At 47.8% G+C, this 121,896-nt stretch overlaps 10 protein-coding genes across 13 annotated transcripts; 4 read left to right on the forward strand and 6 right to left on the reverse strand.

Moving 5' to 3' along the window:
• Positions 1 to 42,654: 42,654 nt before the first annotated feature.
• Positions 42,655 to 46,198, reverse strand: LOC131269684 (neutral alpha-glucosidase AB). The gene is made up of 3 exons (XM_058272171.1): positions 45,859 to 46,198; positions 43,258 to 45,759; positions 42,655 to 43,174 (listed from the first exon to the last, which is right to left on the reverse strand). The coding sequence occupies exons 1-3, from the start codon at positions 45,981 to 45,983 to the stop codon at positions 42,958 to 42,960; spliced, it is 2,844 nt and encodes a 947-aa protein (XP_058128154.1). The 5' UTR covers positions 45,984 to 46,198; the 3' UTR covers positions 42,655 to 42,957.
• A 1,273-nt stretch (positions 46,199 to 47,471) lies between these two features.
• On the forward strand, positions 47,472 to 52,360 carry LOC131268846 (pyridoxal-dependent decarboxylase domain-containing protein 1). Of its 2 annotated transcripts, XM_058271131.1 has the most exons (7): positions 47,472 to 47,671; positions 47,857 to 48,717; positions 48,781 to 49,071; positions 49,138 to 49,206; positions 49,736 to 50,388; positions 50,822 to 51,136; positions 51,201 to 52,360. In XM_058271131.1, exons 1-7 carry the CDS (start codon positions 47,558 to 47,560, stop codon positions 51,565 to 51,567), a joined length of 2,670 nt encoding a protein of 889 aa, XP_058127114.1. In that variant the 5' UTR covers positions 47,472 to 47,557; the 3' UTR covers positions 51,568 to 52,360. The 2 variants fall into 2 exon arrangements, with proteins under 2 accessions (XP_058127114.1, XP_058127113.1); XM_058271130.1 differs by having other exon boundaries at positions 47,857 to 49,071.
• Positions 52,361 to 58,314: 5,954 nt separating this feature from the next.
• Positions 58,315 to 59,538, reverse strand: LOC131269365 (protein tweety-like). The gene is made up of 2 exons (XM_058271716.1): positions 59,169 to 59,538; positions 58,315 to 59,012 (listed from the first exon to the last, which is right to left on the reverse strand). The coding sequence occupies exons 1-2, from the start codon at positions 59,536 to 59,538 to the stop codon at positions 58,315 to 58,317; spliced, it is 1,068 nt and encodes a 355-aa protein (XP_058127699.1).
• A 102-nt stretch (positions 59,539 to 59,640) lies between these two features.
• LOC131269167 (protein tweety-like) lies at positions 59,641 to 62,407 on the reverse strand. The gene is made up of 6 exons (XM_058271495.1): positions 62,264 to 62,407; positions 61,053 to 61,538; positions 60,572 to 60,954; positions 60,225 to 60,497; positions 60,037 to 60,141; positions 59,641 to 59,953 (listed from the first exon to the last, which is right to left on the reverse strand). Exons 1-6 carry the CDS (start codon positions 62,405 to 62,407, stop codon positions 59,641 to 59,643), a joined length of 1,704 nt encoding a protein of 567 aa, XP_058127478.1.
• A 4,245-nt stretch (positions 62,408 to 66,652) lies between these two features.
• LOC131269366 (uncharacterized) lies at positions 66,653 to 68,316 on the reverse strand. The gene is made up of 3 exons (XM_058271717.1): positions 68,271 to 68,316; positions 67,237 to 67,775; positions 66,653 to 67,141 (listed from the first exon to the last, which is right to left on the reverse strand). Exons 1-3 carry the CDS (start codon positions 68,314 to 68,316, stop codon positions 66,878 to 66,880), a joined length of 849 nt encoding a protein of 282 aa, XP_058127700.1. The 3' UTR covers positions 66,653 to 66,877.
• Positions 68,317 to 71,099: 2,783 nt separating this feature from the next.
• LOC131269367 (transcriptional regulator ovo) lies at positions 71,100 to 73,551 on the forward strand. The gene is made up of 2 exons (XM_058271718.1): positions 71,100 to 71,125; positions 71,712 to 73,551. Exons 1-2 carry the CDS (start codon positions 71,100 to 71,102, stop codon positions 73,519 to 73,521), a joined length of 1,836 nt encoding a protein of 611 aa, XP_058127701.1. The 3' UTR covers positions 73,522 to 73,551.
• Positions 73,552 to 76,625: 3,074 nt separating this feature from the next.
• Positions 76,626 to 100,204, reverse strand: LOC131268621 (protein singed). Of its 3 annotated transcripts, none has more exons than XM_058270849.1 (6): positions 99,929 to 100,204; positions 80,400 to 80,761; positions 78,605 to 78,861; positions 78,349 to 78,512; positions 77,572 to 78,278; positions 76,626 to 77,503 (listed from the first exon to the last, which is right to left on the reverse strand). In XM_058270849.1, exons 2-6 carry the CDS (start codon positions 80,599 to 80,601, stop codon positions 77,298 to 77,300), a joined length of 1,536 nt encoding a protein of 511 aa, XP_058126832.1. In that variant the 5' UTR covers positions 80,602 to 80,761; positions 99,929 to 100,204; the 3' UTR covers positions 76,626 to 77,297. The 3 variants fall into 3 exon arrangements, with proteins under 3 accessions (XP_058126832.1, XP_058126834.1, XP_058126833.1); XM_058270851.1 differs by lacking the exon at positions 99,929 to 100,204 and adding an exon at positions 99,700 to 99,799; XM_058270850.1 differs by lacking the exon at positions 99,929 to 100,204 and adding an exon at positions 99,420 to 99,500.
• A 12,757-nt stretch (positions 100,205 to 112,961) lies between these two features.
• On the forward strand, positions 112,962 to 114,572 carry LOC131269624 (large ribosomal subunit protein uL3). The gene is made up of 4 exons (XM_058272084.1): positions 112,962 to 113,198; positions 113,272 to 113,362; positions 113,442 to 113,675; positions 113,760 to 114,572. The coding sequence occupies exons 1-4, from the start codon at positions 113,140 to 113,142 to the stop codon at positions 114,492 to 114,494; spliced, it is 1,119 nt and encodes a 372-aa protein (XP_058128067.1). The 5' UTR covers positions 112,962 to 113,139; the 3' UTR covers positions 114,495 to 114,572.
• Positions 114,573 to 114,616: 44 nt separating this feature from the next.
• LOC131269623 (tRNA-dihydrouridine(20) synthase [NAD(P)+]-like) lies at positions 114,617 to 117,504 on the reverse strand. Its single transcript, XM_058272082.1, has 7 exons — positions 117,425 to 117,504; positions 117,136 to 117,327; positions 116,928 to 117,064; positions 116,569 to 116,854; positions 116,150 to 116,486; positions 115,838 to 116,082; positions 114,617 to 115,751 (listed from the first exon to the last, which is right to left on the reverse strand). The coding sequence occupies exons 2-7, from the start codon at positions 117,296 to 117,298 to the stop codon at positions 115,351 to 115,353; spliced, it is 1,569 nt and encodes a 522-aa protein (XP_058128065.1). The 5' UTR covers positions 117,299 to 117,327; positions 117,425 to 117,504; the 3' UTR covers positions 114,617 to 115,350.
• Positions 117,505 to 117,730: 226 nt separating this feature from the next.
• LOC131269128 (SREBP regulating gene protein) lies at positions 117,731 to 119,372 on the forward strand. Its single transcript, XM_058271452.1, has 3 exons — positions 117,731 to 117,993; positions 118,227 to 118,580; positions 118,664 to 119,372. Exons 1-3 carry the CDS (start codon positions 117,892 to 117,894, stop codon positions 118,880 to 118,882), a joined length of 675 nt encoding a protein of 224 aa, XP_058127435.1. The 5' UTR covers positions 117,731 to 117,891; the 3' UTR covers positions 118,883 to 119,372.
• The last annotated feature ends 2,524 nt before the right edge of the window (positions 119,373 to 121,896 follow it).

A 121,896-nucleotide genomic window follows, 5' to 3' on the forward strand; every position in this document is an offset into this window, starting at 1 on the left:
TAGTATCTGGATTAAGCGACAGTTGCAAACAGTGTTCCTCTTCAGTAGAAGAATGTGTTACAAATAAGTATGAGCTACTTACGCTACTTACCTCTTCAACGGCAAAACATATTGTTGGTTTTTACTTCTTTCTCCATTTCCTCCTGCTCCAGTCTATAACCTGAGAAAAAAACGCTACGCCTTTCGTGTCGTCACATTTTGCTGAATCGAATAGAGTCGAATATCTTTAATTACCGAATTAACGTTAGGCGGTCGATCGCTGAAAATGATTTTGCTCCTTGGGTTTTTACCCCAAGACATACTCCAACACACACACACGCGCGCAGATACCTTCTCCAATTCTCTTTGTTCCCGATCCATGGTGTATGTTCCATCCCTGGGTTTTTCGAGATGGTCTGAAACAGGAGGCAGGGGTATGGTTCCACTACCTCACAGCAGGCTGTGGTCTGTCGCTGCGTGTAAATGAACTTTCTTAGTTTCCATTCTAGCCGCAACTTTACCCTTTCGCTACCTCCCTCCCTCCCCTTTCGCTATAACGATGCCATCGGCGACACCCTTTCCAACGGGCTAAAACTTTAAGGACGTCTACAGTTCCGGTACATCCCGCCGCTAGAAGGGGAAAGCGGTTGGGCTGTAGAGGCACAGGTGCTGGGAGAAAGTGTCAAAGCGATCTAGCGACCATGGCATGGCTGGTTGGCGTGCCTTCGATGCCGTCGCTCGTGCTGCTCCGGGGTTTCAGCAAATTAACACCGAAAGTGGTAGTGAGAGTGTAATAAAAATTAATTTTATTAAAAACATAAGTTTCACTTTGTCTTTTCTGGCTTTGTCGCGCCACCGTGCTGGAAAAGGGAGGGAGTTGGTGTGCACTTTCATCCCCCGGCGTCCTTCCAACTCCGGTTCGTCGATTTATTTTTTGTTGACTTCCGCTGCTCGCATTTTCGCCACGCGTTCGCTTTCTGGCTTCTCCATTGCCCCGAAAGCCAAATAACCCCGCCGACGCGTCAAATCAAACCCGTTTGGGAGGGAAGGGACTCACTTCATTCTCTTTAATGTCTTGCCCGACAGCCACGCTACCCTACCACCGTACACCATCGGTGGTAGTTTTACGATTTAATTCACACTCGCCAACGGCATTCGGTTTTGCACGGAGCACGATATACTCCAGCCCTTTGTTGCTTTCCGCGTTCATCGCCCGGCGACTGTCAAATTGTTTGTGTTTACATGCCAAACATTTGGTTGCTTTCGTATCGAGCGCGACACAAGGTAAGGTTGACAAATCCAAATCCACAGCTTCTTCCGGCGTGGAATTTTTCGTAGAAATACACAGAAACAAGTGGGTTTTGTTAGAAGTAACTTAAAAGATTGGTTAAATCAATAATGTTCTGTGTATAAGGTGTATTAATGAAATTCTTGGCTGCAGAACTTATGTCAAAACAGGTCCAAAGCTATTCTAGATGTCACTTTTCGAGAAGAACTGTTGAACTAATCTCTCTAATTGCATAAAATCTGAAAGGTCTTAGTCTTACCAGTTCAAGGAGATGTTATTTGGACATTAAGTATGTCAATGGCGGTCCACAGATTCCCCGCTTCGTGCGAAGACCCGCGCTTAATGTGTTCGCGTGTTCTATTCTGATGTACTTTAATCCTTGAAGTTATTTAAAAATAAAAGCACATGCACGCTCTACCACTTCGGCTTCTCAAGAGGTTTCTGCCAGTGCAACAATCGGTGCGCTGCGAACAAGCAAGGAAGGGTGCCAAAGTAGTACTCCGATGTCTCCGAGGCCGTACTTCACCAAAATTCGCACGGTCTGAAACTGCTCGCACTTACATCCGGTCCAGTAGCTCACAAATGGTTCGCTGCTCGAAAATTTCCCGACCGCACGAGGACCATTCATCCAGCCCAGGTCTCTGAGAGTGCATGAGTTTGTCTATGTGTATGTGTGTGTGTGTGGGTATGGAATGCATACCAAATTAAACACAGAATAAATAAAGATTAAACAATTTATTTCGCCCGCAACGCCTTGCTTCGCTCGATTGTTATCGGTAGTGTTGTCGTCCCGCCGCCAGGAAGCGGAAGCGTGCGGCCCGAGCAGGTGCACTTGAAACTTCGCGTCCGCCATTGGCGCCGGAACGCTGGAGCCGTGTGCAAGCAGGAAGCAGCAACCGCATGTCGAGGACGTCCGGTGAGTTAAAGTGTTGTTTATAATTGCTTGCTTGCTGCTGGCGACTAAGTTGCCCGAAGAGTCCGTACTTCCGGGCCGGAACGCACGTACGGTGCGGTGTGTCTCTCTGCAGTGCCGGTTTCGGTCAACTTCTCAACCCCGATGGGTCCCGGGTCCTTGCCGGCAGAAGCAAAATAAAACTGCAACAGAGGAAAAAAAAAAGAATTGTACCATACAGCAATTCAAAACACCTCGCAAACTCCAAAAACAGTTGATTGGTATGAACGAGCAAGGGGTGGGTCTTGCGTATTCTCTGGTACGAGGTGCTGAGGTCCAAATAATGGTTGGCAGAGTACTCGCGTGATGTTTAATAGGTTTCCATTGCACAACAGATGCGCATGCACAACGTAGCGCAGATGTGCTTTAAGATGAAAAGTATATCTGCAGTTTCAGATTGAAAGTATATTGAACAAATTTTGAGCTCTAAATCTAAGTATATCTGCAGTTTCAGATTGAAAGTATATTGAACAAATGTTGAGCTCTAAATCTATAGGATGACAAGTTAACAATCAGGCGACAATCTGATCCAACACCTCCAATATCATATATCATCGACATATCCCAACGAAACGAGTTTCTGCATCTTGAGAGCTGCATTCCAACGTCAGGAGTTTCATCACCTTTGTTCCAAGGGTGCGTCAGTAGCTCTCAACAACTTCTGGCTACCAGGTTACCATTTTAGATTTTTTTAGTTCATAGTTGTGGTCTGATTAGGACTGAAGCTTAAGTTCTTAAACATCAGAATGAAATTATGTCGCTTGATGCAGATGTCGCTGGTATATTGGACTGGAAGCTATCATCGTAAGTCTCCCATTAGTTGTTAAGAATAAGAATCTGAAAAAACACTGGAAAGCCGCCGAACGTGTATTACGTTGCGATAATAAACATCGAGAAATAGCCGCACAGAAGCAGAACAACGCAAATCAGTCGAAAGCGAAACGAATCCACGGTGGAGTTAACGAACCCATTTCCCGCTGCAACGGAGTTAGAGGCAAGCCTTTTTTGCCCTGGTTCCTGCAGCTCCAGCTGTAGTTTGTTGTAATCGTGTGTAATCTTCGTATCTTGCCACCTGGCCTAGATCACTTGTTTTAGTTTTGTTTTCGCATTCGTTTGGGTTTGCTGCTGCTAGAGGTGTGCGCCGGATGGTTTGCCTTGTTTACACCTCCGGTGGTGTTTCCACGGCAGGTGTGCCGGACCGTGGGGTAGTTGGTTTCGATGCGCAAGTTTACTAATTAACAACCGCTCGCGTGCCAGAAAATGGTGTTCCATCACGCGCCACCCGGTGTTGGTGAGCGGTTTGTCGTAGCAGCAGGTGAGATGGGGCTGTGGAAATTCGATACACCGGAAATGCAAAGTGATACGAGCGTGTATGCCTCAGTGGTGTTTATACCCTCGATTGGTGCAACACGGAGGAAATAAAAATCTCCATTGGAACTTCCCCCCTCGCTCCTGCATCCATTCGGGTGCTGCAGACCTCACTCCAGGTAATCGCTGGACGAGAGTTATAAATAAAGTTCTATGCTTGTTCGTTTTCGCTATCGCCGTTCTGCCAGACGTAGCTGAGGCGTGGCACCGTCTGCACAGTGCAACTGCATGGTGTACCGAAACACGGCCGCGGAATATACGGAGCTGCTTATTGGCGAGCGTAAGCAGCTCGTCCTAAATCGCTCCGGTTTCGATGGCGTCCGGCGGCTCGGGGATGGTGCGGCACTTCCGGCGTTACAAGTTATTCGCAAGCTCTCAAAAGGCCATCAGGCTAATCGAGCGGCCGTCCCGGTCGAGATTTATGAGCCCAGGGTGGGCAGACCTGTGCTCGAAGTTGTAGCGCACCAGCTCACCTAAAGCGCAGTTTCGTCGTTGTTGCTCCGTAACACCTGTACGGTGCTTTCCTTCCAAGGGAGAAACATCATTAGCCAAGCGCCTCTTTTTTGCATCATGTCTTACACCCTGTCTTAAAGTCTGGTATGCTGCATTCGGAAACTTGATTATTTAAACTGTTTATTCCGCGCTCTTAACGCTTTTTAAAGTAAGGTTCCCATGTCAACAAATTGGCAAGTTGAAAAAACGAGCTACATACATACAGAAAGAGAGAGAGAGGCAAACGTCACAAACAAAAATTAAAAACACACATTAATCACAACGATCGACGCAGGCAAATCATCGCGCCATCATCGAGTCCGTCAACAAACCCGAGTGACAACTCGGCCTCCTGCCGGCGCACTCGCCTACCTGCCATAAATCTCTCGCCTCGCTCAAAACAAACATCACACGGTCAGGGTTCACCGAAACCGGATAGCAGTGGACGAACCGGGCAGTCGTGCTAGTAGTAGCCTGCAGTCGCCTAACTAAAGCCGATGACCGGTGCGAGGAGAAGCGAAAACAATTCTCCAGCCGATTTGATTCAATTATAGATTGTGTTGTGTCGATTTGCTAGCGTCCCGGTTCGGCTGCCCAGCTGCGTCGCCGACCGCCGAGCCACAGGGTACGGTGTACGGTGTACAGCAAGAGTCGACATGATAGCCGGCCATTTCGATGGATTAAACGCCGGTATCCATGCCAGTATCGCTATCTATGAAACCGCTTCGCTTCCGGCAGTCGGATAACGTGTACGTGTATGTGTGTGTGTGTATTCTACGTTAGTTTCAGGATAACCAGCACGTGCTGAACCTGTTCGTGCGGACATTGGGCCGCTCTTTAGCATGCCGTGCAGCACTTCCTCCACCAGGGACCGCTGCTCCAACACACCCGACCCGATATTAACTGGAACGCTGTTGTTGCTAATTGTTAAAGGTAGATTATCCCGGAGGCGATGGTCCGCTCTCGTGCACCGTACGTACAGATTTAAGTCCCGCCGGCCACAATGTACGATGTAAACGAAATCGATGAAAGCCTGCTCTCCATTTCCGATGTCCGATAATCGACCACATGCACGACCCAGTCATGCACTCACACGGACACATGCAACTCCCTTTCCGTCACGGTTAGTTCACCGGAAGGGAAACGGTGCGAGACAGGGACTAGAGGGCGCAGATAGATAATTGGGGGAGGATACAAATTTTCCTATCAATTGACCACAACCAGCCGCTCCTGTTTCGGTTCTGCTCCGGTCATTGTCTGGTTCCGGGATTGTTCTCGCTCACCATTGTTGGCTACGGGCAAGGGGAAAGGAGGACATGGACAGTGTTGCAGAATAACATAACATATAGCAAAACAGCGACGTCACATACCATTGCTACAAAGCCGGTGAACGGCTGGACTTCCGTATTGTTTCTTGTTTTTAGCATTATCTTCCAGAAGTTCGCACGTTCCTTCCTCGCGCGGTGGAAGGCGAGCGATTTTACAGCGACGAAAATGCTAGTCGAAGTAAACAGAAGCAAACGAAACACAAAAAAAAAGGAGCCAAAGATTTACGAGCTTCCCTGCTGCGCTGCAAAAGTTAAAATTTGTCTTCCTCACACGTTTTTCTATTTTATTTTAGCCATGGGACCAGGACATGCCTTTGGAAGCCGTCTGCTACGTCTCTCACCTCCGGTTGCTTGGGGCGTGACGATACGAGTCGAAGGAGCTTGGGAAAGGGGCTATGCCCAGCTCGGGCGCGGTGTGCTTCCGAACAATAACTTTCTCACTGGAGCGAAAAGCCATCAATCATAGGCAAACGCAGCAACAGTGGGCTCCCGGCAACACTCATACACACCGCCTTATTGGCGGTTTGCTTACGGGGACTGGGCGGTTGCTGGGAAAGAAAGTCAGAAGTTGCCACCGGATTTTCCCCTCCCGGTTGTTGTCTCCCCCTTCTTTCTGTATACCTTTCTGTATGTTCTGGTGCCTGGTTCACCACTTTGTAATGTGTCTATTCCGTCGCGCAGTTAGGAAACTTTGTAGGTCGAGGAGATCGAACGCCACTCTTGACACCCACATTCCCGAGTGCGTAGGGGTACACGCCTCGCTTTTGTTTTTTTGTTTTTGCAACACTTGTCGAGGGGTCCAATCATTCCGGAGGTCCCGGAAGTGACTGGACTGGACAGACATCAATTAGCGTGATGGGCAAGTCGGAGCGCAACGACGGCACAACATTGTGCCAGCTAAAGACGGATATACAAAGTCGCTCCAAAAGACTCAACTGGAGTCCAATTCTATGAATGGGCAAACTTTAATGCGCAAAGGGAAAAGAAATCCTAGCATGGGGCAAACTCATACCCTGATAACTAATTTACCATATTCCTGTGTTTACGGACTTCTTCAGGACCTGTCTGTAGTCGATTCTTTCTTGTGGTTCTGAGTTCCTCCAAACGAGGCCCATGTTAACGGCGGAGATCCACTATCCTTTAGCCCTAGCCTAGATTACAAACAGCATAGCATTGAGGTACCATTGCCCCAACACCCGGTTTCCGGAGCGAGGCAGGAGGACTCACACTTCACGCGCCGACAGACTGGGCCTCAGGTGGGCATGCACTTGCTCCCGGTTGGTGACCCTGTGTGTTGGCACCTATGGATGCACCTTCGGGTGGCGCTGTCTGCTTACCTTTACGCCGCCCAGGCGGACTATGATAATATCGTTCTGATTCAATTTCCCCATGCATATGGATGAGATGGGTTGATAAACTTTTCCTACTCTCCTAATCCTCCACCTCCCTAGCCCCGCGTGACGGACCCTTTTCTCCTTCCCGACGAAGGTAGGTCCGGTTTTGGTTAATCGATGCCAAGAAGTGGAATCACTGCAACACGAATTGGAAGATAGGATTTTTGTCCAAAGGGGGAAAAGGATACCTGGACGCTTGACCGCACAAAGTCCAAACCCAGAACACCCTTCCAGCGCTAGGGAGCATGGTATTCTTCCAGGTTTGCGTCTGAATTCGAAAAATCCGATTCCTGTTAACACCAGCGTTTTTGGTGCTTTATTTATTTAAATGTATTGCCCGAACCCTGGAAGCCATGCAGCACTTTGGATGCATGTTGGTACTTGTGCGAGGAAAGGAAGGATCGGGCCCGGGGAGTTGGCGTAAGATTAGCATTGCACTGTGCTGACAGTTTGGCCTCCGGTTGGCCCTGGCCAAGGCGGAAACCGGAACCGGTTGATTGCCAATTCGGTTGTACGGTTCTTCTGAACTTCACCCCTTTCTCTCTCACTCTCTCTCTCTCCCTCCCTCTCTAGCCAACACCATCTTATTCCACCCAAGCATTTCAGCAAGTGAACATAGCCGCCCGTGTTGGGAATAGATGCTACGTTGAAAGGTTTCCGGTTCGCTGGCTTGCGGATTTCAGGGTTGCGGACACACTCTCGACAGAACTCCGGGATTCGACTCTGGGAGTGATGATAAGGATTGCATCCCTACCCCATTTCCCGGGCCTACAGCGAGACCACCGTCCCCATCTGCTCCGAAAGAAGAAGAGCGTTGTTTGTTGCACCCCCAAATACACCGTTCGCAGGGTAACGCAATGTGGCTAATCTCAGGCACCGGCCGCCTGAAGGGGGGAGGTTTGCTTCGGCGCCTCAAAGAATGCAAAATGAATGTGTTGCAATTTGATCCATTAGGCCGGTAAAGGCAGGGCCAATCGCTTTTTAAGGCTCTACCGACAACCATCTACAGATGAAGCAGCTTGGACTACAGTACGGTGATGGAAGCACCTGGAGTGGATTCGCGATTCCAATGCCGACTCCGGCTTTTCTGACATCGCATCCGAGTTCCGAAAAAGAATACTCAGGATGATTCCGAATGAATCCGGATTACTCCGATTGGATCTGTATCGATCTTATAGCATCTAGTCAGACTCCTTGTTCAAAAATGCCCTTCTTTTGGAGATGATATTGGTGTTTTTATGCACTTTTCCACTGTTTAAAGGAGCGTCCACAGGATGTCCTACCCGGATGTATGAATTTTGACACTCGGCGTGTTTATATCTACCTCTTTACCTATATAATTTTACCCTTAGACAGCTAGATTGCTTTAATACATTGTTTTACTTCAATAGTTTTGCTAACATTTGGTCCTAAAACCTATCAAATACTAAGCTTCTCGAAGGTGTTTTTGAAGTTACTTTCGATATTTTTATTCACTATTTGGTGTGGAAATATTTAAGAACACGTGTCAGCTGGCTATCATAAATGACAGCCATAATCATGATCGTGTTAAATGCTGGTATTGACAAACAGAAACCTAAAAGGAGGACTGGCGGTGGTCTAACTCAATTCCCTACCCCGCCTCCTCCGTCCGGAGTTCATCCGGATTCCAATCAGAATGCAGCCGGAGTCGGATCGGACCCATTTTGCCCATCGCTACTACAGTACCCACAACACATCCCTGGAGCTCCTTGCGGCAAGGAAGTGTTAGATTCTTTCACTGAAAAACGGCACGGGTGCATGGTTTAGTTTCGGTAGTGGAAAATTACTCAATGATTTACAGGCTACGCTTTGAGCAGCACACACACACAGGTCGTAGAAACGCATCCTGCAGAAAGGAAATTTAATGTGCGAAGTCGAGAATAAATTTCAGCGTCGCTTAAAGCAGTTTGCAGCGCGCGCCTTTGGAGGTAGCATTCCACCGTTGGACGCAAGCAAGCGGAAGCTAGAAAACTAATCAGCATTGACGAAAGCGAACATTACCTTCCGCGGCGTGTGTGTGTGTGTGTGTGTATGTACACTGTTTGGCTTTCGATACAAAAGCCAAGGATAGGAATTAAAGCCCCCGAAGTGGAATAGGAAATCACGAGCGCATGGTGTGAAATTTATCATACAGACTACCGAACCCTCTACCGTGCTCTCGAGGCGCACAAACACACACACACACACACACGCTCTCGGAAGCGCACTGGCGTTCGTCGCCGAAATCGCAAGGCTCTTTCGCTAGTTCAATGTTTATTCTAAGCATCCCTTCCGGTTTTTTCGGTCGGTGGCTGGCCGGCGCTTCGTATAATCACCAGACCGCCATGGAATGGGCGGCGGCAAAGTAATACCATCCACCCCTACCACCCATTCTCCCCCCCCCCCCCCACCTTCCCCCGCCTCCGGAAAGGGAAACTCCCGGGGAAGAAAAAGCAAATTTATTTTTTATTGCACCCTTGGCGATGATAAAACCGAGCTGAAGTAGATTAAAAAATTCCACATCCGCCCGAAAACCGCCAAGGCCCACCCTTGATCACCACGCAACCCGTCCCGCTTCCACCCCTCCCCTCCCCACCAACCGGAGGCCATTTTCCCTTTCCTGCCCGGGCCTTTCCAAATTCTCAATCTTTTCCCCCTTTTCTTTCAATTTCTTGACGTCGCTTTCATTTCATTTAGGGGGGGAGGGGGGGCTGGTGGAGTGGTGGAACACTTCCTTTCATTTCCCCCTTCCGTCCGGAGCAGAGGACCGTCGCCACCGTTTCCGCTCCTTCTCTTCATTCGCTTCACATCCTTTCCTTCAATCGCTGTACCACTAACACTCTCGAGCGTGTACCGGAAGCGGGTAAATCTTGCCTGCATTTTCCGGATTCGATTTAAAGAAGTGAGTGAGAACTCTGCCCTCCCCTTCTCCGCCATGCTCCTTTTGGTTGTAGTTTTCATTTCCCACCGCCTCCATTTGTTTGACACAACCGAACACGAACTACAAGAAAAGGGTAAAACTAGCAACAAACCAAATGCAAACCCGTCGCTGCACTAATACTTCTGCACATGCAAGAAATGTGAGCATTGCTGTGGAGTAAAGACAAATTAAAGTGAATAGCAGCCACGCGGTGAGCGATTGATGACAGGATATGTCCGTAAAGATATGAAGCAGATATGAAGCAACTCGTAATTAAATCTTATGCTATCTTTTCCTTTTACAATTCCGTTTTGATTTAAGTTCTCTGAATAAATATCATGCTTCACCTTTTTATTCTAGCTTCCTGGACGTTTACTTGTGTAGTTACATAATTTGATCAAGAACTGATCTTGACTTCACTGGAAAAATGTTTTGAAATCGACATCTGAAATAGTTTATTCATTTCCATCTCATTTCTTCCACACTCGGAACGGAGCTTCCCGGAACGTTGATCCCCATCGCAAACACCCCGACAGAATAGTGCGGGAAAAACTTTAATCTAGCGCCTGTTAAACTCTACGAGTTTAGCTGCGTGGGAAAAATAAAGGCAAAACAACAGATCAAATAAATACGAGACTAAAACTTAACCTTAATAAGACTGCCAAGGGGGTTTAGAAGGGAGGGAGGGGGGGAGGGGAATAGACCGAGTAGAAGAGTGTGAGCGACGCTGAGATGCGATGAAAATGTTCCTTCTTCGCCGCGTGATTGTGCTCCGCCGCTGTTTTCCAAGCACTAAAGCACAGTGCTGCGGATGATGAAAAAGGGATGAAGGAGGTGCAAAGATAGGGAAAAGTAGGGGGGTTGGGGGCTGGTGGAGGTAAACAGCCGAAGCTCTAGCTCTGGACGCGACCGGAATCCAGGGCGAATATCACAATAGCGTACAATATTAGAAACGTGATGTATCTTTAAAAAGTTGCTGTCCAAACAGTGTATAAAATTTTATTAGAATGTGCCCTCCTCCCACCAAATCAGGATTGCAACGACACACACACACACAAACACAATCTAGTATTAGTGTTGTATCGAACGAGATGAAAATAGGAAGAGACGGAAAACCATGCGGCAAGATTGGGTTCGAGGAATCCGAAGCCGTTCTATCGCTGGGAAAACCCTGGGAAATGTCCAACAAGACGTCATGGATTCGTCCTCGGGACGGATGACGCCCGTCCGCCCGGTGGTCCCGAAGCGGAAACGCAATCACACGCATGTGGGCGGTGTAGGCGAGCCTGTTGTTTTTCTTTCTTCACTTCGCTTCCGAAAATGTCCGAGCTTTCCATTCCTAGCAACCGACCCTTCTCACAGGGCATGACATCCGTCCGGAGCCTACGTGCATGTGTGTGTTTGCTGACAGGTTAAGTTGGAAATAGTTTAGCAACAGAAATGCCACACGAAAGTTGGCGGGTTTGGGAAATTCGGTACGAATCGAATGAACGCAAATTCAATAAACCAATTACGAGGAAAAGTATCTGTGGAGAGGCGACAGCGGAAGTGTTGGAGGCGAAGGGTCGAGGGATGTTTGCAACATCTTTCTCTAATCTACACACCATAACACCTAATTGCAACATTCAATTTCCGTTTCCCATTAATCGGAAAAGACTTACTAAAACCTAATTGTTGAGGTCAAGGAAGATCGAACTAATAGCCGGAAAATTGAAACTATGCAAGTCGTTCTCTCATGTTACTTGTTTGTTTTTAGTGATACCACAGTTTTTAATCTCCACCCACCCACCTTCCTCCACGATTAGCTTAAGGGCAACGGGGACAACAAATGACTTGGAAAAGCACAGTGTGGGAAAATTCGCGTTCAGCAATGGCCGTACAAGGCAAAGGGCAAAACTGATGGGAAACGAGGGGGGATAGGTCTCGTGTCTATTTTAAGACCATGGGGGAGAGGGAAGGGAAGGCGGCTACGCAAACTGACCCAACATGAAGCGCGGGAAAATGAATGATGGAAAATCCAATATTAAATTCCTTCACCCTTGCAACCGAAACGAACTTGGGGAAGGGCGAGGGGTTTTGGGGGGCCGGGTGGGATTTCAAGATATTCCTACACACTCCCTTTGAACTCCCCTCCTCCCTTTCTCAGAAGGCGATGAAAATTTTCCCAGGAAACGACCACTGCCGAGCACTCGAGAAAGGAAGGAAAAACCAACAAGGAATAAAATGACGCCACGCGGTGGAAGTGGAAAGTCTCAAGAATCGGTCGAGGACGTTGCACGTGGAAAGATCTGGAGGAGGGAGGGGGCTCAGGCTCCCACGGGTCAAATCGGTTTTTGAAGGATTCGCCAAAAGTTGCACGCGGACCCGGTTTTCCAGCGTGTCTCGGACGTGCTTGCGGGAAATCAGAAAATCTCGGGAACGGCCCGTCATCCCGGGGATGAGAAGACGGTGTGCAGCGGTTGAGCATGGCACGTTTGGACACATCTAGAACCACACACACACCGCTCGTCGTAGCGGGTTCTCTTGAGGGCAGCAATAAAGTACGGCCCGAAACTCGTCCCGAGCGCTGAAGAGCTGGAACCACAATCCGGATTCCGAAACACACTCCCCTCGATTTCACATCACGTTCGATTAGCTCGGACTGGGGTGGGGTAGGAGCCATGGGGAACTACCGGGTAGCCGGGCAGCAACCACCGAAAACCCATGCTGCTGGTGGCGAAATTAAAATCCGCACAAAGCGCCACCGGGTTCGGACAAGGTTCCAACTGTGCGCCTTTCTTGGGCCGTGGCAAAGTACCTCCTACACATCGACTCTCGTATGGCGGCCAACGACAACCGCGCTCGCCCGCACGAACCGAATCGTGAAACGGAGCCAATAAAATCTAATTGAAGATTACTTCCAATAAGTTTGCAATATTGGAAACCGTACACAGCGCTTTTTCTGTTGCTTTGTCTAAAGCTACCAGTCCGGGATATTGTGACTTTGTGACCACAAGCGCCAACCGGTTCACTCGGGTATCAACATCACCGGGGTGCACGATTAAACCCTGGTAATGCTGATAACCACGTCAACTTGAAAAGACCTACAGAAAATCCAAATGTTCAAAAGCCGAGAGTACTCCCTAGTTCTCATTCCAAATAGTCAGTATATCGAGGTCGCGATTTCCTTTTAAGTCCTCTACATGACGTTAGTTATTTCCCCATGGATTTTGTAAACCCTATAAATCATTAACATGTTCAGATGAATTCAAAAGCTTGGAAGTTCCAACTAGTTCCTAGATCTAATAGGTGCCATATCATAGTCGATGTTCTCAGATAACATTAGCTAGTAGTCAAGGATATTCTTATAAATCTTGCACCTGGAAGTCGTAAGTCCATTTTAATTTAGAAAGTCCTGTAAAACATCAGTGTTCAGATAAATTTTGAAAGCTGGGAGTCCGCACTAGCTCTTAGGCCAGAAAGATAGCTACATCTTAGTCGATGTTACTAGATCAAAATGGCAAAGAATTACTGATATCCTTCTATATCCAGTTATTTTCTGTTGGTTTCAAAAAGGCCTATACAGTATCAAAATGTTCAGATGAATTTCCAAAGCTGGAAGTCCTCGCTACTTCTTAGACCAAACATACTCCGTATCAGTGTCGATGCTACCAGAATAAAAATGGCCAGATCCAATCTCTATCTGAACTCAATTTCAACTGCCTGACACGAAAACCTACAAGAGGTCAAATGCTGTATTCTTGCTAGGTTGGCAGCTAGGTCGAGGAAAGCTGTAGCAAAAAAAGGGTACAAGTATGATACAGCATGTCACTTCACGCTAGAACAGTTGCCAGTGCTTGGTGGCATTAAGTTTCCTGATGCGCTGCGACAATCGTACGCTGTGTAGGAGGTCCCGAAAATAGGGACGTTTAGGGAACAGGAAAAGTATATGGTGAGGAAGTGTGCCAAACAACTGCCGCAGAGCCGACACGAGCTGGGTGGCATAAAGTGAGTGTTAGTTTACCTCTCAATCCATCAGCATCCCTGTTTTTTTATGACCACCCACTACGGCCATCACCCCGAACCCCGGGAAACCCTTTTTCACTTAATAGTTTTTCAACACCTTCCCGAATCCCGGGCCAAAATGCCTGCCCCTCCCGAGAGTCTCGTACGGCGAGTAGGTGCCGGTTGATGTCACGTTTCGAAACTACCCCGACGTGCTCGGAATCTGGAATGCGCTTTGGAAGCCATCCTCCCCAGATCGCCACTTCGCCAACGTCACTGCGGCTATTAACCGTCCGGGAGGTAGGGGGCGCACGCCAGCGCCACCAAGGGAAAAGTGGAAAGTAGTGATACCGGTTGGCGTGACGAATCCCAAAATATTCGGAACCCCGGTCGGTTGCTCGATGGGCCGAATTGATTTTTGGCCACTGCGGGAGGAGGCTGTTGGCAAAAAGGTTACGCGCTCTGTTCGGCCATTTTCTCCTCCCCAGGAGTTGCCCTTAGGAGTAAACGGTGCTAAAGTGTGCCCGAGCTCAAACGATGACGATTGTTAATATCCACTGATCTCGGCATGGGAGAGAGACGGGCGCCACCCCGTGCTGGAAGTGTGGAACTTTTATATTCTCGAGAGTACCTCGAGCTGCCCTTGTCTTGAGTGAGGAGGTTTAGGATCACTAGGCCCCGTTTGGAGTGGTCATAACTATAAATTTATGGCAGCATCATATTCAATTTTGTAGTCCTCAGAAAGACTTCCGAAGTTCTCACGTCAGAAAGTATCGGAAATCGAAGTCTCCGGCGTCCTATCGTTACTCTCGTCAAGGGACGATTCCCCGAGGACCGCCCCGCTTATAGTCCCTAAGTGTATCCTACCTGGACATGCGACGCCTATCCTCACTCCTAAATATCCCCCGTAGCTGAATCGTGAAGTTTTGCAACTCAGGTAGTTTAATATTGCCTCCCGCCATTAATACACACATCTGGAGTTCTGGTGGAATTTATTCATAACCTTCCGGCCTCCAGCCGCTTACGACTGCGACACGTGCGGGATCCTCAAGGATGCAGGCAGTCAGCATAAATCAGCATTTCGGTGCGGCTTCCAGGGGTTCCCATATACCCCTCGGACGGACGTCACGGTCACCGGCGCAACACCGAACAGTAAGAGAAAAGGCTAATTGATAATGACAAAATTAGCATAACGAGAGTTTTGGTCCCTCCCCACCTCTCTCCCTCTCTCTCTCTCTCTGCGTCCGCCAAGGAAAGGTGAAAGAACGCGAATGCAAAACTTCATTTGAGGCGGGCACATGTCGGGGCAAATTGATAGCAGGGTAATAAAATTTAGGATACTTTATATACATTAGACTTCCGTGAAAAAATGGTTGACTACGATATTCGCTGCTAGCAATCCGCTGAAGCGTGTGTATGTGTACTGTTCTTTCTTTTGTACTAACACCATTGCCTTTCCGACCACCAAAAAGAGATGTTGAACTAGCTTATAATCTACGTTTGGAATTGATCTATAGGTGCCTGTCATGCGAAAAGAGATACAGCTAACATATTTTTATTATCTTCATTTACAGAACCGCAACTGTAACATATCCTCGGCCTAGTCTTCGTAAGAGCTTTTGAGCGACAAATTAGCACGCTCTTATTAGTTTTTGCTTACAAAGTAACAAACTTACTCTTTCGAGAGATTCAATGTATAAGTCCGTGATGATTTGTATGATTAGCTCAGTAAGTTTGTTTATTTTTTTGTTTATTTCTTACACAGTTTAACGCAGAATTACCGCATTACCTTATAGTTGACGTGCCAGAAAAGCATTTGTTACTACTTATATACAAATTTTGGAGGAAAAATCAACGTTCCAATAAGATAAAACTTGTATTCCAAAGAAACTATCCAATGAATGCTGTAAAACGCTGGATCTTCTCTATAGGTCTATAAAGACCAAATTCGTTGAGAATGTTTAGTAGTAAACAAGTAGTTAAGTTTATTGAAGGTGTACCGAATAGAATGGTTCTATACATATTGCGGAATGGAAACAATATTTGCCTTTATCGAACTCTAAAACTTTAGTTGATTTATTCCAATTATGGTTGCTTTTTATGGTTTGTCTAACAACGCGTACTTTTAAAATCCCTACTGTATAGTCTTAAAGGCAACTGGACTTAAATCAACTTTGATTAATAATCGTCAACGCTGATTTAAGTTCCTGTCCTTACTAGTATTTCGTCAGAATTAACAGCTCATCAATTCTATAGACTGTACTACGTGATCTAACATGTCCCCAAGCACTTGAGTGCGTGAGAAACAAACGCTCTTCCCAATGAAAAGTCCAGCTCTCAAGTCCGGAGCGCGTTGCATTTCGACGGGAACGCTAAGTCCTGCGAGTGAGTGAATTTTGATGGCTGTAAAACGCCCGGAAGTGCCTGGCAAGAGGGGTGGTAATGTGCGCCCGGTGGTAATAAAATCAAACAAACCGCCCGTTATTACATATCTGCACCGTTTGCCGCTTCCCTCCCTCGCACTTCCCGCCCCGGTAGTGATATGCAGTCGCGACTCCGGGTTGCGCGAAGAAAATTTCGATTATACCAAGATTAGCAATGAATCTTCCACCGAAAATGGCCCATAAAACCCGTGAATCCCACGTAAATCGCCACTTACGCCGCCCTGTCCTTCGCCCTGGGAAGTGGCCATAGAATGAGCTGTGAGCACATGGGTGGGTGGGTGTGTGTATGTGTGTCACGCGAACGGCTTATCCGCACACCGAACTTGGTGCAACATTTTCTCGCAAGTAAATTCGTTATCCCGTGGGGGAGGGGGGTTGAGCGGCAACGAAGTGTCAGTTCCGCCACTTTCCATTTATCCTGCTTGCCCCCGAGGCGGGGAGAGGAAAGAAGGAAGAGAAGAGGGAACGAGAGGGTCCTATGGGGGTTTTACGCAGGCCATAACATTACTCTTTCACGATAATGGTTCGGAGTAGTCGGCTCATAAAATTATGATTATTATGCCCGCGATCTCCAGTCCAGCCATGACGGGAAAGCAATTTCGTTGCATACGGTCGTGTGTGCATATGTGTGCATGTGGTTGTGTGCGTATGTGCTATTTTTTTCTTGTTGTTGCTTATTCACTTCCTTTTCCGGCTCGGATTTAGTCACCCTTTCCTTTAGTGCTTTAACGTATGCGTGGAGATATACTTTTATTTCGGAGTTTCATTCAGAAAGATGCTTGTTGAAAAGATAACGAACAGTTTCACTCTCTAAGCATTTGTTATACATTTTTATTAAACTTGTCTGTTTATTTGATTGTTGTTGTTTTCGACATTTCTAGTTCGAAATTATGGACCTTATTAGCTTATTCAACACGTTGACTGCCAAGTGTTTTTAGCACACTCTTTTAGTACAATCTTTTTTGATAAAATTTGTTTATAACATTTGTTAACTCTACGGTTTTTGAAGTCCAAATGACGAGTTAGCTTCCTAAAGGACTGGTTTTTAATATTACTATAGTTTTCATGTTTCATTTTCATATATTTATGGATCAAAAACTTTTTAGAACTAATTGGTGCTATCACCCACTTTTGAGCGAAATGGCAGTCAACGTGTTAATCTTAAAAACATCTTAACACGTTGACTGCCAAGCGTTTTAGCACACATTTTTAGAACAATCTTTTTAAATATAATTTGTTTATAACGTTTAATAAACCAGCAATTTTTGAAGGCTAAGCAAAAACGTAGCTTTCCAAAGAATTGAAATAAAATATCAGTATAATTTTAATGTCGCTTTTTCACTTATTTATGGGACAAAAACTTTTTAGAACTGAGTTTTGCTGTCACCCACTTGTGGGTGACATGGCAGTCAACGTGTTAAAAATAAACTATACCGTTATTTATTATACCTTAGTACAATCATTTTTGTTAAAAGTTGGGTATAATCTTTACTAAACCAATATTTAAAAAAAAACAACAAAGACTAAGCTTCAAAAAGATTAATGTTTGATGTTTCTTACTTAGTGCACGACTAAATTAGTGTAAAGAGTTATTGTAGATTGTTGCCGTCACCCGCAAAAAAGGTAACGTGGCAATCAGCGTATTGAAAGCGATTTAGAAAAATGTTTCCTTTTTGTTTCGTTTAACAAGTTAATATAAGCTTTGGTAATAAATAATAAAATCTTCTTTCATAACACAATTTTGCAGGAAGTGCTAATAAAAGAAGAATTTGAATGAACCACATATAAAAAAGGGGGCGCAGAATGTTCATAGCCAAATTATTTCAAATTGTCCACTGGTGGAAGTATTTATTTTCCACTCTTCAGAGTACTGAAATGATGGCGGGTTTACGGCCTGCCGTTTGTTTCCATCTTTGAGCACCTCCTTATGCAAACAAAAACTGTCGTAAGTGAAAGGGGAATGGACGTGCAGTGACGCAAAGGTGGCAGCATTATTGGGTGATAATTCTGCTTGGTTTAAAAATTGGAATGGTAAAAAGGGAATCGTCGGAAAGGGGTTCGGTTCGGGCTGTCAAATGGTTTCAATTAGGCAAATCCAACGATTGGCATCCAAGGTCAGGCGATTGCTAGCTGTGTATGCGTGTGCCTTGCTCGTTCTGAAGGTGTTTTCATTTTGAGGAAACCTGCCCGTTCCACCGAAAACGGATGCGTCAGAAGTAAGTGTTTCTGGTGCGAGCGTGAAAGACAGCGGAAACAAATTAACCGACCCCGGGGAAAAAAGCTCGCAGGCGCGACCGGAAAAAGGCAATACGCTGACGGAAGGCGGAGTGGGACAAACCCCCCACCATTGACAGCATTTGAAGTGAAGCCAACGAGACTAATCCGTGGACCGTGGCAAGGAATGAAAGTGCTCCTAGAACAAATAAACGCAATTGTCGTCACATTGCTTGGCGAGGGAGAGGGTAAAAGGGGGTTGGAAACTAAGGTTGATTGGAGTGCAGCAGGGAAAAACGAGACACGGGACCATCAGCAGCATCAGCGCTGGCTCGTAATGGGAAGGAAAACCAAACGAGGCGCAACTTGTGAGCAACCAACTTTCTTTCTCCTTCAAAACTTCGTCCGTTTTTTTTTCCAGTGCGTGCCAACTTCTTCATCTCCACTTCATTTTTATATTCCCAATTCATTTCTACTAAAATGTGGCTGTCATTTGCCCTCCCCGCCTCGGCCTTCCCCCTCCACAGCCCGCTAGTTTTCTTCGGTGCCGGATTTTCCCGGGTTCGCGCGCGAATTTTCTTTTTATTTCCAAACTCCCCCCCCTCCCCCCCACCTCCCCGCTTGCGAGTGTCTTTTGAGCTGCTCGCGTAAATAGAAAATAATGTAAATTTAATTTAAAAACTTTGGCGTATGCGCAATTTTTTAAACCATCATCAAAGGCCGACGCGAACGACCGCGGAAAGGAAAAGGGGGGGAAAGGTGTCGCGGGGAAAATGGTTTTGGCGATGGTGAAAACAAAACAAAAAAAAAAAAGAAACGACGCCAAACGCCGGGTTGGAAAATCCAACATAAAACGCACGGTGTTGTGCCCTCCAAATGCTTGATGTTGCTCAATTCGTGTGTCTGTAGGTGCGTGGGTGCACCATGTGTGTGTGTGTGTGTTCTTAGTCATACTACTTCACGATCGAAGGCGCAGCATATCATTTGACAATTTCATTTCATTCGCAAGATAATGATATTTGCCAGATCGTTCCAGTTTCGGACGGCGAATTTACCTCCTCCTTTCGTACCAGTATTGGTGTGCTTCTTGGTCGCTTTTTACATACTGAAAACTTTAGTGCTTTGCATCCAGTTTGTATAAATAATATGTGATATTTTTATATTTTTAGAAATTTGTTTGAAGATCTTAAAAAAGTTCTGATGTGATCTAATTCATACCATCACAATCGATCTTGTTTCGGAATTTATTTTTGATTATACCCTTTACAAAACTATCGTATAAAGAGGTAATAATTCTACTGTTAGAGCGTTGTTGTAAACACCTAGAACGTTGCATGTTCAAGTGTTTTCGGATAACCGTTTTAGGCACACTTTTTTAGTACAATCTTTTTTAACACGTTGCGTACCAAGCGTTTTAGCACAATTTTTAGTACAATTTTTCTAATTACAATTTGTTTATAATATTTGTTAAAACGATTGTTTTCGAAGGCCAAGCAAAAACTTAGCTTCCGAAAATATTTATATAAAATATTACAATAATTTTTATGTAGCATTTTCATTTATTTATAGGTCAAAAACTTTTTTGTACTAAAACTGCCGTCACCCATATTTGGGTGACGCGGTACGCAACGTGTTAATACAATTTGTTTATAACATTTATTAAACCAGCGATTTTTGAAGGCTAAGCAAAACCTTCGCTTCACAATGAATTGATATGAGATATTACTATAATTTTTATGTTGTATTATCATTTATTTATGGGTCAAAAACCTTTTAGAAATGATTTCTGCTGTCACCTACTTTTGAGTGACACGGCAGCCAACGTGTTAACACATTCATAAGGCGTATTGCAATGCTTCCAACGTCACCAGCTGTTAGGGATTAAACTAAAGTGACTTTAATAATTCTAAGCAAGGTGACGATTGAAATCCCAACCTAACATAAGCAGCTTTAAGCGACATATTCTCGTGGATCCGAGTCGGTAGTAACGTGGCATTACCACGTTCGTATTTGTTGAAAACCGCCAATACTAAATGCCTAACGTTCCGCTCCTTTTCCCGGCCCTTTTTTCCATCCTTTCCAAGCTTTCCTTTTCCCCTTTCCAGCCCGCTGTAAATCGGCAGGGCTCGCTGTGGCATTGTGCCGCATATAAGTAATGAGAGAAGAATTGAAATTTTATTACTTAACCGCAGTCGAGTGCAAATAGCTTCGGGTCGCACAAAATTACTCGTCCGCTTGGAGGACAGGCAGGCGGGGGATGAATGGGAACAGGTACGCTGGGATGTATGGTTGGAAACCAACCCAGGTTAGGCTTTTGGGAGCAGGCAGGAGAAATGATTTAACGAGTGCGAGAAATGGGAAAAGCGCCGGGAGACTACGGGAAAAAACGGAAAATGAAAAACTCGTCGTTAGCACCATTTTACGGAAGAGGTAAAATATCATATTTCCGTACGGGTGGACACACGACTCGTGGGGTCGACGAAAGAAAAAAAATCGTGATCTTGAATGCAAACGCGGAGATAAGAGATTTGGAAGCTTTGTGGTCTTCCTTTACTGCATCACCATTCTTCCGGGTTTTCTCCGGCTTGAAACGGAAATAATTTACGATCGCTTCCATTCTGTAGCCCAGTCTTGCCTCGGCAGATGGTTGCTGCTACCGATTCTTCCCTGCCCTCTACCAGCGTTTCAGTTGAATTATGGGAGGAACGTGAACTCGCGAACGGCGCCTTTAACGGTCGCTCATCAATTTGACCTCGTGAGCGCCCGGGAAAACTTACCCATTCCCATTGCCCTGACGTTTGTTTCATTTGGCGGCTGGGGGGAGGGGTAAGGGATAGGAAACGCAGGCCCTATTAATATCCTCGTCGTGAACGCGATGCTAATCGTATGCAGTAAGTATTTTCGTTAGAAGCAACACTAACATATACTAGAATATACTTTCAGGCGCGCACAATGTAACCTATAACCTTTCACACCAAAAGCCACTTTCATTTCTAATTATGAAGTATTGCACTAATATGGTGCAAGCCTGTAGTAGTTGTTAAAATTTGCATAAGGAAAGCTTAGTCCATACGTTGTTGGATGAAAAACAGCATTACAACCATCTGTTTTATGATCAAATTGCATAAACAAATTTTGTACTAAAATTGTTCTAAAAACGCTAGATACTCAACGTACTAACACTACCACGCGTCGATGGCCATACTTTGTTAGTACATTTTTAGTACAACTGTTGTAACTACAACCGGTAGAGCCACCGAAAGAAGAAGAGTCGAATAAATGTTTTGGACGTGATCCACTGATCAGTCAAAATATTTAATTTATTTTCTCCTTCTCACTATTGCGACTGGCGCATATTTCTTCGGCGCTGCTTTTTATATCAATCCTCACTAGCGCCCTCTTTTGGTAACGATCCTTTGCCCACGGAGGCGTTTGACACGTCCCCACGAACACTCCCACGCAGGTGTCCCCATACGGCCCTGTCATTTCTGACCATTTTACATTTTTAGTACAATCAGTTTTTAGTACAACCAAGCAGAGACCTAAAAGATAAATGTTTGAAATTATCATAGCTTACTTCCAAGTTAGTTTCTCGGTTGGCGAGTGACCAACAACTAAGCGTAAACCATCTGTTCGAATACATGTAATTACCTATTTGGTTTTGACATTTGAATTAGAAATATCTTGAAGTTACAACAACAACAAACAGTTGTCAAAGAAGAAACAAAAAATTTGCAGGAAATTATTCTAAAACCGTGAACACCTGTGCAGTTGCTTCGTCCCTGTACAAGGTGTAGGATGCTTCTACAAACGTAAACATCCGGTACTCGAGAAAAGAATCTCGGTATTAACCGAAGTTTGTACATTTTAGAACAAACTCATGTAGATTCGATCCAACGTCAAAGCTCCTTTAGTACAGCAATGTGTAACCATAACCAAATAGGGTCATGGGTGCGAGTGAAAGAAAAGCCTTTCCACTCCTGCCGAAGGAAACCACTCGCAGATGGACCTGATCGGAAAACTGCCGATGCCGGATGTTGATTGGATCGTAAACCGATGATGACGCAGAAGGTGATACATTTCGTCGAGTGAGGAAGGGGGTGGGGGGGGGAGGAGGGAAGCAAAAGAAAAGTTCTAAAAAGCGCAAGCAAAGCGGCAAGACAGGCGCGAAGCGAACAAAGCAAGTGTGACAAGTGTGATTGGCAAGATCACTCGTGGGGGGGGGGGGGGAGGGTTGTAAACTACTCCTTCGGTTGGCGGTGGAGGATGAACAAACACCTGCCACAGCCTCGGCCCAGGCGACGATGATGGAGTGCTCGAAGTTCGGCCGATGGAAGGAATGGGAAGTTGATCCATGTCGAACGATGGAGCAATGTCAACGGGCTCATCGTACCGCTTTCCTCGGGAGGGGCTGGGCGCTGGAGGGAGAAGGAAGGAGGAAGGATCGGAATGGTGAAGGAGACAATAAAATATTCAATTCCAATGCCTGCTTCTCGGGGCGTCGGGATTATAAAGCAAAATCGTGAAACACAGACTCTCCCACGGGTTCGTTTGTAAGAGTGCCACATGAGACGCAGAGGATAGGACGGGGTGGGTGGTTTCAACACCTCCTTTAACCCGCTTGGATACGGCTGGGGGTGAGGATGATGATGAAAGCAATCGGGGAGAACTTCGGAGGCTCGAGAAAATGGCATGATTGGCCGGAAGTGGAGTAAGAAGCTGGCATAAGAAAGTGTTATGAATACCGAAAGAAGATTATGTTTTGATGGGTGAACTCTCACCCCCACACACACATGCTCACACTCGTCTGGCAACATCGTTTGAATTTTTCACAGCAAAGGAAAGCAAGGAAATGCTCCTTTGGAAGCGTGGCATAATTGGTGCCATGAAATACTGCTACAATCGTCAAGATCGACTTTTGAACAACATCTTCAACGCACTCCAATAGAGGAATACACCCACAGACAAACACATCCACATCAGACATCCGTCGAAACAAAGATTGTAACTGAATGCATGAATACCAAGCAGCGAATTCTGGAAAGGGAGAAAGTGAAACATCCACTTGAAACATGACCAAGCACCCGACATCCTTCAAAATGCACCTACTCTACACACACACACACAGACACACGTGAGCACCGGGAGAGTGGTAGTTATTTTTTCATCGTTTTACCACCCGCTTAACGGCCACTTCGTGTCTGATTTTCCGCTTCCGATTGCCTTCACATTCGATCAGCCGTGAAAAACGGGGCCAATCGACCGCCGATTGGGGGAGGGGAGGGGGAGGGCGTTCGATTTCCCCCCCATTTTCCAGCCATCGCTTCTCATCAAACATTTCCTCCGAGCAAAATGTGCATGTTTTTTTTGCGATTTTTCCCCAGCACACACGGGTTTCGTATGGGTTTTGGTTGGTTTTAGAACGTGTTTTAGTACCGAACCGTAGATGCTGTTTACAGCGTGTGATATATTATAGGATATTGACATTGTGTTGAAAATCAAAACATATTGTACCTTAATTATTGCTTTGAAACACTTTGACTGCCACATTGTTTTTTGTATATTCTATGAGTACACTCATTTTAAGTAAAAGTAGTTTACAAAACAAAAACCTTCCATCATATCAGTGCTCTTCTATATTATTTTCATGGCCAGTTCAGTATACCACGAAAACTCATAAAGTAATACACTAATATGGTAGTAGACTGTAGAAGTTGTTATTAGTTTAAAAAGTTATAGTTTTATAAACAAATTGAATCAAAAATGATGAAATGTTCCGTATTAACGTTTTTAACACCTTCACTGCAAATGAAATTTATCCTTAGGAAAGCTTAGTGTATTTGTTATTTGTTGTTAAAACAAGTTTCAGTATATGTTTTGCAACCAAATTTCATCAAAAAAGACTGTACTAAAATGTTCTAAGAACGCTCTGCGGTTAACTTGCACCTTTTTAAGCGTTTAAATGATTGTACTAAAATGAAATGAATGAAAATGAGTACAATATTTTTTGTTAGAATGTTGTTGCAGAACCTATCAAACCAATAGTTTTCCGTAAACCATCCAAAAATTGGCCTTCCCAAAGGATATACTTATGCCGTTACTATAGCCTACTTCGATGTAAGTCCAGTACTAAATTAGGATATTGGTGAAAACAGTTTATGAGGATTGCTGCTGTCACCCACGGTATGCATGCATTCAACACGACTAGAGTGCATTCATGTGTCCTTGATTGCGTGTGTTTTTTTCTGACACAGTCCAAACCAAATCGTAGGACGACCTCGAAACAAATGTTTTCCAGCTCAACCGAAGTGCATCGAGCAAAACAAGTAAAAGGAAAACGTTAGGAATCTGAAGGGGAAGGGATCAATACGGCCTAAGCACACAAGAACCTGGTTACAATCGAACTCTCTTGTTCGCGCGGATGGCAAAAGGGACGGCAAAGTGTTGATAACGTAATGATACTCCAATAATTGAAGCACGGCTCGCTGCGGCTTCACCCCCGGAGTGGCTTAGTCAATTTTCTTTTCCCCCACTTAACCGAATTTTATTAACCCTCCACGCTCGCCGCACGATGGACAGATGCTATCTATTCGGTTCGGTTTTGGTTTTGGTTTGTTTGCTTTCGTCGCCTGGTGTCACCCGCTTTAGCGAAAACCTGCTGCGTATGTGCCCCACGTTCCCTCGGCTAGCTCTCGAGGGTATATTAGTTTCCCATGCACTAAGCTTGGGTCGCCTTCCGCTCGAACCGTTTGTCCGAGCTTTGTCCATTTACCTTCTGTCACCCGGCGGTGCTCGTTGTCCTCCCCAAACCCAACCTCGAAACGAGTCGGGCCAACCACTTGGGTTTCGCAGACGATAAACGACGGCAAAAGGGAAAACAAACACTCTCCAGCTGAGGGGAAAAAAAAAGTACGGAATCAAAATCTCGGCTCGCAAAAAAAAACAAGAGTGCCGGGGAAATCGTCATCACGCAGGATGCCAACGAAGGAATAGGTGACAACCGTCAAGGATTCCTTTCCCAGTCTATTTTCTCACTTCGGACAAACCCGTGCACGTACAAGTGTGGGCGAACACAGCTCCCCTGTCCGAAACAACCTTGGTTTTTTATTTTTTGCACCCGGAAACCAGGAAATGATTCTTGTATCTGCTCTGATTCTAGTGTTCTTTTTTCCCTTTCGTTTCACTCTACTTCTGTGTTCACTCCTGTTCTATCGCTTGTTGTGGCTTTCAGTTCGTTGCGTACTTCTTTTCCTCCCGCACCCCAAACGAGCGCACTTTTTTGACGTTTTAACCCCTCCCCCCCCCCCTCTCCACCTCCCCGCACAGGAACCGTGCGTGAGGGCACTTCCGGTACGCCAAGTGGGTCCAATAAAATATATTGTTGTTGTATCAATCCAGCATCGCACTGTATCGTTTCGTTTCGCCACTTTTTTTTCCCTTCCCCATTCGTTTCTCATTGAACAAAAGCCTTTGCTCTTGATTCTTATTTCGTCTACTTTTTTTTCTATTTTTGATTCAGTGTTTCTCAACAAATTTACAATTATGTATAACTCTATTCACATATCAACGTACAAGCCTTAAATCGTTATTAAAACCGAATAAGGAGCAAAAAGAAGGTAGAAAAAAAGAAAACAATACGTCAAGTGTAGAAGGGTAAAAGAATAAAAATACACGCGAAAAACATCAGTTTTGTGAGCCGAAATCAAATGAAAGTGCATTCAGTGTTGATTTGTTTGTTTAACTGTAGAAAAAACAGCAGAGAAGTGATCTGTTCACCAAACTTTTATCATCAAATACCATACATTATCACAAACAACAAAATACGTCGTCCGAAAAACACATTCTCACATATTTTAGCCCTAGAGGCAAGCAATAAGATAAACTAATAAACATATAAACATATAAACATATAAACATATAAACATATTTTGACAGTTGACTGATTAATTGACAACTGAACAACATTTTACCGTTTGCAATGGTTGTTTTGCGATTCGCAGCAGAAAAGTAATGCAATGTTCCTTTGAGAATCACTGACCTAAGTTCGTGTACTCTCGAGTTCGTATGAGTTGTTGTTCTTTTTCCCTTCGATTTGATGGTGGGTTTTTTTTCTGCTTGCACTCCTTGTTTAACTTTTTTATCACTCAGTTCATGTGGGTTTTTTGTTCCTGCTTCTCCTTTCGCGTCGCGTCTCCGCATCGAGGAGAGCTGACTAGATCAGGTGAGGGGGGGGGGGAGGGGGGGGGGGTTTGGTGTTTTTATGATACCACTCACGTATCGGTATATCCATCCTCCGATATCGTTAGAAGGGAGTCCACGGAAGAAGAAGCAAAAAAAACACGTGGGCGGCTGATGATTGCTGCGCGGAGATGCTTCCGGTGGGAAGCGGAAAGCTCTACGGGCACGAAACGGATTGACTCATGGCGTTGGCGCTGCCTTTGGCCTTTGTTGCCAGCCACCAGCCTCCCATCCACCTTTCTTTCTACCACGTACGACCCTCGTTTCGAACGTCATTCGTTATGGTTTCGATTGGCATTCGCAGCAGCAGCAGCAGTCGCTTTCAACGTAAAGTCCTACCAAGAAGTGTAAGCAAGTGGTACGGGCGGGTGCGGGTTGGAGGCTGGAGACGAACCCCTGATTGTTGCTCCGAAGCGCATAACGAGCGTCGAATCGGATTCTCTAAACGGATTCTTTCCTTCGACTGTCGTCGTCGGTTGAAATGATACCGTTTGGAAGGTTGGCCTTTTCCTCCCCCTACCCCCCACCCTCCCCTCACACCCTTATCCTCCAACCATCAACACTCAGTAGCCCAGTTTTCCGGCTCGGATGTTTTCTATCGTTCGTTCGGAGGTTTGTTTTTTCGTTTTGTACTGTTTGTTCCCACTCTCTCTCTCTCTCTCTCACACACACACCCTTTCCAATCACACGGGGGGGTGGAAAAACGTAACGCGCCCATTCGGTTTGATGTTAGGGGGGTTTGGGTTTGGCGAAAGGAAATGATCGAACGTGAGAAAATATTTGATTTTTCATCCCATCCGCCATTGAGGCCTGAAACATTGACACACACTGGAAAAAAAATCGTCGTTGGGGTGATTTTGAAGATACACAAGGTAAATGGGGTGGGGAAGAATAGGGGATAGGGAAAACCAAAAGTGGAAAATGGTGAAAGCAGACAATCATCGGATCAGTGGCGAACCATTGACTATGCTTTCCTTTTTCTCTTCACTTCCAGCTCGTAATTGTTTATGGGCTAGTTTTCACTTTGACTTATACACACTGTAACATGTCCGGGTCCCCCTGACGATGCTCTTCGCGACAAACAGAATGCACGTTTGCGGAGAAGTAGTTTTCCCTACATTTCGTACGCATTACTCTTTCACAAACGCAACGCCATTGGTGGGGAAAAAAGGTTTTCACTCCTTAAAAACCCCATGCCGAGCGCTAATCGACCACCACCACCACTTCGGCAAACGGCTGCATCGCCCACTCTCATCCTTACACCACCACAACCTCCACCATCTTGAGATGTAATCCTCTCACGTTCACGTAACGACGGGAAAGGTAAGCAACAGGGCGCTCGCATTTTGTTCGCACTGCACTGCTTTCCGGTGAAAGTCGATCATAAAAGAAAACGTGACTCATCTTGTGTCGCATTCCACCCCCGTCCCCCCACCATGCTCTTACATCTGCACAATGGCGTCGCGTTCCTAAACCATACCGGGTCACTCAGATTGCCACTTTAAGCTTATTTATTCCGCAGCCGAAATGGATGGAGACCCGAAAATACAGCGTTATCGTTTCATTTCACTTCGCATTCGGTTGAATTCTTTTGTATGTGAACAATTTTTATTTTGTCTCATGTTTTCGAACCTTATATTGTAGGCTTTTTCCTTTTTATCATTTTATTTCACGCTTCAATTGTTTTCTTTCGTCTGTGGATTAGTTTGTTTTTATCTCATATTTTCTGTTATCTACCCAATTAAGTTACTGAGTTGAATTTGTAATATACATCATTTCAATCATTTTTAAATATGGAATAGATTGTATCGATTTATATCTATTTGTATTGTATAAATCCGGTTTGGATGGTTCATCGATATTAATTTCCCAAACTCTTTGCCGAGCTGCCGGTTTCCTTAGGCAAGCGGTAGGAAAATGAAACACAGATATTCATATTAACACGTTGACTGTTTTAGCACACTCTTTTAGTCCATATTTTTGATAAAATTTGTTTATAACATTTGTTAAACCTACGGTTTACGAAGGTTAAGCAAAGACTTAGCTTTCTTAAGTATTTGTTATTAGTATTACTATAGTTTTTATGTTGCATTTTCATTTATTTATGGGTCAAAAACGTTTAGAACTAATTGCTGCTGTCACCCACTTTTGGGTAGCATGGCAATCAACATAATACAGTTGTGTGCTTATATCAATGTAGGCTAAAGCAATGGAAAGCGTATATAGGTCCTCTCAGAAGTCTAGTTTTTATTTTGGATGACGGAAACGCATAATATTGTACTAAAAATTGTACTAAAGCAGTGTGTAAACTTAATCTACGTCAAATTGTATGACTTACTCTGCAGTTAGAGTAGATCTATCCTATCAGGATCAGAAGTCTAAGATGCATAATCACCCCGCATCACGCTATCCAACGTGGATGCAATGGATGCAGGCAGTACCTTTTGCGCGACCAGGAAGTTTAAAAAAGATTTCTTTAGTTTTGACGATCGGTGTCGGAGGGAAAATTAATTCCTTAAGAAAGCCCGAAATTTCCAGACAACCTCCTGCGGGATCCGGAACGCGGTCGATGACTTCTTCCGTCGGAAAGGATTGACTTTGCTGCCGTTCATCCACGGGTAGTTTTTTTTTCTGGGGCAAAGAAAAAGGAAATCGCAATTGAAAAGAGGGAGGGCCGGAGGGGAGAAAAGCCGCCGTCGGTTGGGCGCAACTTTTCGCTCGGCTCGTGGTTTCGATCAAGCGACGGCAAACGAGTAAACGGCTTCAAGCGCTGGGTTTTGAAGTAATAAATAACTTGCGGAGATTAAATTTCCCCGGCCAAACTCGCTCGCTCGCTCGCCCGCTGGACGCGCCAAAGTGCGCCACTTTTCCTGCATCCACTTTTGGGCACAGTTTCTTCCCATTGGCTTTCCATCCTATCATATTCCTCTTCGCTGAATGATGAATTTATGTTGTGGAATTTTACGCGAATTATCCCCACGCTGTATGATGATGTTTATTTGCACGCTTTGCTTTGTTTTCTTTCTCTCGTTAACGTGTGTTTGTGTGTGTGTGTGTGTGTGTGTGAGAGAGTTTGTTTTGTTCTTTTTGTCAAAAATTTCCCTCTTCCTACAGCTAAGAAATATTAGCTAAATTTTACGAGCCACTCCTTCTCTTCCTCTGACCAACGCAGATTTTCTCGTAGTGAAAGAAATAAGAATGGTCACTCTCTCTTCTTTACCCCCCTCCTCCCCTATCCCACACCCTCGCCTCTAACCTAGCCGGTACCGATTACGCACTTTAACGGAACTCTCCACCGCTTTATTTCAACACTGGCCAGAGTTTGCTAGAACATCAACCATCCCCCCCCCCCTCCGCAATCCCCCGCTGGCATTCCCAACCGAACCTTGGATAATCCCCAATGGCCCTCCCCCCCCAGCCACACCCCACTCCCCAAAAACTGGTTCCGAAAAGGAAAAACCCGACCTAACCGAATGTGCACTTTTCCAGCGACCCCCCCCCCCCCCCCCCCCTCGAGGCCTGGCCCAAAATCTTCCAGATTTCACTGTATCAATACACATGCCCGCAAACACACACACACACACCATGGATGGCGAGCGGGTGGAAACGCCTGAGGCGGCAACATTTCTTGCAGCCCACTAGAAGAATTCACTTTATTAAATTCTTGTTAAAAATGCTCGGAGGCCTCCGAGGTTTCGTGGTTCGATAATGCACAACAGGAAAGGTTAAGGGTGGGGGGGGGGGGGGGCAGGAGGGTTTGGGAGAGGAATTCTCGTCCTTTTTTTTGGCGTCTTCTTGTAACTAAACCGAAGCGCGCTCGTTGGGAAACGCAGGCATCAACGTTGTAATGAGCTGGATTTTTTCAGGAAAAAAGGACCTAACGGCAGGCGAAGACACATACTTCGTGTTGTGTGAGTTGCATTCAGGAGTGGGAGTTGGCTACCTACCTACGAAAGCCTGAAGCAAATCATGCCGCTTTCCCCCGCGCACGATGCTTCAAAGAAGGGTCAGATACGAAGATACTTTAATAGGAACTACATGGGAAGACCTTCGAGGCCTCAGAGGTCAAACGGGTCGCGTTGTGCTTGGGGGGAACTCATCTTCATACGGCTAAAATGTACTTCGACTCTACCTACCAACCCGGCATCGGATATACTGGCGTACATCCGTTTGTGATTTGCGAGTGCCTTTTAAGCAGCTCGCCTGATTCAGGTTCATGCAGGTTCGTTGCGTGACTTACGAGACGCCGGACCTTTTGCGGACCGATGAACCGTTGCCTGTGCACTCGGAAAAACGGAAACCGAAACGCTAATGCACGACCAAGAACGTATTCAATCGGTGAAAACCGGATTCGGTACACTCAGCCGCGAGCGGAAGTGGCCGCCACTCGCACGCCATTTTCAACCCCGAAACAAACACTATTTGCCTGGCGCCTGCAAGTAGGCAATGCCGTGAGCGATGGACACAAATCGCTCCCCCTGTTTCCGCTCTATTAGCCGCGGTTCATTACATCCCGTTCCCGAACTCTTTGCCCTTCCTGTCACGAACGATATTACGAAGTACTTTCCGTTTTGTAAAGGCTTTCTTTCCGAAAACGCACGTAAAGAACTTCACCAGACAATAACTTAATGTCACCGCATCAAAATATCCCGCTAATGCCGCGTTGTTTGGGAGAAATGTAAGCAACCCCTAATGGTTGCTTGATGGTGTGATGAAGCAATTAAAAACATCCTCCCACCAGCGTAACGGGTTGGCGTTACGAATTTCCACGCACGGCGAGACGCGAACGATGAAAACATTAAAAACGACACCAACTCCCCGAAATAGGCTTGCGGCGCGATGTTGGTGGAGCAGCTCCCATTCCCTTTGCTTTCAACACAAACGAACACATCACAAATCGGGCTTTTCCACCTACAGTCGATGGCGAACTGAAGCAAATGCCGTGGGAAGGAGGGAAATTAGGCTACTGTCCGTATGGGAGGAAAAACAAATTGGGAAAAATCACGCATTGTGGAGGGGAGGGGGTAGGTTAAGTTAAGGGGAGGCAATATGCAAGCCGATAATAGACCAAGATTAATTCCTCGCAGGACATACAATTAATGTACACCACATTAACATGTCAACAAAACATCGACTCGACATGAAAAGTCTCAAAATTGCAATAAAACATAAACTTTGAAGACGTTCTTCTATATAAGTGTAACGTACTTTAATGAGATTGAAATGATTCTCTTCGAAGTTTAAGTTTTTCCAATACAAATGAAATGTTTTATGGATCCAAATTTGTGTAAAACTTTAATAACTTTTGAGTATCTAATTTGATCCTTAAACAGAGTTGACCATTGATACAAAGTTATCATGATGACTTCCTCAATTGACGGCTTCTTGATACGACTTACCGCATCTCCTTTTTCTACTTCTTAATACTATTACTTGTACTAAATATAATACTTAACATCAATATTATAATAACTGTGACATCCTTCATCAATAAATGATATAGTAATAAAGTTTGTTAATAACAAAAAATGGTTTTCATACAATCGATATAGAGTTAAATGAAATGATAGCAAAGAGTAACTCCTGTAACGGATGCAGAAAATGCAAAATCTTGGCTTAATCTAGTTTGCACATCGCGATATTGAATAAGTTCCCTCAGTGGTTTTGCCTCACATTTACATATTATCCCCGGATGAGTATTCTACGGTTTTCGTGTCCGCAACAAGAATGCAAGGATAATGAATCGAATCGTTTTCAGTATTTATTACGTGCGATTGTCATGTTAACAAAATCCCTCGTAGTTTGTTGTTTAACACGTTCACTGTCAAACGTTATTAGCATACTTTTTTAGTGCAATCTTTCTTGATCAAATTTTGTTTATAACATTTATTAAACCGACGATTCTTTTCAACGAATATGTTTCTAATATTAATAGTTTTTAATAGTTTTTATGATGCATTTGCATTTTTTCATAGGATAAAAACTTTTTTAGAACTAATGACAGCTGGCTATCAAAGACCATGGCAGTCAACTTATTATGTTGTTTTACCTCTTTTGTTCTATTAACAAACGATCTCCGAATCGTATTATTTTATATATGTTTATAAATTAGATATCAGGACACTTTGCCCCTCTTCCCCTTACCATTCTGTCAAAACAAAACAAAAAGGCTAACCTGAAGCGAATCCGTAAATGAATTGCTAGAATTGGAAGAAAACAGGGAAATGGTGCCAGTAGGGAAGTGGTAGGCTACTTTGTAACAACTGACACACACACACACACATACAGACAGCACACGCTTGTCATTCCCCATCTCGACACCCCGGCCCGTGGGACGAGCATAAATGAAAATTAATTATCGCTCAGCCGTGAAGCGCCGATAGGCCGCAGCACGCACCGAACCACATACGTGGTACGAAGCCTTCGTATAGACGGTTTTGATAGCTCTGTTTGTTTGCTGACGTGTTGTTTCTGCTTTCGTCGTTCTTTGGACCGGCGGTCGCCGCCGTTAGCCCTTTTGCTGCATGCATACACCGTCCATCGTCGCCTTCGCAAATAAATGTTCCGCACGTCACGTTCAGGCGTTCTTTTATTTCGCGTTCGGCACCGTTTGGTTTGTTTTTTTTTCGCTGGTTTTCCCGCCGTTAGTTTGATCTCCTCCGCTCCCGGCTTACGGAGGTTTAATGTTTACATTGTAGATGTACGATTGAGTGTCGCAATTTGCAGCCGGTAGGATTTTGCAGCACACTCACGCTTAATGCTTGAGCCATGGCTTAAAGGTACAACAATGCTGAATGTGTGCGGTTCTTCATAAAGCCGTCTCGGATGTCCTCAGCCTCCTTGCCCGACAACGCTCACCTGTCGCTACGCCGGACGGTGCCGGGACTAATGTCGTGCGAAAACAATTCCACAATTACGCACTCGAGCAGGAACGCTGGCAACACCCAGATCGAGTGAAGGTTGAGTGGGTATGTGTGTGGACACGTTTTAGATTCCGTCTCCGAGCGACCTGAACCCGACACGCTCGAATCATAACAATAACCTCTTAATCCAGGCTGGCGGCACTCAGCAGCAAACACCCGGCCTACTAACTCCAAAACCAAGAGCTTGTCCCGGCGGCTGAGCGCTCTTCAGTACTTCCCCCGACATCCTCTATAGTCGCCGGCTTGGCTACGGGTACTAATTGTTGCCGTTATTGTTATTATTATTATCATTGATGTTATACCTCTGCTATTCTTCGACATTCTGCAACATCCGGCCTCGCCCACGAGTGTCTTCAAGGGTCAGAAACATTCGTACGCTTACCCCCAAATGGAGTCGTGCCTTAAGTGCTGTTCACTCACGGAAGGACCACTTCAGCCCTGCTGCCGCTAGAGAGCAAACCAGCTGATACCTACGAGAGGCGGTTACCCGGAAGTCAAGGTGCAGGGTGCGATAAGTGATCCCGCTTGACTTGAGCAAACCACTCAACTAAGGTCTTCCGGTGTTCTTCGCTGAAGAGACAGTACAAAAAAAAAAACACATAGAACGACACCCACGCATACACCTACAGCTTCTTTTGGTTCTAGCTCACCCCTCCAGATCATCTTTATCTCGTTCTCCAACTTGGAAACGTCCAACAGGCAGACCGTCGCTCCTCGTTGTGACTCGTGAACGGAGCTGAGTACAATGGAATAATATAATTTTAACCTTCTGAACAAGCAAAACACATTCTGAAGGCTCTCATCTTTGCTGATCTGCTGGAGTGCCTCCTCCAGGAGTACACCATGTTGCTCACGAGCAAACAGGTCAAACCTTTCCATTTAAATACACGAACGAAGCCTTGAGCCGTAGCAGTGTAAACAAAAGGTCTTTCGTCGTCTAAATTGTTCCTGTTTAGTACATTCAGCATCTGAAACGAATGTCTCTTGGCAGGACTCTTCCGTCAGGAGGAAGGTATACTTCACTGCTCGACACACCAGGGCTCTTCAAGAAGGTGAAAACACTTGTTTGCCAATCGAAGGCTTTACTGCGTCATAGGATAATGCGTTGAAATGTCAACACTCTTCAATGGACAGTTAATTTAACACGAAGCATGAATATGGTCAACGCTATTGAGCTTCTTCAGTCTCAGAAACCGTTTATTTCCCAGTGTTATTCATTTATTTGCCAGTGTTAGAAATATAGGGTAATGTGAGGCAATACGCATCACTTAACACGTTCCGTATCCAAAATAATACCATCAACGGACGAGTTTTGCATCTTTTTACAAACGAAGAAGAGCGTTAAAGAGGAGATAGAAAAAAGCAACCAATAATTAAGCTTTAGCAGTTAATAATTCCCATCAATCAGCCATTTCAAAACTAACCATATCTTCAATAGAAATAAAAGTAATGGAACATTAAAAAATATATGTTTAACAAGAATAATTGCGAAGTAAAAGAATACTGAATTAGGAACTGGAACGCATCACACAAATAACTATGCTGTTTGAGCGGTTAAGAAGAATATTTATAGGAAGTTTCACAAACAAGGTGAACCATTTTAAATTCAGTAAAATTTGTTTCCAAATCCAACACGAAATGAAAAATCATTTTACTGAGAAGAATTAACCGTATTCATTGTAAGAAGTCGAAAATTTGATTTGAATTGATTTTTAATCAGTTAAAAAAGCTTAGAAGTTTTACCATAAACTTATACATTTCCTTCCAAATAACCGGTACATATTACCCCTAAATGAGAAAGTTTTTGGTTTCTTCTCCGCTTCCAAAATGCATGGATTTTTAATTCTACACTTACTACATTTGTTAAATAATATATTTATTAAGTTCCATTTCAATGATAGCCCAATAAACCATTAAAAAAATAGTTATACCTTTTCTATGTGATTTCATACTCATTTTGTTTAATCTCCTTTCCTCTTTTACATTTTCATGAAACACTTTTGCGAAAATATTACATTAGTTCGTAGATTTAATCGCACAGCTCAGCTAAAAAATACCTCCGTTGCATTTTATCCCACTTTCCCCTACGGTTTTTCGCGTTTGTGTATTTTATTACATGCAGTTTTGTTCCCCATTTTTCTCCTGCTCTCATCTTGTTGATCAATGCAGCCGCAAAAAGGAATGAATTTGCCATTAGTTCCACTTTATTAGCTGCAAAACTGCGACTACTGCTTTCGATACGGACAGGCAGCTTTTGAAGCAGCATCTCGGTCTGTTCCGACGTTCTAAGAGTCATTATCGTCCGCACAATAATCTCGGCTGAGGATTACACGGATTGTGTGTGTGTGTTTGTATGTAATACTCCATTCATTCGTTCGCCATATAATCATAACAAACAAAATAAAATTCGCCCATTCGCGACGGAGGGTTTTGGGTTTCTTTTATTGCGATTTTTGGTGGGAGTAACCAAAAAACCCGAAAGTTTCCCTGCAGCATGCATGCTTTTAGCCATTTCGTCCGCATTTCCCTCTCGTTTGTCTCCCCGCACTCCCCCCGAACGGCGGTAGAGCGAGCAAATATTTGCATCCGTGGCGGAGAAATCCGCGAAAAATGCGCCTGAAGCGCACGCTGCCCATTACTTCGCCCTCGATTTTCGCTAGCCAACGCGCTGCAAGCCGCATCAGCGAGCACCCCGGAAGTGGTCCACACGCGCGGCCCACCGTGCGGATTATATGACGTTTTAAAATTTGAATTTTATGAAAATCTCTCAAATTAAATTTAATTTTACGTCCAACCCAACCGGACCGGGAAGCCCGAATCTGTGTGTGTGTGTATACTTCCCGCTGCCTATTTCATTACATTCTTCTCGTAAAGCCCCCCTCCTCCCTCCACTCTTGGCAGCATGTGTGACCTTTTTCTCCCCTCCTGGCTTGCTTCGTTTGCAAGTGCATTTGAAAGTGAGGATTGTTTTTGTGTTCCTTCGTTAGCATTTCCCTTGTTTTTCGCCCTGCTCTGTGAAGTGGTGAAGATTATAGACAAAAACCAGCCATTTTGTGTACACTTGTGCTGAGGCTCGTTTCATTTCCACATTTTTAGATGCCTTTTATAAGCTTTTGTGTTATACGATTAAAGTGGTGATATTCAAACTATAGCAGAAAAATAAAAAGGAAAAATCATTTCTTGCGAACAAAACAATAAAAATCAAAATAACAAAAACAAAATCAGATTTATAAATTTAAAATGAGACAGAAAGTTTATCGTTCTTCTATCAAATGGACTGAATATTGACTTGAAGATTGAGAACCACTGGAAAAACCTGTAAAACATGCATCGTGAATGTGTAAACGTACCGATAAAACACCATAGTGAGTGGCGGAAAACCGTAAGCTAATCGAAAAGTACCATATATGAAGATGAAATGGAACCGCATGAAAGGAAGAATTAAACTAAATACGGTTCTCGGTGACTAGAAGAAAAACTAACGTGTCCCATGTAGGGAAAATCGGGAAAAGACTGCAAAGGTTTAGTGGTGGCGATAGTGACCTTCCGGTGGTTGGGGGAGAAAAAAAACCCGGCAGGTAGAATGGCACAGCACCAAGGGGTTAGGCTATGGGTTGTTGGTTTTCCCACGCCTCTTCCCTCGCTCTCGAGATGTCGATTCGGGCCGAATGTGCCGAGTAGTTGGGGAAGAATTTATCAGCCGACTGCACTTTGACTTCGATCCGTTCTGCTACCTTTCATCCCCTTTTTTCTCAAACCGAGGCACACTCGAGATTGGGACAGGAAACCCCAACAGCTATGGGAAATGTCGAGAAGAAATGGAAAATGATCCGTCTTTTACTGCAAAAATAATATGTGACATCGGTTGGAGGAAGCGCGCGGGAGCACTATCTTCAAACGAAAGTATTCGAACGGGACGGAAAAGATGAAAAAAATAAAACCTGAAAACCCATCCACAAATGGAACGAACCTGGTTCCGGTTCCCAGCTTCCCGCGACCCCCTTTGGGGCGGGTTTTTCCGAGCACACCAAATTCGGCAGAGTGCAGAAAGCGTATAATTTATGATCATGGAATTACGACAGTTTTTGCCACGGCTCGCGTGTTTCCTTACAGCCTGTTGCCCCTCCCCCTCTCCTTCTCTTCCTCTTGCTTTTCCCAACAACTGACGTTAATGCAGGTCGCTCCATTCATCGGGGGAGCATTTATACACTTGTGTATTTTTTCCCGACATTCTTTACATGCACTTTTTTGTCATAAGTTTTCTCTTTTTTACCTCCAGTTGTCTTTTTTTCGCTTCTCCTTTCGACTGCTTTTAACTTCCTGTTTTCCTTTCCTTTGGCAATCATTGGCTCCCTTAGGCAAGTTGGCTGCAAGTCACCAGGAAGTTCGTTCAGTTTCTTCTCACGCTGAAAAGGGCAAGGCAGCAGATGTATTTGCTTCGGGTGGTACTCAATATCCATCAAAATGACAATACAAATTATAAAACCGATCTACTAAAACGCCCACGACGTACTGGGCGGCTCCATCGAACGCACAACCCGTTACTCTAAACGTCCCTTTGGCTTTGAAATGTTTTTCCATAGAACAAACTCATCACAACTTAAATTAAATATATTTATATTGAGTGCAGGTTTGCATTCTGTTCTTTTCTTTATATCGTTTCGTAAGCGTCACGTGTGTTTACCAACTACTGGGCGTCCCCATCGAACATTGGTTTTAGTACAACAGTTCGGGGGACGTTGCGTAGAATCGGGACCTCTAAGTGTTTTTTTTTTTTTTGTTAGATCGTATGTCATGGATTGACTACCAAAACATTATAAAGTTATATTTATAAGAGCTGCAGGTTCAAAAGTCTAGATGAATTTAAAGTTGCATCAAATCAAATAACGGTTTTAGTACAGCATATTTCTTGTAGAATGAATAGATTATCGCATTACATTTTTCGATTGGATCAATTTTAGATTTTTTTTTATTTGGTGAGCGGGATATAGTAAAAGGAATTGAATTTAAATCCTGTATGGCTTAACGAAGTCAGTAAAATACTAGACGATATCATGTAAGACCTACACGTTGCTCAAACCCCATAGTCAACACGAGCGGCCGCAGCCGACGGAGCACACGAACATCGCCGGCCAATAAATTACTCAACGCTCGATTGCCTCCTCAGTCGACTGTCAAACGATTGTTTTACAAGCGACATCAACAACTGGGGTAGTAAATATTTAACAGCGCGCTGCCCTAAAGTCCCCCCACCAAAAGCGAGTCGATGCCAAACCCGACCAGGCTCGGAGTTTGTGGCTTTTGCTGCGGCATTTTATGGACCTCCAGGTTTCGGCGGGGCGATGTTGACTTTGGCTGCTCTCCTGGAAGGGTCTCACATAAGGTGCACAATGGATCGATGTCGGGATAAAATTCCAAAACTCAGGTTGGCTCTGCTCTTCCAGGTTCTAGGAAATAAACTTTTCACGATGTATAGAAATTTCTCCATATTCAACATAATAGAACTAATAATAGCCATCAACTTTTTGGATCCTTAAATTTGAATAGGCCTATATTTTAAAGCCTTAAAATTGAATAGGCCAGGTACATTGGAATGATTTTTAGAGATTCAGAAACTACGACCCAAACAGTTATTGTTTGTTTGAAAATTCAAACCCACTAAATGATGGAAACAGACCAGAACATTGGGATAGTAACTCTTGATTGGGAGAGGTTAACCTAGAACCCAAATAGGGGTAATTATGACCAAAACGCAATTTTGGGTGAGTATTTTTACCTACAAAAAGGCTTTTTTTTTAATCTAAAGTTACATCTAAAATAAAAACTTCACTTGGCCTATTTGATAACCAACTTGACTATCCCTAAAATTAATTTAGGGGTCATTTTGACCCCTATTTTTAAAACCCCAGAACTTCACTACTTTTGAAAATTTTCAAATCCATAAACTGTTCCTTTTTATTAGACTTGTTGACTATCTTTTGAAGTTTTTGGTTTTTCGATGCATTTCTTCATCATTCCACTAGCTCAGTGTAAAGCAAAAACGGTCGAAATTGATATTTTTTAGCTTTTATTTATTCAAAAGCATTCGGGCAAGATTCACAACCAATTTATTCTAGTGTTAAGCTCGCTAGACGCTCGAGATTCTAATTGTTTAATAAAAACAATGATTCAATATCAATTTAAGTATATTTAAACAATAGCGCAATTTATCAATAAAATAATACAAATTGCAAAATCTTTCAATTTGTTTGTTATCCCGGCAATTGACTCTAATCGATCCATTGTGCGATGCAGTCTTGCAAGTGGTTACAATATCTTTGAAACCTTTTTGCGTTACTTCATTGTAACTATTCATTGAAACTATTGAAAAATATTGCGCTGCGAAACCGTACCCGTTTTGGTGCAAATATCGAAGCTGTGCCGGAAAAGCAAACCCAACGCGAAAACGCTACAGGTCACCGGTGTGCGGGTTTTCCATGCGACGCAAATTTGTCCACCGAAGCGGCGAGCGAACATTAGGAAAAACTCTTCACCATAGAAGCGCCCGAAAAACGAAAACGAAACGGACCGAAATAAAATGAAATAAAAAAAAACGCACACACAACCACACAGCTCCCACCCACGAAGTTGGGTGGGCATGACAAAAAAGAAAACCCATCATTACGAAGTGATTTATCGGCCCCGAATGAGTTATTAATGAGGAAAATTGATTTATGGCTAGACGGTTGCGAGACATCCGCGCGCCGGTGGATATCAGGTTGGCCCAGTCCCATCTGGTTCGCACGGGGGGGAAAAAAACATTCCTCCCTTCCGCCTCCCCCGCTATGTGCATCCTCCATCTGGTTTCTGGAGGCCGTGCACAGGGTAAACCGGACGGGGCGGGGGCGTGATGGTTGCAGTAAATTTATTGTCAATCACAAAGTGCCGTCAAATGCCGACACGGAAAGCGGAAAGCTGCAAAACTCGCGACCAGCGTGCAACCGAAAAAAGTATATATATATTGTACATATAAATCCCCCTCGCGAGTCTGCGGGTCGAACGGACGGGAAAACGTCTAAACCTAGCCCTAAACACACCGGGCTGGCATAAATCGAATTCGGCCGCCAGCGTTGACAGCACGAGGTCCCCGCCCCCACCCACGCCGATGTTGGATTTAAATAAATTTCCCCAGACCGACCGGACCGAACGGGGTCCTCGGTTTCGGGGCAGGCTTTTGGAAGCTCGTTTCGGAAGCGGCGTGCGTAAAAACTGTCACCACTTTATGGAGAAATAATTGTTTACGATACGAACGAAGCATGGCGACGGAGAAGCGGATGGGTGCGGACAATCGAAACGGGGTGAAAGCAACCAACACAACGCCCAAATTAATAGATCAAACCACATCGGGATCGATCGGGGGGCAAATAAAAATAGGCCCATACTGTTTCGACATCGGGTTTTTGGTCTTATCGTCGTACGCCTTCGCACGACGAGATGACAGGTTGCTTGATTTATCGAAATTTTGCAGTTTCTTTATGCTGTAATCGACGTGCTTTCCATGGACCAAAACTCTTCTAGACAAACAATCCAATTGACTTGCAAATGATAAACAACACTCAAATCAGTAGGCAAATGAAGCTGCCGTTCAAACATCAGGCCTTCCCCGGGACATTGTGATTAGCCTCTCTAGGTGGGGGAGAGTGGGGTATGATGTACCGGCGGGGTAAAATGCACCGGCATTGTTTTAGCTGAATTGATAAAATTTTGAACAATGCAATGTGGCATATATCTTCTCGAAATATCACAGTTCTACATACACGTTTGACAGAGAAGAGAAATTAAAGTCAGGAATCGTGTAAGATTTTGTTAATCTATAACAATTGTTTGAAATGAGATATTAAATCGCAGGACTTTCTGAAAGTCATTCAACATAAAATGAATCAAGTACGCAACTTAAATACTATAGATAGATTTGAATTCATAATCCTAGAATTATATTACTAGAGACAACAAAAAAACAGGCAAGCCGAATACTCAAGCTTTCCAAACTTATAAAATTCGTTGCAATGCAAACAAAACAACTGATATCAAAATGAAGGGCAACAAAACGAATTCATTTGAGGTTGAAATTAAATATTACTAAATTTCTTGAAATGGTCCAACTTATCATAGAATTATAGATACTCAAAAATGAAGACCGTAAATTAAATTGTATTTCAATTGGATCATTTTTCCCCAATATTTTTATTACACGTGAAAGAAAGTGCTCGAAAAACTCGGTTTTAGTAACATTTTGAGAGCTTTAATCGGATTCGTTTTGGTATTTGGTAATAGAAGGTAGTGCTAATAATTGTGGTAATAGAAATTTAGGACTACACGAATTTAATGTTTTTTCTTAAGGACTGCATATTACCTGACTCTACCTTACTTGAAACAAAGCGTCAACTCATCGCAAACAGAAAATGAAGCCCCCCACTGACTTGCTGGACCTCCCCTAGACAAGATAAGTCGTGTCTTATGCAAGATCGACAGATGGCTGAAAAGGTGTCATTGCCACTTAGTCGTTTCGTCATGGTCCTCTCCACCGGGATTTGATAAACAAAAACGGGGTCTATGAAACAAGAGATAATGCACTCTGTTGATGCAAAGAACGCCACCTTCAAACGATAAGGCGATAGTGTGGATGTTCAATCATCATTGGACAGCTGACAGGGTGAAGTAAGATTGCTCCATCGTGGAGATAATGGGATGTTTTTCCTAATGAACCCTTCTTGGAAACTCAAACAACTCAAATCAAACAACGTAAGGCAACGCAAACCAAGTACGCATGAAGAAGAAGATTCCTGTTCATAAACAACAACACGCAATTTTGACACTCACTTTGTTTTATTACATGCATATTCATGCGTCTATCACGACGTGCTTCCACGATGGATGTTTAGGCTAACGGGGCCAGTCAAACATTAGGCACACACCTTCCTGAAGCCATGCGGTTCGTTTCTACTCTGCGTCTGCCATAAATTTGCAGTACTCTTCATTATTTATCTGCTGTGAGTCCTAAAGTTCATCGCATCTTGCTCTGAACAACGTAATTTTCTAACCTGCCTGGTCTGAATGAAATTAATGAGCTATGGTTTAAATTTCTACTACTCTTCCAACTCTTATTCTATTTTCTGCCGACTCTTATTCTCTCGAACTAGAAACCACAACGGTCTCTCGGTGAAATGTTTGTTTTTTTTTGTGTTTTTCTTTTGTTTTCTCTTTTATAGTATTCGGTGAAATGTTCGTTTCCATTATTTTCTTCTAGCTCTTTCAGGGAAATATGTTTTTTTTTCTCTCGAATTGTTTTTGTTTTTTTTTCTTAGTGGATTCCTAAAAGAAAATCAAGAAAAGGTTTCTACGTAGAAGCAAGCATGTGCTCTATGAGTTATGCGGGTTTTGTTTTTTGCCATGCCTAGAAGGCGAACTTAATCGACCAGGCTTCGGTCATGGAGACGTCCGGCTTGCGCACGATGACCGCATCCTGGGTGCGTTCCAACTCCAGCTGGCCGGTGGCAGAGCCGGACGCGTCGGTGTAGAGCGTAGCCGCCTTCGGCGCTTGGGGCAACCCAACGAGGACGACCCGCTCGAGCCAGCTCTTGGTCGGGTAGGTGGCGGTGGAGTCGATTTTTCTGCAATCAAGGGGTGGGGGGAAACGATTAGAATGTATGTTAAGATTGAAAGAGAGAAGCGGCATCGAAGAAAGAATGCTTACCGGCTGCTCAGCACACCGTCACGGTACTCGAACTGCAGATAGAGATAGTGTCCGCGGCGGTACTCGTAGCTCGTCTCGTCGTCGATGTAGAGCGTACCCTTGGCCTGCCCGTTGCGATCGAGCGCCACCGTTAGGGTGTACGGATCGTTGCGCATCAGGGTGGAGGCGCGCCGGACGCGCTCCTTGCGTGGCACGATGGTACCGCCACGCTGGAACACCGGCACCTTGTAGCTATCGACCGGGATCGGCTCGAGCCCGACGGCGGTGTGGCGACGATGGGTGTCGCAATCGTACCACCAGTCGCCGGTGCCGTCCGGGCGCGCGGGGAAGTAGACCTCGCGGCGCGTCTGCTTGGTCTCGAGAACCGGCGCCACGAGCAGCTGATCGCCGAGTAGGAACTGGTTGTCGATGGCGAACGCGTTCACATCGGTCGGGTAGTGTGCGAGCAGCGGGCGCATGAGCGGTAGGCCGGAGCGCTCGTGCTCGTAGAACAGCGTGTACCAGAACGGCAGCAGGCGGTAGCGCTTGCGGATCGCATCGCGGATCACCAGCTTGACGTCCTCGGGGAACAGCCACGGTTCGCGGCGCTTGGTGTCGATGTGGGCGTGCGAGCGGAAGAACGGCTGGAAGGCGCCGGTCTGGTACCAGCGCGCGAACAGCTCACCGTCCGGATTGCCGAAGAAACCGCCGACGTCCGCGCCGCAGAAGCTGATGCCGGCGACCGCCAGCGAGAGGCACATCTTGATCGACGCCTGCAGATGGCCCCAATCGGCCATGTTGTCGCCGGTCCAGACCGCCGCGTACCGCTGGCTGCCAGCGAAGTGCGAGCGCGTCAGGATGAACGGACGGAGGCTACCCTCGCCCCGCCGCTGCAGCCCATCGAAAGTCGCCACCAGCTGCATATGGCCGTACAGATTGTGCACGTCCCGATGCTCCAGCCCGCCGTGGTGCAGGTTGTCCTTGAGCATCGTCACCTCGGGCCCGTTGAACACCGACGGCTCGTTCATGTCGTTCCAGATGCCGACCGTCGCCGACTGCTCGCGGAAGTTCTCCAGCAGGTACTGGTCGGCGTAGTGGCGGCGCGCGTCCGGACTGAAAAAGTCCACGTAGCTGGCGGCACCCGGCCAGCACCAGCCCTCGTAGTCGTTGCCGTCCTTGTTCTTCACGTACAGGCCCCGCTCGGTGCACTCGTTGTGGAAGAAGTAGCCGCCGTCGCGCTTGATGTGCGGATCGATGATGATCGTCAGGTGGCGCCCGAGGTCGGTCAGGTTGCGGATCATCTCGACCGGGTGCGGGAACTTGTGGTGGTCCCAGGTGAAGTAGCGCTTGCCGTCCGTGTACTCGATATCGAGCCACATCGTGTCCATCGGGATGTCGTGCTCGTCGAACTTCGCCGACACCATCTCGACGTCGCGCTCGTCGTTGTAATTCCACCGGCACTGGTGGTACGCCATCGCGTACAGCTGCGGCAGCGGTCCGTGCCCGGTCAGGTCGGTGTACTGACGGAACGCGTCGGTCGGCGCGGGGCCCAACAGCACGAACACGTCCATGATGCCACTCTCGGAGATAAAGTTCGCCGCCGGCGGTTCCGTCTGGCTGTTCCACGACACGAGATTGACCAGCGATGACACGACGTTCGATTCGCGGTTCGCGCTGAAGATGTCCACCCACGTTTCGGCCGCATTCAGCCAGAAGACACCGGCCGTCGTCGTTTCACCGTGCCCGTACAGCACCGGAACGGAGCCGTAAAGCGCCATCCCGTTGTTCAGCTCGTACTCGAACACGTCCAGGTTGTACAGGCGGTACGGATCGGTGCCCTTGGTCGCGGTGTGCCGCAGCGCGAACGTGTCCGCGTGCTCCGGAATGCCGAACAGCACCTTCGCCTCGGGGAAGGTAAAATCCAGCGCCAGCCCCTCCGGTCCCTTGGGTTTCGAATCGTGGTGCGATTTGAAGTTTTCTTCCCACGCACCCGGATCCTCGGCCGGAGCCGGTGCAGGTGGCACATCTTCACCCGCCGCACCGCCCTCGGCCGCCTGCTCCTCAGGCTGCTCCTGGTCGGTACCCTGCTCGTCGTTATGTTGCGGTTGCTGCTTCGTGCGCAGATGCTCAAACCGCATCATGCCCTTCGCGTTCGCCGACACGACCAGCTTGTCCTGCTGGTAGAAGTCCACTCTGAACGGGGCCAGCTGTACCGTCGCTTTGCCGTCTCCGTCACCGCACGCCACGCTGACGGCCGCCTCGGAGCTGCTCTCGACCCGCGTCTGCCCGTACTGGGGCTCCTGGACGAGCGCATCCTGCACCCGGTAGCGCACGCTCAACGGTTGCTTTTCGTCCACCTGGAAGTGGAACGTAGCGCCGCCCTTGAGGCAGGCCAGCTTCAGCGTGTACTCATGCTGCGTGCGCTGATGGACGAGCGTGAGGGTGATGAACTGCTTGAACTGCTGCAGGCTCTGGGGTAACGCGACGAACTCGCTCGTCTGTGGCTCCAACGAACGCAAACGGCTGGAAATGGAGAGAAAAAAAAACCCCATCCGATTAGCAACGTCGAACCGGGAACCGCGGACCAAAAGCTACGGGGACGAACGGACGACGAAAGCTCACCGACAAAAGCTGCTCTGGTCACAGGTTTTAAAGTTGTTCCGATCAACGCCGGCCGCAAAGCCCGCAAGGCAGCACAACCCAGCGATAAAGGCCAGAGCTACCCTCCTCCTATCGGCCACCGCCATCGCTGCGGGAAAACTCGCCGAAGCGTTCGAAACGTTTCACTTCCCGGGATCAAACTTTCGACCACCGCACGTTCGAGACTTGCACAATTTCTATTTCACAATCACACTACTTTGGTCCGCTTCGAACGTAAAAGTAAATCCAATGTCCCGGGAGATGTCCTCCCTTCCGCGTTGCCGGCCCTCACAGTTATGGCGACCTTTTGGTGCTGGAGAAATGCACCTGTACCGTCCAACCATCAGCGATACACGTCAGATTCGAAGCTTTGTCCCAATCTGCGTACAAATTCACAGCTGTCAAACCCCTGCACTGACAGCTGATACAGCACCGTTCGACCAGTTTACATTTTATTTATTCTCCGAGACGCAAAAAGGAAAGAATAGTCACATTTTAAACATTTTCATTAATCTGCTGCGTATAAAAATACAATGTTTCGTTCTTTTCCGCTGAGTGGAACGAAACTTGTTTGTTGTTTACCAAAAACAAAACAAACCAGCGCACCGTATGCAATGGTGCACAGTGCACCGGAAGACGGCGATTTGCGGATAAAAATATTATCACGCAAGTTGTATTCATTTCAACACAAATCTAACCTACGGTAGTTTAATGCAAAATTTATTAAATATCAGGAACATTCGAACATCTGAAATCGAACAAACCCTAACATTTATCAGTTGCTGTCAGAGGGTATCGAAAAAAGGTACACAAAAAATATATTTTTTCATCTACCTCTCCAGCGAGGGGAGGTACGACTTTTAAATCCAGCTTCCTGGGCCTTTTCAAGCGTTAAGACCTAAAAAGGATTAAGGAACGGCTGTATCGCAGTCCTGTTTTTAGTGACTATCCTTTCTTTCTGTGCCGGGAACCATTTTCTGTCCGCTTTTATTCCGTAACCAGCGGTATGTGCTGTTTTGTTGTTTCATTCGTTTCTGACGTCTTCTGCCTATCATTTCTTCCTTCTGTTTATACTCACTGTTTGGAGATTACAGCGACCTTCCCAGTTGATTGCAGAGCTTCCGAGCCATTTCCTTCTGGAAACGTGGGAATATATTTTTGACAATTAAATAAGGTTTTCTTTTATGTCCGACGTATCATTTCGATGCAGGTGCCGAATGCGAAGTCAAAACTTCAGACTATATTAAACATAATCAAGGTAAGAACTTTAATAAATCCAATTAGAGGTGAGTATCTGCCTTCTCTTTTTCCCTAATCTAGTCAATTACGCTGCCAACTGTCCTAACGGCATTAAGCATTAAGCGTCCAGTCATTTCTCCGGCGCTAGCCTACTGTGCGACGATTGCTGTACCCGTTGCTTCCCTCCCTTTCCGCCCTGTCTGTGCTCGGTGTGAATGAAGCGTACTGTTTGTTCAACCACGTCAAACCCAGAACCGAGAACTTCATCACATCACGGTTGGCTGCTGGCAGTTTGCGAAGCGGACGGTGACGTTTTTGCCACATAATAAATAATGCCCATCGGCCGTCACCTGAACTAAGACCCGATAGCTGGTACTGGCCGTAGGGAGTGTTTTTGTCAGATTCCGGTGCACAACCGACTAGCCAATAAAGAGACCGAGTGATGAAGGACGGCGAAGTGGATAATGGTGGCAGCGACAATCCGCGGGAAGTTGCCGGAGCGGATGGCCCGCTGGAAAATGTTCCGGCACCGCCGACCGAAATAGCAGCCTCGATTGTAAGTAGACCCGAGCTGGCCAATGACTGTTGTTCCGTGCGGCTGGAGTTCAGCGTTCTAAGGGCTGCTAGTCGACCGGCCGATTAAAGGGTGCCACGTAGGAAGCCCATCCCTCCTAGCACGACAAATTGCCTAGCAACACATTTTTGGCCAAGTGACAGCCAACTACGTTTTTCTACTTTTAGGTACGCTCCAGCCTGGCACAGATAGAAATAAAAGCGTCCGCAATACTGACACGGATCGAGCACGTCACGGGTGGCGTGCAAACCGGTGGGCAAAGCCAGTCGGCACCGAAACCAGACGTGCAGTCGCGCTCGGGCTCGATAAAGGAACCGCTGCCGTCGAAGAAATCGCCCCGCGAGGTGATGGCAACGCTGGAGGACTTTCTCGCCAACCTGTGCGGTGACGACGAGCAGCAGGACGGCTGTCTGCCGGTGCTCGACGAAGTGTCCCAGCTGGCGGTGCTGCAGCATTCGACGGCGGCGTACGTACGTACCCTCAGCCGCAAGCAGCTGCTCCTACTGGTGGAACGGGTGCGGTGCGAAACCGCCTACTGGCTCGGGAAGCTGTTCAAATTCGCCATGTTCCACACCGCCTTCTATCGCGACGATGCCGAGTGCACGCTGCAGGTGCTGCGCATCGCGTACCTGCACCATCAGACCGAACTCCGTGCGGCGGTGACCGAGACGGGCCCGTCCGGCATGAGCATCTATCTGTCCGATAAGTCCGAGCTGCTGCCGGTGGTGGAGAATACCTGCCGCTACATGGGCTGGTCGCAGTCGTGCATTCGGCTCGTTCCGTCGGAGCAGGCGAGCGATGCCGCCGATGGCATTGCCGGTCGGATGAACCTCAACGCGCTGGAGAGCATGATCGAGGCGGACCTTGGGTACGACATCCGCCCGATGATGGTGATCGGCACCGTCGGGTCCGCGACGACCGGTGCTAGCGACGATCTCGAGAAGCTCATCGCCATTTGTGCCTCACATCGCGTATGGTTGCACTGCCATGGTTACGGGTTGGCCGCCCTGGTGCTCACCAAACATTGGGTAGGTAAACCCCACCCCCGCCTTTCTCGGGTGCATCCGTTTCAAAACATTTCTCCTCCACAGATGACCACGCAACCCAACTCGATGACGCTCAGCCTCGACGCCTGGCTTGGCGTGATCGGCGTTCCGTCGGTGCTCGTGCACAAATCACCGAACGATCCGGGCTGGTTCCAGGGCGTGTCCACCGTGTTCGACAGCGATCCGGTGCTGTCGACGCGGATCTCCAGCCTGAGCGTGTGGTCGGCCTTAGAGGTGCTCGGCGCGGACCAGCTGGCCGAGCGTATCTTCTCCGCGTTCGACTCGTGCCAAGAGCTGTGCAAGATGCTGCTCCAGTTCGACGGCATCCACGTCGTGGTGAGTGCGGGAATTTCAACATATTTCAACCCTTCTTGTTTACGCTTATCTTTCCCCCGTTTTCAGACCAAACCGATGTTCTACGAATCGAGTGAATCATATCGGAAAATATTAATGCAAGCGTACGATTACGAGGTAATTACGGAACTGACCAACTCCTACTTCTTTCTGTTATTGATGTGCAGCTAAACATTCAAGTTCAATCTATTTTAATTTGTTACAATAATCTCTTGGGGGTTACGTGCTAATTTCATTACAAAACATTAACTTTTCAATGTCTGTTTTGTATTTACTCAATTTCAACATTGACTTTTGTGCATTGAGGTCAGATTTGTTTCTCTCCCGTTATGTATATTTTGCGTATGTCATTGAAACTCGAGACGATTGAATTACCTCCAGGAAATTGTTTAAAGGGGTTTTATGTGTGATGTTGGTGCGTTGCTTTAACCAGCTGGGGGAAATACAGTTAAGTGTGACGTCATAATTAGTTTACAACCAATAAGAAGCTTTTAGATATTACCGTCAAGAAGAACAAGATATTACTCAAAGTTACAAAAGGAAATTAGCATGGCACAACTAAAGCTATTAGGTCTTTTTCGTGTTCGGCAGAAAGATTCCGTTGTTTTGGAACGTGTTTTATTGTATATTCTTGTTTGTTTCGCAGACGTTGTTCGGACAAGCCGTGCCTATAGTGTTGTTCCAGTTTGATGGCCACGGCAGTTCGCGGAGCCACTCCGAGCAGTCCGCTGAGGCCGAGGAGGAGGGAGAGGCGAAGGAGCAGGAGGAGAGGGAGAACGAAGAAGGAGCGGCTGCGTTGCCGGCGGAAGACGTCGGCATCAGAAAGAACCGCTCGAACGCACAGTACTACGATCGGCTGAATAGTTGGTTCGGGCAGAATCTGGTGCAGGACGCGCCCCAGCTGAACGTGACGGTGATGGAGCACGAGGTGTACGGCACGGTCATCCGCTACTGTCCGTTCGGGACCGGCTACGCCGAGCAGCTGCCACGCACGACCGAGACGCTGCTCGGCATCGAGCGCTCGCTCGAGACGCACATCGAAATCCTGCGCTCCACCGTCCTGCACCGGGTGCGCTTCCAGCAGCTGGTGGCCGAGAGCAGCGTGCTCCGGCTGGTCGAGCTGCACGACTGGGCCGGGCTCGGCGTTGTGCATTACGTGCCTGAGGGCTGGGAGTCGCTCGGCACCGACCAGGCGAAGGACTACCTGAACAAGCTCAACCAGGCGCTGGTCGAGGCGCTCCAGGCAACCGACAGCGCCTTCTCCCAGGGCGAGAGCAGCGAGGGGTTAATCTGTGTTAAGTAAGTCTCCCTCCGTCCTTCCTATCGATAACCGATGCAAAGTGTCCATTTAATCGATTAACGATGTACACAACACAACAATCCAAAATTAGTCAAACGAAGGCATATTGGAACAAAGACTTTATATGTTAACAGATGTTAACAGACACTATCTAGCTTACTTCTTGCAGACACCAGAATATCATAAATGACAAAAATTAACGTGGTGTACGTGAAATGCAAGCTTGCGTTTCATTCAATGGCCACCTTTGAGGACGTTTCCTAGTGTAATGTACGAGTATCTAATATCATTATTCACTCAACAACCCATACAGGAACCTATGACTACTTGATTGCTTTGTTTGCTTTGATCTAACACATAGGAAACATAGGATTTCCGTGTCAAAATATTGCAAAAATCAAATACCACTCACACACACGTCTTGCCTCACAGATTCGGCATGGTGATGAGCGAAACGGACGTGGACGAGCTGCTGGAGCTGGTGATACAGACGGCGCGCTCGGTGCAAGAAAAATCCAAGGTCTTCGACACGATGACCGAGATACTGAAGAAGGGCATCGAGGCGGCTACGATCGATCTGCAGCGCGAGGCGGAGGAGAAGCTCCGGCAGGAGGGTATCCTGCGCCAGATGCCGCTGGTCGGGCGGGTGGTCAACTGGTGGGCCCCGCCGTCCAAGGAGACGGGCATGAAGGGCCGCAGCCTCAACCTCACGCAGGGTGTCGTCGAGAGTACGGAGAATATTTACAAGTAAAATCCCCAAACGCGTTCGTACGCTTTCGTCCATACTTATCGGTACTTTTTTTGTTTTTAGGTACCACATGCAGATGACGCCACAAACGTCGAACCAGCTGCCCGGCAATAAGGGTCCCCCGGCACCGTTGGTTCAGAAACCGATCAGTCCCGACCAGCGCCAGCAGCAACCGGCGCAACAGCCACCCGCTGCTAACCAACAGCAGGTCGAGTCGGCTCAGCATTCGCGCAATGCCAGTTCGAGCAGTGAGCTGTCCGGTCGGGGTGTCGCTACCGGCACCACGCCACCCGTGCTCATCAAGCTGCCGACCCGAAAGCCGATGATGCCTCTCGTACAGCAGATGCAGCAGGTGCAATTGCAGCAGCAACCACCATCATCGCCACCGCAGCAGGACTCTCAGGATCGGGTGACCAGCTCCACGCCGTAGAATAAGGAGGCGGTAGAAAGGGGGTACGTATAACCAGCCGGCGCCACCAGCAATAAGCGAGAAGATAGGGGAGGGCGTTTACCAAAGCCGTTTTTAATCATTTAAGTTTCCTTGACCACTTTCCTTCCGTTCGCTTTCGCGTCGCCGTGCTGCGCCGGGGGATTCGTCACGCACGAAGCGTGATCTTCTGTTTCCGTTTTTTTTGTACGTTTTAATTTCCTGTTTCGTTTTCACCTCCGACGCCCTTGTTAGTGTGAGCTCTCTCCTTCCGTTCTTTTCTCGAGCCCACGCTGGAAGTTTTATTTTGTTTTTAAGTTATAGCCTCTTCTCTCCAATTCCTCTTACACCGTTTTCGAGCCCAGGTAAGCATCGTTCAACTGCTTCTGTATCACTGTTCAACCGTAAGTGAACATTTGACGTCCAACTGAAATACTGTTGCCTATCTGTGCATGATCCAAACGCAAATGAATAAAGTTCAATCGCAACGAAACATTTGATGCCTCCGATGTCAATGCAGGTTTATATTGGCCGGATTAGTTTTTTTGTCCTATTATCGCTTTTTAAAATCTTTGTAAAACAATCATTGAGTTGGAAATCTTATGGTAAATAATTAGCTGCGGAGCACAAAGAGCTTTTTTAATCATTCAAGTGAGTTATTGACGAACATGGCAGACGAAAATAATGAAGAAATGCCATCCCAAAATCCACGAAAACTTACAACAACTGTAAAACGACTTCTTACGAAGATTAAGAACTTTTTAAGCCGAATGCCGATTATCATAAGATTTTAATGTGCCTGAATTATAAATTATATTTATTTTTATTCTAATGGTCTTTGCAAATGAAATCAACAAATCGAAGTTAAACCTTTTTCATGTAAACGTATCCGCTTGGATGCATCAAATGTTTCGTTGCGTATGAACTTTATTCATTTACGTTTGAACCATGCACAGATAGGCGACAGTATTTTACTTGGACGTCAAATGTTTACTTACGGTTGAACAGTGATACAGAAGCAGTTGAACGATGCTTATCTGGGCTCGAAAACGGTGTATATCAAAATCATTCCATGATAGCACGTAATTCCACAATGGCACAACCCCCGACGGGGAACGATCCTTCGCCTTCTTCATCATCTGACGACCGTCTTCGGTCATGCCTGCCTGGTCTTAAGGGCTTATTAGACTTTTACCTTTTCTGTACGTGGACCTACCTCTAAAGGGCCGGTCTAAACGGGAACGATTATTTTATATTTTGTCTTTGTATTTTGTTTTGCAAAAATATACTAGAGATTGCCCCATTCCTCGGGCATGTCTGGTTCGGTTTTTAATCGGATTTGTATTTAGCACGCGTACGTCGGGCACCGGGCCGAGTTGTCCGCCGACGAGAGTTGCACTCCGGTACCACGGAATTATTATTAGAGAAACGCGGTAGAAACCACCTACCTACGATCTATCAATATTACACCAGAACTAGAACTAGTTAACGCGATTCTGTGCCTGCTCCTTTTCGTGCGTGCTACACTTGCACGCTCATTTGGCTCGTTTGGGTTTCTTAAGTCCTACGGTGGCTCGTTTGGATTTCTTTTGTTTGATAAAACATTGTGAACCAAAACACAGCTTCAAGTTTGCGAAAAGACAGTTTTCGTTCGGGAACCGAATCGTACGCTTGAAAGCCGATGTTGGTTTTGGTTCCTGCGAAAACAGGTGTTTGCTATCGAAAGGGGATACGGTGCGGTGCACGCTATCATATTGCAAAGTTATTGCAATGACCTTTTTTTTTATAATTGTAAGTATTATTTTTACCATCGGTTCGGTTTATCGGAAAATGGTGCACACGCAAAAACCGATGCCAAGCATCCGTTGACGCCGATGCTTTCTTTTCCCGTCCATCTCGAATGCATGACAACTCCCTCTCATGTGATCCACCTCCCATTCCCCCCCCTCCCTCCTCTCCCGTTCGTCCTCGTCTGTTTGAAGAAGATTGACAGTTGGCTCTAAGGGGGTTTGGCTGTGGTTTATCAAATACAAATCGAAAAGAATTTGTCCGCAAGAATTGTACCAACACCCAGGTATAGATGTAGGGGAGAAGGGGGTAAAAAACCGCAACAAAAGCAAAGCAATATAGTGCAACATCGCCAGGCAGTAGAGTTACGTAGAACGTTTTTTAGGTAACCGTAGCCTTTAGGAGAAGTCAGTTTAGAGGGCAGAAAGGCAGAACTTATAATCAAATATTTTCTCACTCACACACCCACACACACACGTAATAGAACAATCTTCCCTCTTGAAGGAAAACATCCGGCAAATATTTCCTACCGTTCGTACTCTTTCTCCTTCCATTCCTCCTTTTCTACTATCGCTCTTCCCGGGAGGGGGGTTCCTCCCGCAATCTTGATTTGGTTTCTCGCATTCCGAGCATCCCTGTTCCGGTTTGTTCGTTCTTCTACTCAAAGCTATTACCTAGGGGGGCATCCACAGCAACTATGACTAGCCAACTAAATAAACAAAAGCAAACAAAAAAAACTATAAACTACTCCACCACAACCAGTTGATTGTTAATCTGTACTTGTACATAAACGAATAAAAAAAAAGACGAATGTACATTACATTTCACTAGTTTTGCGGTCTACCATTACATTGCTTTTAACAACCGAACCTAGAATGTAGTTTACTTAGTTTTTAGTTTTTACAATCAGTTCTATGTGTTGTTTTTGCCTTATTTCTTTTCCTCTCGATTAGCGTAAGTATTTGATTCATTGGGGGAGATTAACAAAACAGTTTATAGAGGATTCTACTTATATTATTTCATATTAGCAAATAACTCCGTCGAACTGTTCAACATTCTTTCGACGTATCGAACATGTGTGAAAATATAACTCTCTCGAGTAAGATTTCAAATACATGCAAAAACATTATGTTGGGAACGAAAAACAAATCCAGAAAGCATAACCTGAGGGTGGAAAATTTGCTCTCCGTAAATCAACTGAAAAGAAGCATATATTAACAGCAAACAAAACCGAATACAAATGTTCGAATTATTCGTGTCCTGCCAGAAGTGTAATATTCCAAGCACAAGACTGTGTTGAAAAACTTGTTTAATCCAAATTGATAAGTTTCATGTGAAAACCGATATCCGGTTTAAAATGAGTACTTTCTGCAGAATTGAACGAGTGAAGTGCAATTCAATAATTTAGCTCCTCCTTTGGTTGAACAAGGGCTGTGGTAAAAACGGTATAACAGTATAAAAAGTGGTAAATAACATTGGAATTGTTGAAAACGTACATAGAAAGTTGAAAATTTAACTTTGTTTACGGTATTAAACAAGGAACACCGGTTATTTTCAGTTTGGTCTGCAAAATTATTCGTTGTTCCGCAAAGATACTTACCATATGCGATGACTTAAAACCTGGAATAGGCAATCACACTTGATCGGCTAAGGAAAACATCGACCCGGCGTTGCTTTTGGTTGGTTATGTCGTCGCATCGTTTATTTCTTCGCTCTCAAAATTACCGATTGACTTGTTTTTATCCTCCTCCCTCACACCTATTTGGTAGTCCCCCGTTCCTTTAACGTACCTCGCGCGCATCCCCTCACCCCCCTCCCACCGGCCCCCTTAGCAGGTATATGGTTGTGACACGGTGGGTGGTTGTGACGTGCCGAATGGGTGTCGTTGTGGTTTGTATAGTGAGGGACCTCGCTTCACTCCTTCCTATCGCTTCCGCTTTGTTCTATGTACGTCATTTTACCTATATGTATATAATTATAGTAAAGGATGAAGATGCTAATTTAGTTCTACTCGCTTGTTTTTGGATGCATGCGTGGGATGTCCTTTTTCCGGCCATCCTTGGCAACGAATCGAAACAGTTACAGTTTTCGAAACGGCGTAGGATGATTAAGGACCTCCGCCTCCTCTTTTCTATCGCGTTAGAATCAATCAGCGGCTTCCGGTCCGGCCTTGCTTGGTGCACGGTTCTCTCACACTTACGAGAAGCATCTGTTAGCGCGACGGAGATGAATATCTTTGTCTCGTGTTTCGTAAACATCTCACTTTCCTTGATCGTAAACAAACACCGAGCAAAATTTGGAGCTACCTCCTCCTTCCAATCTTTCTGTCTTATGTCCGGAAATACACCTCGACTTGCTCCTCCCATGTTCGCTAGTGTGTGCTAGTGTTTTTCTTTTCCTCCTCAAAGTTGCGAGACTTAAACGATAAGATAGACTTTAGTTGCACGAAAATGAGTTCGATGGCTAGTGGTTATTGTTTTGCGTCCGTAGTATTCTCTGCCGTTTACCTGTGCGTTAGTACTAGTTGTTCATGTTTTGTTTGTTTGTTTTTTTTTTAAATGTTTGCATGTTGTTTGTTTTTGGCGTCACTCTCCTCCTCCTCCCCTCGAGCGTGTGTGGTCGATGTTGAGCAATTAAAGTTAGCATACGTTTCGAGTATCAGCCTTGTTTGGTACTGTGTGTGTGTTAGGTTTTGTTTTCCCCGTTTGTTAAAAAGTAGGTAGTCTGTGCGCTGTATACACCTCCCCCCCGCTCACTCTCCACGCCTTAGAGAGGACTCAGGTGCAGCGAAGAGTCGCCACCACCGACCCCCGAGGAAGAATCAATATCGATCGATCGAACTCCCGACGTTCGCCGTGCGGGCAGTAAAATAAAATTCCAAAAGTTTACACCACTCCCGACTGTACCGGCGTCTGCGAAGAAGCCTCGGCCGAGAGTCCGAGGTAACCGTTTACCTGATTAGTGATAGTCCTGCCATCCTACGTGTCAACAAACAAAAAGGAACCTAAATCGAACTGGAACTCGCTTCTGGTGGATCACGAACCTCCTCAGGTTCTTTGACTACAGCCGGAAGATGCAATCCCCTGACATTGCTGCACTACAGGCGACTCGATAAAGGGAGTTATAGTAGCATCATAGGTTAGTGTAAAATACTGCAATAGAGTAGCCCTAGTGTTGAACACACCTCACGCCTCAAATTTCGCTCTCGATAGCCATCGCACGAATGTGTCCGGATCTGTCCTCTTCCCGGACGAATTCATTACCGTCTCTAACACTCTGTCTCCCTCTCGCTTTCGGTAACTACACTCTTTCACTCTATACATTGCGTCGCGCAAAACCAGACCAAACCCGAACGAAAAAGAACAACATTAAACACAATAGTAGATCACAAGTTACTACGGTTGAATTGTATGGCAGCAGCACCAAAAAAACAAAAGCCACTACCTTACCTCCACTTCTGCTCCCGTTTTTTTTAATATTTATATTATATATGTATAAATCTATAAAATCATCCCGCGCTCGTCCGTCCATTCCTTTGTTTGCGCGCCTCCACCGTTTAGCTCAATTCGTAGTAATTTTTCCGCTACTTTCGTATCGTCGTTAGTTTTACTGCAAGATCAGATCATCCCCTTGTCTGCTCCACCCGGTCGTGGAGTGCTGGCATCCCCCATTTTCTTTTAACAATTCCATCCAATTCCTTGTTGTTTACATTTTATCCTTTTCCACATCCATTAGCATATTTGGTTTTTCTTAATACATTCCATACTGATGTTTTGGTTTCTGTAAATCTTGTTCCACTTTGCTTCTTCTTTTGCTTCTTCTCTGCTGTCAAGTGGACATCAACTACAGTTCAGTTTAGTATTGTGTATGTTTAATTTTTTTCTTGTTTGTTTCAATTACAGCTGGTACCGCGTATTTTCTTAATTATTGTTGGCTTTGCACACGCTCTTCTCTATTCGGTGAACAAAACCGAAAACGTAATACGAGGTCGATAGGTTTTGGGTGAAGCGATAAGAAAAACATGAAAAAAGGTAGCTTTATAAAAATAATAATAACACACTAAACATACACTTGCGGTGAAGTACTTCGGGCAATCTTTGGCGAGGGTGAGGAGTATTGAAACTCAAGTATATCGTTACAATCGCAATCTTTGGTGTATAGAGCAGGATACAATTAAATTCTACTTTGGCAAAAGCACCTGTCAAGAGGCGAAACTAACGTAAAGCTGTACCAATTCGTACTGAATCCATAAACTAAAGGGTAAGGGAAACTGCTGCAACACATCGTTTCTTGTTTTGGTTTTGCCATTGCGGTAACTCAATTCTTTTTTCACAACTCGGCAGCATTCTTCAGCCCGTCAGCTGGGAATGCTTCCGCTAGGATACCATCTGGTTTTACATACACATCACATTGAACCGTCATCGCCTTCGTGTCTGTGGGATGCCTGTGTTTCGCTACATTCAAAAACGTCAATACGGTAATAAGTTGTGTTTGCGGGATTGTTGTCCGAGCCAGCCGTGACGAATGCTTGATTGGTAAGCTTTAGTCGGCGTTGGATAGTTTTGGCGGAGCAAAGTGTGTATTCCGAATCCCTGCGTGCTTCTTCTTCTCCGCGTAGCGATCCTTCCGTTTTTACTAGTAAACTGCTAGCAAACTGTTACAAGAACTTTCTCTCTTTCTTTCTTAGTGGCTTATCTTAACTTTCCATTTCTATAATAATAATTTCTTATCAATTAGTATGTTTGCGAGCGTCGCAGCTAATGGTGGCATATGTGACGTTGGTCATCCGACCAAGCCACTATCCGGACGCAACAACCGCCTGTAACAATGTTGTGCGCGTGTATTGTGTTGTCCATGCACCACTCGTCAGAACCCTCGTACAGGGCCTTTTGCGAGATTCCATCCATTTCTCGGTTTATCTGTTTGTTTGTTTGTTGGTTTGTGTGTGTTTGGAAGTTCCTCTTAGAGCTCTGTCACCGCGTAGAAACTGTTGTCGTCGTTGTTGCCCACTGCTACGCCCTTGCCACCGTCCGTCGGTAGTCCGGGATCGCCATTCTGGACCACCACACCACCACCACCACCACCACTTCCGTTGAGCTGGGTGGGGCCATTGTCCATGGCGGAACTGCGCAGTTCCTCGTTGGTCGGTGGCGGAGGCAACCGGAGCGCTTGGTCCTGGTGGTCCTGGTGGTGGTGATGGTTGTTGTTGGCGGGCTGCTCCTGTAGCAGCTCCAGCGGGGGCGGAGGCAGCGGGAGCGACTGAATTTGGGACGTGGTGAGACCGACCGTGCCGTAGCCGGAGGAGGAACCACCGGACGAGCCGGAAGAGCTGGTGGTCGTCGCCGGCAGGGGCGGTGGTGGCGGCGGTGGCAGCTGAGCATCGGCCGGTGTTGGGAGGGGACCGTTGGGCAGCGCCTGCTTGCCACCGTTCTGCAGCGCCCCCGGGTCAATCTTCGGCACCGGGATCGGCTTCAGCGTGGCGAACTTGCTGCCGTTCGGATGGTCCGAGAGCAGCTTGCGCTTGACGTAGATGTCGTCCTTGGGAGCGCTCTTCGGTATGTCCGGCAGGGGGCAGTTGATGATCGACGGCAGCGGTTTGCTGTTGGAAGCCGGCGTCGCGCTGAAGGTGGTCGTGTTCGGGTTCGGCTTGATGCTGCCACCTGTCACGATAGGCTGCTTCTCCTGTCCATCGCCATACTTGCCCGGCGCCTGATGAGGCTGCTGTTGCGACGCCAGCTGCTGCTGTTGCTGCTGCTGCTGCTGTTGCTGGTGTTGGTGCTGCGGCCCATGACCCTTGCCGTTCGGGTCGTACTTACCGTACTTGGCGGTCGAGTAGATGTAGATCTGCTTGTCGGTACCGGCTGCGGCCGTCTCAGCGCTCGCCTCCGTCGACGTTGGCGGCGGCAGGGCTTTCTGCGGGTTGCGCAGGGGAGGCAGCGGTGGCGGATTGTCATCTCCGTAGACGGGCGGCAGAGGGAGTGGCCCGGTCACACCACCGGCGGCGGCGCCGTGCAGCTTACGGTTGATGGTCATCGTCTGCCCGGGATGGACGTGAGCACCCGGGACCTGCGGACCTGTACCCTGCTGCTGCTGCTGCTGCTGCTGCTGTTGTTGATGATGCAGATGAAGATGGTGACCGGCGGCGGCGGGGTCTAGCAGTGCGCGCTGCTGCTGCAGATGCTGCATCTGGAGCTGCTGCTGCTGCTGATGGCTGAGCGTGTGGTAGTGCTGCTGTTGCTGATGTATGGCGGGTGGATGGAACTTTCTATCGTTACAGGCGGCGTAGCTTCAGTAGAAGTCGTTCGCGTCGAGCGTCTTGCAGTGCTTACTGAGGGTGGCGTACTTGCCGTTGTTGGGGCCGTGCAGGTGCGTCGGGCTGCTGTGCGACGGCAGGCGGCCGAGAGTGTGCGTACCGCCGGCCCGCATCATCGCCTGATGGTGATGCATCATGTGTGCCTGCGCCTGTGCCTGAGCCTGCTGGGCCTGGGCATGGGCCTGCTGGTGGTGCAGCTGCTGCTGGGCTTGCTGTGCCTGCGTAAGCTCGTGCTTCGCATTACGTCCCGGATGTGCAATCGTATGCGAGCCACTTATTACCGGAGGACTAGAAACAAAGAAAGAGAGAGAGAGACTCTTACGTTATACTCTAGATCTACTCTCAACAACTTAAAAGTAATATGTGCCTACCCTTTCGGATGATGCGGTAGTGTGCGGGTGTTCATGTTCTGGTGACTCTGCGGATGTAGCTGATGCGACACGTACGATTGCTCTTCCACTTGTGCGTAGTCATTCCTAACACCGAGAACGAGAAGAACCACAAAGGACATTAGACTTAGACAGCGTCCGGCACGAGAACCAGACCTTCCACACCCTACCTCTTGCGAATGTATATCCATGTGTGCGAGTCGACCCAGACCATGATGGTGAGCAGTATGGCCGCCATGAAGCTGGCGATCAGCATGAGCACCAGCCCGAGCAGGCCACATTCGCACAGGCCTCGCGTTGCCACCAGATAGCTGGAGTGTACCGCCCGGCAGTCGACCAGCGCCGTCAGACCGGTAAGCAGCCGCTCGCAGAGTTTGATATCCGCATTGACCGAGCCCAACTTCGGGGCGAGGCCGGCGTTCTTGAACAGCACCGGAGAGATCCTGTCACCGGAGGAAGAGGAAGTCTGTTAGTACCTAGGAGTGGAACTCTGGAACTTCGGCCAGGGACTACTCACTTAGAGACAATGCTCATCGCGTTCCGGGCGTTGTTGATCGCGTTCTGAGACTCCCGCAGTCGCTGGGTGAATGGGTTCGAGCGCGAGATGTCGCACTGGGTGTAGTAGAGCAGGATGTCGGCCGGCAGCTCGTGCGGCGACTGGTGCACCAGGAAGTCGGCCGGATCGTTGCACAGGTCGCCGACGGCGACCGACGTCGAGAGGTACAGGCCGGACATGAGCCACGACCCGGTCACGGCCAGCAGACCGCACACACTGAACAGGATGAGGGCGCAGCGCGAGTGGCGAGCGACGCCCACCAGCAGCACCGCGCACAGCACTAGCAGCAGCGCCAGTATGGCGACCGTTCCCGGCCAGCGGATCAACTCCCATTGGTCTCCCTTCTGCGAAGTGGATAAGAGTCAAGTCTCAGGTCTCAAGTATCAAGTGTCAAAGCCATTTTGAAAGAGCTACTCCTACGTTACTGGCGATGGAAGCTTACCGAAAGGAAGTCTGTTATTGTGAGGCCGACCAGCGGCCGGCGGATATCGTTGGCCGCGTTCTTGGCGATCGTGATGTTGCCCTTCGCCGTCAGCAGCGCCTGCTGCAGCTGATTCAGCGCGGTCTGGTTGTTCGTCTTCTGGTCGAAGATGTCCTCCAGCTCGGTCAGCTGCTGCTGGATCTTCATCGTCAGCGTGTTCTCGAGGATGAACGTCTGGTTGCGCACGGAGGAGACGACCCCGTCCACCTTCCGCCCGGCCTGCAGCACATCGAGCAGCCCGTTGTGCAGATCATCGTTGCCGTAGAGACCGAGCCCGATCGCCGCACAGCACAGGACGGTCACGATCGACAGCGTTACCTTGAGGCTGGTGATGGAATGGGCCGGCCGCGGCTTACGGTCGCAGCAGCGTGTCAGCAAGTACAGCAGCAGGCCGAACAGCGACACAATCAGCAGCGCCGCCGGTATCGACCCGAGGATGCCGAGACTCTGCAAACGGAAGATAAGTTGCAATGGTGTTTGCCTTCGACGCTCGACGCGTTCTATCCCCGGGTTCTGTTTGCCTAGCGATATAGCTGACGAATGTCTTGACTCAGCATATCTTAAGTCATCTTCAAAAGCTCCAGCTATGTGCATTATGTGCCATCTAAACAGCTTTATCTACTCCCCAAATAGGCAATTGATTAGTGCCTAATCGCCTTCAAACAAATGGCGACAACCTACCAAGTAAACAAAATTCAATATGGCGCCGCACTTAATGAGATCCGATAATGTCGAACGTCGGATAATCGTCTTTAAAGTTAAAGTATCATCTGGAAAACCCCCTTCTCGGCGTGAAGAAAAGCAATATCCCCACCACTCGGAAGGCTTCAATCACACCGGGACGAGCACTGCTTGGCATGTCGATGACTTCAGTGGCATCGAGGCAGCGCCTAAATGAGCGAGAAGTACACTCTTGAGAGGGCCCTGATATTACCGAGACACTGGCAAGTGCAGTTTTAGGCATGGTGCGGATATTGGGAACGAGAGATAGGAGAGTGTGTTGAGGAGTTGCACACGGGGGAAAAAAGTGGTACAAGGAACAATGATGGGGGATGGCACTCTTTGGAGACTTTCGTCAGATTTTCGCAAACAGAACCCCCTCTTTGTGTTCCCGTTTGGATTTTTTTTTTGTTTTTTTTTTTTTGGTTGAAATAAGGATGCAAGTGATTCACCTCCAGATAGACATCGTTTGATGGGCGAAATGTGTTGTTGATGCGGTGGAAGGTGATGTTGTAGTGGGGCAGGGCGTGCAGCAGCTTCGCTATCAGCGGCACCCGGTATTGATCGTCGTCCCCGGTCGTCCCCACGTAGCCCATGGTTGCTGCCGCCGACGCTGTACACGATAAGGATGCGATAAGGATACGTCGAACGTCGTGTTTGACGGCGGGCGGCGGGCGGCGGCGCAAAGGTGGAACGCTGTGCTGCGCGCGGTAGTACGAGCCCGAATAATGGCCGCCGTGTCGGTCGCGAATCGCTTCTGTTGTTGAGTGTTGGCAGCCGATGACGGCGATATATAGCGACGATAAAAGGGTGGCTTTCGACTCCTGATCCCGCTCTCGTTCTCCCGGTCGCTATCGATCACTCTCTCTCTCTCTCTCTCTCGCACCGTGTCTCTCTCACTAGGGTTGAATGATGCAACTAACTGATGGAAGTGGTGCTCCTGCTTGCAGGACCAAACCCCCGGGCGGCCTGCAACACCACACACAGCTCCTCGTCGCACACAAAGGGACAAAACTGGGTGCGCTGTCCCAAAGCTCACGCAATACACAACACGATACACTGTTTCTGCTCACCGGAATGCGTCCAGTGTTTGTCTAGCTACAGTTCTTGGACCACTCCCGGCATACATCACGCAGATGTCGTACCGCTGGTTTGACACAAACCCACCCGCACCCGTTCAGGACAACCGACCGAACTGCAATGTACGGGATGACCCAGGCAGACGACACTCTTATACCGGCTTGATGGCTACACCACCACCAGATCTAGCAGCAGCACCATCACCACCACCACCACCACCAGCGCTCATGATAGCTTGACAAATCGATGCACAACCTCCCGGAAAGCCTCTTGAGATCCTGTCCCTCAGCTAGGACCCTCTGAGGAGGTGCTGCGTCCCCGGACAGTTCACCTCAATATACCCGCCCTGGCGGCAGCTGAAGGCGAGGGCGTACTAAATCTGGCAGGTGCGCTCATCGGGGTCGGTCCGTCGCTGCTACAGGAGCCTTTGTCCCAGGGACTTACGCGTCGTCGACCGTCGCTGGAAACAAAAGGGAAGGTGCTAATTTCGGTCACGCTGCACCGCTGTCTCCCCGTTTACCGGACCGTTGCGAATGAACAAACGTACCGAAAGTCATTCACACGCGCGCGCACACACACACACACACACGCTCATCGACAGTTTACAGCGTTCAAGAAAGGAGGACACTATACTTTTTTTTCCACACGTGGCACGGACAGATTGTAACCACTGGTGTAGGTCCAGCACACCCTCGCTGATCTCGGTCTTCCAACTCGTTGTCGTTGTCCTGTTGTTTTATCTAGCTTCGTTCACGAATCGCCACAGGAGTGATTATCACCAGGCAGAGTCGTTGTCCCTACTCTGTTACCTCCGATCGCTATCTACTCCACTAGCACTCAGGTTCTCTAGCTGAGGTCCTCAACACTTTTCCCAGTGTAGAACACGGTCCGGGCTAGCTGTTCCGTGCGTTATAAGTTTGCAAAACTCCAACTACCTATTGCGTTGTTTGCTCCCTTCCAGAAGCAACGTTCTAGCCCAGCCCAGCGCTGCTAACGACGGTCCGCAGGATGCTGAATGAAATCAGCTCACCACGAGCGGTTGTACACGCCGGAGACGTGGAAAAACGCAAAAAGGACGAGCGCATTCAAGTGTGTGCGTGCGTGTGTGTGTGTGTGTGTGTGTGTGTGGGGATCTATGGTGAAGCGTGCCGTCCCTTTCCGACCACCGGTTGGCGAGAGTGAGAATGCAAATTACTTGCAGGAATAGGAGCCTCCGCTGGAACACCGCTGTTGGACGTGATTCACCTTCCTGAATGCTCCTGCGTGGGGATATAAACGTTGGGTTACGAGGCAAAAAGGTGCAGGATTGGGGGGGGAGATTGAAGGGTGCTTGAGGCCCCTTGATTACTACAAGAAGACACGATTCGATCTGATCTAATTCTTGAACCTGAACTCGTCCAACCCAACCTTAAAGGAAGCGAGAACGTCTTCCAGCCTATCGTAAGCCTGGTTCTCGGCCACAAACTGACTCCGGTTTCGGCAAGCTCGGTTCTTCCGCAGGTTCTGCTCTCTCCTCTCCCCTACCGTGACCGGAGCACCGCCGTCGAAGAACGCCCGCTGTTTGATTGCTTTCTGGTTGATGATCCGCACTTCGACGGTCACTTTTGGGACGACTTTCTTTCACGCTCGTCACAATAATTCGGTCACGGCACCAACCTCACTCCAGCACCTTTGCTTGCACCACGCACTCGTCCTGTCCTGTAGGAACACGGAATAAGGAACGCTGGACAACCACCACCGTTCTGCAGGAGGTTTTGCCCGTTTTGCGTTTGGGAAAAACCTTTCGACTCACTATCGCAGCTAGGCTTTCTTTCTCGGGTCACACCCTTGTTTTCCTTTTTTTTCTCATCGTATGCGTGTGCACATCGATGTGAGCGTGTATGTGGCGATGGAAACAGAGAGCGAGAGAGAGAGCGTGAAGGAGTGGTAAATCCTCTGACAACGAACGCTCGAGTTGCGTGTCCTGCCAAACCCACTGTGGGCTATGTTTTGTGGCCGGAAGAAAATGAGAGCGATGAAATTGGTCCCCTTTTTTTTGGTTGGGAGCGAGAGTGAGAAAAAACGAGTGAGAGGGAAAACCCCGACACCGAACCGCACGAACGAACGGGACGAAAGGAGAGTCCTTCGGCGAGCATCCTTCCTTTGCTGCGGAGAGGGAAACACTTTAGGGAAAAGCAAACAGTAAATGGAACGACATGAAAATTGAGCAAGAGAAAAGGGAGTGCGTAGAAGAAGAAAAAAGGAAAGCGTGCGTGGAAATGCAATCGCACTGAAAGTGTTGAATGAACGCAAAACAATAGGGAAAAAACCAAAGCCCGCCCGGAGAACGTGGACAAGGGCCGGGAATAGCCTGGCTACCTTGCCGCTCTTGCTCTTCTGCTCCGCACGCACAGTTAACATCGTATCGGGAAAATTCATACCGTGCCGATGGTGACAGTTCGGATTTCACCAACTCTCCCGGATTTTCCCGGTAGGAGCTTGCTCCCGCTAGTGTTTTCGCGGGTCCGGGACTTACTTCCATGAAGGAGCTTATGACATTATTGTACTTTGCGACAACTACAGACTTCAAACAAACTGAATTCATCCAATCAGTTTGTTCTTTGTAAACTACTTTTCCTGCGTAGTATATTTTATTCTCAATTTATGTCATTTAGTATTTGCTGTAAACTAATTTGATTTAATTGGTTCTTACCATTTATACAAATTTGAGCCTATTATATCGTTCCTATTCAATATTTCTCCCTGTTTATGTGATTTTATTTATATCGCTACGTCGAAATTTTATGTGTTTGTATAATATTTTTTAGACTTTCTTCCATTTGGCATACGTTCTTTTTATGAGTTTATTCTTTCCTAGACTTTTATAAAAGATTTCAAAATTTAACTTCTCGTATCGTAAATGTCAATAATTATTCTCGATGAATTAAGTACTTTTTCAACATAATGTTTCTTCATTGTACTTTAAAAAAAAATAATTTATTATATTTCAAATTGATCATTTACTTAAATTATGTTACCGTATCAATGTTTCTCATTCTTGAAGCAAGACAGGATAATATAAGAACTATTAGTAGTAAATTGCGGTCAAACAATCTTATAAAAGTATTCGGGTTATTAGCCTGGTATTGAACATCGCGTTTAGCAGTTTCAACAGACATTTTTATTAAGAAATAAGCGTGATATCGTGAACAAAGTCGAGCAGAATTCAGATAGTTTTTGTTTGTTTGATGGTTTGAAATTAAATCTCTCGGCGAAATTCATGCAAATGAATCTTTCAGAACCTTAATGAGTTAGCATGAAGCTTTCATTATTCTGTTACAAATCTTTATAATTCTGTCATTGGCGTGGATTAAGCGACCAAAAACAGAAAAGGGTGTCATTTTTCATTTTTTGTTCTTTGGGATTCATTAATCTCTCATTGAAAGGTTCACGAATCTCCAAAATAAAGCAAAGAGTCATTCAGAGAATCCTAATCGAAATCACACAACTCTGTAAACAACGTATTATTCCTCGCATCAAGCCGTCAAAATTGTTCAGTTTATGCGTTTTAAACCTTAGTTTATTCCTATCTAGTTTTTAGCAACTGGACCATCGAATGCTTGGACTATCAACGTTTTGTCAACAACATTTTTGGCAAGTTATGACGAACTACATATAACCAAAACATAGATAACAGGGAGCTTATTTATCAATACACAATATACGAAGCAATGGAGTGTCAAGCCATCGGATAATAATTCAGTAGTTTGAAGGACCTACTCTGGATCGATTTCGGAAACGGTTGCCCACGAATAGGCGGAGGCAGTGGCAGAGGATATCAGAAATAAACACGTCAACAGGCAGCGGGTGTTCTTTCAACAGTAAAAGCATTTCCGGACGCTGCTAAGCACGTTGGTTGCAGCGCCCGTTTGTTTTTTTGCACTGGTTTATTCCGGTTGTGGGACTCCGCTATAGAAGCACTCAGCTACGGCAACGTCGGCTTGGGGTCAGATCGAGCACTGGCAGGCGGCCGCAATGGTGACCGTCTTGAAGCGCCAGTACTCACGCAGCGGCTCCGGCAGCAGCGTCGAGTGGTGGTCCTGGTCGCTCGACTCGTTCGCCGAGCGGCGGGTGAGGACGCGCACCTTGTACGGGATCTCCTTGCAGCTCGAGCCGCGCCAGCACTTCCGGCTGTTGACGCTGCGGTTCTGGCAGATGGCGTTCACGATGTAGCGCGGGAAGTGCGTGTACCCAAGATCGAGCAGCTCGTACTGGCGTGGGGTGGGGAGAGAGGTGAAGAGAAGACTGAAACGGGTATGGTACTCCATGCTGGAGGAGCGGGTGGTCGCAAAGTCCGTGTCCCTACCTTGGTCTGGCAGGCGCAGGAAGTTGGATACTGTGCGTACAGGTCGGCGGAGAGCTCCCGATTGTAGTCGGACCGCTTCACCGCCGCACTCCGGACGCTCGTTTCTCCGTCGTCGTTGCTTTGGTCGGGGTCGCGGCCCGAGGACCTGTCCGCCGGAGGACGCAGTTGGTACGAGTCAGCCCAGTCGTACTTGTGAAACAGATCCACGGGTGGGAAACAGCTGACGGATAGGTCCTCGTTCGACTCGCCCGACCCATCAACTTCGTCCCGATCTGCATCCTGCTCCCGTCTGTCACCATCCGGTTGCAGCCTCGCACTCGAATCCGACGACACCGGGTCGGAGTCCTCCTGAAGTCCCAATCGCTTGGCGGAGTTCACCGATCTCAGCAGCAAGCTCTCCGGTCTTTTACCGTTCCGGGGCTTCGTGTACTTCAACTTGCAGTCGGTCGGTGCCAGGATCAGCACCAACAGAACGCCACACACTATCAGCTGCAAGAGAACGGTGAGAACATGTTGGGGAGTTCCACAGTCGGGGGATCCTTACCGCAAGCCGCATATTGTTAGCCAATCGAATGAAGTCCAGCCTCTAGTTCTCCGCTCAGGTCTCAACAGATGCTGCCAAACCTGCACAAACACCCTCCGGTCCCAGGGCGGGACATCGGGTGTCAACACCTGCCGTTCGCCTTCCTGCTGCAGCTTTCGACTGGCAGCTGCCTGCTTACCGGAACGCTCTTCCGGCAACTGTTTCCGTTGTTTTTCACCGACGAGACTCTGCGTCTGCCTTGCGGATAAATGCACTGGTCAAGGATAGGAAGCAAAATGATGGGCGGCGCCTGGCACGGTGCTTCTTTTTATAATCGTAGATACTCCGGGTTCGTTTAAGTCTCACTTTCGTTCCGTGAGCGATGAAGTTTATCCCTCCCTCCCCGCTTTTCGACAATAGACAGGTGACGCCGTTCGCCGTTGCCATCAGCTACTAATGGAGTAAAGACGTTTCTCTGCCATCGCGAACTACAGCGTACTGATAACACTACCTTTGGCATTTTCCATCCATTTTGCGGAACCCTCACTGGACCACATCTTGTAACTCAATGCAGGCGTACAAGGACGTGCCTCAAGGGTGTATGCTGAGCGCCTTAGGCATATACCAGTATTCTTCAGCCCATTGTTGGAACTTTCCTCAACATGACCTTTTAACCATTCTCCTTAGCAAGAGTGTTAGTGTGAAGCTTTTATTATCGCATCAGCGGAACTCGGTTTGTGCTTTTGCCAAAAAACCAAAAGTCCCTCGTTGTTGCTCAATGCACAAACATCGGTGTCGAGATGGTCAAGCTTCCTGTCAATCAACGGGGTTTTTGCCCGTCCGACATTGACGACCAGGTGCTTTCGGGCAGATGCGCCCCGCACGTCGGTATCTATTTCTTGAAGTCACAGGAACTAACTCATCCTCACACACACACGTACACACACACACACACACATCGTGCACGCGAAATCGCGTCTGAAAAGAACGGAAAACATTACACCGGAATGAAGAAGCCCAGAAACACAAAGTCGCAGAACCCGACCGGCGGGGGGAGGGGGAGGATTTGGAGAAATGCGACTCCGGAAGGTGGATACGGGACGGTACGGGCGGTGCGTAAGGTAAGCTGGGGCCAAAATGTACACCCTAGAAGACCCCCCACACAACACGAAGTCGTATTAAGTTGAATAAATTGAATCTCATATTAGTATATTTCGAATCGGAATCGCATTATGCATAGACAATGTACGAGCAATGTATGTTCTTTGTTGCATATGATGCCGATTAAGAATGTAATACGATTTACTTTATGCATACGTATAGATATACGAGCAATGTATGGCTGATATATATCGTAAGTCGTATATGATGCCGACTTAGAAAATATACGACTAAACATATACATTTTGAACAATGTACGGTTAGCGCCTCCACTTTTGTCCGTATAGGCATTATTTTAGCATCATTTACGATTCAATCATATTGCATAGAAGTACGATTATTTCAAGTTGATATTCAATTTTTATGCATATGTGTTGTGTGGGCCTCTTCCAACATCAAATAAGCATTTGTTTTTGTTGGAATGCACTTTTTCTTATACGACTTTGCATACGGTTTTATATGGTATAGATGCGGAATATGTGCAACCTTGAGTTGGTTTTGTTGGGACTGTAGCAAATTCAATATGTTTGGAATGCTTCAGTGTTTTGCCTAAAACATCGACACTGGCAGAATGCCTCTAATAAGTCGGAGTAAATGATCTGCGTAAAAGGATACTTTAGTGCACTTCTCCACCAACAAAATATTAAGATTATGAATCAATTTCTCGTCTTATTCAAGAACTTTGTGAACGTCTGCTTGGTAGCAATATCCTAATTTACAAAACTCTAACTTAAACTATGATATGAAAATCCTACCTGGTCTCAGACATAATTTGCTTTATCATGTTTTATTCTGTTGCTTTCTCGTGCTCATTAACTGTCAAAAGCCTATTTCATGCGAAAACGGAAAACGCTAGCAACTTTCTGCTGAAAGCAAAATAAAGAGTAGCTTTTCTTTTAAATTTAGAACAGGTTTGACTTAAGCACTTAAAGGTAGGACTTGTTCCAACATTTTAATGTCCAAACGAAGTAGCATTTTGTCATGAATGCCTCTCAACAACTGAAAATATCCATACAAGACTTACAAGGCCGGCTTACTGGCCGTCGGAATATTTTTTGAAAGTACTTAAAAGATGTAACTTTAAAATAAAATTTACTTCATTCAATTAGCTTGTTTATCTTTTTTCTTATCACCGATAAAAATTTGTCTAGTTTTGTTTAATTCAAACGTTATTAAAATACGTCATATGTTTTCGAAAAATGGTATAATTCATCTTGCCTCACGTTCCGCTACCCTCAACACACACACAACCGACAACCTAGATATGCACGCCGGAAGGTGAAGGAGGGTGGGCAGGGGAGGAGGGGGTCGCATGTTGGGGAATGCACAAAGCACGCGACACGGGAAACACTTTAAATCTTCGCTTGCGGAGGAGGCACAAATATTCAAATATGAGCTATCGCTGGTGCCTTCATGCTGGAGCATGCATACAGCGAGACAGTGACCAGTGCAGGGTTAACGTGGAATGGAAAAACACGAGGAGCCGAGGGCCAGGAGGGGGGGGGAGGGGGTCGTTTTTGCGTTTTCCCAAATACTGTTGCGGAAACCAACTGAAACGGCGTGGAAAGCGTTGCTGCTGCTGCAAGGCGCTTATATTCCCTAGGCAGGGCAGGTAGCTGAACCAAGATAAGTCCACCATGTGCAGGAGAAGGAGTAGGAGGAGGAGGAGGAGAGGTAGAAGCCGTACGAGTGCCGTTGCCACTCGTGTGTGAGTGTCCAGCACCTAGAATTTCCTCACCCGAACCGAAAGGACTAAGACTAAGCGGAAGGCGGGGGGGGGGGGGGGAGCCTATGAGGTGTGCGCTATGGCCTGGCGAAGCTCATCGGCGGTGTGTGGACAAGACAACGATCGATCGATCCGCGCAAGAAGCAGCGAGGAGGGTAGTCGAAAGCGAGAAGAAGAAGAAAAAAAACGCACAACAAATCCCTCCCTGCTGCGTGTACGATACCGTGCGGGGCCTCACGCAACACAGGTGACAAGGAAGCGCGTCGACGGGGGAGTTCGAGGGGGAGCGCGGCACGGGAGGCACACCGTCAAACGTTCCATGGCAGTTCGAGCCGGTGCCGTCGAGCGCACGGGCCAGAAACGGTCACTGGACATCGCACCAGCTGGACGCGCGCGAGAGACAGATCCCGCCAGCGTTCTCGGCAGGTTCTCGACAGCTCCCGCCCGCCGACAATGAAACGAAAGCAGCGCCGCTACAGGTACGGGTGGTGGTGGTGGTGGTGGTAGTGATGGTGGAAGTGACAGTGCTTTTGGTGCAGGCAGTTGTAGCCGTTCGAAACGAATCCTCCAATCGGGAGTTGGAGGTCTACAACATCTCTTGAGAACATGTTAGGCCATATCCAGCTTTGCCTCTCCTATATATACACCAGAAGTTTTTCCTAGACCTACAAGAGGTGTGAAGCTATAAATACCCGAAGTAGGATCATTTGAAGAGCAAGTCGTTGTGAATTCTCAACATATCCAAATGTCGGGATCAGGTACCGCGCACCGTAGTACATGAATTGGTGGGTCTTCTTCGTCTTTAGAGCGATTTAGTGAGCTTTGGCACAGGTTGCAATGCATAGAGAGCTCCATCTCACTCTTGTCAGCACGAGCAATACTACTCCTCGGTGGACGTCGTAGTGTGCAGCTTTTATAGACAAGTTTTCAGTGCGTTTGGCTACACTCACCTCTGGCAGCTGCACCAGGTGCACCTCGGCAGCTTGTGATGAGAACACACGCGTGGGTAACCTAACTTGCATGCACGTTTTTTTACACCTTACGCTTCCTCCACCTCCACTCTAGGACCACATTCAACTCGCTCCAGCTGCAGGAGCTCGAGCGTGCGTTCCAGCGGACGCACTACCCGGACGTGTTCTTCCGCGAGGAGCTGGCGGTGCGCATCGATTTGACCGAGGCGCGCGTGCAGGTCTGGTTTCAGAATCGTCGCGCAAAGTGGCGGAAGAGCGAGAAGACGACGGCGGAGGGCGGTGGACTGGGGGGCGAGCAGGACTCACCCGACCAGCCGGGGCAGGAGCTGCCCACCAACTCGGGCGAGAGTGAGCTAGGGGGCGGTGACGGAGCTTCGGCCGGAGGAGCAGGAGGCAACAGTGTGCTGGGGGACGTCGGGTCGATGCTGATAGCAGCGGCGGCGGCTGCGGCGGCTGGTGATCCCGGTGGGGAGCGGGGAAGGATCGGCGTCGGCTTGAGTGACGACGACGACGACGAGCTGGAACTCGCCGACGGTGTACTGCATGAGATGGCGCGCGGTCTGAAGGCGCAGCATCAATCGATAGCGTCGGTGGGCGAGGCGGCCCAACAGCAACAGCAACACCACCTGCACCAGCACCTGCAACAGCACGCCGGACCGAGCCCCAGGACGGCGCTGTTGGACGGCGTGGACATTGTGCTGCCGGGGGCCGGTTCAAGCGCCTCCGGACTCACCTTCGACGCCGCTTCTCTGCAGAGTATGGCGCTCGGACTGCAGGACGACACGGCGGGCGGAGGGGGCGCCGAAGTGTCGTCCGGGACCGGTGGCTATAGTCTCGTGGACTCCGTGGAGCTGCCACGACTCACCATTGGCTCGCTGTCGTCTCCCGGGCGCCTCTCGCCCAATCTGTTCCTTAACCTCAACTTCGACCACCTCAACTCGCTCGACGGAAGCCGCTCCAGCAGTCTGACGTTCGAGTGGAACAGCTTCACCGGTGCCAACACCACTACCACTGCGAACAAGCTGACCCCGTCTGGCAGCGGGTCTTACTCGTCGCTGAACGGCACCTCCATACCAACGGATGGTATCGAGTCGGGAGGTGGAAGCGTCCTGGAGGTGTCCTCTGCTGGCGATGGAACTTCCGAGCGAGGTCTTGCCGGGCCGGATACGGCCATCGTGGATGGCTGCTGTTCGCCACAGCTTCACCAGCAGCATCACCACCACCACCATCACCACCATCAACACCAACAGCAACAGCAGCAGCAGCAGCACCACCATCACCAGCAACACCATCAACATCCGGTGTACGACGACGATATGAAGTTCCTGCACGCTGATCACTTCGGGGCGATGGAGAGCTTCAAGCACGAGTCGCTGTTCAACCTCGACCACGCGCTGCTCGGCTCCAGCGTCCCATCCTCCGATCAAAGCCTGACCCTGCTGCACCTGCACCATCCGCATCTCCATCACCAACACACTCAACCTCACCAGCAGCAGCAGCAGCAGCAGTTCGGTTCACATTCCGCTCAAAAGGGCTCAGCACATCAACAGTCGCAACCTCCCCATCAACATCAGCATCAGCACCACCATCAGAGCCATCAGCACCTGCCGCACCATCATCATCCGCATCAGCACCCGCATCAACACCAGCATCAGCACCACCAGCACCAACACCACAGCCATCTGAGTGTGCTAGAGGACGAGCTGACCGGTGGTGGGTTCTCGTCCGTGCTCAACGATCACCAGCCGGGCGGTGACGAGGATGCAGGCGGCCAGTCGACGCAGGATGACCCTCAGCATCGCGCCACATCGCCCTCCGAACTGCTCGACCTCGAGCGGCCCATCAACATCCACATCAACGTGACCGACGCGCTCGACAATCATCATCCGAATGACAAGTTCTAAGCTCTGAACACAATCAACGCCACGCCCCCTGACCTCATCCTCAATGCAATTGTGATGTTGCCGGGAACAGCGCCAAGTCCGCAGCAGAACCACCATTCGGCTATCCGGACTTCATTCCTCCTTTCAGTTACCAGTTTGTGGTCGCCTGGCGTGCGGCCTCCTACCCTCCGCTTTCTTCTCCACCGGGCTAGGTGTCAGTGTCAGGGTGTTCAACCCGTTCCGTAAGCGGTTAACGTTCGAGCTTAAAGTACCGTGGCTTCTAGGAGTTTGTAGCATACTTAAGGCAGCAAGTAGTGGTGCCATTATTCGAGACCTACCTATACCTAGGTTAAGATATAGCAAGGATTAATAAATCGAACTTCCAACCCAACACCAGGAAGTGTGTGTGCATTTGAACTAGCGATGAGAATAACAACTCTTTTTGGAAACGTAAATCAGACTCCACAGCCATCACGAAGATGCGAATCTTTTAGTTATCTTGTTGTCGTTTGAAACATTAAAAATGAGTTACAGAGAACTGAGTTCTATACAGAGTTTAGAACCCTACCCAAATATTTGATTCCTTCAAAAGTGAAGTGAGCAAGTAAAAGAGTCATTAGGATTCGAGTCTCTCCTTGTAGTTCAAAAATCTGTACCCACTAATAACTCTTTTCATCACTCATTCACTCTTTTGCGACTTGAACATTGATTCAAATCCCTTAAGAGTGAATAAGTATTAAAATAAAAGAGTCACTTGGATTCTTTTCAAGACTCATTCACTCTTTTGGGATTCAAATCCACCTTACCACTAGTAACGCTTTTCATCTCTTATCCACTCTTTTCAGACTCGAATGCTATGCAGAGTTTTGAACCCTACACAATGATTCGATTACTTTAACAGTGAATAAGGAAGCAAAAGAGTCACTAGGATTCGAATCTCTACTTGGAATACAAAACTCTATGCCCACTAGTAACTATTATCATTCACTCTTTTGAGGTTCATGTCCACCTTACCACTAGTAACTCTTTTCTTCTCTTATCCACTCTTTTGAGACTCGATTCCCCTGCACAGTGATTCCCCACACAACACGAAGTCGTATTAAGTTGAAGAAATTGAATCACATATTAGCATTTTTCGAATCGGAATCGCAGTAAGCACAGACAATGTACGAGCAATGTATATTCTTTGTTCCATATGATGCCGATTAAGAATGTAATACGATTTTCTTTATGCATACGTATAGATAAACGAGCAATGTCCGGCTGATGTATATCGTAAGTCGTATATGATGCCGACTTAGAAAATATACGACTAAACATATACATTTTGAACAATGTACGGTTAGCGCCTCCACTTTTGTACGTATAGGCATTATTTTAGCATCATTTACGATTCAATCATATTGCATAGAAGTACGATTATTTCAAATTGATATTCGATTTACATGCATATGTGTTGTGTGGGTCGAATCCTTCCTTGGAATTCACAAACTCTGTGCACACTAACACTAACTCTTTTCATCACTCATTCACTCTTTTGTGATTTTAATCCTCCTTACCATTAGTAACTCTTTTCATTAACTATTTAATCTATTGGGATTGGAATACCTATCAAGGATGAACATCAAAAAGGAGTTACAAAAACTGTCCGTGAGGTTTAAAATCAATCAATTCAATTGTAAGATTCTACTCGTTCAGTTATTCTAACTCACTACGTCGACGTCGACTAGGATTCATTCGGATATCGAAGGTAGGTCAAGCCATCAACGAGTCAGTGTCTTTGATTAATGATGATGTTTTATTGATTCTGTGTTTGACGTTTCGCTTGCCTTTTTTCCGTTTTAGCTTATCATTTTACAAAGGTCACACAAACAAACACACACACAAACGAAAGGTTTGCTCGAATAATATCATTTCCACCCCGCACGTTTGATAATCTTTGAGGTGTTTGTCGCTCGCAAAGGTAAGCTGCAAAAGGGGATCGGATACAGCTTTGTTGAACGGAAGCGTAAGGAAGGAAACGGCATCAGACTCTCCTCGACGATTGACGAAAACCAGCCCAAAAGCTAAACCAACACTTTCGGCTGGACAAGTGTGGGGAATAGGGAATATACGAGCCGTGTAGCTATGAAATGTTTCGGAGAGCTCCGGTTAATTTGTCCTGGCAGTTGAAAGGGTTGGCCCTTTTTTAAAGAGTTTAATGGTCGACTAGGCGACGATGCGATTTACAAAGGGATGCAGGATGTATTGGTGTGTGTGTGTGTCCGGTCATTTGGTTTGCTATTTTGTGTGTGATGTAGGTTATCGTTTATTTTATTCTTGTGGAACTTGTATAGAAATATGTTTAGCAAAATGTTTATCACTTCTCACTCCTTCCTCTCGCAATCCTTGTCGCCTTCCCTCACTCTCTCCCTCTACCACTCTCTTCCTGTTTGTTTTCCTTCGTCCTTCCCAAACGGCTCCCCCACTCCCCTCGCTCTATTAGTTGACTTTCCTCCTATCTGAGTCCGTCCCACTTTTATATCTGACCTGAAGCATTTGGATTCGTTTACATGGTTTAGCGTTGTTCACTTCCGACCTTTTTTTTCCGCTTACTTGCTCAAAACCCTTTGCTGGACAGCTGCAGCTAATATAATTATTAAATATATTCGTGTATGTATATAATATATATAGCAATAGGGGTATCAAAAGAACTAAACTTACCGCTCAAAGTGAGGGTAATACCGATGTGTTTGCTTGTTATCGTTTCTTTTTTTTTTCTTCTTCTGTTAGTCTGTTTTAACCGTTGTGTCAAATAAATACATACTTTCTCTTGCCTCCGCTTGCACGTGCGATCGGGCAGCAGGCCTGCTAGCCTGTATCACACTGCGAACCCTTTTTTCGCACGGAGCAAAGAACATCGCACGATACAATCTCATATAACGAACGAAAGGAAATACCGTTTGGTATGTGTGGTTCCCCGGATGTTGCACACGCGGATTCTGTTTCTCTCTCTATCTCTCTCGGCACGGTTTCCGGTTGCCAAACTCTTCACCGTTTGCACATTCGATCACGGACGGACGATGCAAAGAAAACTAAGTGTTGGCCCAGGAGAGGACACAATATACGCGTTGTCCGTGTTTAAATCTTTTTTTCTTTTCCTCCAACTTATACGTTCCTCGTTGTGTGGTATTTGCTGTTCCGATTGCCAACCGCCCGAAACGCGAAGGTTTTCGCCAAGCGAGCCCCCTCCCTTCAGCTCCCTGCTCGGATCTATCGTACAACTAAGCTACTACTAGGCGCTAAATGAGTGTAAAGAGTGTGTGTTTGTGAGAGTTTCGTCTTGATTTTTCCGTCCGTCTACCCCTTTCCCGTCGCGAATCTTAGTACATTAGCATTTGATCTTGTTAAATAATATATATCTCCTTCCTCACATTCTTTCTCCCACGCGTACGCTTTCGATAAAGAAAGATTGAATTGCAACATTGGTTTCCGTTCGTTTTTTTTTCTCCTCGGTTGTTTTTCTTCCTCTGCTTAACATCTGCTTAACCTGTCCTAAAACGGATTCCGGTCCACCGGATGTGGACACTGCACGGTTGCACACAAATATATGCGTGTGTGGTTACATATAATATTGGTTTCATTCGGCTGGTGTATCGAATATCAACCGGAGGTTTTTCGCGGTTCTTCCCAAAACGAAAAAAACCAAGTAGAAAGAGAGGAAGAAGCTGCCCCGAACAGAAATCAGCACACACACACACGTGTGGCTTTCGTGTGGCGCGGTCTGTAGTAGGTAAGGGGGGTTGTGGGGTGGCTTCTTAGTACTCCCACTGGGTGGCGGTATCGTAGCCGGTGTCGACGAGCTTGAACGTGCCGTTCTTGGTGGCGCCGAGGTAGCGGCCGTCGCTCGAGCGCAGACAGATGCGCGTCGGTTCGCGCAGCTCGATGAAGAAACCGTCGCACGGGACGTCCGAGTCGGCGGCGATGCCTTCGCCATCCACACGCCAGTACTTGCCATTTTGTCCTGCGGGTTGGGAGGAAGGAATTAATGAATGAATGAATGGTTTTAGTGGGGAAGGAAGGGAAACATACCCTTGAAGTGGACGATACCCTTCTGGGCGCGCTCGACCAGGATCGTCTCGTAGATGGCCTTGTTGCACTCGAGCTTGTTGCTGCCCGGGGCCCGGTAGCCGACGAAGCCCTGCTCGCACTTGAGCACCAGGATCGGGCGGTTGATCAAGTAGAAGTAGAACTTGGTGGTCTCCTCGATCGCCTCGGCGGTGGCGAACAGGTGGCCGGAGCGCTTGGTCGCCAGCAGCTTGCCGTTGTTGGCGCGGAACGACACCGAACCGTCGCCGTGCCATTCGAGCTCGAAGAGGGCGTCGGCCGAGCGGCGGTTGCCGGTCGCCTGGATGCCGCCGCCGGTCGACAGGCACCAGTAGCGGTCCTGGGTGGTGCGCAGCGCCCACCGGTGCGCCGACCAGTCGAACTCCAGCTGGAACGTCTCGTTCTCGCCGATCTCGTCCTGGTTGGCGGTCACGTCCACGCCCTGCTTCACCGACACGTACTTGTTGTTGAGCGCGGCGATGAACGACGCCTGCGGCAGCGAGTCCTCCAGCGAGAACAGCTCGTCGCGCGTCACCGTCTGCGAGCGGGACTTCAGCACCGCCTTCGAGCCGATCGGCGACAGGTAGAGGCCGTGGCGGTCACGCAGCGCCAGGTGACCGCTGTGGTACTCGGCCGAGAACAGGCAGTCGTCGGTGCACTTGTTCTCCAGCTTGCCGCTCGAGTTGAGGTATCTGCGGGATAGGTCAACGAGCACCAAAGTAAGTACAAAGACACACACGAGACTGCGATGGGACGACTCACTTGTTGTTGCACGTATGCAGAGCGTAGCGGCCGTCCTCGTCGGCGCGGAACTCCAGCGTGAACAGCGTGTCCTCGCCCCACGGGATGTTGGCGTCGACGTGGATCTCATCCTGCGTGTCCGACAGATGGGCGAACCGCTTGCGTCCAACCGAGCGCAGATTCACCTACCGACGACGAAACAGAGAGAGAGAGAGAGAGAGAAAGATAGTTACAGCTCGGGAGGGTTCCAGCAGCTGGCGACGCACGGTAACCGTACCTGCGGCCTGGCGGCCAGATGCACACTCCACAGCTCGCTCTTGCCCGGCGCCTTGGCGGTGCAGGTCAACTTCTCGGGCGTGCCGCCCAGGAAGTAGCCGCGCTGCTCGTTCTTCAGCGCCCAGCGGCCCGAGTTGTCGTCGGTGATGCTGATCTGAAACCGGCTGCCGGCGTCGCGCTCCTCCGACTCGCACAGCACATTGCCGAACGTGTCCACCGACAGGTAGCGCCCGAGGTGCGACTTCAGATAGATGATGCCTGAAAAGGACCGAATTTCATCAGATTCATCCCAGTGATGTGCGTTCTGAGTAAGATTGAGTGAGTGAGTAGCGGCTTACTATTGCGTAGATCCTCACTGAATCCTCACGGATTCGAACCCCAAAAAGAGTGTATGAGTAAGTGCAAGAACCACCACAACAATCCGTCATATCCGGTCAAGGAAGGATTCAACTCCGAAATGACGACTCAAATCCGATAAGAGTAATTAAAAACGGAAATAAACTTAAGAAAAAGTGTGTTAATGAACCTTTTGCATCTGGTTCGGATTAAAATCCCTGTTCAGGACTCGATTCCTCGTTACGGATGTAAATCTCCTTGGTGACTAGCAGCTCTTTTACCTACTCACTCACTCTTTTGGGATTCGAATCCCTATTAAGGATCTAAATCTCTGTTGCGACTAAACACAGCTGTTATCACTAGATTCATCCCGTGCCCGTGCGTACGATGACACAATGACCGGCAGCAGGTTCATTAGACTCCGCTCGGTAGCGAGATAGCTCGCCAACAATGACCAGGTCAGTGGAAATGAAAAGAATCCACTCGCGCACCGCACCAATCACTGCGTGCTCGTGTGATTGGCGAAGGATGAAGCAAAACACACCAACACCAACGCCACTGCTTCTCGGTGCATTAAAAAATTATCATCTGCCCCGTTACTTTACGGCCATCATCATCGGTCGGTCATGGCATGCGTATGAATTAATCATTTTGAAATTCGGAAACGCAATAAAACTGCACACCACCGAATGCGTCGTTCCGGATCCGGTGCTATCTGGAGCTTCCAAATCCGGAAGAGGAGAAAGAAGAAAAAAAGGAAGACCGGTCTCGGAACAGGTGCGTGCGTTAAATTTATGGCAAAATGGCGTGCTCCGGGAGGGAGGGGAGGAGTGAGCCGGGGGAGCGGCGAAAATCAATCGACCATAAATGCGAACGAACACACGAGTGAGAGAGAGAGAGAGAGAGAGAGGGTGTACGGGGAAAATTGAGGACCTCTTTCCTCGAAGTAGCATTCGGAATGGATGATGTTTGAAGTTATTAATTATGATACAATTGCTCGGACGGAATGGACCCGCTCCTCTTTGGGGAAAACGAGCCACGGTAAAACTAGAAAGTGTGTCCGCCTCGTCGGGCAACGTAAGGGCTCGCACCGGCATCGAACCGAACGGTCTGTATATTAACCAGTGTGCGATCTCTCCCCCGTTGTTGTTGCTCCATTTTTCTAGCTCCCAGCCGGGGGCGGCTCTCTATATATCGATCTCTACCTATCTGGCTCTTCTATTTTGACTACCCCCAGGCGAAATGGTGGCTCGGGCAATATATATATATATTGGGGAAATGTAGGTGAAATAACCGCACACTGGGCAATTTCTCGGTGCGCACACACGACAAATGAGATGAACTTTCTCGAAAAACAAAAAAAGAACAACAAGCCGATGGATGGAAATCGTTGTTGCTCGTAGTACACTGCGTAGTTTCGATTATTTCGACCTAGGGAGGAGTTGTCGCTTTGCACTTACTGTCGCCCGTGTTCGACGGCTCGAGCGTCCACAGCTGCTTCTTCTTCAGGCTGGCACCGTTGGCGTTCAGCTTGTAGCCGAACGTTTCGGCCGTCATGTATTTGTACTGGCCATTGATCAGGCCGATCGTCCACCAGCCCTTCTGCTGGTTCTGTAGCAGGATGTCGCCGTTCGTGTTTATCTCATAGCCGGAGCCATTCATGGTGGCGGCGGTCGGTTGGAGATACAGGGTGACTGCCTTAAAGCTCAACCGAGCTCCCGTGGAAGAAGAAGAGGGTGTTGGTGGTGGTGGTGGTGGTAGCGCGGTGGATTCGGTTATTCACCGATGCGTAAGACGCTGCGCACGAAAAGTCTGGAGCAATCTAGGAAAGAGAAAGATAAAAGGAGAGAGAAAAGCAAACGAAAGAGCTGTTAGTGAAACGCGTTGCAGAATATACCGGGAGACCGAAATCGCATGGATGCACTTGGTTTTGCATGTTACGTCCATTAATGGGCGCGAGGGAGTTAGTGTTGTTAATTCTAATCGAACGATAATCGCTGGATAAACATGAGCTTGTTTCAGGAAACACTCCTTTCATGGCGCAACAACAACCCTTATAGTGTGGGGGGAGTTGATCTAATCTCTCCGAAAGAGAACACACACCTCGGTATGCCAGGCTCGAGGATTCGAACCAACGTCTTCTGGCATGGTGTGCCCTAACACTACCGCTACACCATGAGCACTGCTGCTTTAGGAGACACTACTTCAGTACCACTACATGCCGCCGCCGGGTTCTCCGACGTCTTCGTACGGTTTTCGATGTTCAGTACGTGACCATCCGCCTCTTTTCGAATATCAGAGAATGCAATGTGACTAGGTGTGGAACGGTAGAAGAGGTACTGCCGAGCGTTAACATGCACCGCACGTCCCGACGCAACAATAGCCGATCTCCTATAACTGGCATAAGAGCCCCTACCTGTCCGCATCGAAATGGATAAATAATGCTTCCTCTCACGCGGCAGGGAGCGTGCCGTGGGCAGTCTACCAAACCGGAAGTTTGGTGGGAGTAGTATGTCTGACTGCTAACTAACTCCAGGAGCGGGTTTCAGACAAACCATTGTTAAGGAAAACGAAAGACAAAAGGCACCACCAACGTTGAGGATCGGTTTTACTTCCGATGAGTACAGCATGCTTTGGTCTCACAAACACTGAGTTATGTACACTGTTCAGATAGACAGGTCCCAGGAAAAATTCTGTTGTTGCCTCTACCGCAGAGAGTTCAGCTCAGGATCTTCCCCAAAGACTCGTTTGATGGAGTTCCAGCAGGTAGAGTTTGATTGATGGTGACACGGAACACGGCTGATGGCATTGATTTAACGAGTTCGGTTGAGAACTTTAGCCAAACCGGCACAACACAACGCACAAGGTGATAGGCGATACGCAGAGCAATGGAGCCGGGACCTACCTAGGACAACACCCGTACTGGTCAACCCCGTTTAGCACCTCTATATCACAGCACCAAAAGGACGGGAATGGTTGGCACACCTGAAGCTGACATCCGGCAAACCTCACTGACGCGGCGCACTACCGACAACTAAAACAAACCCCGCGATATCAGAGTACGGTGTGGTACGTCCAACAGGCCACGCCAGAAACACCTCCGATTCGTGCGGGCTCCAACTGCAGACTGGCGATGGAAAGGCGCTACCAGAGCAGAGCAACACTGCCCGAGGAGGATGGCCCGGTCGGTCGGTGCATTGACCAGACCTCGAGGGAATGGGTGCGATATATCTGTGCTTGCGGAGTGTTGCGCACGCTGGTCTTCCCTCTTTTCCACCTCTCTCTCTTCCTACCCTCCTCACCCCTGCAGTAGATGGATTACTGTGTGGAGCAGGCAGCCGACTCATCAGCGTGAGCATCATCGTGACTTCGTTTCGCTTCGCTTCGTGCGCCAACCGAAGGAATATTTAATCGTAACACCCAGCCCCCCCCCCCCCCCCCATCTTCTTCTCCGTTGCCTCCTACTCCCCTTCTCCTCCTCCTCCTCCTCGCCGACCTTCTGCGCCATATTCCACGCCGTTCTCCATCCGTGAGTCACACCGGTCGGCCAGTGTCTATACCAGCTCTACTCTACTCCATATCCCCCCTCCCCCCCTGAGGAATCCCAGCAAGCCGGTGGAAAGCCAGCCGCTTGAGGGGGCCCTTTTTGCACGGGGAGGGGAGGGGGGGGGGAAACGAAATGGAAAATCGTTCCGCTCGAAACCCCCCCGCGCTTTGGAGCTTTTAATTAAGAGTGTGTTTTGCTCCCGGTTCGGAAACTTTCCTGAAACTTTTATACCACTCATTAAACTTTCAGCCATGAATAAAACATACTAGCGAACCGGGGGGGCCCGGGGGGGGGGGGGGCGTGATTACCAGCTCCTGCTGTGGCTGTTTTCCTCCGAAAATCGGACACAACACTCGATCGAAAAACCGGAAACACGCCACGGGTTTGGTGACTCACAACCGGTAGTCGCGAGTCGGAGCGATTCCTCATCCGACGGAGAGGACTGTTGGTGCTTTGTTGGTGTCTGTGCGAGGGGATTATCCCGAAGCCGAAGAAGAGATGTCAAACATGGCCGGCTAATCTACGGTTCCGTACGGCTTTTGCTCACTTTCTTCCGAACTGATAGCGATAGGAGTCTGTGTTTAAGTAGGACAAACCTCAGAACAAGCAAGAAGGAGAGGAAAGGGAGATCGGCAGACAGGAAAGGCAGTCAAATAGGTGCATTTCCGGTCCCCAGAACCCCGCTTATCGCTTTCGGTGCACCAGAAGCGTAGATTAACCATTCTCTTCAGCCCTTGACGTTTCCTGTCGGTCCATAGCTTATTTCACGCACGTTTCAAGCGTCCTGTTTGCGTGTTCCTATGCTTGACAAGGTCCATCAGGAAGAAACAACCATTACCGATAAAGATGTATGCACGAATGGGGGGGGGGGGGGGGGGGAGGGAAAAGAAAACAACAAACAAACGCGAACGAAGGTCAGGTTCGGCCGGCCCAAAAGCTGACCAGCAGCTCCTCGCCGGTTGATACGGACACTTTGCCATCCGTCCTCCCCTCCCTTCACGCTTCCAACCATCTTCAAGGTCAAGATCAAACCCGGGCCCCGTTTCCCATTCACTTTGTCGCGCGGGATTTATCACCCGGAGGAGAGAAAGAAAAAACAAAACAAAGCTACGACATACAAAGATGCGTTCGGCTTTTGCTTCTTGCCCGCTATTTCTTCTCGTGCATTTCTCTGTCCGTTTTTTTGTTTTGTTGTGTTCTTTTTTTTGCTTACAGTTGTGATGTTTCTCAAGTTGATTGGATTCTTGTTTTTGCTTTTCGCGTCCCTTCCTCGAATGCGGCCGGTTTGACATTCGACGAAAGCAACGTTCCATATTTGGGAGCAAATATGTTGCTGGTTTTTCGTTTTCCTTTTGCTTTTTTCTCTTAATGCGCGTAAATGTAACGGATACACATTGTCGTGCTTCGACATCCCGTACTTATTTGACCGCAAGGTCGCAACTGGGAAGGCGGAGAAGCACAAGTTACAAAAAGTAGAAGGAGAGAAAAAAACACAATGGGACGAAGTAATGGCGGTTGGGTGTAAGAAGAAAGTGCGTACACACGCACACGCACCGGGGAGTGCGTACATCATGTGGAGGAAAAGCAAAATGTGTAAAAGCGAAGTAAAAAAAAAACAACAAAACACGTTAAGACGTTATGAAGAGAGAATGGGAGAAAGCGGCCGGTGGGGAGAAAGATGAAATGGTTCATTTTTTTGCGCATTTCTTATTTTTTCTGCGAAGATCATGCGATGCGATGCGAAGATAAAACAGCTCGGGTTTGGGGCGTAGGGAGAGGGGTGTGGGGAAAAAAGGCAAACACACATGGACAACCGTGATCTTTTCGCGATCTTCACACGCATGCAGTTTGTTGTGGCACACGTCCTCCCCCCCGCCCGCCCTTCGCTATACGCGCCCATGATTTCCCGGAACTGCAACGGAATGTGTCCGACGCACACACGCACACACGCACACACACTCCTTAGTGCCTTCTTTTCCTCACACGTGCTCTCTTGGGCCCAGACTTTCTTTTCACCATTGTTGCGCCGATTGCGATCCAAACCTAACGGTTGTTCATCTCCTCACCACCGTCGCCGCTATCGTCCTCCTCCTCCTCCTTCTTCGCAGCATCGGCATAAAGTATGGCGCTATTGTTTTTGCGCGATTGGCAAAACCGAAAAAGTGCAAGGGCAAACAGAAGAGACGAGAGAGGACGGGCGGGTGGGCGGGGAGGGGGAATTAAGAAAATAAAAACAAAACAATAAAACCGATGCACCATCATCATTTCGATGATGGGACCCACTAAAGCAATAAAATAAAAGCAAGAAAGCAAACATAACCCAGTTCGCAAGCGCGTGAACGTAGGGAAAATTCGCACTAAAAGATAAAAAAAAAACATATACAGTACACGCCAGACGGGTGCGGGCACGTGTTCAAGGGGTGGGGAGGGAGGGGCGGAAAATAATCAACCACCACCAACCGAGCAGGCAAGAGGAAGGAACCAAGAAAAACCCGCGTGGAAAAAGGGCCGTCGCGACGCGCAGACTTTGGCAGACAATTAATGTTTGCACACCCATAATAATGGACGATGCGTCAGAAAGAGGGCGAGATGGGAGGGAGGGGTTGGGTGGGGAACCCTCAGCATGGGATCGCGAAAAATGTGTATGCTTTATGCGCTCAAAATAGTGCACCCCGGCGGGGGGTTTTCTTGTGTTTGCGCTCTCTCCAGGCGACCAAGCCTCTTAGGGGTTTTACAAGTATATGAGACAGATATCCAACATGTTAAAAATCTAGTCAAATATTAACTTAAAGACAGCAAACGAGAGACAACCTATTTCACCGGTTTCAAACAAACATAAGCTAATAAAAATAAGTTACAAATGCATTTACCGGTGAATGAGAAAATGAGAAGAACAACAAACGGAATGAGAAACTGAAAACAAAACTGGAACAAACAAAAAGAAACGAAATTTGGAAACATAAAGATAATCACTTTGCCAATATATTAAAAAAAAACAAGCCGTAAACGCCAATAAAGTATTAAGATATTTTCAAGAGTTGGTATGCGAGTAAGCAACCAATCTTGGTAGCGATCAAAAATGTAATCAAATAATGTGAAAAGGCAGAATGAATTAATTAAATAGTTGCAAAACCAAGCTAGAACAAGCAAATCGAAACAACAAAACCTGAAACATGAAGAACAACCTTTCTGCTAATTTATAAAAAATAAAATAACAAATGGCCATCAAATAAGATAATGTGAAAAAATGGAATGAAAAACATAAACAGTTGCAAAACAAAAATGGAACAAGTAAAACATTGCAAGCGAAAACAAAAATTTAAAAAAAATTTAAACAAACTCCGCGCAAATTTACCAACATTGTAATAACGGTTAGAAAAGTGCATTTCATTGCAAACCCATCAGAGGTATGGTAACGAAAAAGAGAATGGAAAACAAAAAGAGGAACTCCTTTCCCGAAGGAGCGGAAAGTGTGCAGATTATCATCATCAACACGATCGCGATTAATGCCATCAGCCCATCAATCACGGCCGAGGCTTCGTTTAATCCATCAGCAACATCAAACATCATTGCGGCCGGTCAAGGATGCGGAACCGCCGGACGAAACGATGGCCCCATTTCCCGATGCAAGATATGCTCGCGAGAGCGCGCGCGCGCGCGCGTGTGTGTGCACCTTCGTTTGGTACTTGAGTAGTTTTTGTTTGTGGTGATTATTTATTTTACTTTTTCGCCCGCCACAAGTAGTGCTGCCTAATTAGATGTAACTGTAACGGGGAAGGTGCACCTTCTTCCGGGGGAACCTTCTTCGGCCTTTTTCTCTTCCCCCGGCCCGGAATGGGGTTTTGGATGGAAAGTTCTCCAACCCTCCTCCACACACCACGCATTTTCCCCGCGAGCAAAGAAGCCAGCGCAAGAAAAACAAATGCTAAGATAAATCCTTTCCATACTTTCAGGGGAGGAAACTGAAGGAAAGGCGCACCGGCTCTCCTGCTCTCCCTTTCACTCCGTTTTTCTTCCTCCTCTTTCCTTCCTTCTCCTTCGCCACAGGCTGTCGCTCCGGTTCTCCGGCAACGGGATTTTTCTTCACAAAAAAAAACGAAGCAAAAATCGTGCCGGACCAACCGATACAACCGATGCTGCCAAAGGTAGTTGGAAACGTCCATATTTTCGGTGGCAAATTGGACCATCGTCGTTCGGTCTACTACCACCACCCGACCGAACCCCCTCCCACCCCCTTTGCCACATCGAATTGGCAATTTGGCGAGTAACGGGAAGGACGCAACAACAACAACAACGAAGAAGAAGCAAAAAAACGGAGCAAACACAAAAAGTCAACAACTATTACCCACGGGTAAACGGGAAGGAAAAACCTACCACGGAACGGGCAGGGCAGTGAAAAGTAAGTAAAGATTTTATTGAGAGGTGGAAAAAAGGGGATAAATAGAAACACCCTACCTTGTGCCGGGATTTCCCAAGACACAACCGTTGCCTTTCAAGTTTGTTTCGAAAGGAAGTGTTTTAGTCTCTTAGCATGTTGGCTGCCAAGCGGTTTAAATCAATTCATTTTTGATAAAACTCGTTTATAAAATGTATTAAACCGTCAGTTTTGGAAAACCAAGCAAAGACGGCGCTTACTAAAGATTTAGTTGATAGAATTACTATGACTTCTATGTTGCATTTATATCTATTTACGGGACAAACACTTTTCATAACTAATGACAGCTGGAGATACAGATTTTAGTACAAGTTTTTTTTTTAATTTGGTTGTAAAATTGATTGAACCAACGGTTTTCGCAAACTGTGCAAAAACTTTTCTCATGTATTTTGGCTACATTTTTTTAGTACATTTTCGTATGTGCGTATTTATTACTCTAAAAGACACGGGGAATTCTAGGTAGCAATCAGCGTTCTCACTAATATAGTAATGAATATAGTAATTACAAAACTTTGTCGTTTGTTCCTTGCTTTTGTTTGATTTCCTAAAAACTTTGGCTTGATAAATTTTGACAAAAAAAAAGATCGTACTAAAAACATATACTAATCATACATGTACGGCAGCCATAAGTAAGTTGCTTTGTTAGTTTACATTCAAATTGTATGTTTTTCCATTTTTAGTTAGCAAAAATCTTTATCTTCTGAATCATTTTACTATTACTTTTATTTTGTATAACTTTTCTTTTTTATAAGACAGACTATTGAATACATCAAAATGCAAACATTAAGTTTAAATTCACGCTAAACAAAGAAGAACAGCATTGAAATAATACAAAAATAGACGTCTACGAGGAAAAACATGCTGGGTTATGTTAAAATCAGATGCTTTAGAGACAAAGTTAATGGACTATTGCAATCATGGGTGAATCAGAGGCAAAAGTGAGCGGCAACGACTGTAACCCGCGAAACGACGTGCGCTAAAACATCGATGACCAATGGGCTTTGGTGGGCCGGGAAATGCCGAACCTCCCCCCCGCCCCGGTGGCTTCCCCCCAGCTGCTCCATTAGCACCATCATCATCATTGTTTCGTCGGCGCTCGGTGGTTTGCAAAACGTGGCCATAAAACCCCGCTTGCGCAAGCACCTTCACTTCCGATCTTCGCATGGGCTTCAAGCTCGCGGTTGCGCTAATTGCTGAGGTCGAGAGAAATTTGCTTGCGAATTGACGAGTAACGTCCGTAACTGTAAAAGTCTGCCGAAGTCGGCGAAAAGGAGCCCGAGCTGACCATCAATCGAGATGTTGTAGCGCTTTTTCCCTCGCCGTCCTACATACTTCCCTTTTGTTTGCGCGTCGGTTCGGTTTACGATGTCAACAACGGGTTTTGTAGGGTTCTAATTGCAAAAGGCGATTGCACCCTCTCAATGTCGGGTGTTCCTGCAGCGGCACCTGAAGCAATGCTCTTAAATTATTTTATTTTCGCGGGGAAATAAATTGCACAAGTGAATTGTATGCCTGCTACGTACCGAGATAATTATTCGTTTCCGATAAGAATGCGCTCTACGCCATCGGTAAATCACGGGAAGATGTTGATGCACCAACAACGCATGCTTTAAACATTTTACCATCACCGACGCCTGAGTGACAACCTTCTATCGCTCGCGCCGGAACAAACAAACGTGCAAAAAGCGTGCACTCTAACCGCCATCGCCGCCTTTTAATCAGTTTCACGCCCTGCCTCAAGGTTGTAGGTTTTATGAGTTGCTGCGCAACGGCTAAAAATACGCCACACAATCTTTCGCTCGCAGCAGAAGTTCTTCCAATTATGGGCAATATTTGTGCCCAAGCGAACGCACGACGCATTCAAATGCAGCGGATGACGATGGCGGAGCGACGATGGTTTGCGATAAATCCCCCATCCACAAGAGGAGGACGAGGCGATCGTGACTCACCTCTCCAGGAAACATTCATCCAGACGCATGGATGCAGAAATAAGAGAACCAAGAGGGGCTGTAACGTGCAAAGAAAACGCACGCGTACGCCCAGAAGCAGCGTGGGACAAAGAACCCCAGCACACCAGGGAGGAAGGGCGAAAGAAATTAACACACGATCCACGAACAGCGACAGGCAGGATACGCCCGGGTCTGGGACGAAAACATGTGTCCACCATATTTTTCCTCCTCCCAACCAAAAAAAAAACAACAACAACACTCAAGACTTGGCTGGATGGATGTTTCTTCGCATGGTTTTCTTCTCTTCCGTTCGATGAGTTGCTTCCTTGTCCGCCGGCAAGGGGAGACCGATTCCGAACGACGTTGTTGAATGATGCTGACTTCCACCGTGGCCGTAGGACTGGTAGCAAAACCTCGCAGCGGAAGCCAAAACACGGAGGGATGTGTTTAGCGAAGCGCGTCCACTTAGGCTTTCTCGCGTACATAAATAATAATACTGCACCGCCCTCGTTTGTATCCTGCTCCGACGCAGGGTATCGCCGAGTGGAGATGAATGAATTTGTGTACTTCGAGAAGAGGAAATCGAAATCGAACTCAGCAAACACGGCGAACGCCATTTAGATATGTTTAAGGTATTGAAATGAAGGTGTGTCTTAAGAAAGGACACAAAAGAAAACATATTTAGTCCTGGTAAACATCGAACAGAACTACCAATAATCCGAGGATAACTTTACATTTGGAGATTCCCCAAAATTTCTGCTATTCAGCATTGGAACACACCCAAAAGGGGTGAACGGCATCTGAAGGTGTGCTGTAAGGAAGCCACACAAGAAAACATACACAAAGAAACACCCGTATTCTAGTTAGACGGAGCTGGACATGGCTTTAGGAGATTCTCCAAAAACATCCGATATCCCATTCCGACGGATGAGAGAGTTCTGCGCGGACGTGTCGGCAATCGATTCGCATCAAGGTCGCCGGCCTGCCTGGAAGCATTCGCTTCCGTTTGATGATTTTGACAGCTGTCAGAATATCTATCGGGATCCAGCATGCGCCTGGATGAAAGAAGTTCACGAGTTCGAGGAGTTGATGAGTTCTTTGTTGCGGTTGTTGGAGGGTGAGCAGAAGAAGATAAGGATCCGGTACGATTCGTTGGCGGTAGCAAACATTCGTGTCTGGTGCTGTTTTGACTCGCTCTTTTTGAGGCTACTCGGTAGACAACGGGCACACACACATTCATTCGGTGGATCCTGTGGTGAGCGAACCATTTCGAGCATTCTCAACCTTTTACACGAGAGATTCCTAAACGACGATTGCGCAGTGGAAGGATATACGAGGTAGACACACGCACACCAAGCCGTTGTACGGTGGTGCAGGGTGCGGCCGTCTCGATGGCAGCACAACCAGAAACGTTACGCTCACCCACACCGTGCCGATACGGGCGTTGTCCCAGGACCTACTCCCTGCCCGGTGCGGGGTTGCTAGCCAACGGAATCGCTACCTTTACCTTCTCACCTCGCGCCACGGGGTATTAACCCCGGCCCCCAGGAAGTACCAGTATGGCTACGAAACGGGGCATATTTCTGAGAAGTCTGGACGCCACAGCCCGAATGTCACAATCGAGGGTAACAGCTCCCGTTCCCGCTGGAAACCTCGTTTCTAAAAATATATGAAATTTTAATGATGGCAGTTCAAGGGGTTCAATAGCCGTTCGCTGCCGGGAAACAGCGTAACCCTACGGTGCGGTGCGGGTGAGTGCACCCACATCTCTCGACAACAACAACGCATGCTTAACGGGGAATTCCTGCATTCGTTGTACGCCCGCTCCCAGGAAGGGGTCCCGACTCCAATGCAACCTCAACCAGGAGGAGAAGCAGCCATCGCGTTGCAGTGTGAATAGAGCTATACTCTATTTTAATCCCGATCCCCCCCTCCGAAGCGGGCTGTGCCGCATCCTCCATATCCCCGTACACTGGATATCGATTAATTCTCTATCCCGTAACGCCCGTAATTTGCCCGTTACCGAGCTACGGAGGTTCGATAGTCCCGTTTGATGGACTACTGCTTGTGGGCATTTTACCCGATGTCATCATCATTATCTGCATCGATCACATCACAGCCGAACGGGTAGGTCCAGCCAGGCCAGTGTCACACTCTCGAACAACGGCCCTGACCGAGGTCGTCACCCGCTGCCGTCGAGCCGCAGCTGGTGATGCTGATGTACCACCGTAACCCGCGGCTAAGGCAGTAACGCTGATGAGCGTACGATCAGGCGGCGGGTACCGTTTTGCTCGCTCGGACTCGAGGTACCGTCGAGTCGATCGACGGACCACCGGAGCCAAGATAACTGTACCTCGAGAGGCAGATGGAGTGAGTTGTAATGTTCCGTACAGCCAGATCTCGTTTTTATGATTTGTTCGTTTTCGATTTTTGCTTCATCTCGCTCTCTGCCTCGTTTTGTTTTCTTTTCTGCCTCCTGCTTTGCGCTGTTCGTGCGTTCCCTTCGGTGGTGATTACTTTGTTCCACAGCGGCAGTCCCGAAGGGTTCTCGCCCTCAGCTACCGCGTGTAATCTCTTCCTCTCGTTGACCCTGTTCCGACGACGTCTGTACGCCTCTACCTTTATTCGTGGAACCTCGCATCGGCAGCGGCGTAGGGGTAAGCTTCAACAGGCTCTCTCTCCCCACCATACCCGTTGCAACAAACCATGTAAAGGGAGGTTATTTATAGACTGGTAGAATTATGTTCAAATCTTCACATGTCGAACTAAACTGATAGGGCCGTAAGCCTACACCTTACCTCACATACGGGCCACCACAACCGCAACCTAACCTAGAGTGATCCGGATGTGATCTGATCCCGTGACCTTCTTATGTGCCAGGTGGGGCTTAGACTCTCTCTACTATGACCTCTATCAAACCAACGATAGTGCCTCACTCAACGGGTGGATGCTTTGTGCCTCAACGAGGGTGGATTTGAACCCTCGATATCTTACGTCGTGTTCCCCTCACACTGACCCCCACCCCATAACCACTATTCCGTGAGGAGGAGTGCGATTGACAAGTAATATAACCGTGTCGTAACGTTCTCATGAGGAAACCCTCTCCTAACACCTCTGGCATACCTCTCTGGCTGGAGTTGCGACTCACGACCGGTTGATGTACGCGAATGGGCAGGGAACCTTTATCTAGCCATCGCTAGGTAGATGGCTGAGGGCGGGCAGATGGCAGAAAAAGAAATCAGATCAGAGCCTTCAAATACCCGCAATCAAGATGAGTCCGAAGGTGGAGAAATGGTCCGTCGCCGTCTTTCGTGCGTACCAGAAGTACCAGCCAGCCTTATTAGAGGCACGCAATCACCTTCTGGTAGGAGGCGTGCGCACGCGAAAAACTCGCACCCACAGTAATTGGATGGGGTTTGGCGCAACCGTCTAGCCGGGGGGATCACCCACCACCGGCGGCAGCATCCGGAGGGGGAATCGTCACAATAGGACTAGGTCCATATCTCGTTTGTTACTAGGAGAAGCACGAATAGCATATCCACACCAAAGCAGACCGGTCGAGAAGCAGCGTCATATCTGCCGCTGGGGGGCTCTGGACCGGCAGGAACCTGGCCACCGTCTGTGGCGCAGCGAACCGGCAACATATATAGACCCTCGGAGCGTGCATATGATGCGTGTGCATTTTTAATCGGCCCTGTTTCGGGGGACTGGCTGGATAAATTGGAGCGTACTCTCTCAACACTACGCCACGCCAAGCACGCCACACCACCCGCCACTGAAGAGGCACCTGCTGCAATCTACGGCCTGTAGCCTGTGAGGGGCGTTTGGCGTCCGGTTGTGGAAAATTGGAGAAGGCATGAATAAGGCACCCATCTAGTGCCAGGGTGCCCAGGTGCCAGAGGTTAGGAGAGGGGGGCAGAAACGCAACCATTCCTACCCACCGCACCACCGCTTGCGCCACCTTGTCTGCACACATCTCACCAATCCATCATCCCTCATCAGAGAGGTCTTAGGAAGAAGATGGTGCCAGGCCATGGTAGCAACAACTTTCCAATAAACTCTCTCACATCCTCCCTCTTCTTCTGGTCTCCCGTGTACCTATATACCTCTCTCCTTCTCTCACCAATTGCATACACACACGCACTCACTCGCCAAACGCATTTCCTTCCCGGACTCCAAGAGCGCCGTCATTATAGGCAGAGGTTAGGTAGAGGAATAAGACCCCCGTAAGAAGGGGGGGGGGGCTTCGGCCAGTCAGCGAGTCATGCATGGTGGTACACACAGAAAACCCCTCCCGGACCGGGGAACAACAACAACAACAACAACAGCCACAACAACGCCACCATGTTGGGTCTGGCTGGCGCTAATTTGAGGCAGAATAGAGATGAGTGCCAGATTGTGTCGGCTACCGTCTGACGGAGCACCTCTTCCCACCGTATAGCCGGAGCCGGGCCACTCCAGAGCCGGGGTGTTCAAGCTAGCGGAGCTTAATCGTGAGGATGGGTAGCTGCAGAGCTGCCTCCAACACACGATGCTGCACGCAGATGCAAATGCACGAACGAATCATTTCGCACACGAGGCAAGAGCCTAAGACCAGTGAGTCGCACCGACCCACGCACGGCAGCATCGCCCCATGCGAAGCTTGGAAAAAAAATGGCTGCCACCCCGGCGTACTGAATACATATATCACCCGACAAGGATAATGATACAGTGGCCAAGGCACTGTTGCGCATCAGATGAAAGACAACAGCGATCGGTAGTTTAAGGTATTTGGAGAGACAACTGGAAAGGCTGTTTTCCCCGATTAATAAACACAGACAGAACCAACTGACAGCGAACGCGCCTTCAACTCGGAAAACTGCGAGGGGAAATGTGTGCCCGTTGGTACGTTTCTAAAGTTTCCCCCCGAAAATTGGCTTGCGTGTCGTTTTAAAAATGATTTCCTGCGCCGCTGGCATAAATCCCCCCCCCCCCCCCCCTCCACCCTCTCCCGTCCGGCGCGGGTCCGGCACTTGGATTGGAAAGTGACAATCCATTAATTTTAAGTTTATAACAGTAATATTTACCCCCTTGCTCTACACCAGCCCCGAAGCGGTACGGCGGGGGGTGGTTTTTGGAAAGGGGGGGTGGGGGGAGGAAACAGATGGCTTCAATAAAAACCGATTCCAGCCAACCGAGCCAAACCCGCGGCTTGGAGTTAAAAATGCATATTAATTCCGCAGCTTTATGGTAGGGCGGTTTTGCGAGACACCGTTTTGCGTGTGGTGTTCGCTTCACCTTTCTGGTGTCGGCTTGCTCCTATTCCTTTTCCGTTCGTCGAATGTGTCAAGTTGGCAGGAAAATCGAAACCGAGCGAAAAATAAAAACACGCAAAACAACGGACACACTAAACTAAAGCAAAGCGTGACGGAGCGAGGAGAAAACTATGGTAAAATTTAATAAACCGGAACACATGGAACCCAATAGCAAACATGCCGAAAAAAGTTCGGAACGAAGTGAACCATCGTCGTAAAGCTGTACCGGCGCCCGGGAGTGAAGGTACAGCCGATGACACGCCACCTCAACCTGTGGCGGGGTGGAAAAGCGGGCGCGCTCGGGATCCCTCAGAGCTAGAAAGTCGATATACGGGGAAAAGAACGCTCCGGTTTTACGGCAGGTCCACATTTTTGATTAATTTGAACGACCAACAATAGATCTTTTGGAAATCGAGCTCAAAAAACCGAAAGCGGTTTATTAGAGATGCAGTGCGCCAAACCATAAAGGGATTGGGAGGAAACCTAAACCCGAACGCCGCGATAATGCCGGCCCAGGGAGGTGAAACTACTGCGCGGGCATATAAAAAGCAAAACGCAAATCAACCGGGGAAGGGGGGGGGGCCTTTTGCTGCTGCTTCCCCAAAAATTTCTTCCGAACCCGTTTTACGTCATCCACCACCGGATGGCTTTCCATTTCCCGTTGGATTGAAGGCCCAGCAAACGGCCGGGCAAATGGCGTGGAGTGTGTGTGTGTGTCGGTTCGAACTTCGAAGCGGATTATAGCGGGGAGCATCGACTCCTCGAATGAAGGCTGCTCCCAAAAATGTAACGAAAAACAAGCAGAAACGAAATGGGACGCCGTAATTATCCTTTTTGCTGGTTTGTTTCGTTCTCCTTCACCTGAAGCAACGGCCATCAATAAAGTGTTCGTTATGTATGTGTTTTATGGTGCCGAGTATCGAGACACATCAAATGCGCGATATAAAAAGGTGCATTAAAGCTGAGTGGATTGGTGCATACGAAGTTGGTCTCATTTTATATGGGTATTCCGACGGGGAGTTTTAGTTTTGTTCCTTTGCGAACTGTTTGTTATTGGTGTGTGTTATTGGTTTCATTCCGGGGGTTTCCTAAATTGACCACCAGATAATCAACAGGAGATAGTGGTTAGGCTTCAATCAAATCCGGGAGCAAACTTCCTGTAACAGGAGAACGCCGGAACGTTTGCAATCCAATTTCCTGCCTTCCTGCCGCTGTCGACGTGGTTTTGAACGATCCCATTAAGGAAATTTCACGCTTCTGCCACCGCTAGAAGCTGCTGTTGTTGCCATAAAAGCAGCCGCGTGGCTAGACCTGGTGCTGGTGACCATAAACAAAACCCCGCGCCACAACCGGAGTGCGTCCAACCCCTTGCCGTTGGAGGTTTTATTGAATTTCCGTTTTTACCGAAGGACATCATCACCTGCCGGAAGGATACTGTCAGTCGGACTGGCCCGGGCCATTACCATAATGAAATGGAGCCGGTGGCTATATAGCTGATCGATGGGCAAACATCGAGATTTCCGGATTGAATCCATCTGGACAGCAATGAGGGCGAGTAGATCGTGTGGGATATGGGGTAAAGAATAAAAACTCCAAGCGGTGGATGATGTAAGGCCTTGCACGTGAGAGGTGTTTAGCCTCATTTCTTCGCCATTTTTCATGCCGCAAACCGCCGGTGTGCGAGACTCATAATTCTTTTCCACACCGGAACACGATTTTCCGCCTCTCGGGAGATTCCGACCGATGATGACGCGTGTCGGTGGCGGCTTTGAACGGCTCGGCTTTTCTGTTTCTTCCTCCTCTTCCTCCCATCCGCATGAAGAGATTTTCCTAATGACTCATGAAAGCGTTCTTTTCCGATGCATAAGCCGAGGCGGCGAAATGGACGGGAGTTGCTGGCTGCTGCTGCAGTGTGCGCATTCGCTTCGCCAAATCATGGATGCCGTGTTCAGCGCTCGCCACTCGACGTATGCTGCTTGCCATGGCCACGTCCAGCAGGCCACATTATCCAGACCCCGTTCATCATGCTTCACGGTTTGTTTTTCTTCTCTTTTTCCAAAGCTCCCAACGGCTGGGCGAAACAGCTATGCCAATCGCCTTCGTTTCTGCTGCTCCCAATAATCCTTTGCTTCCTCCGGTTCGGTTCGAGCCGTCCGATTCAGAAGCTGCTGGCCATCGGTTTTTCGTACCAAAGAATTCCTCCCATGAAAGGCAACAGGAACAGAGGGGGTAGGGCGTCCACCTGGAGCCCTGTAAGTCTCCTTTTCTGAAATGAAATCGGTAAGATTCGCTCGAACGTCGCGTATCCATCGGAGCAAGGAGGGACCCTTTGGTGTTTTCTCCGGCCCGTTTTTAGCAACTCGCTTTAGAAAGCCCCATTCAAACGGCCTTTACATGCGCATTATCGGCAGAAGCTCGCTTTTTGTGTGCAGTGATTCCTTCCCACCACCATACACCCCTTCCATCCCATCTTATCCAAAAGGGCCGTTTTGCAGCGCGCCGTAATCTGCCGGATCCTACGCGGTTCGGCTGTATGGCGTTATTTCGACATGAAACACCATGTTTCAGTTATCGCGCGCCCATTTGCGCTTGGCTATTTTTTCCTCGGTCCCATTTGGCTGCTGTGTTTCTCTTTAGTTTATTTTTCGTTGTTTGTTTGCCCGTTTGTCGCCATCTGGTACGTCATCCAGCTCATACTGCGTTCAGTCCAAAATGTTACTTGCCGCTACAGTATGCAAGCGAAACGGAAAATTCGGCCACCCTTAGGTAGAATATTGATCTTCGTAAACACACGTGTTCGGTGTGCTTGAGCCCGCACACGTGTTCATATGTTGCCGTCGCCATTAGGAGGTAATTTGCATTTGTTACCACCGAAACATCTCGTTTCAAACATTTTTTTTTTCAAAAACATGTTCCAATTCGTTATCGTTATCGAAGTAATTTTTCTTTTACCAACGAATCAGCACCTAAAATTAAATAAGCAAATAACTAAAGCAATGAAGACCTAGAAAATATATTGGCAATCCCAAAAAAGAAAGGGAGAAGATGCCTGCCAAAAAAAACCAAGCAGAACTCACAGCAAGCAAAAGGAACGATTCAACGGTAGTGGCAAGAAGCCACTTCGGTCGATCAGCAAAAAAGCGATCCGTCGTGTACCGAAATGGGAAAAACCTTTTGCGCATCAGTGCACCAAGCACCGACGGAGGGCGGAGGGGAAAAGGGTAACAACGGTAATGCAAAAAGTAATAATAATAATAATAATAATAGCAACACCGAAACACATATACTCCGGGGAGCCCTGAAAGAAGAATAATTAGCGAGCACAAAGATCAGAATCGAAAACGTGGAAGAGAGCAACACAAACGCATCGACAAAGCTAACGAGCGACGGAAGGAGTCGCGAAAACGGGATGAAAACGAAGCAAAATGCGCGATTCAAACGGTTCGCGGGAATGGAGGAGAAAAAAAGATGGCCTCTTTTTTTCCTCCCCATTGTGGCAAGAGGCCACGCTTCACACACAAACACACCTGCGCCAGACTGCCACGAGGGAGAGAAGTTGAAAAAAAGGGAAACATAGAACGTGGCTAGTCATGCCCAATTGCAGAACAACATGGGAAAGGAAGATTCGCCTGGCAGTGCAAAAGAAATATGCGAGAATGACCGAGATGCAGTGTAAAATCGTTCCTAAGAAGGCCATCGAATCATAGCGCGAGTCTTGCAACGGTTGGTTGACTTTGTCAACAGTACTGTAAAGGCTGAATATTTTGACGACAAACTGCCATTTAAAACCCCCTTCGCTTACTACATGAGCTTATCCAGGATGGTTTTTATTTTATTTTCTACTATTTAAGATTGTATTTCCCTTCCTTCGACGTCGGCTAACGCGCAAAACATTTACCTAAAATAAGTATGATTCATTCCACAAGCAAGTTGGAACGATTTCGCACGCAGCAGCAAACGTTTCTTCGTAGGATAAATTTCTCTTTGTGTTGATTTAATCTTTAAACATGGGCTAACGGCTACGGCTATTATATGCCATTCCAGATATCCTTGTTGTTGTGATAAGGCTCCGATAATTTCATCCTTAATAAACATGACAGCTTAACTCCATGGTTTCTTTGAATAACGTTGCCATTTTCTCCAGAAATCGGATGATTCACTTCATTTTGAATAGTAGCCTCAAAGATTGGGGTTTTTTTGTGCCATATACTATTGGCCAACCTTTCATCTGCATTTGTTCCGATCCAATTCGATGAGCAATCACCTGGAACGCTGTTTTTAGTATGGCATTGTCTTTAGATGCAATGAAGTCAAATGGCAACCAAAAACCCGATCTGGGAGATTTCGATACCATGAAACAGATCAATAAAATCAACATTTCATTGCCTTTTTCTGAATGGCAAAGAACTTTTGACGTTCACTCCAGTTTATTTGGGGGGGCTTTGCACGGGATGTTTGCCTTCGAGGCGTTTGTTTCAGCTCTCGTGAAATCTCCTCTGAATCGAAGGTTGTGTTTTTCTTTGCCTTGCAATGCCAATTTTCACAGCGAAACGCCGGGAGACGCGCACACCAAATGGTTCAAATAGTTTACTGAACGCGCTCAGAATTCGCGCAGCCTGCATGATTTCCCACTCCCAGTTTTTCCCCGGAAGAATTTTGCCTTCGGTTTGAGCGGACAAACAACCAAATTATCCTACTTTGGTTGGAAAATCCGTGGTGAGTCAAATGTCAAATGCATGGCGGGTTGCGTGAAACTTTAGGTAGAAAACGGTATTCGAAAATAGCCATGGCAAAGACAAACGGCACGGAAAGGACTCTCCCACGATTCTTCCACTAATATCCTCGCCACTACACCAAGTGTGCGTGCGTGCGTGCGTGTGCGTGCGGAAGGAGCTGACTTTTAATACCTTTGCACATCCCTTCTCGAGTAGATTTGCTGATGCCCGGGGACAAATAAACGGGACACAACACGGTACACACATACAAATGCGCACCGGAAAAAGGAACGATAGGGAAATCGTACCAGACCCACCCACGCACACACGTACACACACATGCGCAGTGTTCGCTTCCGGAACGAAAAAAGGGCCCGGCCGAGGGGAATTTCCAGCCCGGCTCGTAGAAATCCTTTTCGATGCATCATGTGTATCAGTGGGAGCTGACTCATCGAAAAACGGATGGCTTCAACGTAGAAGCCAATGCTCGTCTAGGCTCGTCTACTTCTTCCAAATGATTGTCAAGAATAGGCTGCCTACCGGTTTTTTCGACGTTGAAGGCTCGGGTTTTGTTTTTCTTGTTCCTTCACTCCCTCGCTCTCTACCTTTGTTTTGTTGTTTTTTTTTCGAGTGATGCTGCAGCAGCTAGTGTTGTTGCTGTTGTTGTTGTTGTTGTTCGGTGATGGTAACTGCAGACGTAGCTGGTCTTTTTGCTGGTTGCAGAGTGGTGGTGTTAGTTGCTAGTAGTCGGATTTTGCAGGAATCGGTCAAATCTGGCCGCTATTTTCGCACACACAACTCTATACTCGCGCACTTTTACCTCAACAAAAACGGATGCGACAGGACGACGAACGGGTGTTACTTGGTACGGACCAAAAGGACAACTACCCGGAACGGAAATATCGCGGACACAAGCGAGCACCACGACGACAGGCGAAACTGCACAGAATTTAACCGACCGATAAAAAAAAACCGGAACGCGGAACACACAGAAACGGTGCACTGTTTTGTTTGACCTCTGAGAAAGTTCGTTTCTTCTCGGTGTTTACCTTTTGCCTTGCCCCCGCTTGCTAGCACGGATCGGATGCGGAGTCACGGGTCAAAAACAAGCCGGCTTTGTGCGACCGCGGTTTTGGAGCAACGTTTTGATTTGGTTTGATTGTTATTGCGACGGCTTTTCGACGACGTTTCCGGCGACGGCGGCTTGACGGGGACTTTTAAGGGTTTCACGGCAATCACCTGCTTACAGAAAGACACCTTTTCCGATTTTCGGTTGAGTTCGCTGTTTCGGCTGCTGCTGCTGCTGCGTGGGACGCGTGCGTTCTAATCGGCTGACGGAGCACAAATGAAGCTGGCCGTGCACTCGCTCACACAGTTATTGGTAGCCGCGAGGCGCGTCGATCCACACGCACCGCACACCACTACACCAAAAAGGCCGGTTCCCCCTCAGCCCCTCTAGCTCTCTCTTCTCATCCAACCCCTTGGCAAACGAAACGGTGAAACCACCGCTGGAGTGAGCGAGCGAGTGGATTGCTTTCTCACTGCTCTCACTGGCAAGCAGTGAACTTTTCGACCAACAGCGAGTGAGAGAGAGAAGTACGGCCGTTCGTGAGTGAAAGGGGAAACGGCGTTCCAGATCGCGGCTTCCAAGAAACCGAAGGAAGGATACATGCCGGCAAGCGGCCGGCTGCTTCGCTCTTGCCGTTTCCGGTGTGTGACTTTTTATGCTGTTCACCATCGCGCGAGAGCGAGAAGTGAGAGCTCGTGCCCGACGGAGAGGTGAGCTTTTCGGCTGTCAAAAAAGCTCACGAGCCTGGTAGGTGAAATTGAGGTGAGAGAGCTACGCAGAAAGGACGCAAAATGGACGAAAAGCGAAGAAGCTGCGTATGATTGAATCAATGTGCATTCCCCCTTGTGTTTAACCCGTGCTGTCAGGGAGGCGTGAGGGGGAGGGGGGGAAGGGTCGATGAGGGGTTGAACCGGGGTTCCACGCGGTGTGGCCCCGTGCGGTCAACCGTGCAGCCCGGCGCTGAGGTCGATGAGCTACTCGAGTACGATGGCTTCGGCAGCTTTCCACCGACCGCCGCGGCTAACGAGCTTTCCCGGCCCGCCCCGAGGGGGTGTGTGATAAAAATTACAATCGCAGCCAGCTCGCTCAACCACGACGGAAGTGCCGGATGTGCCCGGTGCTCGATCGATCGATTCGATACAGGATTTCCACGCCGGACCAGCGAAGGAAGAAGTCTTTGTGTGCGAGAGAGTGAAGAGGAAAGCGCAGGAAAAACGAAACGCCAAATGGGATGCTGTTGCCGGTTGGATGCGGCCCCGGTTGGAGGTTGGCCAGGAGAAAATATGCCGGTGGAAATGTGTTTCACCGCTCTTTAGCGTAAGTGTTTGCCAATGTGATGTTAGGGTAATGTTTTTCCTCCACGAATGCGTAAGCCAAACGATGTCCTATCATCTTGTGGTCCAGCTCGCTTTGCATACATTAATTTTGTTCCGTTCACAGGGAACAGGTGCGTCGAAGGTGAACGGGGAAAACCTCTATTTGGGAAATGGACGGCACGAAAATGGAAGCGAAAAATGCTTCCAGGCAATACGAATGATGTGTGGGAGGGTGAAGCAAATCCTCGATTTAGAGCACTCCGAGATGGATCGGCTTTATTGCCGGTGAAAAAAAACATATTCTGGCCAGTTTTGTTTTTCCTCGGCCCTGGCATTCCCGGTGCCGGTCTTGAAATAAAAACCCTCATCCCTGGACGAGCTTCGTGCTTGAAAGACTCATATTTCTGCGGACGCTACTTGCGAAGGCAGACGGAATGCAGATGAAGGGAACAAAGAAAAAGTGATCCCACATTTTCATAACACACAAACACGTAAAGGTTCTAGAATTGAAGCATATTTTATTCTTATTGTTGTAGTTGAACGTCGACGTTCTCACTTCAATTTATTTTAAAACTTTCTCTTACAGAATAATTTCTGTTATTGTCAACTGAGCTACGTTTCTCCGTCGCTCCTGATGACTTTTTCTTCATCAAAGCATACGTAATGCAGATAGTTTAGTTGTATTACTCTCTACTATCAAAGACAGTAGTACTTATTCCACATTTGATTAACTGTAGTGATTTGTTTGTAGCATTTATCCTTCTTTGTGTAGTATATTTTTATTTCATTTAGTTGAAGGAAGAAGAGCGTTCACCATTGCAAGTTTTTCTTGGTTCTGTGTGCTACTCAACATGTGGCATGTTACTTAACCACAAAATCGGTTGACTCCAATTTTAAAAATTCTTTGCTAACTTTTATGCAATTTATACACCCATTCTCAAATCTATGATAGGGCGGGACTTAGTATCGTCATATTCAAAGGCTAATACATTATCACTTCCAAGCGACGACTTTGTATTTTATGGTTTCTTTAATTTGACGGTGTTCCTTCAGCAGTTGCTTTGTTTGGTTACCGAAAGATCCGTTTGTTGGTGCAACGAGTGCACCCATCCGGTGCCCGCCTCATTTGTGCTTGTGTGTATGTGTCTATGGCCGAGGTTTTATGGCGGCATCCCTCAATGCGTTTCTACCGGGCATGCATGGAAGGGTTAATGAAACGATCCACGGAAGCTCGTTATCACGATATCAACTTTTCAAAAAAAAAAAACCGCATGATTTGTTGCCCAAAAGTGTGTCGATGAGTGAACGGGGCAGGGTAGGGGGGGGGGGGGGGGGGGGACGATCCTCTTTCACACGTTAGTACGCGTAAATTTCATTGTTTTACCCTTTTTTGACAGCTCGCCGATAACGGCGTTTCCATTACTGTTACATCCTCCTCCCGCCAGTTTCTTTTCACCGATCGGGCGTTCACGCTCGGCTAGCGATCAGATGATTATATATGACTGTTTTCCTCCCGAGCTTAGCTTTTCCCAAAACTTTTCTCTCTCGCGCTAGTTGCAGCACCTTCCGATGCCCATTGTCCCTCCCTCCCCCACCACCACCACGGCCGCAAGCGAAGGAAACCGTTTCATAATTTTTCACGTCTTATCTCCGATTTACTTTTATTCGATATCACTGCCTTGCTTTCTTCACCCAATTTCGGCCCTTCTACACATTTCACATTTTCCCTTTTTCCAACCGACGATTCTGCTTGCACTAACCTCTCCGCTCCCACCCCTCCGTTCCAAAACCGTTCCAGGCCCTGAAGCCGCCTGCATGCAGTTTTAACACGCAACACCGTGCCTTTCCGTTCGTCGAGTGTTCGTCATAAATTTTCCCTTCCCTTCGTCTTTATAGCACCACACCGCAGGAACGTTCACTCGGTGGCGCATAAAACGCTCGCGCGCATCTATCATTTGCGGGTTTGATTGGCCATACCTCTTGGTACGTCTCGCACGTCAAGGGAGACTGGGTGCATGGCGACTTGGGGCTTCCTCAGCGGATGGCGTTTCATCTTTGCTCGGGCGAAATCAATTCAACGCACGCTCCACGGTGTGCATCAACGCGACCGAATAGAAATAGATACATTTTGCGGTTTGAAGCCGGCTAACGTACAATTTTACGGATATTTGAGGCTATTCCGAGATAGGTAAACAACATCGTTCAGAGATAAGTTTCATAAAACGGCACGCAATGTATGGCCGTGTCGAGATTTAAAACTACGATAGCGATTCGTGGATAGTCGAGCACGTTAACTGCCAACACTGTTATTTGTTCTAAAACGTGTTTATCCCATAAATATGTAAAATGCTACATCTAAACTATACTTACCATATAAATAAGTTCTTTATAAACCTCAGTCAGTAAAATCCGTTGGCTGAATACAGTTTACCTATACACACATTTTATCAAAAATGATTGTACTAAAAAGTGTGGCAATCAATGTGCTTTGGGTGATACAAAACAAGTTGGTCTGAATTATTGTATGGGGTTTTGGCAGAGAAAGCCGTAGTTAACTCGGAATGACCCCTATTGATATTTGTTCACATCGCCCGCCTCATTGTTCTCTGGTATAGGCATGAGGATGCTGTATATCAAATGTAGGAGATCCAGGGTACCAAAGGCTTAATTGCACATTTTAGAATATCTTTCCAATCCATATCTATCCTTTTGGATCAAATAGTATCAATTCAATGTAGAAACTACACGAGAGTGAAGGACTGCTCCACTTCGGTTCCAGAACAGTCGGGAAGATACCGGAGCAAGAGTTCAAGCGCTTCCCGGAATAGGAGTTCCCTGACGGCGGTATCGCACGGATCCGATCGCGATCGCACACCGGAACGGAAGCCGCCCTGGAATCAATTGAGCCAGACTGCGACTGCTCCGTGTGTGTGTGTGTGTGTGTGTGTGTGTGTGTTTGTGCGTAGGTGTCTCCTCCAAGGCTACTTGGTTTTATCTTGCGCCGGATTACCTACGCCGCCACTTACCGTGAGCTCGCTTACATAAACTGCAGTCGGACGACGGTATCCACACTCCTTTCCGACGGTATCCACACGCCCCGCCCCGGTCTTATTCTAGCCGGCTTTTGCCGGCTTTTACCACGACAAATCATTTATTGTTGTTCCGCGATCGTTGCCGCGACGTCCTAGCGTCAAGTCAACGCGCCGAACAGACGCGTGCGCTACTCGCATCAATTAGTAATTTCCTTACTCCATCCCATCGTGGGCATGGGGAAAGTGGGGCAATATGAACCCCGTTTAACTACTTCCAGTTCATTGAACATGAAATACCCAGATGGCGTAAAGATTCTCATATTGTTACTAGAAACAGCAAATTTATGCTTTTTGTTTTTCTCTCAAAATTGTGGAGCAATTTGGTAAGTTATTTATTGCAGCTTCATCTTAGTAGTCTGTAGTAATCTTGTAGACTGCGATGTAGGTCTTAAAAGAAGGTGATGAGATAGAATTATATAGTCTGTTTCTAAACGTTGAAGGAATAAATATTAAATTGAATGTGTTAATTACCAGCAAAAATGGTCCAAAGAGAGGAAAACGCCCTTAAGCTTTAGTTGTAGAATAGGTATAACCTTGAGTTGATTTTGTTCGAAAAGTGTTATTTTGAAAAAGGTTGGACTTCTTCAGAGTTTTATTCCACATTTATGCCGGTGCATCTGCCTGTGTATTTAAACCTGAAAGAGTATGTTTTAGTTTTTACCTACCATTGCCACAAGAATGCATGAATTATGAATCCTATCCTTTTCAGTGTTCGTTATTTAACATATTTGGAAACTTGAGCAGTACAGGATCGATTACAATATATAATTTTCTAACCTTATGTTAAACTATGCATGCCGCAGGACCGTGAAATTCACATTGAATAAATGGAAATTTTTTTCAAACATGCCTGTCCATCTTGCCCCACTTTCCCCTATGTACGCGAAGCCGAATACGTACTTACACATTTACCGCGATCAGCACGCAGATGAAAGAGGATCGTGTCGAGGATGAACCGCGTGCCGTATACCGTTCGCGGTTTAACACAAGCAGTCGACACTGATGGTGACCGAATGTCACTATGGTTGGTATTTTATATTTATTTCCTGCTACCGCGGCTTGCCCGACGGCATCATTTGCATTCTCAGCTACTGGAAGCCGAGCACGTGTTGGAGCAGAGCGTCGGTGGCAGGGTGGAGACGGTTATGGATGCTCTGCCCGAGACGTTGTGCACACCGCAAGGCCCCGGAAGGGCACGGCTTGCTTGGCTGCGTGTTCGGAATTGTCTAATCAATCTCTTCGGATATTCTTTCCATGCTCACTTTACATATCTGTCTCTCTCTTCTTTCCTTATTCGTGTTGACGGGTTGACTCCTCAAATTTCCCCAAAATCCCTTTAGGTTCTTCGCGAGAACTGACCTCGGTGCGAACTTGCCGCTGAGGTTATACCGTCCAGCATTCAGAAGTAGAGATTGGCACCCGCATCCAGCGGGAACCGAGGTCCGACGCAGGTGGTGGAGCTAGAATGATAATAGCGTGGTTCCGATTCGCTGGCAGCAGGCGACAGCACAAGCGAAACGAGGGCGTCTTCTATTAGCCGCCGTCTTCCCGACGCTATAAAGCAGCGCTAGGTCACGGCGAGCCGATTTAGTACGCGCCGTCACGCTCCACCGGCATCACCAGCCGGCCGGTATCGGTCGCCAAATAGTTTGCTGAAGACGCAGTTTGCACTGAACACTAAAGTCCGCGCGCGCGCCTGTGTGTGTGATTGGCTTCGCAAGCCAGGATCTATATGGAAAGAAGGTGACGGACGACGGCTCCACGGCTAGCAGAATGTCACTGGATCTAGCGAACTGTTTGATGGCTTTCGTGTGGGTTGCCACACTGGCGGCCGCGGTTGACGGGGAGCTGCCGGAAGTGTCCGAGCCGACATCGTCGGAGCAGGTCGGTGGTGGTGGTGGTGGTTGGCAGTGTCAGAGGCCGGGCCGCTTCAGCAATCCGGAAGATTCGAGCTGCCGGACATATATAACCTGCATCCCGGACCCGCAAGGTCGCGAGGCGGAGCCAACGTACACGCAGCGGCTGGACGAGTGTGGCCCGAATGCGCTGTTCAGCGGGCGCTACCAGCGCTGCATCACCGGTACGGACTGTGAAACGCTTGAGGACTTCTACGCCATCGAGTATGAGTGCGCGGAGTGCGGGAAGTTCGTGCTTCCGACGTCCACCGACTGTCGCCATTTTGTGAACTGCCTCAAAACGAAGGACCCAGGAGTTTTCGTACCGATCCGGCAGGGCTGTCCTGCCGGTAAGCTATTCTCGCCCGAAGGACGCGGGTGCGTGGCCGAGGATACGTTCGAGTGCAGTCCCGGAACGACCGCTGTGTCGCCGGTGGTGGCGGTGACAACGACGCCAGCACCAGCCGTAGCCTCTATTGCGGAAGCTCGCGGCGGCCATCTTTCGGACTTCGTCTGCCTCGGTCCTGGGCGGTTTCCGGACGAGTCGGTGCCACATTGCCGTGGGTACCGGTGGTGTACCGCGTTGGAGGGCGGTGGCGTGGGACAGTTCGTGTCGCGAAACTTCTTGTGCGACCCGGGGCAGGTATTCTCCGAGCTGGAGGAGCGCTGCGTACCGACCGGAAGCTACCAGTGTCCGGATGACGACGACGGCGGCGGTGGGGCGGACCGGTTCCGTTGTGTGGCAGTTGGTCGCTTTCCGGACCGGAGTACACCGGGCTGTGTGCGGTACTACCATTGCCAGGAGACGGCAGGTGGGACTCTAAAAGCGATCCTGGAGCGATGCCCTAGCGGTACCGTGTTCTCCTGGTTGACGACGCGCTGCGTGCCGACGGCCGAGTACGTCTGCCCGGTGGTGGAGGTGATCCAGGAGCAGGTGGAAGAGGCAATACTAGCGCCGCGAGCAGAAGGAAGGCAGCAGGTGGAAGACCCACCCATGGAGCCAGAAATCTCGAACGGAGGCACTATCAGTCGTCAGCACAGAAGCCGCTGCTCCCGTTCCGGCCGGTTCGGCAACGACGCGGACGCCCTCTGCCGAACATACTACATCTGTACGCGCGACATTCGGGGGGCGTGGGCAAAGGTGTTGGTGCGCTGCCCGGCCGGGACCATTTTCTCCCGTACTGCAGCTCGATGTGTCGGCGCTGAGTCGGTGGAGCCAGATGATCCGTGTGCCCCGAGGAGAAAAGCACCGCCATCTACTTCGACGCGTGACTACGAGAGCCTGCCGGAGGATCCAGATGTAGGAGTTGGCAGCGCGGAAGACATGACGTGCGGTGAATCGGACCTGGTGCTGCCAAATCCAGCCGATCGTACGTGCAGAACGTATTTCCGATGCCGTGAGACGGTCATGGCTGGCGGATTGCGTACTCCAAGGCTGCAGCTGTTTACCTGCCCCGAGGATACGCTGTTTTCGACGATCGCCGGAAGGTGTGTGCCGTCGCGAGTGCGAGCCGACACCGGCCACGATGACGCATCCGGACAGGACTTCTTCCATCCTGGGGTCGACGATGAACCACTGCTACCGGACCATTGCACCGAAGTCGACCTAGGCTCGGGGGAACCTCCCGATACGGTCGATCCATGGCTATCCACATCAACCACAGCCGCGGAGATGCAGCCAACAACTACGATGACCTCCACCACCAATCAACCAACCACGGGGATCGTTCCAACATACACGCCTCAAGCGACGCTCGCTTCCCCTATGGTCGACGTCGGCGAAGCCGGACGGCTGGGCACCTACTCAGGACCGGCACCCGAGTATCCCTGCACCGCCACCGGACGGTTCGCCGACATTAACTCGGTCGACTGCCGGTCGTACTTCCTGTGCAAACAGCAGCAATCGTCCGGATCGCTCGTATCCGTTCATCTCACCTGCCCTGACGGTACCGTGTTCTCGCGAAACCTCAACAAGTGCATCGTCTCGAGCCGACACGTATGTTAGACGTGCTCCATTTCAATTCAAAGAGGGATTATTCTTGAAGTCATACGGTCCTCTAGTGTCGCTTGTATATGATTATGACGCTCCAGTGTGGCTTGTATTTATTACTCGAACTGTAACCACGAGGGATCGGAAGACTCAGCACGAAAGCGGGCATGCATCCTGCTTGCTCGGTGGATGGATAATAAACCGTTCATTACTCAAAAACCTACGAACAAGCGCTTCGCTTTTTGGAGACTTTCAGAGCTTGTTTGAGAACTGAACTTTCCAGCCTGCTTCCCGCGCTCTGGCTAGCCCTCAACCTCCAGTTGAGTCTTGGATCTCCAGAGTCTTGAATCAACTCCTGAAAGCCGGCATTTTCTACCTTTTTTCCCCCAGTTTTCGGTCATTCTCAATTGGTTGTAAAACATCATGTGTACCGGGCCGGGATACGATTGGATCATCGTTCGACCTTTCCCTCCCCTCGCTCCCTACCCCTAGAGTAGCAATTTCCGCTCGCCGGACGGACGGGAAACCGCCCAGTAAAGTCATCAGCCCGACCCGTGGGTTGGGATCGGAGAAGGTGAAGCTGGCGAAGTGGTCTCCGCCTCCGTCCGCCGTGAAGCACGCCGAGCTATGGTAACCCGCTGGCGTGCTGCACCGGTGCTTTATCTAAATATTTATAAAGTGGCTTGATTAGAACCAGGCGGGCAGAAGGTAAGGCGCGGCTTAACGGCGCGCGCCAAGTGAAGTGAAGCAAAGTGAAGCAATCAGGTGCAGGCAAGCGCAACCGCAAGACGGGCCCGGTTCCGGTGTGCGGGGGCCGCGGGCTACACTTGCGGCGGGCCGTGTTCGGTTTCATGGTCGTAAAATTGAATTAAATTGTAAACAGCGCTACAGCGCGTGAGGCGGCAGTACAGGGTCGCCATTTGGGGCTCCGTCGCATGCGCGTACCCGATCGTGTGGCCAAACATGAGAACTCAATCCGTGCCCAATGTAAATCGATTCAAAAAGCTCCAATCCAACAGAGTCTACTAAACCAATCCTCCGTTGACTCTCATTCCTCATTTGTCCGTTCTCATATCAATGGTTCAGTTTTGTTTTGATCTTTTTTGTATCTTCCTCTATTTTTAATTTAATCTATGAAAACATAAGCTAGGACTCTAACACTTACTAATGTGGTTAGTCTTAGAAAGACGCCACTATCTTTTCACTTGTACTTTCTCATCTGCTGGAGTTTGTAGGCTGAAACGTATTTAGGAGAAAGTGGGGTAAGACGCACCAGTAGAGCAAAATTCATCGGCATGTTTTTAGCAGAACTATGCAATTTTGAAATTGATGAACTATTGAAATACATCATATAACAATTCCATTGCTTTACAAGAACGCTTAACAAAGAAACTAGGATAACGTCCGTCAAGTAGCTCATTATTTTGTTTAGCGTGTATTGAAATAAGTTGATTTAATTCATAACGAATACTGAAAACAGTTGGAATGCTACATGGTAATCCAACGTTCATAATCAACATCTTATATTGAATCAAGCAATTCATTGCAATAAAAGCATTTTTATTTGGTCTTCGAAACAAATTGAACTAAATTTTCCTACAATAGTTGTTTGAAACGTGTGGAAATTAGTACTCTTAGAAAATGTCAGTCTTAGTAACAATTGTTTAATGTTTTGATAGTTTTTGGTATTTGGAGAAGGAGTCATAGACTACGAGAAATGTTTTTCACTTGAGGTGCGTTTATTGCCCCACTTTCCCCTACATACGGTACTACTCGCATCCCGTTGGTCAGCTCACGGGAGTCTGTCAAGTCGTATACGGTGCGTGATTGGACAAGGTCACCATCCATAGAATTAGCCGATGCAACGGAGCGTCGTCCTGAACCTTTTTGTCTTCCATTTTTATGAGGGCTTGGTAAAGTCCAATTTTTATCGGTACTATCGTAATAAAGTGAAACCGATTGCTCATCCGTGCGATCAGCGGGGAGAAATTGGGCACGATGTTCGGTATCGCCAGCAAGTCATCGAATAGTAAGTTGATAGAAATTCACTTCCCCCCAAATTCACCTTCAGCGACTTTCTTTTATGTTTCACGAACATACGTCACACAGATTGGGATCAATAAAGCCGTCAAGAGATCGTGACCTGCCGGCAATCTTTTCAGGCTGCCCGAAAACTGTATCCTGCATGCTTGGAAAGCCCCCAACTCTTCTTCTTTTTCGACGTTCGATGTATCCTCTCCGATTGCTTATTCAGTGTAAAACAATGGTAAGACAAGGTGAAATAAAAAATGTAAGATGCACTGAGATTAGTGAATGGAATCGGTTGACGATGCTCCGGACGCTGCTGGAGAAATTTGATCGACACTTCATGTTCATTTGATGGGAACCCCATTCATTTCTGTGTATGTTTTCCAGTGAGGCAAAAATCCATAAAAATAAGGGCGTCCAGATGGGGTCGACCCGATCGGTAGATTTTCCTACCCAGCCTTTTTGCACTAGCCATCCTTCACTTCGTATTTGCTCGATGTTCGCTAGAGAACCGCGGTGTTTTGGTGATGATCGATCCCGTGAGAAGGTATATGAGACGAGCAGCAAGGGAAGCGCAGGGAGGACGTAGTGTAATGATTTAATAGGTCAATGGTAATTGCTGTTCAATTGTTGCTGTCGGTATTGCTAATCATCATCGCAAACATCAGCATCTTCGGCGTCATCATCATCATCAGCATCGATTCATTACCGAAAAACCGACCGGGAGAAAATAGCATCACATTTACAAACACGGCGGGAAAACGAGGCGCAGACATGCAGCTAGGGAGAGGGGGGCAAAGAGTGGATGGGAAAAATAAAAGTTACTCCAACCGGGGAGCTGCGGAAGGTAGAAAAGAAAGAAAGCATAAAGACGATGAAAATGCAAACACCTCTACAAGAGCCGTTTAGGAGCAGAGAAAGGTTTGGCTGCTTCCTCTCCCCTTGATTGGTACTTTTATTTTTTTTCCGCCGTGGTTTTCCTCCGCCAGGCAAGACGCAGCAAAACTAACGAACTTAAAATCATCCATTAGACAAACGATCGCCGAGAGGCGAAAAAGAAAACACCTGGCCAGATAGTTTGGCAGATAGCAATTGTTGCATGAAGCGTCATGAAGTGTTCAGCCGTGTGGTTGGAAACGAAATTCAGCAACCGAAGTTGATAATCGGGCCGAGCGTTATCAGATGTATAGTCATTTTTATATTTTTGCGGTGCTCTGGAAGCAAAGACTGTTTTCCGCACGACCCACGAATGAAGGATCGTAACGAATGTACTTCCGGTTGCGTGGAGCTATTCCGTTAAAACTGTTCAGAAGAAAAAGATGATTGATCGGTGCGAAACTAGGGTATATTTTCCACAAATATGCAACCAGTCGCTGAAGTTCCTGGTCACGAAGAGAGAGCACCTTCGTCAAGTTTCAAATAAATATTTATTTACCCACGCTCAATAAATATAGTTTGCCATGAGAATTATGTGAAGTGAACATTCGGTACTTCGAAATGTTTGTTTTTCCTACTCACCAACCCGAAAGAGCATCTCTGTTTAGAACTTTAATTGATAGTTTCCATTATTCCAACGTTATTTTTGAACCTTCCCTCGTTCAAGGTGTGTAAATTGCAACTAAGCGCTTCAAACACCTTGGGCAAATGTCATATGAATTGGTATCAATTCAGTATTCGCGGCAAATAATTGAAATCTAGCAAGTTTTTCAGTGCAGTGCTCCGTAAAAACGCATCTCCAGCTCTCTACCACTTTGGGAATCAACACAGCCCTTAGTTTCGTTAGTTGCATCAAATGTAAAAGGGTAGGTAGCTTTATCATTGCGAGCGATGCAACCGGAGCTTTCGGGTCAAGAACAATTATCAACGACAAAACTCATCTGCGGACTACAAATAGCCGCTGTAGCTAAAGGCAGCATATGCAAACCCATGCATGTACGGCTTATACTTACCCTTATTTGCCAACTGCAATTTTATTGACTTTGGTCACAATATGCAAGTATTCATGTATGATTCACGGACTGCGCTGCATCTCATGCCTGGCACGTTAAAAAAAACGCAATGCAACGCAACCAGGCGCGCAAACCAATTGCGTATTAATTCACCAAACGCCTCCCCGATCCCATCGCAGCGTGTCCAACTCGACACCGGCATTGGCTTCGAATGGGAACGAAACTAAATCACGCACATTTCAGTCAATCGAGAGCACCTAACCGTCACCTTCCGCAGCGAGGTGTTCTCCCTAGTGCTGGAGTCTGGACAGTCGCCTTTCTATTGGCATCGCTGTAAACAGTTTCCCAATCGTTTTATTTTCGCTGTGCATCCGGCCGATCACGGAGACCATAAATCGTGCGTGCGTGCTCGATGGCTTTCATTGGTTGTGACCAAGCACATGATCATTTTTTACCTTCAATGTGCACGAACCAAAAAAGGAAAGGAAGGCACAAGTCAGCAATTTCAAGTAACCTGATAAAATATTCCATCAAATGGTAAATTCATAATGTACGCTCAAAAGGTTTAATAACCGTTTCATGGTAATTTTTACATAATTTGAATTTTTATACCCACTTTTATAATAACCGCTATGTTGAACGATAAGTCGTTTGACAGTTCAGCACGCCGGCGGACACGCACACCAAGGCACCGTTCTTGTTTTCAGATTGGTTATTCAATCGAATCGTTTGACAGAACCTACGGCAAGGACTCAGGATTATTCCTTGTGCCGGGCAGCGTGAAAACAGAAATCCCGAGCAGTTTTCGGCTTTTTTTTGCTGGCCCTGTTTTGCATCTTTCATTGCATTTGAATTGGATTCGTAACGGTGCGGACGGACTCCTGAACCGGTGGCCGATTGGCGTAGGCTACACCCATCATCATGTTTTCCTCAGCAAACACTGTGATCACACTGTGTCGCACTTTACTGCCACATCCATGGTAAGCCTTTCCTATCCGATTATCTATTCTCAGTATTATTTTGCTAACGCACTAACCTTCCTGCAACCGACAGGAGCACCACTATTATCCCGGTACGATCGAAGAACTACCTTAATCGACCCCGGCTCCGGAATCCGGTTTGGTTCGTGAAGAAAACGCGCACAGTAAGTTCTGACCACCGGTATTGGAACCACAGTGAGCATACGTGTAAATGTATTCTTTTTTAACACCGCCACCTTTTAGCTACACAATGAACAGTTCACCGAGGACAACAGTGCGTTTCTGAACGAAATGAAACGAGAGACGATACTCAAGGCGGCCAACCGTAGCCAATCGAACCTGGTGAAGCTGGCGAACGAGGACCAGTTGGCCGAGTGGAGCCCGGGTCTCAAGCGTACCGGAGTGATTGCGAAAAAGATCGGCCAGTACCCAATGTGGACGAAAAATGGTCAGAAAATAAGAACCACACTGCTGCAGGTAACGTGAATTTTCTGTTTCTGTTTGGTAACTAAACGAAACTGCCTGTGTAGAACTGAAACGAATCAAATACTTTCCTTGTAGATTATCGACAACGAAGTGGTGAAGTATATACCGCCGGAAGATTACCGACCGGCCCAGGAACCACGTCAAAGTCGCAATTGGCGCAAACCGTATGGCTGCCTGCTGGTGGGCGCCGAACACGGCGACCCGTCGCTCTTCACCAAGGATTACGCGGGTCTTTTCGCCCATTCGGGCGTGCTGCCGAAGAAACATCTCTGCCGGTTCCTGATCTCGCCCGAGGCGCAGCTTCCACCCGGTACGGCGCTCACGGTGAACCACTTTCGCGTCGGCGATTTCGTGGACGTGCGCGGTCTTACGGTGGACCGTGGATTTCAGGGTGTCGTAAAGCGGCACGGTTTCAAGGGCATGCCAAAGTCGCACGGTGTCACCAAGACGCACCGACGTCCGGGCAACATTGGAGCGGGCGGCGGAAAGGCGCGTGTCTGGCCCGGCACCAAGATGCCGGGACACATGGGCAACCGGTGGCGTGTGCTGCGCGGTTTGCAGATCCTGCGCATCAACCCCCAGTATAACGTGCTCTGGGTGATGGGTAGCAACATTGCCGGCAGCACGAACGGCATCGTGTACATCTACGACACGATACTGCCACTGCGAAAGCATGGTGCGAAGGGAGCTCCGGCCGGTCCACCCCCATTTCCTACCGCCCTCGAACCGTCGGCCGACCCGGGAGACGTTTGGCTGGAAGATCTGCACGACTTCCGCAAACTATCGATTACGTACAGCAGTAGCGAGTAGGAATAACATCTGTTTAACAACCATGGTGCAGCGAAGCAAATTTAGAATAAATCACAAAATTCATTATTAAACAACAAACTTTAATCTGTTTGTAATGTAACCAAGCACAAGATGATTTTCACGTTACACGTTTTATTTATCTTTGAGAGTTTTAAAACCCGTCGTTGATCATTGGTCTTTTGTAAAGTCTTTTTTAGAATAGTTCTCTGATGGAAAAATAGAACTGTTCTTTTAAGTGTTCTGTTTCGCTGGCAAATGAATACAAAAATACGTTCGTTGAAAGGGTTCAATCAAACATTATAGTTTTACATGATTCTCGGTGATGGATTTAACTATCGGGCAATAGAACAATGCCAGACAATCATTTTTCGAACATTACTATTAACATTGTGAACATTGAAACTGATACGTTGGACACTGTGGATGGTTTATTGGATGGGCGTTTCGTCAGATCTTAATGTTTTTCTTTTTATGTATCCGTGCAGCATGAAATGTGCCTCAAACTCCATATGCGGTACTGGTTCAAACATTTAGACGGTACTATGAGGTAGTATTTCATAATTCAAATGCACTCGCACTAAACATACAAGGTTGCAAAAATGCACACAGTACGTAGAGATAATCGTTTAGTTAGATATTATCTTGTCATTAGCGTTTTTTTCTCCATGCGAAAGATCTAATTTTACATCGATATCGATGAAGCAACTTCGTTTCATTTCGGTTCGATACAGTTTACAAGCTTTGTGGGATGTTTTCGATATTACTCATTTTAACAACTTTATGATTTGCATCATTTCGATATTTACATTTTTTTAAACAAACGGTATCAATTAAGGAAAACCAATAGTTCACAAAACTACGTTGGCATGTCTTCCACCGCACTCTTTCCATTATTTTCCAAGCCTTCGTCCTTTGGTAACATCTTAGTATTGACCGCCAGCTGCACTGGAGATGTCTTGATTGCACCGGCCTCAGTAGCATCGCCTTCCGTTGCGGTCGATTCTTTTTCTGGCAGCATGGCACCGTTTGCGATCAGTGCACTGCGCTCCTCGACGCCAAGATATAGCAAACAGACCAGGGCGGCCCCCTGTTCAGCGAAGCGTTTATTTTTTTCCCAAAACGAGCTGCTGTATCGCTGCCCGCCGAACTGGATGGTCGCCCGGAACAGTTTGTCCTTCTGCTGGACTTCGTATTGCGCTTTCGGGTGTCCATTGCGCGTGGCGTACGTGTAGAGCTTTGTCTTTGGAAGATCATTGTCTGTGAAAAATTCGTAATTTCCATAAGTTCCATTAACGTCATGGTATAGCATAAGAATCAACATTTTAGATTCAATAAAACATTACCACTCGGAAAGTTGCTTCGTATGAAACAAATATTTTCTTGCATCAACGGCGTCGCTTGGCTCTGGTTTTGGTTGTTTTCCTCGAGGCACTGTTTTTTGCTGGCCACCTGACCACTCTCGCTCGCCTTCTCCTCCGATTCATCGTTGGAGAGTGTCCGCGGACGGCAGGCGCGCCTTCCCTTTATTCCAGCGTGATGATACTTAAGTTGCGTTTCGCGACAAAATTCACCCAGCTCCCAGATGTCACTGCAGTTGTTGAGAAAACAGTGCAATCGTGAGCATTAACAAGATGAAGTGAGTGGTTTGCACTTACCAAATTTGCTGCATGGTTTGGCTGTCGAGCAGCCGTCTTCCAATCGGTGACTCCTGCAAGCTCCTGAGCATCATCTGCACGCAGTACTTTGTGTTCGAGGGTGAATTATCGTAGCGGACGGACAGCGTAATGTAGCGTCGGATAACGTCATCCAGCGGAAGTGGACCGTCCGCTCGAAACAACGAACAGTTCCACTCGGCGGAACGGGCCACCATGGCGCTAGTGGTACCGCACCGACGTGCGAACTGCAGTACATCGTGGCGCCTTGTGATGCTCTGCGAGCCACCGTTTGCAATGACGGGAATGTGCAGGGCGCTTGCGACCTTCGCAATGGCTTCTAAAATGAGTCAGCAGCAAGCATATGCATTAAGTTTTGGTTCGAGTCAATAGCAATCAATCTCCCTATCGATGCTGCATACCCTCATTCACAGGATCCCGAGGCCTTTCCGTTTTCGTTCGTCCGTGCACACCGATCGCGCTGATACCGGTCGACTGCAGTTCCTTTGCGAGCTGCACCGTTTCTTCAAGATCGGGTAGTATTCGAATTTTGCACGTTACAGGTATCGTAACGCTGCTCACCAGCCCTTCGAGGATTGCTTTCGCTCGTGGTAAATCGTACAGCAGGGCGACACCCATACCACCCTTAATGGAAAAATCCTTTGGGCAACCCATATTCACGTCGATCGCCGCGACATCCTGCTGTAGCTGCAAAGTTCAAATCAACAAAACATAACTATAAACCTTCAGGCGACTTTTGTGCTAAACTATTCATACCGACCATTTTTGCCACCGCAACCGCGCGCTCCACCGACGCAGTGCCGATTTGCAGGATCACTTTGTTGCGTTCCTCCGCACAGGTGCGGAAGACGACCGTTCCGTCGGTGGTATCGATGTAGTCGATCGTGCCCAGTACATCTGTGTGAACGAAAGATCAAGAATTAATGTACAATCCACCCGTCTGATGATGTCAGCCAAATGCTACCAACCATTAGTAAGGCGTTCGGCCCGCAGCAATTTCCAGTCGATGATTTCTTCGGTGTAAACCAGATCGGCGCCGTATTCTAGAGCCAGCAGGCGCATCGGTAGCGTGCCGACACGTACCATGGGCGCTAGAATTAGCTTATTCCTATAATCGAGACCCGTTTTCATTTTCCGCAGAACGGCTTCTAAAAATATATCTTCAAATCAACAGGTAAAGGATGCGAAAAGATTGAATGCCACGAGTGCCAACACTAAGAACTGGATAATTTTTCCAACCTCACTCAAGCAACTCACCCGTTAAAAAACTAAGCCGATTTTATCGACTTATGCTGCTTCATGTAAGAATTTATGGGGGGCTTGAATATTCCTCCCAGGACGGTCAAAACATAAACACACATGAAATCATAACACCGTGCGGCAACGTGGTACAACTGTCAGCGACAACCTCACATACACACGCACACTTTATGCTACGCCTTATGAAACCGCGATGCACGGTGTGTAGTATGTCTACATGCTACTTGACGTTTCGTGTTATCGTCGCAAAGAAAATGGTTTTGTCAGATGCAAAACGTTTGTTTACGTTTTTCCCGATGTTCCTGTTCGCATTACTCGCCACTGGAAATTTGCGGAATATAACACAGGAACTGGCGGGTTTGGTCGGATTCTAAAAGCGTTTGTGTGGAGCCTTGGCTCTGGTGTATTATGTCGTAGCCGGGTGGCAACGTGCAAAAGTAACTTTTCCCCTGATATGAACTACGATGTGTTATGTCGTGGTTGCAAAGTTCCTTCGACGCAGATTGGTGTTAGCAATCATTTTTTTCTTTTCATTGTCCTACTGCATGGTTCATCTAATTAGCAGGGTAAGATTTATACAAGGCAAGGTGCACAGGAAACGTGCGTAAGCTGTTTACAGACACTTTCAGCATAACCTATCAGCTTCATATGAGACCAAGTCAACAGCTTTCAAACAACATTACCAAATCAAACATGCGTTCTTCAGTAATGATACCCGTGCAAAACGGTTGTTTTTCTTCTGCATAAAACACCGTCAAAGTTGATGGTCTAGTCTAATGCTTTTAATGTGTCTTTACAGAATAATAACTTAAGCTTGAATGGAGACCTACAAACTCAACATTTGCGGCATAAAGTAATCCTGTGGACGAAAACGAAAGCTGAACTAACGAAAGCAGTGCAAGCGGGGGGCGGTACAGCCAACGAAACCGGCGAGCAGCAGATTCCTACGAACTGCCGCAATTCCGTTCAGGGCAAGTCGCTTATCGTAGACGACCGGGGGTACGTTTGCCCGCGGGTGGAACTGCTGCAAAATGGGTGCTGCGACGAGGCGGACGACGAACCGAGCAAGCAGTTCGCTTGCACCACATGCAAACCGAACCACTGTTGTGCGGTGTACGAGTACTGCGTGTCCTGCTGCTTAAATTCCGACAAGGTATGATAACACCCGGCCTACGGGTCGAAACTGGACTGCTCTCCCAGTCTACAAGATTGCTTCCCACCCTTTTTGTTTTGTAGCGATCGATTCTAGAGGATGTGTTAGCTAAGGCGAACGGCAGGCAGGTGGCACTGTACGCCGAGGTCACCGATCAGTTCGAGCTATGCTTAACCAAATGCCGCACCAATTCGCAATCGGTACAAAACGAAAACAAGTACAGAAATCCGGAACTCAAGCACTGCTACGGTGAGATGAACGAAGCACTCTGGCTTGCCACCGATGGGAAAGATTCTCAGTGAAACGAAAACGAAGCACTGCTTTAGATTCACGGCACTTTCGTTTTAACCATTTACCGAAAGGTGGTTTGCACGGCAGTCGTTGCATACGGATCACGCGATTCCCTGCGAGAAAGCGCGATTATTAGGAAATTATTTTACACAGTAACAAATGTATCTTAGCCCCAAGTAAGCCTCCGGCCTGCCGCATGTATGGCCATGTGCCGTTAGCAGCATCCCCATAATATGCCCCGTAAACGCTAATCAAACGGATTTATCGTAAAAAAGCGATACAACATCGGATGATGTAACGCGTGGTCAAACACGTTTCAGGCCGGAAATTTACTATGTGATGTTTTATTTGCTACACACTTTGCCCCATAAGTTATAGCAGAAACCCCCCGTTGTGTGTGGATGCAATCGATGGAATATACAAATAAGAGAAGAACCAATGATCAGTAGACAAATCTATCAATAAACACAGTAAAATGTGTGTGTTAAAATTATCAACAAAATGTTCGAGTTGTCTGTTTTTTTTTTCGTCACACAAATCGGCTCGACCACAGACTACCAAAGGAAGCGTTACGTAAGCTATCTAGTGACTGCGCAATAAACTTGAATTTCAAATCTCTGCTCACCCCTTACCGTGACTGCCATATGCAGGCGGGATAGTAAATTAAAATCTTGCACCAGGCGGTGAAAAACCAAATAAAAGCATACCGGTATCGGTCGTAAACCAGGGCAGGGTATTTTATGACCCCCCCGGGGCTAACATTATTGCAACGAGAGTCATGCTTCTATCAGGTACCTGATCGTGCACCACCACCTCACCAAACACCGGTGCCATCTGAAGACGCTAATTGCAAAGCGGACGCCCTGTGGGGCGTCTTACCGGATCCTTTTTAACGGACGGCGTAACCAACCGCATACATGCCGTGGTACGTACACGGGTTGGGGTTCGGTTGTACGGTTACCCTCCCCACCCCACTGCTATTATTCGCCAACCGAGTGCGCATCCTGCATTCGGTTCAAAAAACACATTTCAGTTTGCGTAAAGGTTGTGGGCTCGGGTGTGTGTGTGTGTGTTTGCGGCTAGCGTGTCCTCGGCCACCTTGGCTGCTATGTCCCTCGTTGCCCCGGCCTGCGACCGTTCCTTGCCGTTCAATTAGATGATGGCAATTATGATTATATTACCTGTTGCATCTGCCATACGCTTGTTGGCAGGAGAACCGCTCGCATTCCCTCCGCCAGCCAAGGATATCCCGTGTCGTTCGCTTTCGCCCGCCCAATTCCCTCCCCGTCCCCTTCGCTCTCTCGCTCCATCGTGCCTTGCCATGTGCTGGATTGCTTCGCTTCAACAAGTCCAACTAGAAAGCCACTTGCTGCAGAGCCACCCCATGCCCACGACACCCGGCAGCCGACGGCGAAGTGCGTTCGCAGGCACGTTCGTGCGTAGTTCGGTGCACATAAATTTGACCGGCAGGAAGCTGGGACGACACGGAGCAGGAGCAAGGGAGTAGCAACAAGCGCGGTCGGGCGCGCATGCCCGAACAGTGTCAGCAGGGGCAGGAGCGTGGGGTATTGGCCGGTAGCTACACATCGACGCCGACACCGGCGGTGCCACTCGTGTTCTGTGGTGACGCGAATGCGGTCCTGGACGCTCGTGTGCGGTCGTTCGGTATCCGGTGGCACGTCCTGCTACAACAGTGTCGAGTGTAAGTTCCATCGCTGACGGAAACGCACGCGGCCGTTAGTCGTAGCGGTGAACTGTCTCTGGCAACTGGTGTCATCCGCCTCGCTCGCATCCATCACATACGCACACGCCGTAAATATATCGCCGTTTGCATGTGCTGTGACGCTCCGAGGGTTCGGAGGGTTCGGCACCGGCAACTTTATCTGCTGGTTGCTGCCAACTTGCGACAACTGGTTGCTAGCGGCCGGAATCGTGCCCGGATCACGTGTCCTGCCGTGAAGCCCACCGGTTCGTGTTTGATTTGCTTCCAAGTGTGCTGGCGGTGGCGGCTGTCCGAATGGATTAGCCCAGCAAGATACCGACGTAAACGAACGCTGGAAACGTGCGTGGTGTTTCAAAGCATCTATCAACCGGGCGATCGGTGCCAAAGTGAACTGGGTTGCCCTAACACACAGCACAAGTTTGGTAGTTCTCCTTCCCCCCCCCCCCCCCCCCCCCCCACACATTTCCCCTTTCCCGCCCAGGTGGGTGTTGTGGATGTCTCCGTCGCTCTGCTCGTTTGTTTTCATTGCCGTTGGGCCGACCAGCCCGCACCGAAAAAGGCTAAGGGCTTTGGCGCGAGAGTGAAAGTTACGATTCCTCGCTGTTGCTTCCACCCCCTCCTCCAGGTGCGCGTGCTCGTTTGTGTCCTCTTTTTGCACTTGACACGGTTACGGTTTGCTCGTGCCGTTGGTGTTTGCCGGAGGCAATGGCTCCCAGGAGTCCGTGAATCGGCCAGCACACACCGTAGGACTGGGTACTGCAGTCTCCCTGCTTCCCCCCTCCCACACGCTCACTCGATCAGGCCCTGGCTTTAGATTATTGGCCAGACGACTGTGTTTACCTATCCACTTCCCCCGCACAGATCCGAGCCCGTGTTGATCGTGCAACCGCCAACCGGTTCGATGTATCCTTGGGTCGGAGTTTAGTGCCAAAAATAAGTGCCTCGTTCGTAGCCCCCCCTGAGGACCTTCGGAGGGGCAGCCCAGAGGCCGAATAAAATGTTCTGCTTTTGGCCCCGAACGAGTCGATCTTCGGGAAGGGCTGCCAAGGGGGGAAACACACACGAGGGAAGCGGGTGGTTTGGGAGGTAATACCCAGAAATGCGTTGGAAATAGTCCGCGCGAGCACGATGTGTGTGAGGTTGGTGGACGGCTTCGTGCCACCGTTTGAGTTTCCTCCAGGGGATACGACCTCATAAAGAAGGCCTGATGATATCCGCGCACACACACACACGCACACACACAGATGCTGGCGCGACGCCGGGGTAAAGACCTAAACGATAAACGTTCGGTTCGTCGAACCA

This window comes from Anopheles coustani, chromosome X (genome assembly GCF_943734705.1).
Source record: "Anopheles coustani chromosome X, idAnoCousDA_361_x.2, whole genome shotgun sequence".
In the NCBI taxonomy this organism is placed as follows: domain Eukaryota; kingdom Metazoa; phylum Arthropoda; class Insecta; order Diptera; family Culicidae; genus Anopheles; species Anopheles coustani.

Bases quoted from the DNA above. Each gene is read 5' to 3' on its own strand.
- LOC131269684 (XM_058272171.1), bottom strand. From the start codon at position 45,983: ATGGCGGTGGCCGATAGGAGGAGGGTAGCTCTGGCCTTTATCGCTGGG. The intron at 45,760-45,858 runs GTGAGCTTTCGT...CTCCATTTCCAG, and splicing joins GACCAGAGCAGCTTTTGTCG to CCGTTTGCGTTCGTTGGAGC. The intron at 43,175-43,257 runs GTAAGCATTCTT...CCTTGATTGCAG, and splicing joins GACGGTGTGCTGAGCAGCCG to AAAAATCGACTCCACCGCCA.
- LOC131268846 (XM_058271130.1), top strand. From the start codon at position 47,558: ATGAAGGACGGCGAAGTGGATAATGGTGGCAGCGACAATCCGCGGGAA. The intron at 47,672-47,856 runs GTAAGTAGACCC...TTCTACTTTTAG, and splicing joins CCGAAATAGCAGCCTCGATT to GTACGCTCCAGCCTGGCACA. The intron at 51,137-51,200 runs GTAAAATCCCCA...TTTTGTTTTTAG, and splicing joins AGTACGGAGAATATTTACAA to GTACCACATGCAGATGACGC.
- LOC131269365 (XM_058271716.1), bottom strand. From the start codon at position 59,538: ATGCAGCATCTGCAGCAGCAGCGCGCACTGCTAGACCCCGCCGCCGCC. The intron at 59,013-59,168 runs GTAAGTACGACC...CTATCGTGACAG, and splicing joins CTACTCGACCGCCAAGTACG to GTGGCAGCATCAAGCCGAAC.
- LOC131269167 (XM_058271495.1), bottom strand. From the start codon at position 62,407: ATGGGCTACGTGGGGACGACCGGGGACGACGATCAATACCGGGTGCCG. The intron at 60,955-61,052 runs GTAAGCTTCCAT...TCCACTTCGCAG, and splicing joins CAATAACAGACTTCCTTTCG to AAGGGAGACCAATGGGAGTT. The intron at 60,498-60,571 runs GTGAGTAGTCCC...CTCCGGTGACAG, and splicing joins GCGATGAGCATTGTCTCTAA to GATCTCTCCGGTGCTGTTCA.
- LOC131269366 (XM_058271717.1), bottom strand. From the start codon at position 68,316: ATGTGGTCCAGTGAGGGTTCCGCAAAATGGATGGAAAATGCCAAAG. The intron at 67,776-68,270 runs GTAGTGTTATCA...GCTTGCGGTAAG, and splicing joins ATGGATGGAAAATGCCAAAG to GATCCCCCGACTGTGGAACT. The intron at 67,142-67,236 runs GTAGGGACACGG...ACCCCACGCCAG, and splicing joins CCTGCGCCTGCCAGACCAAG to TACGAGCTGCTCGATCTTGG.
- LOC131269367 (XM_058271718.1), top strand. From the start codon at position 71,100: ATGAAACGAAAGCAGCGCCGCTACAG. The intron at 71,126-71,711 runs GTACGGGTGGTG...CCTCCACTCTAG, and splicing joins CGAAAGCAGCGCCGCTACAG to GACCACATTCAACTCGCTCC.
- LOC131268621 (XM_058270849.1), bottom strand. From the start codon at position 80,601: ATGAATGGCTCCGGCTATGAGATAAACACGAACGGCGACATCCTGCTA. The intron at 78,279-78,348 runs GTGAGTCGTCCC...CCTATCCCGCAG, and splicing joins CTGCATACGTGCAACAACAA to ATACCTCAACTCGAGCGGCA. The intron at 77,504-77,571 runs GTATGTTTCCCT...CCCAACCCGCAG, and splicing joins GGGTATCGTCCACTTCAAGG to GACAAAATGGCAAGTACTGG.
- LOC131269624 (XM_058272084.1), top strand. From the start codon at position 113,140: ATGTTTTCCTCAGCAAACACTGTGATCACACTGTGTCGCACTTTACTG. The intron at 113,199-113,271 runs GTAAGCCTTTCC...TGCAACCGACAG, and splicing joins ACTTTACTGCCACATCCATG to GAGCACCACTATTATCCCGG. The intron at 113,363-113,441 runs GTAAGTTCTGAC...GCCACCTTTTAG, and splicing joins TCGTGAAGAAAACGCGCACA to CTACACAATGAACAGTTCAC.
- LOC131269623 (XM_058272082.1), bottom strand. From the start codon at position 117,298: ATGAAAACGGGTCTCGATTATAGGAATAAGCTAATTCTAGCGCCCATG. The intron at 116,855-116,927 runs GTCGGTATGAAT...TGAACTTTGCAG, and splicing joins CGGTTGCGGTGGCAAAAATG to CTACAGCAGGATGTCGCGGC. The intron at 115,752-115,837 runs GTAATGTTTTAT...AATTTTTCACAG, and splicing joins ACGAAGCAACTTTCCGAGTG to ACAATGATCTTCCAAAGACA.
- LOC131269128 (XM_058271452.1), top strand. From the start codon at position 117,892: ATGTGTTATGTCGTGGTTGCAAAGTTCCTTCGACGCAGATTGGTGTTA. The intron at 117,994-118,226 runs GTAAGATTTATA...GTGTCTTTACAG, and splicing joins TGGTTCATCTAATTAGCAGG to AATAATAACTTAAGCTTGAA. The intron at 118,581-118,663 runs GTATGATAACAC...TTTGTTTTGTAG, and splicing joins GCTGCTTAAATTCCGACAAG to CGATCGATTCTAGAGGATGT.